Here is a 144,179-nt window from a genome sequence, read left to right as displayed (position 1 = left end):
TGCCAGCTCTCCTGTCTTCCCCTTTGCTCCTAGTCTCTGGAAAATCTCATCAAAAGCCCAGCAGCGGTTTATCATCCATAGACTCCCAAACTTTTGTCTCTAGTCCAGAACTTTCCTGATTTGAAATCCACATATTAATCTGCTCTTGCCCAACTCCACTTTGATATCTCCCAAGAACTTCAATTAACCAAGTTAATTTCGATGTCTTTCCTCAAAACCTCAGATCAGTCAGTGGTGGCACATTTTTTGCTAGATGCCTAAGCCTGGGAACCACTGTTGACTTCTTCCTTTCCTCATCTTTACTCCAATATTTCATGAATGCTATGAGTCATATTCTCTAAACATCTTTCTGTTTTCTCTGGTCCCCTATAATGTCTCCATTAACTAAGTTCTTACAGCTCTTTCTTAGCTTATCTCCCTGTATCTATCTTGCCCTGCCACAACTCATTTTGCTTTCTAAAATGCAAATCTGATCATGTGTGTCACTCTCTTGCTTAAAATTCTACATTGGCTCATATGATATGATCCAAGCTCATGACTGTGATTTATGAGGCTCTGTTGTCTGGTCACTTCTTCCCTTGCACTCTCTGAGACAGTGTAAGCATGAGCCTCAACCTTCTCCTAGACTCTTCCACTACCACTCCCTCTGCCCCCCCCCACCCCAGCCTGGACGACCACTTGTCTCTGGAAGCTGAGATATCACCTGCTTTTCACAAGTCCTCCTCACTCACCTGCCTGGGTTAGAAGCCACTCCCATGTCTCATGTCTGCTTCCCACCTTGGAGCAAAGAACTCACTGAATTCAAGTCCTTTCTTTGTGTATCTGTATCCGTGGTAAACTGTAAGCTACATGAGGGCAGGCCTTGTGCCTAACTTATTTACCATTCGTAGATACTCACTGAATATTTGTGGAGTGACAAGAAAAACAGGATGAATGAGCAGTTATGGAAGTGTCAGGTGTCCTCCATCACACCACACAGATGACATCTCCCAGTGGCCAACCCCCTTCCTCCTTTTCCACATCTCTCTTCTGTTTCCCACTTTCAACCCATCACCTTCTAAAGTCCACATGCATTTTCTGCCCACCTTCACTTATGCAATCTTTTCAAGTTTCATTTAATGCTTAGGACAATTGTGAGGCAGCATTATTACTTTCATTGTAGAGATAAAGTTCAGAGAGGTAAGTAAACTTCCAGAGGTCACACAGCTGAGGAGAAGCAAAGACAGGATTCAAATATTTGCCCTTTAAGCCCTGTGCTCCTCCAGCCACAATAATGAATGTTTTATTAGAGGTGTTTTGTTTACAGTATTGTTTAGCTGTTTGTGTGAATTCATTGTATATCGCTACCTAGAGTGTTGAGACAATGGAACTGGTCTTTTCTTAACTAGTATCGTCTCAGGAAATCCTTGTTGGTAGGTTAACTGACAATTTCAACTTAGAGGTGCCTGCAGTTTCTGGGCAGAGGGTTAGGAAAAAGGAGTGTTCTTTAGGGTTGATTCCAAGACGCCACCTGGTTTCCTGAAGTTTGCATGGCCTAGAAAGTTAGCATCCAGGTTTATGTTTCTGCAACTTGGTCATGATTGGGTGCTTTGTTAACAGAGCTCCAGGGCTGCTAAACACAGCAAGTGTTAGCCCTGTCAGCACCCAGGGGCTCCTGGGGAAGTCCGTTTCTAGCATTTGGATTCTACAAGATGCCTTTGAAAAATTTAATACTAACCTATCTGTCATCACTGTTTCTCAAGAAAAAGCCACAGTTGATCTCCCTCTTAGTATTATTCATTTGTCCTTTTATTTATTCACCAAATATATATATTCAAAAAACAACCACAGGCTTTGCATTATCCACTGGGAACACAGATCACAAACAATTACAATGACTAAAAAAATTCTGGGGGTGGAGTGTTAGGAAAGGCTCTCTGGAGGAAGTAATGACCTAGCTGAGATGAGGAAGACATATGAAAACATTATCCAGGTGTAGTCTGGGAAGCACTGTGGCAGGCACAGGCAGGGGATGCAAGAGAAGCTCAAGTCTTGGTCCCTGCCGTTTGGAAACTCAAAATGAAGTTAACTGGGCAAGGCAGCCTCGTATGAAATGGCTAAGAAACTCAGACGAGCAGTAGCTATTAGGTATCCAAATGGATGGGATAGATTTTAAATGCTAAACAATACCTATAAGGTGAGATCGCTGGTTTAAGGGATCTGGGAAAGTGGAGAGACTTCAGTTTGATGAAGAGCGGAAGGCTCAGGATGAGAGCCTCACCCCCTAAGGCTACCTCCTGGGGAAGTGAGTTCCCCATCATTGGGGGTATTCAAGCAGGTCCAGAGGGCCACTTATGGATAAGGTTGGGTGGTTAAGGGAGGTGGCAGAATTCATATACAGAGGAGAACAGTGTGTTCTGAGATTCAGTTGTTCAAATACCTCTCATGATTTTTGTTATACCTCAACCCCAACCGTGTTATGATTTAGTCACTGTTTTAATTAAAGAGATATATTTTCAAAGGAGGCCAGCGCAGATCAACATTTACAGTGCAAATTATCTCTAACATTTTAACATTTATTAAGCAAAAGAAAGTAGTAAGGTGTAAAAGAGTGTGATGGATCCCATCACTTGTGTAAAAAGATATATATATATATGTGTATATATACATATATATATGAATAGGTTTATATATATATATTTTTTATTTATCACCTATTGCTAGAAAATTTCAAATTATAAAATAGCTGGTAATGCTGATTGCCTCTGGAATGGGATACTGACAGTTCAGAGCACATATTACCTACGCAAAACAATTGAAAGAATGAGAAACATTTTAAAAACTCAGTACCAATCATGTGTCCTTTTGTATATTAGAATGTATGCTATATGTCCGCAGAAGAAAGACTTGAGAGGCTAACGCCAAGAGGCTGCCTTTCTTTATTTTTCTATATTTTCCAAAATTAGTCCAGGGAACATATACATGGTTTTTGATTTTAAAATTGTGTTCAGTGACATTATTGGATAATGGAGAATAAAGCAAACAGATATAAGAGGTAGGAGGAAGCAGTGAGAGCTCCACACAGACTGAGAGGAGAGATGGGAAGAACCGTGGCCTCGAGGGAGCTTTGTGATCCAAGAGGGAGTTTCAGCCTGGTTGGAAAAAGGTTGGACCAGGGATTGGGGTGGCGGTTTCTCACATGGGATCAGAGACTGACCTCCATGCTCTGCGGTGAAGGGCTGAGGGGTAGGGAATGGCTTTGGCTCAAGGAGGAGCCCTGAAGGCTGAGAGCAGAGCAGCACCTGTGGAAAAAGAATGAGGAAGCTGGAGAGCAGGGGGCACGGGGAGGAGGTAAGCCCGAGGCAAGATGGTGGTGATGGGACCCCACGCGGACGCCAGGGCCACTGAATTGCACGGTCCCGGGGGCAGCTTTCAGTTTGCAGTTACAGGCACGACCTCAGTAGCTGGACATGGCAGCCCTGTCTGGGTGGCAGGAGGGCTGCTAGGCAGGGTGAGGGCAGGCTTAGGGGGACCCAGAAGTGACAGTTGAGGGTGGGCAGTGGGGAGGCAGGGCCTTAGGAAGGGTCCTGCACTGGGGTGAGCTGGGGCCTGTTGATGAGGGGACAGGTGGCCAGGCTGGGAAAATCTGGCATGGATGAGCTTGTGTCCCAGCTGCAGAGGTGGCACAAGCTGTCCTCCTGAGGTGGAGTGTGACCTTGGTGCGTCTGCTGGTCAGCAATGGGCAGACAAAGTCGCTGTGTTATCCGCACGTGGTTGTCATGCCCGTTCCAGTGGGTGTGGGCATGCCACACTTTAGGAAGTGCTGGCTGGATTGGAGGGGGGACTGGGTGACCTCAGAAGTCATAGAACAACAGTAGGTGTACGATTCTAGGCAACTAAGAAAAGTCCTAGCTGACTTGAGTTGTTGAGGTGGCAAGAGGGCCTGTGGTTTCCGAAGACAGAGAGGACAAGCAGGAAGGAGATCTGTGAACGGTAGTGCATCTCCTCAGACTTGATTTGTTGGATAAATGCACGATGCCCTGACAGGAAGAGCCTCGGGCAGCAGAGAGGAAGAGAACATCATCACCCTTCCCTTTTTCTCGTGGTTGATGGAAGGGGTCCCGCCTCAATGGGATTTAGTAAAAATCAACTTGGCCTCCCACCCTGATCCAAACTATTGAAAATTCCGGTTCATGTAAGGCATCTCTCTCCGATGGCCTTACCAGTCTCCTTGGAAATAAAGTTAAGGCCTCTTAGAAACCTTAACTCTGAGGCTCGAAGAACATTCTTTCCCACAGTTCTGAAACCTGACACTGTATTCCTTTCTCTGTGTGGGATTCCAGCAGAGATGGCGGCTTCCCTCTCTTTCCAGACGAGGCAACAAGATGACACAGTTTCCTTTTTCCTAATTTCCCTTAGAAGAGAATGACATTTGCTTATACAGTTCTATTTTTTTCCTTTAGGTTTTTAATTATAAAAAGCTTCTAGCAGCTGATTTATTATATAGGGAACAAATTGTGTCTTTGAGACCCACTGCACTGTAATTACTTGAGTTAGCACTGCAGATATCTACGCAGGGGCCAGCAGTCAATTTTGACTCAGAATAGATAATACACGGACTGCTATTAAGTTTAATGTAGATTAATGTGAGTTGCTTCCCTTTGCATGTATGTACGCAGGTACCAATAATTAAGATTAATTTCCACTAGATGGAATGGCCTTCATTGTGCACAGTGCCAGAAAATGCTTCTTTAATAGCTGTTAATTGGATATATTTGCTTTGATGGTGAAATCCTGATTAGTCTTCTTACCCTGAAAACTCCCCTCCTTGCTACTCCCACCCCTGCCCACTCTTTAGGAGGAAATGAGATTGACGTTAGCAGAGTCGGAGCTTTGGCGGTGATGAGCAATTCTGCACCCTTTCACTCAAACCCTCCCCATTCGCTCCAGTTCTGAGTGGGTCAGCCCTCGCTGCTTCTACTGGCTGAGCGCCTACTGTGTGCTAGGTGCTTTATTTACAGGTTCATTCCTCATGACAACAGTGTGAGGTGGAAATGACCCCCCTGTTTATACAAATGAGGATCTGGAGGTTCAGCCAAGTTAAGGCATTTGCCCAGATCACAAGCTAAAAGTTGGTGATAGAACAGGGATCCCAGTGGGTTCATTCTCTGAGTAGATACACAAGGATTTTAAAAATCGCCGAGATGGGCCGTTATGCTATTGGCACTGTTGCTCTTTTTTCTATTTTCTTGTTTCTCTGAAGGTCTTCGAGCCTGAACTGAAGCAACAGCTCCCTCACCTTCTCTGTGTCTCTCTTCACTATTACTCACCCCCTTCTCTGTATGGAATGGTTCAAGGCCAATGAGAAAGAAAAGGCAGACCCTCAGTTCGTCAGAAGCTCCAGGACAAAGCCCGTTCATTTCTTTAATGGGCCTCAAAGGCTGGTTTATGTACGGCAAAGTTGTCAAAGGGTAACAGTTCTAGAGAGAAGCTCTACTTCTCCTTAGCACTAATGCCCCCTCCATCCCCATTCTGCAATGGAAGCTTCCTTCCTTATATTTGCACGTTTTTCTCATTGCATAGGTACTCTTATAAAAAGCAAAGTTCCCTGGCAACAGTAACTCATAGCCAGCTTCTACTGGCTAACTCCGGTAGTGAAGGGATTTGGTTAAGGGAACCATAGGCAGAGGAGAAAGGAGCCAAGACGAACTTGGCTTTTCTCCACTTTGCTCCAGGCTGGTGGAGGCTCCAGAAGCCCTGAGGTACCAGAGAGAGGAATGATTAGGGGCACCCAGCTTGCTGGTCTCCTGTGGCTCCAGGGAAGGACTCTGCTGCCTGGAAGCGTTGAATTGGAATCTTGCCTCTGCTACGGATGACCCGTGTGACCTTGGTCAGCTTACTCAATGAGCTGATTACTAATTGAGCCTGAGTCTCCTTTCCTTCAATACCACCTGATGTCCAGGTTTTTTTTTTTTTTTTTTTTTTTCTCAGAGAGGAAATGAGATAATCTGTGCTAAGTATTGCACTTCATGCAGGAGTGGCACATTCAATGAATATCACTTCCCTTCTCATTTCTGAGGACTGTGGCCCTACTGATGAGTTCAAGGAGAAGCAACTACCTACATGAAAGTTTTCTCCCGGGGAAGCTGAATATACACTGACACCAATGGGCAGAAACAAAAATTCTCTCTAGGTCTCTTTGGAGGGAAATCATTCAAATCCTTCCTCACACGAAAGTGAGGAAGTTGGCCTCAGTCGGTGGGGTACCACTGGCATTTTGAATGGGCAATTTCTCATCACTTGGGACTGTCTCATCTGTTAGAGCACATTTAGCATAGCTTGTCCTGCCCACTAATTGCCCACAGCACTCTCAGCCATTGCAACAACTCACTGTCACCCTTCTGAGTGCCCCCAGGAGACGCTGTGCTGCCACTCCGGGTGAGGACCCCTGTTGGGTTCCCGGTTCTAATATCGCTCATGGCTCCCTGTAGCCCTTTCCCCAGCATGGAACACCAGGAGTCAGACTGCCTGCCTGCAAACAACCTCTAAGATTGAGGCTCTGCTGTGGAGCTGTCAGTCCCTTGGCAGGTGCAAGCTTCTAGGACTGGTCCAGCCACCGCCTTGCTTTCTCACCACTGGCGGCCGTCATCAGCCTGGCTCCCCAGTCCTCACCTGACACGGTTGGGAAGAGATGAAATGCCCTGACTTCTCCTTGACACTCTGTCCCCACGTGGTCCGAGTTGAAAGGAGCGATTGAAGTCTTGTGTCCCATCTATCTGGGGCCTTAGAGTTTCGTGGGCCCCTTCGAGCAGGAGTTGAAAGTGAAATCAGAAAAATAGATTTTTGACGTTTAGATACCAGGACATGATTTAGGAGACAAGAGATGCTGGATTCCGAGGTCTGCAGACAGACCAAGAACCTGGCAGCAATACTGGCATTTCAAGATGTTACCAGTTGGGACATGATACATTAGCAAGGAGTGGGACCTGAGTGGGAAACGCAGGATCAACCACAGTAATGCAAGTAATCATAGAACTGGGAGACCTGGCCGAGCAAAGCGCTGGTGGCCTACGTGAGGTCTGCTCTGGCTTGAATGAGCCGGACAGACCCTGCGAGCTCAGCGTGGCTTTCTTAGATATGTGCAGTATAGAATCGTTGAATTTAATTCTGTGATTTTGCTGTGTGCAAATGGTGGGAAGAGTTGAGAGACAGTGACGTGCCCTGAGGCCCTGGCAGGGACGGTAGCCTGACCACCTGGGGCTTAGGCCGATGCCTGCTAGCATTGGTGAATGTGGGCAACAGCTGCTGCGGCAACAGCTCCTGAGGCTGGCACTGCTATTAGGGCTGGAGTTTCCTGTGTCCCATTATTTTTTTATTTTTATTTTTTTAAAGCATTGACTAATTTAATCCTCACATCCACGGTGGCATTGGTACTTTTGTTTTTAATTAATTTATTTATTTTTGCTGTGTTGGGTCTTCATTTCTGTGTGAGGGCTTTCTCCAGCCATGGCAAGCGGGGGCCGCTCTTCATCGCGGTGCGCGGGCCTCTCACCATCGCGGCCCCTCCTGCTGCGGAGCACAGGCTCCAGACGCGCAGGCTCAGTAGTTGTGGCTCACGGGCCTAGTTGCTCCGCGGCATGTGGGATCCTCCCAGACCAGGGCTCGAACCCGTGTCCCCTGCATTAGCAGGCAGATTCTCATCCACTGCGCCACTAGGGAAGCCCCACTGTGTCCCACTGTTAAGGGGTATTGTTCAGACCCATTCCTGCTTTGACTGGGATATTGGAGATGGAAGGATGGATGGATGGAAGGACAGGTAGATGGAGGAAAAGTGGGTAGAGCGAAGGAAGAAATGGATGGATGAAACCTGAGGTATAAAATTGAATTGGAGTGTTCTGTGCAGTTCAGGGTTTCGTGCTCAAGAACGGAACTGCAGAGACAGGGAAAACCCGGAGAGTGACAAGGACCAAGGAAGATTCATTTAAAAAAAAAGGAAAAAATCCCAACCCTTGACTACACTCAGTATGAGCTGGGATGTACTCAGAGCTAACACTGAAAGACACACATAAAGCCAGCTTTAGCACAGTCACACACCTCCTGCATTTCAGTCAGAAACTGCTTCAAGAGGGTCGTTTTAACACAGATTAACGGGAACGTTTCTTTTCATTCTATTAAATTATTATACGGAACATGAGGTCGTTATGGATTGGAATTATTACTGGGACTAATGGGTGGGATGTACATGGAGGCAGGTTTAGCAGGAAATTTATCATTAAAAGACTGTCCAGGGCTTCCCTGGTGGCGCAGTGGTTGGGAGTCCGCCTGCCGAGGCAGGGGACACGGGTGCGTGCCCCGGTCTGGGAAGATCCCACATGCCACAGAGCGGCTGGGCCCGTGAGCCGTGACCGCTGAGCCTGCGGGTCTGGAGCCTGTGCTCCGCAACGGGAGAGGCCACAACAATGAGAGGCCCGCGTACCGCAAAAAAAAGAAAAAGAAAAAGAAAAAAAAGACTGTCCCGTGATGAGGTAGACTTCCGGGTGACCGCCTGAACTCCTGGTCATTGAAAACGAATTGTCAGGCAGGTCGTGAGAGTGATTCCTGCACTGGGTCAATGGTTGGACCAAAGACCTCTCAGTTCTCATTTTAATTCCTAGGTTTTATGTTTCTAGAATCAGGAAGGACTTAGATAAATTCTTATGTGGCAGATCCCATTATAAGTTCTTACTAGAGGCTGAAATATAGTGTAGTACAAATTTATGGAGTGACATCAAGGAGGAAGGAAGGGAGAAGAAAGGAATAAAAGGCCGGTAACTAACAAATCCTGTGCTGGGACCTCTGCTGGAGCTTATGTGGTCTCATTCAATCCCCATGATTACCCTGGGAGGTAGGTGATTGGGTGGCGCTCTCAGATGAGGAAACAGATGCCTAGAGAGGTGAAGAGACTTATCTGAGGTGATGCAGTTAATTAGCAGCACAGATGGGTTTTTTGCCTAGTCTTTCTGAAGCCTAAATCCAAGCTCTCTCTGCCGTGCCAAGCGCCTCCTAAAAGTGCACTTGCGGGCTTCCCTGGTGGCGCAGTGGTTGAGAGTCCGCCTGCCGATGCAGGGGACACGGGTTCGTGCCCCGGTCCGGGAAGATCCCACGTGCCGCGGAGCGGCTGGGCCCGTGAGCCATGGCCGCTGAGCCTGCGCGTCCGGAGCCTGTGCTCCACAACGGGAGAGGCCACAGCAGTGAGAGGCCCACGTACTGCAGAAAAAAGTGCACTTGGCTGGAAATTCCCCGGGTGATGCTGTCCACATGGCTCTAGCCAGGTGGTCTGGGGTCTGAAGTGATGCGACCTGCCTGACCTTCTGATGTTATCACCTCGAGGCAGGAGGGCAGAGTGGCTAGTGCATTGAGCAGTTAGAGGTTCTCCCTGCTGCTCAACTGCAAAATAGGTACCACACTCTCTCCCCAGTCGCCCCCTCAACAAATATATCACCAAAAGATTATAACTGAGCGACACTCTATTACTTATAATTTTTTGATATCGTATTTTGACTTGGAAATCAAGAAACAAGCTTCCTGTCCCAGGGCCAGCTTTTATCCCTTTTGAGACTCTGTTACTTTATATTAAAAGGAAAGGAAAGAAGGAAAAGCTCAATTATCTGTAAAGTCCTTAAAATGATATACATTTGTCATGTAATATATAATTAAATGTAAAATATATGTGTACATATCTGTACGTATACATATGTATATATACATCTGTTAATATTTAAATCAACATGTTTATCTACACTAGTATCAGCTACCGTGATATAATTATCTAATAATCTAAAAACAGAAAATAGTTTAATATCAACTGTTTGGCTTTAGAGTGCATTATTTAGTGATCCTGCTACAGATTTACTTAAAATAATAATAAAATACCGTTTGCCCACACCCAGCCCTCAAGTGGTTCTTCTCTTGGGTTGCATGCTCCACTGGGTGGCAGAGAGGCCCTTGCCAATCATGTGGGTCAAAGGCAGATCATCAGACTGGAGAAATGAAAGTGTCTGAAATGCGACCTCTGGAAAAGCCATTTCCATTACTTTTAGCCAAGCCAGGGAGGGTATGGGGGTTTCCCTCGCCTCTGTAAATCAGCTTCCAGACACCAGCTCCACCCTCCTCCCTCTGTGGTGGGCCCTATTGCCCGAGTGCCCGCAGGCCAGCGCTCCAGCCAGGAGGGGGTTAAAATCAACATTTGCAGATAAAGAGGTAAACATATTTACATTCCTCTCTTCACACTTTATGCATATGTCATGCAGTGAATAGTTTTGGAGGTCTGTTTGTACTATCTCTCCAGAATTTTTACAGTCTAGAGGACACAAAATCTCTCTAAAGTGACTTATTGAAATAGAAGCAGATTGGTAAAAACGTTTCCCTCTTATGAACTGTGAAGAATGATCCTCTAAATGAAATCAGGAAGGAACTGGACAGAATCTTGTTTAATGGTCTGACAAAATGAATCACAATGATTCCAGACATCCATCACTGCTAAAAGGGAACCACAAATGATCTGTGAACCACTATATATTGATTACCCATGTAGTACAAGTGTCGGATTTAATGTTCACACACCATAGAGAGACGGCAGGGACAGATGGTGCCTTAACTCTTCTTTGATAGATTTTAATGGTGAAATATTGATTTCTATCTGGCCAAGGCCTGCTGTTAGGGGCCAAAGTCATTTGTTGGGTATTGCTGGACACCCAGTCGGCCCGGCGTAATCAATCATTTTTGGCAAGGCAGGTGAAAATTCAGAGGGAAGCACCTTGGAACCCAAACTGGCGTGTGATGTGTCTGAATCCGGCCACCTAGAGAAAGAGAGAGAGAGAAAGAGAGAGGTGGGGGGGACTCTTGGAGATTGTGCTTGTAAAGAATTATTAATGATAAGACATGTTTACTGAGGAGAGTCGCAGCGAATCAGAGCTGACGTGAAATAGTCTGGGAGCCTCGTGGAGAAAATGAGCCTCTAGCTAAGAGGGACTATATTTTACTTAAACATCCTTCTAAGGCTGAGAACTCAGGTAATCTGTTGTGTTACAAGCCACTGGCTGTTCTTGCCATCCAGAGAGATAACACTGAGACGCTAATAGGAACACATCAGTCACAATCAGGCTGCAATTCCAGTGGTGTCTCTCCTCCCAGCTCCTCTTTAAGCTCCTTAATAGCGGGGGCTGCTGAGAGGGGCTCTCCCCTCTGAGGGTCATATTCATAAAGTGAAGAGCTTGCCAAGTCAGCACCCAGGGAAACAGGTCTGTGCCGGGGAATCCCGTGTGGGGAGAGAGGGAAGAGCATGGGCCATCTGGGAGGGTTGGGATCCAACAGGAGAATTTTGTTATCTGTGGCCCTCCTGGGTTTTGTGATGTCAATTCCACCTCCTTCCCAAGAAAGGGGTGTGAGCATGTGTGTTACATGTAATTATTAAGTAACAAGACGCATTTTCTTGGGCAGCTTATAAAAACGTCTTAAAGGCGATCCCCAAATGGCGAACTCCACGTGTTTGGAGCGATGGCAACCTCTTGGAAACCGGTGTGTGGCTTCCCAAGAAGAACCTGGGACAGGGTCGTGTGAGGCAGATTGGGGCAGCCAGGGCAGTTCCTCTGAGCCTCTGCAGCTCTGTGCCGATCTCTAGCCTGTCGCCTGCAAGGCCAAGCATCTGTTCGCTGGTTTGACTTTCCTGTAGGCTACGAACTACAGGAGGTGGCAGTTGTGTCTAATGAATTGTTGTATCATCGGTAGTAACATACGATCCTGGGACTCACAAGATGTTCTATATGTGACTACGGCTGAATACAGACATGCAGGTGTTTGTGTTGAAAGGCAGTCAGTCATACTGCTTTAGTCACACTGCTTTGCACCTTTTGAGTGTCCATCTAAACGTATGTGTTGTGTGTGCAAATATACACATTCATGAAGGAATGCACTGACCTTAGAAAGAGGTGTAACACATGTTTCATTTATTTGTGTGATTTACTTTCTAGGAGACAGCATAGTGCAAGATGACAGCCTGTACTCTAGGGCCAGACTGCTTGAATTCAAATCCTGGTTCTGTGCCACTTACCAGAAGATGACTTTGGACAAGTTGCTTCAACTACATGTGCCTCAGTTACCTCACCTCTGAAATGGGGATAATAAGTACATATGTTTCAAGGATTAAATGACTTAACAGATGCGAAACATTTATAATATTACCATGCATACAGTAAGCATAAATGTTTTATATTACATATTGATGTTTAAATTATATATTTAGTCATGGCATTACATTCAAAATCTTTATATAAATATGTATATATGCATGGCCATAATCAGCCTTTAGATGGTTGACATTAGGAATCCCAGCCAATATTTGCCTCATTCTCAGTGGTACAACAAAACCTGAACTGAGAGCAGTGAGTTTAATTTGGCGGTTGTTTGGAGACGTGGCAGGTATTTTGATTCCTTTGTAAATATGTATACTCTCAAGCTATCTCATATTGGGGCTTCAATGAGCCTGTACGTGCCTGAGTATGTTTATCTCCCAAAACCTGTTTGCAGGGGTGAGTGTCTCTAGCTGAACAAGTGTATATGTTGGAGCACACATACAGAGCTCTGCAGAGCAGGATGAGGCCAGCTTTGCGGACTGCCCCGGCTGTGCAGCCTACCCCCAGATGCCAGCGTGCGGGAGGCAGATCCTGCTTAGATTATCTTGCTTACCTAATGATTTTTGCTTCACTGCCTTGCTCGATTGTGTTCACCAGGATGGCAGGCTATTAAAATGTCAAGGCACATTGAATTGTTGTTATCCAGGAGAGAGACCTTTCCAGTCAACCTGTGTTCTGGGAGTTGCATAAACTCCAAGAAGGCGATTGGAGAAAGGCTTTATGGCTTTTTTACATAGATGGGGGTGAGCAGGGAGGTTGGGAGAGGGCCCTGGGAGGAGGAGAGGTGGGACACTAGTCGGGGTTTCTGGCAGCTGGAGTGTGTTCATTAAAATGCCAGCTCCTCAAACAGGTATTGGTGGCTCCTTGCCTTGGCATTTATGGGTAACCGCAAAAGGGCCTCGCCGTGCGATGCGATGCTGCTGTGGTTTGAAGAAGGGAGAGGGGCGGTGACTCCCAGCGAGAGGCTGCAGTGCAGCGAATCGGAGTCCGTAGAGCGATTTTATACAGTAGAAATACCAAGGAGGTACATCGCCGGTTGGCAAGAGGGGCTAGAGAGAAAAGCAAAGGTTTCCTTGGAGCTGCGCCTGTCCCAGCTATGCGGAGGGCCACGTTCTCTGCACCCCGGGAGGCGGTGGGCGTTTGGGGGGGGTGACAGTATTGAGCCACCGGCGACAATGTTATCCACGCGGCACCTCTGGTCCGGTCCCGCCAGAGCCAGCTGGGACAGGCTGGAGACGGTCTTCTTTTCGTGCTGTGAAGTCTCATTTGGCCAAGGATTTATTTTCCTTCGGGGGAGAGGGAGAGAAGGGGCAAAGGACGTTCTCATGAAGTATTCAGCGATCAGAGCCGCCGAAGGCTCCAAGCAGACACTCAGACTTGCCTGGATTGACTTCTCCCCTTTGTTCACATCATCTCACAAACATTTGGCTTTCCCTGGACACGTCTGTTTCGTTTTTGTTTCAGAGAGACGGCTTTGTTTTTGCTTGAGTCTGGCTCTGCCCGGCGCTCCATTGGTCCCTCCCCCTCGCCTCGGGCACCATTGGCTGCGCCAGCTCGGTGGCCGCGGGGGACGCGAGGCGCCGTCGCCTTTGTCAGTTCTATCAGCTGGAGTTTTATGTGCGCGCATCTCTGTGTGTGCGCGCGCGCACACACACACGCACACACACACGCACGCACACGCCTGCGCTCATTCCCCACCCCCCCTCCCCCCCCCGCCCAGCCACCCCGCCAATTTCCCTGCCTCCATCCCCATAAGTCACACCCACCGTCATTCTCGAGTCATCGCCCTTCCTCTCCAGCCGTGCCCTCCGGAGCTCTCCACTTTAGTTTCTGGTCCCTGGCGCAGCCCATTCTTCTGGCTTAAACCAAATCTCACTCACGTTTCCAGCTTCACTTCCTGCCGGCTTCTCTCTCACCTGGCTGAACACGTCCAGAGTATCTTTGTAAGGCTACTGTCTGATTTCCCCATCCTTGGGTCCTCCTTCCAGAAGGCGGATGGAGGGCCCCGGGAAGTGTCTCTGGCCCACCAGCCCTGCTTTGGTCTGTTTTCCCTAACTTCTCCCTCCCAGCCCACTGTTCCCAGGGCCCATCCTAACGCTCCCTCCTTCCCCTCCCCAGCGGCTGAGGTACCTTTCATGGAATTTCCAGGGCCCCTTTATCACTCCCCTAGCTTTATCATGCTTTATTGAAATATCTGTTTATTTGTTTTGAAGCCCTACAAACTTGGTAGTTCACTAATTCAATCAACAAATATTTGTTGAGTATGTACTCTAAGTATTAACTACTGTTAAGTATTATTGGGATATAATGGGGAGAAAAACAGACACAGCACCTCCTCTCCTGGCATATGTATAAAAGGTTCTCTGCGTCAGCCTACTGTGTTCTATTCTGTAACCTGGGACATACAGAGGCTCAGTACATTTGGAATGGATGGATGAAAGGAAGAATACATCCTCTCCTTGCCCTCTTAAGCAGCTTCACCAGTATTTTCTGTTTGCTGTTTCATTATGCAAAACACAAGCGCACTGTGACAAACTTGTTAGCAGATTTTACTTTCTCAAACTCCTGTATATCCATGATCCCCCTGGGTCTCTGAAGCCACCCTATGAGGTGGCTTTGGTCCATTTCTAGCGTTCCGTTTTATTAAGGCTCAGTGAGTTCAATGCCGAAGGTCAAATGGCTCACTGCTGATGGAGCCCAGCCCAGACTTGACCCTGGGCCCCTGCACTCCTAGACCAGCGCTCTCTAGGTGACACACAGGCCCGCGTGTCTCATGTGCCCACCACGTGCCTCCCAACCATAATCCCAGGAAAATGGCGAAAGGGGGAAAAGGCGGATCCCTTCTTTCCGTTTAATTCTCTTTCAGATTCCTCTTGGACTCTCCCTGGCACAAGAGGTATTGCTTAAGAGGGAGGTTGATTTAATGGATGTGAAGATATGATTTCTTTTCTTAGCTTCTCCTTAGCTCCTACCCTTGCCCCCAGTGATCTTTCTGGAGAATGGTTGGCTCAGCTTTAATTGGATTTTCTGACAGTCACCAGGAACTTGAGGCTGAGTGCTGTGCCTCACCAGGGTCAGTTCATTTCCATGATTGATTTAATTAATATAACTAGGTGGTCCCATGTGGCTGGGCTCAGAGCGACAGAGCTCCCCAGATGCTTTCTGGACACTGTGCTGATGGCAGCTTTGGTTCCATGCTAGACACCTTAACCTCATCTGCTTGTGGCGTTTGAGGTCCCGGCTGTGTGGCCAGAGCTTCTGGGACCCCAGGCTGCTGCCGCCTTGAGTCTATAGCTGCCATGGGGGGGAGGTGAAGAGGATCCCGGGAGGGACTGCGATCCCAGCAGTGAAGCACAGCCCTGCTTCTCCTGCGCTGCCCTGCAGACAGCATGGGCTCTGTGTACATCATCCGGGGTTACTTGGGGTCCATCTCTGTGAGTTCCGAGTTCCTTATCTGTCAAATGAGAATAACAAAGACCACCTTAGAAGTTTGCCACAAGAATTCAAGGAGACAGTGTCTGTAAAGTGACCATCTCAATGTCTCATGCAGAGTGCACCAAACCCCTATGTGTTTCTCTCTGGTGTAAACACACACAAAGGCAGGCACATGTATGCACACGCACGGTCACAGGCTTCTGCCTCCCAGCCAGGCTCTTTGTTTATTCACTTCCATCTCACGATTTTCTAATATGCCTTTAATTTCCTTCCTCCTGCGCTCTCTTTCCCACGTCCTCTCTGCATTTAGCTGCGTGTTCTGCCCTTTTTATGAAGTTTTCTCATGTGGGTTCTGCCCGATGACAACGAGTCGTGTGATCTGGGGTCAGTTCCTTACCTCTTTGGGCAGGTGCCCCTTCTCTCTGGTCAGGAGCAGCTTTCCCGGCCATGTCGTCCTGTTCTGTAGTCATTCACCTCCGTATCTGTCCCCCATCAGATCCTGGGCCCCTTGAGGCAGGGACTCAGTGAGTGAGCAAATAGGGGAGACTTGGAAAGGGTTGGTGGAAGGAAGGAGAGCAGGAAGGACTCTTTATGATACGAAGTTGGTCTTATGAACGCCACTGGATGCAGGTGGCCACCACTGGCCCCTACACAGCTGAATGCAAATTCAGAAGAAGTGCTGCCTTCCTCCAGCCCGGGGATGGGCTTGCCCAGTGGAGCACAGGGCTGGCTTTCAGACCTCATTTGTCTCCTTGGCTCTGGTGCAGGGCACACTGCACAGCGTGTGTGCTATGCTGTAAAAGGAAGCCAGGATGCAGTGCAGGCTGCCTGGGCACTGGTCTGACTCACTTTGCCTGTTGAAGTCACCCAGGCTTCTCCTGTTAAAGAAGCCCTTGCCCTTGGCCTGCTCCATGGCCGTAGAGCTGCAGTGAGGCATGCAGAGCTCCTCTGCAGTGTGACAGTGCCACCTGCACCCCGGTAGACATGCTGTCCTCTGACAGTGGCCTCCACCTTCACAGTAGTGGGAGGAAAGAGTACCTCCTACCCTCATGTCCCTTGAAGGCTACCCTCATTGGACGACATTTCTGCTTTAATATTATTGCAGAGGATGGCAATCATACGTGTAGCTTCTTTCATTAAGTGCCTGGTTAATACTAATTTAAACTAATACCTGGTTAAAACACTGTGCAATATTGTTTGCTCCCCATAAAGCTCCATGGAGGAGCAAAAGTCTCCCCATTTCACAGATATGGAAGTTAAGGCTCAGAGAAGTAAGAGTGAGTAAAAGACACCTCCTAGCACCCTGTGGTCTGCTGTCCTCGGGGATGGGGCCCCGAGCTCTGGGGTCTCTGATCTGAGGATTCTCTTTAGTGTTTGGCAGATGTCTGGGTAGGACCTAGCGGTTAGGTGGGAAAGTGCATCTCTGAGTCGGGGGGCAGATATGGTTTGAGGAACAGGCTGGGTTACAGCTTTGTTTAGCCAAGGCCTGGCCCAGATCAAAACCATATGGACACTCCTATCCTAAAACAGCATCTCTTTTCTTCTTGCCAAAGAAGAAAACAGAGATTGAAACTTTGAGCTCCCAGGAGGCAGCAAACACTTGGAGGTACTTTTCCTAATATAGCTTGTAGGAATATGAAACACTTTGGTCACTTTTTAGAAGCGGGTGAGGCAGAAAAAGGTCATATTTTCGTCTCTTCAGGTTTCCAATAATAAAATGAAATTGCCTCTTTCTTAATCTCCTGCCCTTTCAGTAAGTCTCAATGCTCTCAAGTTACTAATTTTTCCATGATTTCCTGAAATTTCAAGTCGCTTTCCTCTGCTGAGGGCTGGTGTTTGCCATAGCCTCAGGCTGAATCTACCAGCAAGTGACTTTTTAGATAACTTTTTTAAGTTATCCTAGATGTTTACCTCTCTCCCTCCCAGTCATTCTCGTCACCTCGATCCCCGATATAGGCTGCTCCCGTCTGATGCTTGTTTGATTTAACTCCATGCAGCTGTTATGGGTTTCATGCCTAATTACTACATTTTCACTTAGATTAGTGAAAATAATCTAGTTCATCTCATACAAATAATTAGTTCATCTCATACTCCCTACTACAAGTGGGGTTCCATCAAGGATAAATTTGCTATGCATCTCTTCTGCTAATGTGGCCATCTTGGGTGTTGCATTGTGGTTTTTTTTTTTTTTTCTTTTTGCCAACATTGAGTTTTATTGTTTTGGTTCACTTCTGATAATACAATATGTGTTAGCAGATTTTTAAGATGCTTTATTTTGCGTGCATTTAATCATTAACAAAGTTGATCATTTGCAGAGCTAAAATATTAAATATAAAGTTGGTCTATACATTTTTTAACCCCGTTGTACTCCATTTTCCCTTTTTATAGCAAATACTTTTTTTAAACATCTTTATTGGAGTATAATTGCTTTACAATGGTGTGTTAGTTTCTGCTGCATAACAAAGTGAATCAGTTATACATATACATATGAGTGGTATGGACATATATACACTACCAAATGTAAAATAGATAGCTAGTGGGAATCAGCCGCATAGCACAAGGAGATCAGCTCGGTGCTTTGTGACCACCTAAGGGGTGGGATAGGGAGGGTGGGAGGGAGGGAGTTGCATTGGTTTTAAGCTGGCAGCTCCCAGAGAATGGAGGCTCTGTTACACTTTCTTTGCATCTCATGCCATGTGGCCACTTGACACTTGTCTTTGAACATCTGACCACTGTAAATATTTGACAGATGCAGTCTTGCTTAGTGGTTATGAGCATGGAAAGAAGCCTCCGACACTGAATGGGAACCCACTGATGAATCCCTCTGAGCCTCAGTATTCCCGTTGGTTCAATGGGGATAATGGAGACTATCTCGCAGGGTTAGTGTGGGGAAATCACAGATGTAAAGCGTGAGCCCTATGCCTGGTACTGAGTAAATCTCTAATAAACTATAGCTATTATTTTTGTGGTTGTTATTTTTATTCTTAATGCTGTGTGACATTATCAGCATTATCTATCTGTCTATCTATCTATCTACCTATCTCTAGTGAAATATTACTAGTGATTTCCATTATAATTTCGGAATAAACCGTTCTTCACAAAACAATGGCTCCAAGACAGAAAAAAAATGTGCCACAGCCACTTCAAGGAGCATTTTCCCCTGTGCAGATTATGAACGAAATACATTTAATTTGCTCACTGCATCTTTAAAGAAGTGTTTAAGGCCAGTCAGTATTTAGAATTTTTACCTGAACTTTGCAAAGCAAATGACACAGTCAAATATATTAATATAAGCAAACATCTTATTAGCCTTGAAAAGTTAGTTTATACACGTAGCAACGATTTGTATTAACAGCAAAGGAGCTATTCTTCCTTCTAGAAATTCTATTAACTGTCCACCTTCATGTGTCAAAGAATTCTTCAGAGAGGTTCTCATCTGTTCATTCCATCATAAATATTTGCTGAGCCACAGAGGTTGTGGAGATTAGCAAGATACAGTTAGTCCCTGCCCTCCAAAAAGTCTTGGTCTGGTGGGGATGCCAACCTGGATCAATACACTTTTGCTCCGGTAGAAGTACACAGAGGGTGTTATGGAGTCAGAGGGAAGGGGCTTTGTATCAGGCTTGAGGAGTGGTAGAAGAAGAAAAGGGAGGTCAGGCAAGGCTTTGTTGAAGAACAGAGATAACTGAGCCACAGAGAGGAGGGAGAAACACCCTGGGTGTATTGGGGAAGAGTAAGTAGTATGATGGAGCAAATGAAGGGAGGTGAGGCAGAGATACAGGTTGAGCTCTGAGATGATCACCAGGACCAGAGTCAGGCCAAGGAGTGTGGACAGGACCCCATGAGTTGCCAAGAGGAAAGTGATGAAGTCACATTTGTGTGTTTGAATACTGGGAGGATAGAGGATGGACTTGGGAGTGTGGGGAGGGGTTCTGCTGAAGCTCGGAGAAAGGTAGAAAATTGCTTCTCACATGTGGTCCAGGGACAAGCAGCATCTATATAATCTGGGAGCTTGTTAGAAATACAGATTCTTTATCTCCACTATAGACCAACTGAATCAGAGTCAGCATTTTAACAAGGTCCCTGGGTGATGTGTAACCACACTAAATTGGGAGACTCTTGGAAAGGTCGGGACTGAACTAGCATGGGGCAGTGGCATTGCAGATAGAAGGGGATGGATTTAAATCCTGTCTAAGTCTGTGTTTCCACTGAAAAAGTGAAATGATTTAGCAGGTAGTAACTGAAGAATTTGGGGGTAAATTATCTCTAGAAGCTGCTGTGTAAATGTGCATTTTGGGCCATCAGATATGTAAGTTCGTTAACTTCCCAGAGTTTATTAAGAAGTCCTAAAATGTGCTAAAAGGAAATGTGAAAGATGATTTGCTTATGCAGGGCTAGAAAGAGTGCTAGGTAAATACCATTTGAGGAGATAATTTTAAATGAGTGGGTCTTCCTTAGCTTGTTCTAATAGGCTTATGGGTATGTAATGTGCTTGGGGGTAGGAGGTTGGGGCCATGGTTGGATAAGCAATATTGAACCAGTGAATGGCTGGCAAGGCCTGAGGTTGGGGGTGACCTTTCTTTTAGAACATCTCCATTCATTCAGACATTCATATACTGAATATTGTGCCAGACACTGGGAATATAGAGATGAACTAGACAGAAGTGTCACAAACTGAAGGTGTTTTAACAGCCACTTGTGTGGACATGGGTGTACAGCAAGAAGAGCACCTTGCCAAGCTTTGCAGGCTTGGCACACGTTCTTAAACACATGGGTTCTGGGCCAGAGACACCCACACTCCAAACTTTTCTTCTTGGCGCCCTTGGGCAAATGCTGTAAACTCTTTGTGCCTAAGCTTTCACATTGCAAAATTAGAAAGATAACACTCCTCAGAGTAGTTATCAGGAAAAGATGAGCATGTGTGTGTAAAATGCTCAGCAAAGGGTATCAACCATCATCAGCATCACCATCATCACCATCACCACCACCATCATCATCATCATCATCACCATCACCATCACCATAATCATCATCACCATCACCATCACCATCACCATCACTACCATCATCATCACCATCATCACCATCACCATCACCATCATCACCATCACCATCACCATCACCATCACCATCATCATCATCATCACCATCACCATCATCATCATCATCACCATCATCATCACTATCACCATAATCATCACCATCACCATCACCGTCATCATCATCACCATCATCATCATCATCACCATCACCATCATCATCATCATCACCATCATCATCACCATCACCATCACCATAATCATCACCACCATCATCATCATCATCACCATCACCATAATCATCACCACCATCATCATCATCATCACCATCACCATCACCATCATCAGCATCATCACCATCACCATAATCACCATCACCATCACCATCATCATCATCACCATCACCATCATCACCATCATCAGCATCATCACCATCATCATCACCATCACCATCATCATCATCATCAACATCATCACCATCACCATCATCAGCATCATCACCATCACCATCATCATCACCACCACCACCACCATAATCATCACCATCACTATCATCATCACCATCGCCATCACCATCATCATCACTATCATCTTCATCATCTTTGTTGTTATATTATCTCTCACTTTGCTTTTACTCTTTTGAGAGATACCACAGAAATGCAAAGCACACATTCTCAGCTCTCAAGAAATCTCCTACCTAGTTGGAGAAAGAGTACACACCCATGGGAGATGGATCACCAACAACAGAAACTAAATATAGGCTCAGGCCCATAGTGGGGCAGGCCATCAGTGTGAGGGGCTCTGAGGAAGGAAGTTGCACTCTATGGGCTGGGATACCCAGGAAAGACTTCTGAGGAGAGCTGCTGTTGAGGCAGGAGTGTAAGTGAGAGGGCAGAAGCTCCCTCCAGTCCCACTGGAAGTAGGACAACAGCAGTGGACGCCTGCAGATTTGGGGAGAGAAGGATTGATTGACAGCAGGCTTTTGGCATAAGGCTCTCATTGTCCACAAAGGGAGAAGTCCAGAGGGTGGTGCCAGCTACTTCTTGCTCAAGATCCCTCAGCAGGTGAGTGGTTGTGCTGGGATAGGAGCCCAGTGCTCCGGCACCTGAGTTAGTGCTCTTTCCACCTCAGCAATTTTGTGTCTGCATATAACCCCCAGCATATACGGAGCTCCCCAGTTCCCGGGGTGGAGGGGTGGGGTTACATGCAGAAGGTGGATAGAAAAGGGCACTGGGCTCTGAGGATGATCAGGCATGAGATCCAACCTCTGTCACAATCCACTGGGTCCCCTGCAACCTGACTCTCTTAATGGCTCCTCCTGTCTCTTCTGTCCCTCTCTTCCTCAAATGTGTCCCAAGGACCTACTGTATGCAAGGTCTCGTTAAATGTTGGAAATGCAGAACTGAGGGTAACCTGCAGCCCCTGTCTTCAAAGAGCAGGTGTGGAGAAGGTTTTCAAGTTAAGAATGAAACTCCACTTGGTTGGCTCAGAGATCTGAAGTTCCATCATAAGCCTTGAGAAATCACACAGTGATTGATTAGCAATGTCCGCCAGGGACGTGAGAAGAGACGAGTGGTTGCTCCAGACCTGTGCATCTTTCTCCCAAAACAAGTTCTGGACCTTGAGAATGTTTACATTTGTGACTCCCAACCCTAAAAGCTCATGTGCACTAGTTAGTGCAATGATGAGATATTAGCACTAGAGATAAGATAAAAAAAACCTCAGCCACTAACCAACCAAAACCACAAACAAAACATCCCATCCAACAGACAAACAAACGAACAAAACACCAATCTTTCTTCCCCCTGAAGAATCCCTAGCATCAAAAGAAGCTTAGACTTTCCAAAGGTAGCTGTGTTTAAAGTGTCTTCTAAGGGAACCTTCGGAAAGTTTTCTTCTCCTGAATCCTCCTGATTTGACCATTGGATTTATATATTTTCTCTGGAAAAAATCCCCAATTTTATAGAATTTGTACATAGAAAACCCTCTGCATTGCACTTGCCATGGCCCCCACTTCCTGATCCAGCCCTGACTTCTGGAAGCCTCTGATCTGGCCCTGCCTCCTGTCCAAAGCCTCTGCTTCTCTTCATCCCCTGCAGGAAACCACTGAGTCAGTCTGCCTTTCGAGAAGAGGACATCGTGAGTAATGCTGCATGTACAGGATAAGATGACCATGACAAGTGGTTGCCCCTGGTCTGTGCATATTAAGGCAAGGCGGCAGTACTCTTTGAAAACCGTCAATAGTAGGAGGAAGGCCGAGGTTTACTTTGCTGGAAGTGGGATGACTTTCACAGATCCATACACACTCTCTGAGCCTGGTTTCCCTTTGTGACCACAAGCATACCTCTGAGAGGCTCCTGGCTGCTGGCAGCTGTCCAGCCTTGACCCTGGATTGGAGCTAAGGCATCTGGCTTTCGTAAACCAGTCTGAGGCCTTACTGACCTGGTATGTGAACCACATCAGGAAATTGCCCAAAGCTGTACAACTTCACAATGTTCACAGTGTCCTGGAAATTCCCAAGTGCAGAGGCGTCATTGATACAGGAGAAAAGACAAACGATTTGAATGCAGACAGATCTGAGTTCATATCTTATAAGCAGTGTGACGCTGGGTGAGTTGCTCCCTTGGCCTTAGTTACTTCATTCATAAACTGGTATATATATCCTACCTCATTTTTTGGCCAATGTATGTGAGCCAATATATGTGTGATGGTAGTATTAGGTTTGCTATGGGTAACTGAGACCCCAAATGGCAGTGCTTAAACAGATAGCAGATAATTCTCCCACTTAAAAGTCTATAGTTGTGTGGCCTGGGCTGGCCTGGAAACTCCTCTCTGTAAGGTTCTCAGAATCCACTTTCTTTCTGTTCACTTCTCCACCATTCCTAAAGTTTTTCCTTGTCCTCATGGTCTACTATGATTGCATCCACATCCATGTTCCAGCAGAAGGCTGGAGAAAGGTGTGAAAAAGCAAGGACAAGAGACATGGACAAACCATCCTTTAAGGAAGGTCCCCTGACCTTTTCACACTCTTCTGCTTATATCCTATTGGCCAGAACTGAGTCACATGGCCACTTCAGCTACAAGGGAGCCTGGGAAATATAGTATTTATCCAGGTGGTCATGTGACCTACTGAACATTCCTTATTTATGGAAGAAGGGGGAGAATCGATTTTGGGGGCCAAGCAATCTCTACCTGACTTTATGAGGCACTGAGAACTGCTTGGCTAAGTGATAAATCCCTCCTTCTTTCTACTCATTGCCATGCACGTGCTGAGAACAGTGTGGATGTGGCTTTCCATTTCAGTCTGGTTGCTGCCTGCACATGCCACTCTAGGTACTTTTTCCTAAATTTAGCACCTGGAGAATTTGTGGCAGGAAAAATTCCTTTTGTAGCCGCCTTGAAAAGGAGCCGGTGAGTGTTTGATGAGGGTCGGTTTCTTGCTCATAAGCCACCTGGACTAGTGCATGTTTCCTACAAAGTCACAAGCTGTTCAGTGACTTACACAGCTGCCTCTGTGTGCCAGGAGGGATGCTGTGGGCGGAGCAGACCTATCACACTGAAGAGGGGGCTGATCCCAGCCTGCACTTCTTTCAGGAAGAAAACATGTTTACGTGATACCCCTCACCCCTCCCTCTTTTGTGTTCTGGGGCCTAAAGGAAGGTAGTAGTGACTTGTTTTTACCAATATTTACCCAGTGTGCTCTGCCAGGCAGTGGGCAAGGCATAAGTGTGGGCATAGACACACTGGGGGGTACAACTCATTGCCCCTGACCTCATGAGCTTCCAGTAGTTGGGAAGACAGATATTAAACACACGATTGCCCAAATCATTCTTTAATTACAATAAAATATCTAGACTTAACCGCCCTTAATAACCAAAGCACCATTTTGAACACCTGCTTCCTTCTCATCTGCCATATCTGAACAGGGGTCCTGGACTTCTTCCTCGGGCACGGCTCTCACATGAATTTCCCCTCTCACCTCTCACCACTGTTGGCCTGGTTCAGGCCTGTGTGACTTCCTACATATAAAATACGAGGTTGAGTGCATGGGCTCAGGAAGGAGGCCACCTGCGCCAACTCGAGGCCCTACCGCTTTCTGGTTCAGTGTGACTTGGGGGTTACTTGACCTCTGTGCCTCAGCTTCCTCCTTTCAACATGGGCTGATAACAGACTGTATTCATTTGCCAGGGCTTCTGGAACAAAGTACCACAAACTGGATGCTTAAGCAACAGAAATGCATTGTCTCTTAGTTCTGGAGGCCAGAGTCTGAGATCATCGTTGTCACCAAGGTTGGTTCCTTCTAAGGACCATGAGAGACAATCTGTTCCAGGCCTCTCTCCTAGCTTCAGGTTGTTTGCTGGTAATCTTTGGAGTTCCTTGGCTTGCAGATGCATAACTTCTGACTCTGCCCTTATCTTCACATGGTGTTCTCCCTGTATGTGTGTCTGTGTGCAAATTTCCCCTTTTTAAAAGGACACCAGTCACATTGAATTAGGGGTCCTTTCTATTCCAACATGACCTCGTCTTAAGTACATCTGCAAGGACCTTATTTCCAAATAAGGTCACATTCTGAGGTTTTGGGGTTTGGGGCTTCAACATATGAATATCTGGGGGACACAATTCAATTCATACCACCGCACATCATTGTGGGTGCAAATGTGTCACGTGCATAAAGCCCTTAGAACAGGGCCTGGGACAAAGGACGTGCTCAGGCTTAGGAACTGTTATTTTTAATTGCGATTTCTTTCTAACTGGTCTTCCAGCTCTGATCTCTGCCTTCCAGTTGCTGAGATGATAGATCTTTCTTCAGCATGTCCCTGCTCAGACCACAGGCCTTACCGTGCATTCACGCTTCTATATAATCTTGCACAAACGAATCCAGCTTTTCTCCAGATTCCCACATTACATTATTTATAGCTTTGTTCTATAATTTATAATCTCCTCTGCACTATGATTTACTGTGAAGGCTAACAGCCTCCCAAGTGAGCTCTTTAAGGCAAGGACATTATTGTTTAATTGATTCTCGAATGTAGATCTATCCGCATTCATTTTTGTAGCTCTCAGGTCCACAACAGCGCCAGGCTTCCCCTGGATTCTGTGTGGAGCTGACCAGTGCTCCTTGTTGGTGTGTGTGTGTGGGGGGGTGCACAAGCACGCATGTATTTCTGCCTAAACATTCTCCTGGGAGGGGCAGCAACATGTGGTAAGAGAGTCCAGCTCTGTCTGCTGTCTTAGTCAGTTTGAGCTGCTGTAACAAATGACCATAGACTAGATGGCTTAAACAACAAGCATTTATTTCTCACAGATCTGGAGGCTGGGAGGTCGAAGATCAAGTGTCAGCCGATTGGGTTCTTGGTGAGAGCTCTCTTGTAGATGGCTGCCTTCTTGCTGTATCCTCACATGGTAGGGAGAGAGAGATCATCCCTCTTGTGGCTCTTCTTACAAAGGACACTAATCCCATTCATGAGGGCCCCACTCCCATGACCTAATCATCTCCCAAAGGCTCCACCTCCAAATACCATCCCATTGGGCATTAGGGCTTCAACATGTGAAATGCGGAGACACAAACATTCAGCCCATGGCTTCTGCTCTGTAAAGCTTTGTTCTTTCCATTACACCCACCTCTGCTCCCTATCCAGCAAGTTGACCTTGGTCACACTGGCCTCCTCTCCCGGGCTCCTTTCTCAACCCTGGACCCAGCTAGTTCCCATCCCATCTTCTCCTAGAACCTCCTTCTCCCCCAGCCAAAGTCTGAAGTTGTTTGTACCTAGTGAAGAAGTGAACTGGCAGGGGTAGCTGATGTCTGCAAGCGGGGGACCTGAAGCTCCATGCTGCGGGGACAGCCTGTGGGACGAGCTGGATCCACTGCACCTCCAGGCTGCTGTTCCAATTCCCCTCTTCGTGTGCTGCTTTAGGCTCTATGCATTCTGTATTTATATTCTTAATCCCTTTTCCTTTTTGTGGTGCCCCTTTCTCCTTTTAGGTACTTCATGTCTTCATGCTCCCTGACCTGTATCTAAGCCTCTCTAGAGAAAGAAGACGCTCTCAGTTCTCTACCCCTTAATGCGAAGAGAAGTCACGGGATTCTACTCCTCGGTCTGGCCTCTGATTAGGCACTGGAAGGCTTTTTTCCTTTGGGGGTATCTGAGGTGAGGAACTGTAGTAGGAGGCAGAGGTGTCTACTCTGTGCAGCTGAAAGCCCTCCCTGAAGAGCACGCCTCCACATCCAGCTCGTGACACCTACCCGACAACTGCTCATCCTGAGATTTATTTCCTTTCCCTTAGTAAATCAGAAATGGTCCTTTGAGCCACTATTTGCTATTCCAGCCATGTGGAATTGTAAAGGGGCAAACGATGTGGTCCCTGACCTCAAGGTGTGCTCATGAGATTGATGGGCTGAGCAGACAGGAGGAACACAAGTGATTGAAATGCAGGGATGCATATGCCACCTGCATGCAGGAGACGTGCTCAAGCACAGACTTGTGGGGGCAGGAGAAGGACGGAATAAAAGGCAACAATTAGTCCTGCTGGGAGAATCTGGAAAGACTGTCTGGAGGAGGTGGCAGAGGGGCATACCATAGTCTGGAGAAGAGGATGGTCCGGAGTGGTCCGAGAAGGGAGAAGTTAAGTATATGTGCTAGAGCTAAAAGCCTTATTAGGGAGCCAAAGGTGGGGATGCGGAGAAGAGCCCTGAAGCCCACACCAAGGAGAACTGACGATGAAGCTGCTCTCATTCACTTTGCTACCTGAGTGAATTTCCTTTATCCTCTAAATCTCATCTGCCTTCCACATGCATCCAGCCAATCAATGCAAGCCTTCTCTAACCTGTGTAGAACCTTGGTGCAAATGAGAAAAATACATGCCCTGCCCTGCAGGCACACAGTTTGGCCGGCAGATGGCGCCTCTGTGTGAATTGGGAAAGCCATGGCAGAAGGCTTGGTCAGCCCAGCACTGACTGAATTACATTCCCTTCGTGACTTCAGCAGAGCGCCCTTGTTCCAGGCGGGGGTTGGGGGAGCGGAGAGCAGGCTGTTTAAGGAGCAAAATTATACAGGGCAGCCTTATCTACGCCCCGTGAGCCCCAGCCCCATTCTATGGACATATCAACCCCTTTCACAGCTCTATAACCTTGACACGTGTTGTTTCACCTGCCTAGAGTTCCTGTCTCCTTTGCAAATTCCAGCTCATCTCTCTCGACTCAGCCTGTGTCCTGCCATTGGTGACACTTTCTGACTTTCCGACGCAGAGGGGCTGAGCTGTTCTTTGAGTTCCTGCGTGCACCACAGGACTGGGCACTGCTCATCCATCAACATATTCCAGACGGGCCCTGGCCACCCAGCAGGGTTCAGGAAAGTCTGTTGCGTGAGTGGGTGAATTGGGCAATATTCTTCAATGCATCTTCCCATTTCTTCTCTCTTTCAGTATTTTGTGCCCTAGAGAGGTGAGTAGGGTAAGTACCATTAACTTCACTGGGTAGTGAAGAAACTGATGGTTAAGGAGTGTCAGTGTCCGACGGAGGTCCCAATGTATTTTGCAGTGTTACCTCCTGCAGAAGCCCTACCTACCCTGATTCATAACGTGCTCAATCAAAAAAGATTACTTCCTGGTTCTTGGAGAAGGCCTGTACTTTCCTGCCCCTCTTCCTGAATGCCTTTCACACATCTTACTTAATTAAAAACAAACTCAAGTGTAAGGGACAGCTCAAGTACCACTCTCCCCATTAGGGCATCTACAATTTCTGGGCTGGAAAGTCTTCAAGACACCTGTTCAGTGTTTGTACTGCATTTCTTGCCCAGAATCAGTAGTAAGTGTGCTCCTGTCTCACCTCTTCTGAGAGCTGGAAGCACTGAGTTCTGAGTTTTGTTTGTTATTGTGTCTTTTGGACCACCGAGGACAGTGCCACCTACACAGCAAGATGCACAGCATGGACTTACTGGGCTGTTTGTGTAAGCTCAGTTAGGTTCACGAATTATTTCAGTTAAGTATGTATTACCACCCCTCGCCCACCTTTTTCCAGAAAAGCGTTAAGGCAGTGAATCTCATTTTGAAGTAATTAAATCAGTGACTTTCAAACTATTTCATACAAGCCCCATAGTAACAAATCCATTTTGCATCATGATCCTGTATACAGATACATAATATTTTTTTCTGAAACTAAACTTTTCCAGATTAGCATCTCCACTGACAGTGTGCAGTAAACTCTACTGTTTCCTCTTCAATTCTATCCTGCTTCATAAAACGCTGGTTGTGACCTATTAAGTTGATTTCACAACCCACTAATGGGTCATGGCCCCAGTTTGAAAAACACTAATTGGAACCCCCAAGAGGCAGGATTCTGAGAAAGCACAGGCCAGTGGCTTAACCTGAGGGTTCTGCCCTTGGGTAGATAATAGTGGTGGAGGCCGGGATCCGTGAGAAGGTGTCTGGGCCTGGAGTCAGATCTGTTGCCCTACTGTGGCCATGGGCAGTGACGTGGGCAAATGCCCTGGAATATTTCCACCTCCCATTCTGTTCCCTGTCTGGCACCCAGAACCCTCCTGGGAGCCCCCTTGTGATGACAACAATGGCAAGGCCCTTCCTCTCTCTCCCTCCACCTCTGTGTCACTTCTTCCACTCTCCCAGGGCGATTGTACCTGTCTGTCACCCAAGACTGTGGAGGGGAGGGATGTGCTCTGTGCAGTCTCACAGCCCCAGTACTTGCAGAGTGCCCGGCTACAGGTACTCCATGAACAGCAGCTGAATGAAGAGTGAATAAATGAATGGCTGGCAATGGCATCAGAGTCCTGCTGAGTGAGGGGCTCCAGGGGTTGCCACCTCAGCTGCCCTCAGGAATCAGTCAGGTAACGTTACTGCATGGAGCAGACCATGTGGGAAGCAACAGGCACCATTCCCGTGAAACCCTTGGAAGGCGCGTGTCTACGTGTGCGCTCCTTTCCTGTTGCCACTGTAGCAGATCACCACAAACTTAGTGGCTTTAAACAACAGAAATTTATCCTCTTAGAGTTTGGGCAGCCAGATGTCTGAGCAGAGACTTCAGGACTAACATCAGAGTGTCGGCAGGGCTGGCTTCTCCTTGAGGCTCTGGTGTAGAATGTGTTCCTTCCCTCTTCCAGCCTGTTGGCTTGTGGCCCCATCACTCCCATCTCTGGCTTGTGATCACACAGCCTTCTCCTCTTTGGTGTCAAATCTCTCTTAGTCTCCCTCTATAATGACCCTTGTGATTACAGTTAGGGCCCAGGATCATTGCCCCATCTCAGTATCCCTAATTATGTCTTCAAAGCCCTTTTTGCTATATAAAGTAACACTCTGGTTCTGGGTTTTAGACCAGGATATTTTGGGGATCCTTCTCCAGTCTACCATCCTATGACTGAGCAGAGTCAGAGGGAGGTTTGAATTAGGAGGAACCCAAGGTTCTTCTGGTCCAATCTTCTTACTGTAGACACAGTACGTGAAGTCCACAGAGAGGAAGTGACTTGCCTATGGCACCGGCTGGTTAAGAGCAAGGTCAGGATTGATTGCATTTCAAGGCTCTGCCATTTCCACAACAGCTGCTTCTCTGAGGTGCCCTGCAGCTCTGATGTATTTTTCTGCAATATGTCCTTAACAGTGGTATCTAAAATGCCAAAGATTCAGCACTTGTATTTTCCACCCTAAAAGTCAGACATGTTGTCAGTTATGTCGGGACTTTTGGAGTTGAACTAATACATGAAAAGCTGGTGTTACTTTCCACAGAGATGGTGCATCCTTAAAGTCTTGAGGATTTTTAAAGCCCCCAGGAGCTCCCAGAGGCACCTTGAAATAAATGTAGGTACTCCTTTTGCTTAATCCCATTAATTATCCATGTCTTACTTTCCATTCAAACTATTCATCTCCCAAGTACTCCATACACTTATTTCCCCCTGGTTGTAATCATGCAGTTCAATAAATCCAAAGAAGGTAACAGCCCTTATGTTCAGGGAGCCCAAATCCCTTCTGTTCTGCATAGGGAGAGAGTAAGAAGTTTAACATTTTTCTTCTAAGTTGAGCCAGTGTCAGAAAAGAAATATAAGAACTAACTTGGGGAAAAGCACCAGGGAAGATGTGATTGGTCAGTCCCATGGGACCCCCAACCCAGTGTGTCCCTGGATATTAGTGAGGGGCAGGTCCTCTCTAATTGGTGTTTCTGAACATGCCCCAGTACATGAATCTACTCTTACAAAACCAACATGGCTCTGTCAATTTATTTAGGTAGATAGACAGATGCATCAATAGATAGGACTCTTTATACCTACATATGTACATTATATAAATACACACATATGTATATAGATGTGCATGTGTGTGTACATGTGTGTGTTCTTGTATGACCCTTTTAGAATAATGCATTACATAACTTTACCGTAATCACTACTGTGTAAAGTAGAATTTAACGATACTGGTTTCCAATACTCAAAGGACAGTGATGCAAGTGGGAAGAGTTCGTTGTAATAGTCTGGATGCAGGGAACTGTCCTTGCTTACCTTTGTGATTCTTATTCTTAGGTCCATCCATTGTCAAGGCAGATGAAGGCTGCATACATCTCCTGCAAAAAGTCTGGACAGGAAAGCGAACATCCTCATCAAGAGCTATGGGTTTAAACAGGTGGCCAGGCCTCCTATTGATGTGTCACCCGAAGGAGGACTTAAGATGTTTGGGCTACATTCCCACAGAAGCAGGACAGTCATGCCTGCAATGGTGTGGTTATTCCTTTGTGTATCTCTCTTGTAACCCTGATCACTTTGAACACTTATGGTGATTATTTACGCACTTAACTTTTCTTTCCTTCTAAACCAGAAGCTCCACCCCTGCCTTCCATCTATTTCTCCAGTCGGAGCACCCGGCAACCAGCACTCAACTAATGCTTGCTAAATGCATACTTTGGATGGGATTTTCCTATTCTGAGGTTTTTTATGTTTTATCTTTTACATTAGCCAAATATGGGGGCTTTCTGTAGTGGAAAATGCTAAATAAATATCCACAACAGCCAGTAAGGTGGCAGTTGGACCTCAGTGAGGGCAGACAGCTGGGAGCATTAGGCTTGGGGGCACAGAGCACGCTCATCAAGGTCATGGGCAGTGCTACTCAGTTCCAGTCAGTTGCAGATGTTTGTGAATATGGAGTCAGTATTTCTAGATCTTTCCATTTTTTCAAAACAAGCTGGAAAATACCAATTTTAATGTGAAACTGTGTGAATGGATTCAGTCTGCAGGCCACCAGCTTAACTTTCTTGTCTAGAGCTACTCTCTGACTAACCAGAGTCAAGTTCGTACGTGGAATAGGCTAGGGCAACAGGCAGCTGGATTGCTCTCTATCTTTGTCTCTCTGTCCCTCTCCTTAAAAAACAGTTTATTTTGTTCTAGGAATATTACATTATCAAATACTTACCTTCTGTTGTGCTACATTTATGAGTAACTCCAGAATGATTCACTTTCTTGTGCAATGATCATGTGGGAGACTAAATTAAAATGGAATTAGAAAGAACTTGTATTGATTTGCAATTAACTTTGTCATATTGCACAAATGTTAATCACTTTCTAAATGGTTAGTGGATTCTACACCAGACCCAAAGATGAGTTAGAGCATCGTTCTCATCTAGGATGAGTCTTGCCCTCAGAATCAGGGAAGGGGACCCTGCCCTGGTCCCGTGCTTAGACCAGCATTGCTTAGGCTTTATATGCTCACAGATGTCCCAGGTAATCTTGCTAAGGTGCTGACTCTGATTCAGGAGGTCTGGGGTAAGGTCTGAGATCCTGCATTTCTGACAAGCTCTAGAGTGATGCTGAGACTACTGGGTTGGCCTACTTTTTGAGTAGCAAATCTTAGAGATCCTGCGCTGGCTTTTTGGCTATACCTCTCCCAACTGGTGAGGAGTCTTGGGGGGGTCCTTAGACCGTGTAAAGGCCATGCCACCCATCTTCTTGGCCATACTCTAGGCGCTCAGACCCAGAGATTCCCTTCTTGAATGGCTCTAAGCCCTCATTCAAGACCTGCATGGCCCTCTTTTCTGAATCATCCTCCCAAGGGTAGGCTGTGCCACCCAGATATTCGCCTCCAGGCCTTGAGCCTTGGTTGAGGTGATTATGGGAAGCGCAGAAGGAACTGACATGAGGCCTGGGGTATCCACATACATGGGCATGTGGTCCAGCGATCTGTCTGCCAAGCCCTTCAAGTGATTCTTCTACACACTTAGGCTGAGAATCACTGCTCTAGATGCAGCAGGACCAAGGCAAATCCAAGCTGCTTGGAAATCCTCCAAAATTACACTAGAACACAACCCAGGGCCTATGTCATTCCTCTCCCTCTGGCAACATTGTGAGGAAGCCTCCTCTCTCTTTTCGTCTTAGCTGGACCACTAGCTTTTGATTTTGGACAAGGTAGTTCCCCCATCTCAGCTTCCAAGATTTAGCCACAAAATAAGAGAATTTAGATCTTCTAGATCTAAAACAGAGTGAATCTGAAAATAACTCTCTTAAAATATATGAAATATCTTTAGTTTCATTTATTCACATTAAAATCTCATTGATCAGTTTTATGAAACTTTCTCTTTATTTTATTTTTATTGGGCTATAGTTGTTTTACAATGTTATGTTAGTTTCTACTGTACAGCGAAGTGGAGTTCCCTGTGCTATATAGCAGGTTCTCATCAGTTATCTATTTTATACATATTAGTGTATATATGTCAATTTCCATCTCCCAATTCATCCCGCCCCCTCTTTCCCCTTGGTATCCATGCATTTGTTCTCTATGTCTGTGTCTCTATTTCTGCCTTTCAAACAGGTTCATCTATACCATTTTTCTAGATTCCACATACATGCGTATATTAATACGATATTTGTTTTTCTCTTTCTGACTTAACTTCACTCTGTATGACAGTCTCTAGGTCCATCTACGTCCCAACAAATGACCCCATTTCGTTCCTTTTTATGGCTTAGTAATATTCTGTTGTATATATTACCACATTTTCTTTATCCATTCATCTGTTGATGGGCATTTAGGTTGCTTCTATGACCTGGCTATTGTAAATAGTGCTGCAGTGAACATTGGGGTGCATGCGTCTTTGTGAGTTATGGTTTTCTCTGGGTATATGCCCAGTAGTGGGATTGCTGGATCATATGGTAATTCTATTTTTAATTTTTTAAGGAACCTCCATACTGTTCTCCATAGTGGCTGCACCAATTTACATTCCCACCAGCAGAGTGGGAGGGTTCCCTTTTCTCCACACTCTCTCCAGCATTTACTGTTTGTAGATTTTTTTGATGACGGCCATTCTGACCTGTGTGAGGTGATACCTCATTGTAGTTTTGACTTGCATTTCTCTAATAATTAGTGATGTTGAGCAGCTTTTCATGTGCATCTTGGCTATCTGCATGTCTTCTTTGGAGAAATGTCTGTTTAGGTCTTCTGCCCATTTTTTGTTTGGGTCTTTTGTTTTTTTGAAATTGAGCTGCATGAGCTGTTTGTATATTTTGGAGATTAATCCTTTGTCCATTGATTTGTTTGCAAATATTTTCTCCCATTCTGAGGGTTGTCTTTTTGTCTTGTTTATGGTTTTCTTTGCTCTGCAGAAGCTTTTAGGTTTCATTAGGTCCCATTTGTTTATTTTTGTTTTTATTTCCATTACTTTAGCAGGTGGGTCAAAAGAGATCTTGTTGTGATTTATATCAAAGAGTGTTCTTCCTTTGTTTTCCTCTAAGAGTTTTATAGTGTCTGGTCCTACATTTAGGTCTATAATCCATAACTCCTGGGTGAGATGGACCGGCAAATGGCACCATGGGACAATTACTTTATAGCAACACAGCTTAAACTTCAATGTGCAGTTGAATGCCCCAGGGATGTTATCAAAAATGCAAATTCTGATTAAGTAAGTCTGGGGTGGATCCTGGGATTCTGCATTTATAGCAGGCTTCCAGGTAATGCTCATGCTGCTGGTCTGGGGAGCACAGTTCAATAGCAAGTTTCTGTAGTGTCAGTACATTTAATCAGATTGCTTACCTCTGAAGACCTGGAGTCAGTCTGAAAAAGAAATGGTGCTTTATAGAGGCAGAGAATAGAGGGAGAATAATTTATAGCAGGGTACACAAAATCATGATGTTTGGTAGGGAATGTAATCAGCGAACTGTAACTAGTCATAAACTGGAGAAAATGTGTCCCCATTAAAATTAGACTCATCTCTAGCCTGTTGGTTTATGGAGCAATGTGGCCCAATATTGCCAGATTTTCCAACTTTTTAAGAGAGTCCAGAAACTGAGTTCTTTGAAATTTTTTGATTTTCAAATGTTGTCAGTTAAATTAGTTGATATTAAACTAGCTAGCCTACTAAAGCCCAACTATTTAACGAAGACCATGTAAGCCAAACAAAACATGGGTGGAGACCAAATGGTCTGTGCGAAGACAAGTTCAGGAAGGGGGAAGAAATCTGTCTTAGGTTCTGGGTGGGGAGGCATAGTAGGGAGAGGACACCAGACAATCAAAAGCCTGCCTGAGTCTAATCAGTGAGGAAAAAGGGGACACAAAAGTGAGTGGGTAAAAAAAAGGAAGTGGGAGAACTCAGAAGACCAACTTGACTACTTCCAAAGATGTATGTACTTATTCCAGCTCTTCCTTTTAAGACTGACTTTGCAGAATTTCTCCTGCTGAAGCTTGGGATGGGGGAAAATGGAGAGTAAGGGGGCTCATGGCTGAATCTGAATCCTGAGTGACATGTTTTCACTCATAGGTGGGGAGGGGTCCCAGACCCCAGACCCCTCTCTTCCTCCTAATAGCTATCCAGTGATCCTTTGAGGATGTTTTCTATATCTATCTGCTGAGTTTGCTTTGTCTTCACTCAGGGAGGGGCCACAGGTTGCCCCAGTCCCTGTGTATAGCCTTTTGGATGGAAAGTTTCCAGAGTGCATCCCCAAGCAGAGTTGGACAAAATAAGTTGGAGAGACACTATCTGGTTCAAATTCTCATTTTGTGACATCTCACATCTCTTGGACGGCACAGACTAAAATCAAATCTTGCAAAGTCAAGTTTCAGTGCCCTTTTCAACTTCACCTCTGGGTTACTGAAAAGATTAAATGTGAGTCTGTTTCTGTTTTATAGATATGTTCATTTGTGTTGTATTTTAGATTCCACATGTAAGTGATATCATATGGTAGTTGTCTTTCTCTTTCTGACTTACTTTGATTAGTATGATAATCTCTAGGTCCAACCACATTGTTGCATATGGCATTATTTCATTCTTTTTGATGGCTGAGTGATATTCCATTGAGGGGGGGTAGGGGAGGAAAGGAATGGGAGTCTGTGATTAGCAGAGACAAACTATTATATATAGGATGGATAAACAACAAGGCCCTACTGTATAGCACAGGGAACTATATTCAATATCCTGTAACAAACCATAATGGAAAAGAATAAGAAAAAGAATATATAAATATATGTATCACTGAGTCACTTTGCTGTACAGAAGAAATTAACACAACATTGTAAATCAACTATACTTCAATAAAGTTAAAAAGAAAAGATTAAATGGGAACACATGTGAAAAGTGCTTTGTAAACCATAAAGCATGACAAATATGTCAGTGATTGTTGTGAGGTGATAGGAAACTGGTTAATCCTAAGTTAGCATCCTAGCTCTTACTAACTCTGTAAACATAGTCAAGTGACTTAACCTCTCTGAACCTGTCTCCTAACCTGTAAGATGGGTGCAGGTAAAGTCTACCTCATAGAGGTCAGGATTAAGTATGATAGTGCATATAAAGCACCTAGTGTTTTATCTGACACATAATAGCTGCTGCTCAATTAATAGTAGCTAATATTATAATAATTATTCCTAATACATTCAAATGCCTCAAAATTCCTATTTATGCTTTCAAATTCTTTATCAATTTAAGTAATTATCATGTTAAAAATCAGATAACTAAAAAGAAAAACTCAGTGATGATACCTACATCTTGAGATAAATCATTGATAACAAATTGAGACACTCTGCTAGACTTTTGCATACATATTCTATTTGTAAAAATATAATGATCATGTTTCCAACTTGCTTTTTAATTGACTCAACAACATATCATGAGGAAATTTCCATCAGTAATTACATTCTTATATTATTTGAAAGGACTGCAGAGCTCTTCTACTTTTGGGAAGATGGAGTAGTAAACTTTTTTAAAGAAGCAGGACAGATTCTTCTGGATCTATGGTTAGGCAAAGTGTTCTTAGACTTGACATCAAAAGCATGATACCTGAAAAAGTAGGTAAATTGTACTTCATCAAAATTTAAAACTTCTGTTCTCTGAAAGATCTTAAGAGAATGAAAAGACAGGCTACAGAGTAAGAGAAAATATTTGCAAACCACAAATCCAAAAGTATGTAGAATATATAAAGGATTCTCAAAACTCAACAGTAAAAACACAAATAATCCAATTAGAAAATGGGCAAAAGACCTGAAAAGGCATCTCACCAAAGAAAATATACAGATGGCAAATAAGCATATAAAAAGTTGCTCCACATCCTATGTCATCGAGGAAATGCAATTTAAAACAACAGTGAGATACCCCTTCACACCAATTAGAACGGCCAAAATCTAAAACACTGACAACATCAAATGCTGGTGAAGATGTGGAGCAACAAGAACTCTCATTGCTGGTGGGAATGCAAAATGGTACAGCTACTTTGGAAGACAGTTTGCCAGTTTCTTACAAGACTAAACAGACTCTTAATATATGACTCAGTAATCAAGCTCCTCGGTGTTTACCCAAAGGAGTTGAAAACTTATTCCATAAATAAGCCTGAACACATATGTTTAGAGCAGCTTTATTCTAACTGCCCAAAATTGGAAGCAACCAGGGTGTCCTTCAGTAAGTGAATGGATAAATAAACTGTGATATATCCAGACAATAGAATAATATTCAGTGCTTTAAAAAAGAGCTATTAAGCCATGAAAAGATATGGAGGAACCTGAAATGCGTGTTGCTAAGTGAAAGAAGCCAATCTGAAAAGGCTATATACTGTATGATTCCAACTCAATGACCTGGAAAATGCAAAACTATGGAGACGGTCAAAAGATCGATGTTTTCCAGGACTTAGTGGGGAGAGGGAGAACAGGCAGAGCACAGAGAATGTTGAGGGCAGTGACACTACTCTGTATGCTGCTCTAATGGTGGCTACATGTCATTACATACTTGTCAAAACCCATAGAATGTACAATACTAAGCACGATCTATGGGCTTTGGGTGTAAGTCATGTAAACTATGGGCTTTAGGTGGTGATGAGTCAATGTAGGTCCATAGATTGTAACAAATGTACCATTCTGGTGTAAGATGCCATATGCCTGGGGGCAGGGGGCATATAGAAACTCTGTACTTTCTTCTCAATTTTTCTGTGAACCTAAAATGCTCTAAAAATAAAGATTCTTTAAAGTTAACTAATATATATTCAACATCTAAATTAGCCATTGGAGAATGCAAATTAAAACTACAATGACGTATCACTATACTCCTATCAGAAGTCCATCGCTGGTGGGAACATAAAATGGTAGAGACACTTTGGAAAACAAGGTGGCAGTTCTTTAAATACTAAACATGAAACTACCATATAGTCCAACAATTCACTCCTGGGCATTTATTCTAGAGAAATGAAGACTTATATGTTCATACAAAATCCCGTAGAAAAATGATTTATAGCAGCTTTACTTCTAATAGTCCCTAACTGGTTATGACCCAGCTGTCCTTCAGTGGGTGAGTCGGTAAATAAATTGTGGTACATTTGTACCATGGAATACTATTCAGCAATAAAAAGGAACAAACTCCTGATACATGCAACAGCTTAGATGAATCTCCAGAGTATTAAGCTGAGTGAAAAAAAAGCCAGTAAAGCCCAATAGCTTGTATACTGTATAGTTCCATTCATATAACATTCTTGAAATGACAAAATTACAGAAATGGAGTAGTTAGTGGTTGCCAAAGGTTAAGGAGGAAAAAGTGTGGGAGGGTAGCAGGTGTGGCTGTCAAAGGGCATCATGAACATCCTCGTGGTGTTGGAAATGTTCTGTCTTGTGATATTGTTCTACAGTTTTACAAGATGTGCCATGGAGAGAAACTGGATAAAGGGTGTATGGGTTCTCTCTGTATTACTTTTTACAACTTCTTGTGAATCTACAATTATCTCAAAATAAAAAATTTAATTAAAAATACAATTTGAGGGCTTCCCTGGTGGTGCAGTGGTTGAGAGTCTGCCTGCCAATGCAGGGGACACAGGTTCGTGCCCCGGTCCGGGAAGATCCCACATGCTGCGGAGCGGCTGGGCCCGTGAGCCATGGCTGCTGAGCCTGTGCGTCCGGAGCCTGTGCTCCGCAACGGGAGAGGCCACAACAGTGAGAGGCCCGCGTACTGCAAAAAAAAAAAAAAAATACAATTTGATAGGTTAAAAAACTGCAGAATATTGCATCCTATGAATATACTGCAATTTATTCAGCCAATTTCTTAGTGTCTTACATTCAGCTTATTATAATTTTCTTATTTCAGAGAGCACTGGTATGAATGCCCTTGCAGCTAAATTTTAGCACTTATCTTTATGCATTTTCTTATAGTATATCCCTAGAAAGGAATTGCTGGTCAAAGGCTATGTCTTTTCTTTCACACTTTCAAAACCTCATTGCATCCAAAGTATAGAAAAATTCAATATTGGGAAGCACTGAACTTATGTGAGCATTCAAGATGTGAACAGAAAAAAAAAATGTTAAAAAGAGACCAGTCCTCTCTATTTTAATCTTGAGCGATTTAAGCTTAGGAGGTTGCTAATGCAGCACACTAAGCACATTTTAAAGACTTTTGATACACATTTCAAGATTTTTTCATTAAAAAAATGTGGTTAATAATAGTACTTATCTTCTGGGATGGTTGTGGGAATTAAACACATGGAAAGCACTTGATAGAGTGTTTGGCACATAATAAAAGCTCAATAAATGTTAGCTGCCATGTTGATTATGATGATGTCTGGAATCCACAAACGATGCAATGATTTACACCTGCCTGTATGAGAAGCCCATTACCTCAAACCTTGCCAGCACCAGGCATTACCAACCATTTCCATCTTTGCCATGTTTCATTGTTATTTTAATTTGCATTTCTTAGATTACTAATGATCTGGAACACATTTTTTTGTGAATTTATTGGCCATTTGTATATATTCTTTTGTGTTTTGACTGTTTATATCCCTTGTCCTTTTCTCAGTTTGGATATTTCTTTGTTGCTTTGAAGGAATTTTCATATAGTAAGGTCATTAACTCATTTTCATATGTGGTGAAATATTTTTACTAACTTGTTCAGCTTTTACCTCTCTAAATTATGTTTCTTTTTTGTATTTTTTTTCCTCTGGTTTTATTGAGATATAAACAACTACAACATTAAGTTTAAGATATATAGCACAATGATTTGATTTATATACATCATGAAGTGATTACCACAGTAAGTTTAGTGAACATCCATCATCTCATATAGATACAAGATTAAAGAAAAAAATTCTTGTGATGAGAATTCTTAAGATTTACTCCTTAACTTTCATGTATAACATTCAGCAGTGTTAATTAGATTTCTCATGTTGTACATTACATCCCTTGTACTTATCTTATAACTGGAAGTTTATGCCTTTTGACCACCTTCGTCCAATTCCCTTTTCCCTATCCCCACCTCTGGTAACCACAAATTTAATTTCTTTTCTGTGAATTTGTTTGTTTCCTGATACAAAATTTTAAAAGGTAGTCATATTTACCAGCAATTTCTTTATGGTTTTTGGTGTCAGTGTTATGTCTGGAAGAACTTTTCTCATAAGAAAATTGTACAAACACCTTTATTTTTTCCTGTTTTATTTTCTTTAATTTTTATTGAACCTTGAGTGCAAATAATTGCTTGTTCATGATACACTCTTATCATGGCTGAGTGCATGATCCTCTAATATGCATTCATTCCTTTGATTTTAAGACTGTAAGAAGCACCCATGAGCCCACCACACAATATTATAACTGGGATATTGAAATAATTTACATTCTTCTTTGTGATCTGCTCTCACTCTATCTTCCTTCCTCCTTCTGCTTTAGAAAACCTAGAAGTCTGTGCTGAGCCTTTCCTTTTTCGTAACTTCATCTTATTTACATGACTTCGGAAGACATATATATCGTATTTGAAGTGTTTTAATTCTAATAAAAAAGAGTATTATTCCACATGTAATCTTCTGGCACTATTTTTTCCCTTTTAATATTACACTCCTCAAAGTAATCATTGTAACTGTGTCTCCCTGTATACACTTTGACGGCTGTACACACTCAGTTGTGTTCCTACACTATTGTGTTTTTCCTACACTCCTCCATTTATAAACATTTAGGTCACTATTATGCCTAGTGGTGTTCTGAATACACTTATGTATTTTTTGTCAGTTTTTTTATGTTTACTTTTTATTTATTTATTTTTCTTAATAGTCATCCATTTTATACATATCAATCCCAATGTCCCTATTCTTCACACCACCACCCCCATCCCCCTGCTGCTTTCCCCCATTGGTGTCCATACGTTTGTTCTATACTTCTGTGTCTCAATCTCTGCTCTGCAAACCAGTTCATCTGTACCATTTACTAGGTTCCACATATATGCATTAATATACGATATTTGTTTTTCTCTTTCTGACTTACTTCACTCTGTATGACAGTTTCTAGATGCATCCATGTCTCTACAAATGACGCAAGTTCGTTCCTTTTTATGGCTGAGTAATATTCCATTGTATATATGTACTACATCTTCTTTATTCATTCATCTGTCGATGGGCATTTAGGTTGCTTCCATGACTTGGCTATTGTAAATAGTGCTGCAATGAACATTGGGGTGCATGTGTCTTTTTGAATTATGGTTTTCTCTGGGTGTATGCCCAGTAGTGGGATTGCTGGGTCTGTATCAATTTACATTCACACCAACAGTGCAAGAGGGTTCCCTTTCCTCCACACCCTCTCCAGCATTTGTTGTTTGTAGATTTTCTGATGATGCCCATTCTAACTGGTGTGGGGTGATACCTCATTGTAGTTTTGACTTGCATTTCTCTAATAATTAGTGATGTCAAGCAGCTTTTCATGTGCTTCTTGGCCATCTGTATGTCTTCTTTGGAGAAATGTCTATTAAGGTCTTCTGCCCATTTTTGGATTGGGCTGTTTTTTTTTTGTAGTATTGAGCTGCATGAGCTGTTTATATATTTTGGAGATTAATCCTTTGTCCGATGATTCCTTTGCAAATATTTTCTCCCATTCTGAGGGTTGTCTTTTCGTCTTGTCTATGGTTTCCTTTGCTGTGCAAAAGCTTTTAAGTTTCATTAGGTCCCATTTGTTTATTTTTGTTTTTATTTCCATTACTCGATGAGGTGGATCAAAAAAGATCTTGCTGTGATTTATGTCAAAGAGTGTTCTTCCTATGTTTTCCTCTAAGAGTTTTATAGTGCCCGGTCTTAAATTTAGGTCTCTAATCCTTTTTGAGTTTATTTTTGTGTATGGTGTTAGGGACTGTTCTAATTTCATTCTTTTACATGTAGCTGTCCAGATTTCCCAGCACCACTTATTGAAGAGACTGTCTTTTCTCCATTGTATATCCTTGCCTCCTTTGTCATAGATTAGTTGACCATCGGAGCATGGGTTTATCTCTGGGCTTTCTGTCCTGTTCCATTGATCTATATTTCTGTTTTTGTGCCAGTACCATATTGTCTTGATTACTGTAGCTTTGTAGTGTAGTCTGAAGTCAGGGAGTCTGATTCCTCCAGCTCCTTTTTTTCCCTCAAGACTGCTTTGGCTATTCAGGTCTTTTGTGTCTCCATACAAATTTTAAGATTTTTTTCTAGCTCTGTAAAAAAATGCCATTGGTAATTTGATAGGCATTGCATTGAGTCTGTAGATTGCTTTGGGTAATATAGTCATTTTCACAATATTGATTCTTCCAATCCAAGAAGTTGGTATATCTCTCCATCTGTTGGTGTCATCTTTAATTTCTTTCATGAGTGTCTTATAGTTTTCTGCATACAGGTCTTTTCTCTCCCTAGGTTGGTTTATTCCTAGGTATTGTACTCTTTGTTGCAATGGTAAATGGGAGTGTTTCCTTAATTTCTCTTCCAGATTTTTCATCATTTGTGTATAGGAATGCAAGAGATTTCTGTGCCTTAATTTTGTGTCCTGCAACTATACCAAATTCATTGATTAGCTCTAGTAGTTCTCTGCTGGCATACTTAGGATTCTCTATGTATAGTATAATGTCATCTGCAAAGAGTGACAGTTTTACTTCTTCTTTTCCAATTTGTATTCCTTTTATTTCTTTGTCTTCTCTGATTGCCATGGCTAGGACTTCCAAAATTATGTTGAATAATAGTGGTGAGAGTGGACATCCTTGTCTTGTTCCTGATATTAGAGGAAATACTTTCAGCTTTTCACCATTGAAAATGATGTTCTCTGTGGGCTTTGTTGTATATGACCTTTATTATGTTGAAGTAGGTTCCCTCTATGACCACTTTCTGGAGAGTTTTTTTCATAAGTTGGTGTTGAATTTTGTCAGGAGGTTTTTCTGCATCTATTGAGATGATCATATCCTTTTTATTCTTCAATTTGTTAATATGGTATATCACATTGATTGATTCACGTATATTGAAGAATCCTTGCATCCCTGGGATAAATCCCATTTGATCATGGTGTATGATCCTTTTAATGTGCTGCTGTTTTCTGTTTGCTAGTATTTTGTTGAGGATTTTTGCCTCTATATTCATCAGTGATATTGGTCTGTAACTTTCTTTTTTTGTAGTGTCTTTCATCTTGATATCACAGTGATGGTGGCCTCATAGAATGAGTTTGAGAGTTTTCCTTCCCCTGCAATTTTTTGGAAGAGTTTGAGAAGGATGGATGTTGGCTCCTCTCTAAATGTTTGATAGAATTCACCTGTGAAGCCATCTGGTCCTGGACTTCTCTTTGTTGGAAGATTTTTAAGCACAGTTTCAATTTCATTACTGGTGATTGGTCTGTTCATATTTTCTATTTCTTTCTGGTTCAGTCTTGGAAAGTTATACCTTTCTAAGAATTTCTCCATTTCTTCCAGGTTGTCCATTTTATTGGCATACAGTTGCTTGCAGTAGTCTCTTAGGATGCTTTGTATTTCTGCAGTGTCTGTTGTAACTTCTCTTTTTTTAATTTCTAATTTTATTGGTTTGAGTCCTCTCCCTGTTTTCTTGATGAGTCTGGCTAATGGCTTATCAATTTTGTTTATCTTCTCAAAGAACCAGCTTTTAGTTTTATTGCTCTTTGTTATTGTTTTCTTTGTTTCTATTTCATTTATCTCTGCTCTGATCTTTATGATTTCTTTCCTTCTGCTAACTTTGGGTTTTGTTTGTTCTTCTTTCTCTCGTTCCTTTAGGTGTAGGGTTAGATTGTTTATTTGAGATTTTTCTTGTTTCTTGAGGTAGGCTTGTATAGCTATAAACTTCCCTCTTAGAACTGTTTTTGCTGCATCTCATAGGTTTTGGATCATCATGTTTTCATTGTCATTTGTCTCTCGGTATTTTTTGATTTCCTCTTTGATTTCTTCAGTGATCTTTTTGTTATTTAGTAATGTATTGTTTAGCTTCTATGTGTTTGAGTTTTTTACGTTTTTCTTCCCTGTAATTGATTTCTAGTTTCATTGCGTTGTGGTCAGAAAAGATGCTTGATATGATTTCAATTTTCTCCAATTTACTGAGGCTTGATTTGTGACCCAAGATGGGATGTATCCTGGAGAATGTTCCGTGCCCACTTGAGAAGAAAGTGTAGTCTGCTGTTTTTGGTTGAAATGTACTATAAATATCAATTAAATCTATCTCTCTTGTGTCATTTAAAGCTTGTGTTCCCTTATTAATTTTCTGTTTGGATGATCTGTCCATTGGTGTAATTGAGGTGTTAAAGTCCCCCACTATTACTGTGTTGCTGTCTATTTACTCTTTTAGAGCTGTTAGCAGTTGCCTTTTGTATTGAGGTGCTCCTATGCCGGGTGCATATATATTTATAATTGTTATATCTTCCTCTTGGATTGATCCCTTGATCATTATATAGTGTTCTTCTTTCTCTATTGTAACATTCTTTATTTTAAAGTCTATTTTATCTGATATGAGTATTGCTACTCCCGCTTTCTTTTGACTTCCATTTTCATGGAATATCTTTTTCCATCCCCTCACTTTCAGTCTGTATGTGTCCCTAGGTCCGAAGTGTGTTTCTTTTAGACAGCATATATATGGACTTGTTTTTGTATCCATTCAGCAAGCCTGTGTCTTTTGGTTGGAGCATTGAATCCATTCACGTTTAAGGTAATTATCGATATGTATGTTCCTATGACCATTTTCTTAATTGTTTTTGGTTTGTTTTTGTAGGTCCTTTTCTTCTCTTGTGTTTCCCACTTAGAGAAGTTCCTTTATCATTTGTTGTAGAGCTGGTTTGGTGGTGCTGAATTCTCTTAGCTTTTGCTTGTCTGTAAAGCTTTTGATTTCTCCATCGAATCTGAATGAGTTCCTTGTTGGGTAGATTAATTTTTTTTTTCAGTACGCGGGCCTCTCACTGTTGTGGCCTCTCCCGTTGTGGAGCGCAGGCTCAGCGGCCATGGCTCACAGGCCCAGATGCTCTGCGGCATGTGGGATCTTCCCGGACTGGGGCACAAACCCATGTCCCCTGTATTGGCAGACGGACTCTCAACCACTGCGCCACCAGGGAAGCCCTGGGTAGATTAATCTTGGTTGTACATTCTTCCCTTTCATCACTTTAAGTATATCATGCCACTCCCTTCTGGCTTGTAGAGTTTCTGCTGAGAAATCAGCTCTTAACCTTATTGGAGTTCTCCTGTATGTTACTTGTCATTTTTCCCTTGCACTTTCAATGAGTTTTCTTTGTCTTTATTTTTTGCCAGTTTGATTACCATGTGTCTCGGCATGTTTTTCCTTGAGTTTATCCTGTATGGGACTCTGCACTTCCTGGACTTGGGTGGCTATTTCCTTTCCCATGTTAGGGAAGTCTTAGACTACAATCTCTTCAAATATTTTCTCTGGTCCTTTCTCTCTCTCTTCTCCTCCTGGGACCCCTATAATGCGAATGTTGTTCCATTTAATGTTGTCCCAGAGGTCTCTTAGGCTGTCTTCATTTCTTTTCATTCTTTTTTCTTTATTCTGTTCCACAGCAGTGAATTCCCCCATTTTGTCTTCCAGGTCACTTATCCGTTCTTCTGTCTCAGTTATTCTGCTATTGATTCCTTCTAGTGTAGTTTTCATTTCAGTTATTGTATTGTTCATCTCTGTGTTTTTGTTCTTTAATTCTTGTAGACCTTGGTTAAACATTTCTTGCAGGCTTCCCTGGTGGCGCAGTGGTTGAGAGTCTGCCTGCCAGTGCGGGGGACGCGGGTTTGTGCCCCGGTCCGGGAGGATCCCACATGCCGCGGAGCAGCTAAGCCCGTGAGCCATGGCCACTGAGCCTGTGCTCTGCAACGGGAGAGGCCACAACAGTGAGAGCCCCACGTACTGCAAAACAAAACAAAACAAAACAAAAACATTTCTTGCAACTTCTCGGTCTTTTCCTCCATTCTTTTTCCGAGGTCCTGGATCATCTTCACTGTCATTATTCTGAATTCTTTTTCTGGAAGATTGCCTATCTCCATTTCATTTAGTTGTTTTTCTTGGGTTTTATCTTGTTCCTTCATCTGGTACATAGCCCTCTGCCTTTTCACCTTGTCTATCTTTCTGTGAATGTGAGTTTTGTTCCACAGGCTGCAGGATTGTAGTTCTTCTTGCTTCTGCTGTCTGCCTTCCACTTATACATTTTTTTCCCTAGCGTACAGGTTAAAAGGTTTCTGTTGGATATACACCAAGAAGTAGAATTGTTGAGTTATACATATTATGTGCCAAACTGTTTTCCATTGTGGTTATATATCTTTTCCTTCGAGAAGTATTGTTTAAGAGGTTGTGAAACTACATCTTCTCCAGCACTTGGTGTCACTAGACTTTTAATTTTTTTTTGTCAAATGAATAGTGTTATGGTGTCTATAATATAGCATCAGCATGGGTATTGGATATAAAATGGTATCTCATTATGTAATTGCTTTGCATGGCCTGTTCTGTTCTTGTATTTATTGGCTCGTGTGTTTTCTCTGCTGTAAGTTGGCTATTTGTGTCTTTTTCTCATTTTCTTTTTATGACTTAATCTTTGCATATAAATCTTTGGCAATATGCAATTCATTTTTGCTAAACCTTTTTGACAAATGGATAGCATATTTCACCAACAACAATCCTATTTTGGAATATCCCTCAAGAAAGTTTGTAGTTTTCTATGTATACCTTCTTTGAAAACTTGTTAACTTTGTAATAAAGAGATTATGCTGATGACAAAAAAATTGTTAGTCTTCCTTGATGAGGTTGTCTTAATGCTGTGCAAAAAACAAAACAGCCTTGTCTGGGTAGATGCCTCAAACACAGTTCTGCTGGAAAGGTCCTGCTAATCCAGGTGAAGACAATATTACCTGCTCGTCAACTAGCCTGTGACAGCCAGCCACAGCTGTTTCAGCTCACAGACCTGGCACATGCCAGGGGCTCAGAAATACTTACAGGTTAACATAAGATGAACCATTCAACAATGATTTCGCTAATTTCATCCAATTGCACAGCTCTCTCTCCATGAACTCAGTTATGCAGGCAAAACATTTCAGTTCTCCCCTACTGGAACAGAGTCTTAATTTTCTCAACACTCTTTAAAGTTCATCATAAAGTTCATTTTCTTTTTGAATAAGAGACTCTCACATGAGAAGATGCATGTAACACAGAGATATACCCATATGCATAGAATTGAACAGACATTCTATTTTAAAAAATCCAGCTTAGATTTGAGGAAAGAGTATCAACCTTTGGACTGTGTGGCCATTATCACCAGGCAGGAAGGCCATGAAAGAAATGCTCCCTATATGAAGGCCACAAAACCCTTGGCACGCTAGGGCTGACCAGCACTTTTGAGAGAAAGAGCAGACCCCGGGAGCTAGTAATGTGTACTAACAAGCTTTTTATTCTGAAATCCATATTGAGAAGGGATTGAAATCAACAGCAAGCCACATCTGTGTGCTCCTCGCCAGACCCCAGCAAGAAGCCTGAATACGGCATGTCATTATGATTAATTGTGGGTAATGAGGGTCTTATGAACCCAAGAAAGAGAAGCGTTTGTTTCTCTGCTGTTACAGTTATAGCCTCCGATTTGTTTTCAAGCACTCTACTGAAGAAAGCCAAAATAGAATAGGACTCTTCTATAGCCATCCTTTACTTCCCTGACAGGCATTTCAGTAAATTAACATGCAGGGGCCAGTAAGGGAATTTGTGAGCTCTTTTAAGAACGTGATAAAGAACTGGTTTCCTGGTTCAAAGAATCTTTATAAAATCAGGCTGTAGGAGATCTGCTGCGAGTTCTCACAGAAGCTCACTGGTGCTCTGAGTCCAGATACAAAAAGGACAATGCTCACAGAAGCATGGGGAATAAAGAATTCTCTTATGGAAGCAGCAGTGTTTTCGTCTTTCTCTAACCTACCAGAAGGTGGCGCAGATTCACTGCCAATACAGTAAAGGCGGACGTGGCTTTCTTTTCTTTTACAGCCTTGCTCTGTACAAGTACAGTAAAACGGGGTGGGGGGGGGAGTCCCATATTTAAAAATAAATTAAACAGACTTAAAATTTCATCCTTAAAAAAGCAAATAACTCGTATAACATCTGTCAACTAATTTGTTGCCAAACTCAGTTTGATGTGAGTCAAACTACGAAACAAAACAAAACAAACATGGGATGAAGATTTGAGGAAGATAATTTTTAATATCTTAATGTAAGCAAATTAACAAGATGGAGTTTGTAATGGCTTCAGACAAACACTACATGAAGGAAACGTTTAGGAGATTCTAACAAACAGCCAAGAAATCGGGCATACATTTCATTCCGTTTGAAAATATTCCTTATCATATTTTAATATTTGGACACTTAAAAATATCTTTAGGAAGAAGCACTGTGATTTCCTCTTTGTGTGGCAGCTTGTGTATTTTTGAAATGAAAATTAAACTTTCCCCTGGGAAGATAACGTAGGATGAAGAAAACACAAAAAGAGTGTTTAACAAACACACAAAAACAAAAATGAAAACAAAAAATCCATCATTAACGGCAGAAATAATAAAACCCTCCTCATTTGTTGTGAGGGGAGCCGCTGGAAGCCAGCTCTGGTTTAGAGCAACTTATCAGATGTATGACTGCTGCCCACTTTTCCAGTAGTCAAGAGCATTTTTAGAGATGTGACATCCACCTGGAAGGGAAAAAGTTGGGGGGGGGTTGTTTTTTTTAATTTTTTTTATTTCAGTAAAGTATCAATTGGGGCACTTTCAAAAAATCCTTTCCTAAATCTTCCCAGGTTCCAAGACCACTCGTTCTAAACAGAAAGGGAGTATTTTGAATCAAAACAAACAAAACAAAAAAACCCCCAAACCTTTCCATATAGAAACCAAAACAAAGACCCAAAAGAAATCTTGAACATTTTCAATTTAGAATTTCTAAAGACAACGTACTCAGAGAATGACCTCAGAGTTCTGGGTTAGTACTGATTTTTCATCCCCAAATCGAGTCTAGTTTTAACAAATGTTACCTGGGAGAACAATGTATTTTCCTTTTCCTAACTAAAATCTATCTTTTAAAAAATTAATTTGCTCTCCGTATTGCCGGATTACATTTTCATTTAACTTCGGTGCCGGGCCTTGTAATTAGTTTTTCTTGATCTGTTTCTTGGAAGGGAAAGAAAAATAGTAGAAAAAGGGTGGGTGGGGGGGACAAAGAATTAAAAACAAGCTTCTTGGATGCAGTTAAAATATTTCCCTTTATCCCGCCTGGCGGAAAAGGCACCGACAACACTGCACCCAGGGCAGCGGCGTGTCCCACGTCCCGCTTTCCCCATTTCCAAACCTCAACATCTTTTCTTAAAAATCTTCGGGGCTTATTGTGAAGTCAAGGGCGCTTGGCGTAGGAAGACGGTCGCTTGTAATTTATTTGGGAGAGGGTAGGGGTCTTGGAAAGGAAGCTGGGGGATTTACGAGGAGGAAGAGTCGGGTTTATTCCCCAACTTCTTCCCGGGCGTTCGCCTGGACCGGACGGGAGCTGCGAGCCCTTCTCCGTCTCACCTGGGAAGGCCCCCTCCTGGCACCCGCTTTGTTTGGCGTTCCTTTAAAAGCCTCTTGTTGGCAGAGAGACCCACAATGAAACAAATTTTCATTTTATGACGTCCTTCCCTCTCTAGGAGTCCGAACAATGTTTGGGGGGCTCGGGACGCCTGAAGATAAAAGAGTTTTATTTTAAATGCGATACGTGTCAGGATTAGACAGCGTTTCCTTTCAGCTAAACTACAGAGCGGATCTTCATTTCCTATTGCACTGCTTCCCCCGAAAGAAACTTTTTTCTTTTTTTCTCTTTTCCTTTTCTCCCTCCTCTCCCCCATCAGAGAGTCAGGGAGACGGGCATTGGGCACAAAGCTTCTCCCTCCACCCCCCCCCCCCCACGGAAATCATCTTGGACTCTTAATCGGTGTACATTTCAGGGCAACCCGGGGCCTCGGCGACGGTTCTGGGTTTAGTTTTCCTGGATGAGGCTGCAAACTGGTTGCGGCTGGAGGGAGCGGCCGAGCGGACCCGAGGCGGGCGGAGGAGCCGAGCGAGGCGGGCGTGCCGGCGGGACGCGGCCGCGGAGCCGGCGCCTGGGCTACGGGGGCGCACGGGCCGGACCCCGGCCGGGCCGCGTCGGGCCCGGGCACCCGGACCTATAGGGCGGGACAGGCCGGGCGCCGATGCCTTCATTTCTGGGGTCAGCTGGCTTCCCTTCTGCCACCGCGGGCCCCGATGGGACCGGGCGGCGGGCAGGGCCTTTGTCCACGCGGTCTCGGGGCCACGGGCCGGACGCCCGCCCCCTCCAGGCGCAGGCCGCGGAGAAAACGGGCGCAGACGGCCTTTTGCACTTCTCCTCCACTTGAGCGGGAATCGGACGGAGGAGCCGGGCTAGAAACCCCGAAAAGGGAGGCCGTGATTTATGGCCGGCGAGCCGGAGTCTGGCACCATATGGTGAGATTTATCGGGCCCGGGTTGCCTCCAGCCCCCGAGCCGCCGAACCCCCCACCCCCACCCCAAAGTAGGGCAAAGAGTGCCCGGCTGACAATGTCACCGGCCTAGCCCTGGGCTGGGAACGCCTCATCCGCTGCTTTCCTCGCTTCCAGAAGAAGTTGATAGAAGACAGGGCTTTTCTGTATATATTTTTGTACCTTACGGTATTACTCGCGATTACACAAAAACGTTAACTCGTGATCTTTGGTCCCCAGCACTCAACATTAGGCCGGTGGTCCCCCCCTACCCCCGCCCCCCTTCCCTTTGGAGGAGGCGGGCTGGCGTGGGGGGCGCCTCGGTCCAGGTGGAAGGTGGTGTAGGGTTAAGAAGCCGCGGACCTCGGAGAAGGGCCTCACTTCCTCTTCATTTTGTCGCCCTTTGTGTTACATACGGGGGCAAGCAAGGTCTGCCAATCACTACCATTTCTCTTTCTTGTTCTATAAAGAAGGGGTCGTCACAGCAACAGGGACATGACAGGCTGGTATCTCTCTGGAGCTCCAGGGGGCCCTTAATAGGATTGAAGCAAAAGATCAAGCGAATGGTTTCCTATTTTAGGCCTGTAATAACTGCCAACTGCTTGCATATACATGGGCCTTACAGTATTATGAGGCAATTTTTAATCCCAGAAAGAGTAACCTGTTTTCTAGCCGAGCCTGTCCTAGAGAACCCTATGGGATCCACCCTCCCTCACCAGCCCCCATCCTCATCTGCCCATCTCCCCCTTTATGTGAGGGAGGGAAGGACCTCTCCCCTGCTTCCTGATTTCACTTACCACCCCTCCCCCAGAAGCTGAAGGTGTCATTTCCTTTCATTAATTCATTTTACCAGCTCAAAGTAAATACTCCGTTTCAAGGGAACAAAGACACCCCTTTTTGGTATTCAGTTGAAGTCCCTAGTGGGATCAGAAGTTTGCACATCTTTGGAGAAACTGGCCTTGGGTGAGGGTTAGCCAGACATGCCCACCCCCACACCATCCCCCTCCAACCCAAACACCTACCAAAATACAAAGCGACCTAAGGAGGAGTGAAAAGGTTTCTCTCCCCCAGGCCACTGCTCGTGTTCAAAACGAAGTCACGTGGGCACGGGGAGCGCTCATGGTGGGTGGATGTCCCTTATCTGTGTGCTTGTGGAGTAAAGAGGGGAAACAAATGCAACGCATGGGGCAAAGAGATGGTTTGTTTCCACCCGCAGACCTGGGGAAACCCGTCAAAGAGACTGACTTCAAAAAACCGAGACTGCCCGGGAAATCTGAATGCAAACAACCCTGGAATAATCAGCACCACCAACATCTGTCACCACAGCTGTTTCCTTTCTGGTTGGTGAGAGAACCTCTGTGGGCTGGCACTGAACTCCAGGCAATGGGCCCAGGGTCTTTCTCTTCCAAACAGTGCCCTCCAGGTCTCTGTGTACTAAGCCTGTTTAAAAAGAAAACACAACACAAAACAAAACAAGCATGACATTGCCACCTTTTGGGTGAAAATAAATAGCCTGGTTGAAGTAGGTTAGGAAGAAATGTTTTTGTCATGTGGTCACAGATGGGGAAACTGAGGCACAGGGCAGCCAGTGATCTTTCAAATTAATATCCAGAGAAGAAATCGGAATTGGTGAATTTAATTCTCAGCCTATTGAATTCTGCTGGGTGTCTTAGAAGGCAATGAGTTTAAAGAGTAAAGGGTTTTTATTGTTTGTTTTCCCTTTTGTTCAATCGAAAGAGAATTATTGAGCACCTAGGATGTGGAAGACAAAGTGCTTTGCGTTGTGAGGGGTCAACAATGAAATGTGGTCCTAAGTCTGAGAGAATACGTCTCTTATTCTCCAGGCACTTTGACAACCAAGGGCATGGGTGCGGGGACATGGTAGCTTGGGCTGAGGCTACAGGAAGAGCAGCTCTGACAAGGGAACGTGGGACGTCTGGCTAGAGTAACCAGCAGAGACTTCCTGGAAGAAGTAGCACTGGGATTCCTAGGAACTGGAGGCTGAGTGAGATTTTGGTAAGTAGAGGTGGGAGAGGACACAGAAGATGCAGAGAACAGCAGGCTTTTGCCATCACAAGGCAACAGCCGGTTCGTTTTTCAAGGGATGGAAGGAGATAAGGCAGGAATGAAAGAGGAGATAGCTGCTGCCTGGCTGAGACTTTTGGACTTGAGCCTGTGGACAAGGGGAGCTCTGAAGTGATAGATCCAGGGGTGAATCTAGGGCTGAGGCAGGTAGGGTTTGGGATTGTGGGAAGGCGTGGGCTCTGAGATCCCGGTGGGCACGCTGTGGGAGGCATGAGGGGTGAGGGCTGCTGCCGGCCAGTGGCATGAGCATGGAAAGAAGAAATGACTGTGTAAGAATTGGACGGATGTAGAGCTCAAAGCAGGGAGACAGGTCAGAGGTGACGGGACCTTCAAGCCTGGATGACCAGGGAAAAAAGGCAGCCTCGTTATGTGCAAGGAATTAAAATAACATTTAAATCCAGCATTACACACAGAGTGTTTAAAATATTGAGAGCTTCAGGACAACAGAGGAAATCAGACGCGGACACTGATGAGTTTTTTCCAACATTGAAGAACTCTCTTTGTCAAAGCCAAACACTTGGCCTCATGGCTGAATGTCAGTGCGACCTAAAGCCAGGATCTCAGGGCTCAGCGCCTTTGTGGGGCGGACAGAGAAGCAGCTTGTAGAAAGCATATTTTCCCCAGGACGCATTATTCTTTTTTAGCACTCATTTCCATTTTTATACCATTACTGAGAAAGGAAGTTAGAGAACAATATCCCAGAGGTATATTCTCTGCAACTCCCCGGCAGGAGGAGTTAAAACTGGTGTTAAAACTGATCTGCATTTATTTACTTATTTTTCAGTTGCATCCAATGTTTGCTTCAAAATGTTCCAGAGGGCAGATACCAGGATAATCACGTAGCCAATGCAAGCCAGACGGATGGAAAATAGTGAAAGGGCACTGGACTAGGCATTTGGGTCCAGAGTTCCCTTCCTGGTTATGCCAAGAAGGTTGTGTGAGTTCAGCCGCATGGTGGCACTCTCTGGGCCTGGTTTCCCAACCTGAAAAATGTGGTACGTAGAATGATCTCGAAGGTCCTTTTCAGCTCCAGACCAATGGATGCGACTCCTTCTCCAGCACTTTCTTCCTTATATTCTGTACTCTGCTTTGCATGTGCAAACAGAAAGGATATTTATATTGGATGATTTAGACTTTATTCTGGATTTTAATAACTTCATTTGCATTGAACTTTATAAATATGTTGAAAGCATCATGCCATCTAGTCTCCCTTGATCCACAAAACTGCCATGTCAAATGAGTAAGCCAGGGATTTTATCCCCAAGTGTACAGCTAATGATAATCATTTCTTTTCATGGAGCCTACACATGCCAACATATGCCTTACATGAAATGTCTCATTTAATCACCACAGTGCCTTGTAGGTATTGTTAGACCCACTTTACAGATCAGAAAGCTGAGACTAGCAGGGCTGGAGACTCCCTGAATGCTTCCTGCTCGCTGATGGCTGAGTCAGGATTTGAATCCATGTCTGTCAGCTCCAAGTCCATGTTCTCTAAGGCCTGGGGAAGTCATACAAATGTTGTCCACTGTCTGCCCTCCCTGCACATCCCTTGTATGCTTTTACCATCTATATTGTCAAAGGACACTTTTTTTTTTTTTTTTTTTTTTGTGGTACGCGGGCCTCTCACTATTGTGGCCTCTTCCATTGCAGAGCACAGGCTCCGGACGCGCAGGCTCAGCGGCCATGGCTCACGGGCCCAGCCGCTCCGCGGCATGTGGGATCTTCCCAGACCGGGGCACAAACCCGTGTCCCCTGCATCGGCAGGCTGTCTCTCAACCCCAGCGCCCCCAGGGAAGCCCTTGAAGGACACTTTGGCCTGTGTGGCCTTCCATGGTCTTTGCGGCCTTCCATGGTCTTGCCATGTGAAATATAAAGGCTGAGATTTAAACTAGGCAAGCTGTCGACTTACCAGGTTTCAATGTTAACCACGCACCCAGCACATGTCTCATACACTACCACAGGCTTTGGGACCCTGAAGAAATATTAGAAATGTCTCATTCTGTGAGGATTTCACAATCTGAGATGAAGAAACCAACTAAACCAGTAAATCATCCGTGAGCGGGCAGTGTTCTATAACATAATGGAAACAGCCAAACTTTATAGGATGTTCACTTTATTCCTTCTGCAGCCTGGACTATTGGGCTTAACTCTCATGACGAGCCTGTGCAAGGGGCACTCTCTGTACTTTTTAGGGAGGAGGATGTTGATTCAGAAACAGTGCTGCGGTCACTGCCTGGAAGTCCCACAGCTGGCAAGTGGCAAAGCCAGGATTTTAATCAGGGCGTCTGATCACAAGGCCTTGATCTTCTTCCCTGTACCACACAGCTTCCTGTGTTTAACAGCATGATGCATGGGTCAGAGTGGGACACACAGACTTCTGAAAATAGGAAAGCGCAGCGTCTGCAGGTGTGCTGAGACCTCCTGTGACATGCTGAACAGAAAAGGAGTCTCATTGTTTTTTAGTTTTGCCTCACAGTGGAAAGTGCTGATAATGTGGGGAATGTTTAAAGTACCCAGGAAAGAGAAGAAATCACTGGACAGACAGCTTGGAATTCTGGGAAGATGGGCGTTGGGTTCAAGTCTTGGCTCCATCATTTACCAGCTGTGCTTAATGTCTTTACACCTGTTTTCTTCTCTCTAAAGAGGGTAATGATATGTCTCTGTTCAGACTTCATTTACAGCATTTGAATTGCCTGACATGACTGGCCCCATGGCAGATGCTTAAGAAAATGACAGTTGCCCAAGGCTTGAGAGCCCGTTGACAAAACCTACAAATACCATGTTGGTTCAAAGTGAAGACAGTTGGAGAATTTGTTATTTGTCCTGAGTTTTGATTCATTTCCCGGGGTTTTAGCCCTGGAATTAATAGGTAAGCCAAGCAGACCAGTTCTCTCTGCCTATTATTATATAATAAACCACCAAAAACTGTGGCTTAAAGCAACACTCATTCATTTTGCTTATGAATCTGAGGGTTGACTGGGCTTAGCTAGGTATGTCTTGCTTGGGGTTCCTTAGATGATTGTTGTCAGAAGGTTCTGGGGCTGGGGTCATCTTCACTCACGCGTCTGGAGTCTAGGCTGGGAAGACTAAGGGCTGGGGCTCCTTGGGCACCTCTGTCTAGGTGGTCTCCCCACATGTTCTTTTTCTAAAACTAGCAGAAGCCTGGGGGGAGCTATCAGTGGCCTGCTTCAACCAGTGACCATTCTTCAGCCAATCACTGTGGCCAGAGGGAGGCTGTGCTTTCATTAGCCAGATGTGGATTATGTGCTTCTCCTGGGTCTGCCCCACCCAAGCGGCTGAAACTGAGTGTGGAAAAATGATGGATCTCAAGGGAAAGCTGAAATGGGGCTAGATGATGGAAAAGCAAGGCTATCAATGTCCACTGGAGTTCCTTGCTTCTCACTGGTGCTCAGTAATCATGTATTGGTGATAATGATGGGTGGGGGTAGGTCTAACACTCCTACACTGAGGTGCCCAGGCCCGTGCTTCTCTGCCTGGACCAGAAGCTACACACAGTGCTGTGGCCTTGAGGTGGAGTGTATGGCAACTTAAAGGTTTTATGGACCCTATGTTTTGGCCAAACTTACATCTTCCTACATCTGTGCCTTTACTTACTTACTTCGTTTCTTTCACTTGGAATGGCATTCCTACCCAATCCCACTATTTGGAATGATATTGCCCAATTTGGAAGATCTAATTTAGGGTCACTTCAGTCAAAGGTGAACTTTTCTTCCTCTGATTTTTATGGCCTTTCTGCTCAAAGTGTGGTCCAAGTGCTGCAGCATCAGTGTCACCTTGGGACTTGTCAGCAATGATGCAGAGTCTTGGTCTCCACCTCAGACCTATCCATCAGAATCTGCAGTTTATATCCCAGTGTTCGGGGTAGCACTATTTACAATAGCCAAGGCATGGAAACAACCTAAGGGTCCATCAACAGAAGAATGGATAAAGAAGGTGTGGTATATATACATACATTGGAATATTAGTCATAAAAAAGAATGAAATAATGCCATTTACAGCAACATGGATGGACCTAGAGATTATCATATTAAGTGAAGTAAGTCAGGCAGAGAAAGAGAAATATCGTATGATATAGCTTATATGCAGAAGCTAAAAAAATTGGTACAAATGAACTTATTTACAAAACAGAAACAGACTCACAGATATAGAAAACAATCTCATGGTTACCAAAGGGGAAAGGTGAAGGAGGGATAAATGAGGAGTTTGGGATTAACATATAAACACTACTATATATAAAATAGATAACCAACAAGGACCTACTGTAGAGCACAGGAAACTATTGGGTTGGCCAAAAGCCCGAAGGAACTTTTTGGCCAACCCAATACTTTCACTCTCTCGTAATAAATTATAAAGGAAAAGTACATATATGTATGTATGTATAATTGCAGAATCTGCAATTTAACATGATTCCAAGGTGGTGTGTAGGCACATTAAAGTTTGAGCCACACCACCCCCAGAGTAGTGGCCCTTACAGCGTGGTCCAGGGAATTTGGAGATCCCCCAAATTCCTCCAGGGGGTGTGAGAAGTTAAAACGATTTCCATACTAATACTAAAACTGTATTTCCTTTTTCACTCCCATTCTCCCACGAGTGTATGGGGGAATTTTCCAGAAGCTCCATGACGTGTGAGCATGGAATCCCTCTGATGGGTGTTGAAATGTGTGCTTGTGTGTTCTTGTGTTTTAAATACTTGTTTTAACTTATGATGTGATAAATATAAATAGACGTGAGAACATTATAATTTTTTTTTTTTTTTTTTTTTTTTTGCGGTACACGGGCCTCTCACTGTTGTGGCCTCTCCCGTTGCGGAGCACAGGCTCCGGACGCACAGGCTCAGTGGCCACGGCTCATGGGCCCAGCCGCTCTGCGGCATGTGGGATCTTCCCAGACTGGGGCACGAACCCGCATCCCCTGCATCGGCAGGCGGACTCTCAACCACTGCTCCACCAGGGAAGCCCACATTATAATTTTTAAGCATGTAAAGGGAGCCTGAGACCAGAAAGTTTGAGAAGTTCATGCAGCTCTTGGTCCTTCTGTCTCTGGATAAGAGAAGTGTTGACTTTACCTCTGCATCTCCAGCTTCTGGCATTGAGTTGAGCTCGCTGCTGGTGCTGGATTAGTGAGTGTCCTGTGAGGACTGCCTGTAATTCCTTGTCTTCGGGGCAAGGAGGAAGGCCTGAGGTTACTCTCTGGGCATCTGGCTCCATAGAGTTCCTTTGTTAGACTATAAATATTTGCTAAAAACTTTGAAAAATAGGAAGTCATTTTGAGTAACTAAAAAAATTTTTTTTTCTAACTCTCTGGCATCATTCTTTCATTTATGGCACTTTTCACTCTTTAGCTCACACTATTCAACTCCTCATAGAGTCAGGAGGAATTCTTGTTCCCATTTAAAGAAAAGCAACACAGATTTAAGAGAAAGCATATGACTTTTCAATATCACAGAACAAGCCAGTATCATCCAAGACTTGGATCTCAAATGCCCAGACCAGACTCCTTGTCCCAAGACTGTGGGTCTAGGACAATCCATAAATGAGCCCAGTGGTGTCCTGGATGCCTTCCTACCATCAACAGCTGAAATGCCACGGGGTGATGGAGCTGGCCGCACACTCAGGTGCCAGGAACAGGGTGTGAGTGATGAGGATGTGGGCATCTCTGCAAGGACTGAGGCTCACGCCCCTTCTGGAACTCTGTTCATCCATCCAGTGCTTTCCATGTGTCCCCTATTGGGCCGGTACTTGTACTTGGGCATCTCAGTTTCTCTCCCAGCAGTGTGAAGGAATTACACTCATATTATCCTTAATGTTCATGTGTGGAAATTGACGCTTCAAGGGTAACTCACCCAAAGACAGTGGCTAAGTGGCAGATCTGGCCTCTGAACACCTACCTCTCTGTTTCTGCCAAATCCCTCTAGCTCTCTTTCCTGGCTCGACGTTGTGGAGGGGCTGGATTTACGATCCCCATGGCTCTTGTTCATCAGTCTGGTCTGATCATTGAGAAGGTTTTGTTCTAGGACTTTTGGAATCAAAACCCCTTCAGGCTGGACTGCAGTTTCTCCTACCCCTCCCCTCCACCCCAGGCCTTCTTCCCTTACCTCCATCCTTCTCTCTATTTCTTTCTCTTCTTCCTCCTCCCTCCTCCTTTTTTTCCTCCCTCCTTCTCTTTCTCTCTCCCCTCCCACCCTCCTTGGGAACTTTTGGAATCCTAGAAAGTGCTTTGTAAGAGGATGAACTCTCCCCCTTCTAGGGTTAAAAGCAGTACTGTTCTGGTGCAGAAATGTCCTGTATAAAAGCCAAGAGCCCCATCTCCCCATGCCTGCCCTGAAATGGGGAGGAACCTGATGCTCTGATGATCTCCTGCCTTGTAAAGGGCAGCTTCACAGCCCTGCCCCCCAGGGCACTTGAAATATCACTTTCAGAATCCACTGGGCCATTTCTATGCTCCACCCCATCCAAGGTAAACTATCCATTATCCAGAGTTAGGCGCTCAGGTGGGGGGCCAGGGAGCTACGGAGAAACCAGCTCATTGAAATCCGGATAATCCCTAAACCTCATTTTCCCCATTGCCTATGACTGCCTCTCTGCCCTGCCCCCTTTTAGAGGACCCGCCAAGAAGCCACTGGACCGCTTTGCCTGGCACTTCTTTTATCTTCCTGGCCTGAGGGGGGCCATGGGCTAATGATCAGTGAAATCAGGAAAGGCCAAGAGGCCCAGCTAATCCACAAATTGGATCAACCACCCCTGAATAATCAAGAGTTGCTGGCACAAAAGTTGGTTTCTCTCTTTGATCATCAGCAGGCTCAGAGCACACCTATGTTTTCTTCCTGTGGGAGTCCTCTTGAGAATTAAAGGCTGCTTCTGTTTGGCCAAATAAAATTCAGATATAGAACTAAAAGAATCCAGTGTCCCAGTGTCTCAGGGCAACTATTTTAATATGACAGTGAGGAGAGGATTAGAATTCTAAAGAGGAGGTGTAAATTCCCTAGACTTGATGGGCCAGTTCCAGTGGGTGTAGAGCCTTCTCCACCAAGAGGAGAGGGGGTTTAATCACATGTAAACTTCAGCATGCTGTGTCTAATGTTATAGATCTTAGTAACGGTGATACAGTGCAGTGGTACTGGCCCTAATAACTCAGCCATCTGAGTTAATAACTGCTTTAAGAAAACCCCATGTACAGAAACCATAATTCAGGGAAGAAAGGAGATAGGAAGTCATAATTTGTATTACAAGATGATTCTCTTTTTCTTAACTAAGGCTTTTTCTCAAGTTCTTTTAAATAGCAAGCATATCAGTGGTTTTCAAGTGGTTTAATGGACAAAATCTGTACTTACCCATGAGTTGTCATGAATGACTTCATGTGAACATGCTCCTGTGTTAGTAATTTTTTAAAATTGATGTATAGTTGATTTACAATATTGTATTAGTTCAGGTGTATGGCAAAGTGATTTGGTTATATACATATATACGTATATATCTATATTTTATTGTTGATTCTTTTCCATTATAGTTTATCGCAAGATATTGAACACAGTTCCCTGTGCTATACAGTAAATCCTTGCTCCTTATCTATTTTATATATGGTGGTGTGCATCTGTTAATCCCATACTCCCAATTTATCCCTCCCTTCCCCTTTGATAACCATAAGATTGTTTTCTACCTCTGTGAGTTATTTGTTTTGTAAATAAGTTCATTTGTGCTACTTTTTAGATTCCATATATAAGTGATATCATATGATATTTGTCTTTCTCTGTCTGACTTACTTTACTTAGTATGATAATATCTAGGTCCATCTATGTTGATGCAAATGGCATTATTTCATTCGTTTTTATGGCTGAGTAGTATTCCTGTGTGTGTGTGTGTGTGTGTGTGTGTATCTCACACCTTCTTTATCCATTCATCTGTTGATGGACACAGGTTGCTTCAGTGTCTGAGCTATTGTTAATAGTGTGTTGCTAATTTTTAATGAGCATTAAGCAATATCTACCTACACTTGATCTTGGCCAAGAAGCCGAATGTAACAGATGCCCCTTTCTCAGACTAGGAAGCTTCCATGAACTGTGAGTTTATGAGGGTGGGTCCCAGAGCAAAGGGAAACTGAGAGCTTTGTTGGGTTTTCAGTTCTCTGAGAGCTTTCAAAGAAAGAAACATTCTCTTTGCAATAGCATGGACCCTGGACTCTATCTGGAATCAGATACACATGGGATTGAAATCTGCCTCTGCTATTTATGGGCAATGTTATTTATTGTCTCTGACCCTCAATTTCCACCTCTGGGTCTACATCCTGGTTAAAACACTCAAGGATTTTCCTACCTCACCCAGCATAACATCCAAAGGTCCTTCTGTCGACCCTCATAATGCAGGTACTGCTGAGCTTTTTGACCTCTTGCTCACCAAGCTCTAACAACTCAGACAAACCAAGCTCACTTCTGCCTCAGGACTTTTGCACATGCTCTTTCTGATCCTGGGAAGCTATTCCCCAGTCCCAAGCCTGCAAGCTCCCACTTGTACCTCGTTCAGCCACCTGCTCAAATATTATGTCCTCAGAGAAGTCCTTTCTGGTTACACATCTTCAAGTTCCTCCCTCTCTGGCCCTTCCTCTGGCTTGATTTTATTTCACAGTACTTATTATTGCCTGATACATACAACATTTCTTCATCTGTTGACTAATTTGTTGTCTGTCTGTACTGATAAAAATGTAAGGTGATGCAAGCAGGAGCCTTGTCTTATTTGCCCCTAGGTTTCCACTGCCTAGGACTTTGCCTGCATGTGGTCTAGACACCCAGCAGTCACAGAACAAATGACCTTGGAAATGGCAATTATAAGATCTACCTTGCAGGTGTTATCAGTATGAGGAACGATGTAGGTAATGCCTGGAACAGAGCAAGTAAATGGTAAGTATTACCACTGTTTGTTAATATTATTAGCACAAATCTAGTAACTCTAAGTTCTTTGTAAATATTTGCTGAATCTGTTGGACTTGAAGAGCCTGAAGGAAATTTAATGGACAGCGAGTCAGTGCCTTTTAATGAACACACCTCAGGAACTTGTGTTTCTGAGGCACCTGTCAAAACCCCCTCCTTCTACTCTAGAGTGTAAAACTCAAATGCTTGCAGAGGCTGGCCGGAAAATATCAACACTAAACACGTGAGGCTGTGTTGGTGGGAGCCGTAGAATTGGAGAGGCCATGCTCAACTCCTGGCAAAGATCCAGGGTTGTCGGGTTTTTTGCAGTTTCAAGAGAAACTGGAAACCCAAACTTTTATGTAAAATCTCCTGATTTTAAAATGATAGTTACTTATACCTGAAGTGTAAACAGCCAAGTTCCTGGATGCCAGTCAAGGGCCTTTCTAAGTATAGCAGTTTCAGATTAACATTGTACATCAATTATATTTCAATAAAAATGTTTTAAAAAGACTAATGAAATAAACTGTGTCGGGGGTCCCCAAGACTACCCTTTGGAGACTCACTGGACGGGCTCATAGGACTCAGTAGATAGTCGTGCTCACAGCTAAGTTTCAGTGCAGTCAGGTTGCAGGAGATGCAGATGGATCATAACGGCAAAAGACAGAGGTGGCACCCAGGCTTCTTTTGCTCTGGCTTCCTTCTGCTTCCTCCTTCCCAGGAGGGGTCACACGGAGCCCACTCTTCCCCCAGCACCAACAGGCAGTGATGTGTGTGTGATGCTCCTGTGCAGGGAAGCCCATTAGGGACGCGGCACCCAAGTTTTTACTGAGAGCTGGTCACTCTGCCGATCACGTACTAAAATTCCAGACTCCAGGGGGAAAGCAAGTGTCTAGCATAAACCATGTTGTTTCCCAGTCTAGGTATAGCGAGTGGCTCTTCTCAGTTAGGGAATGTTTTCTGTCCATGTAGGGAACTGTTTACCAGCCAGGTTCCCAGATGCCAGTCAAGGGTCTTTCTAAGAATACCAGTTTCAGACCTGCTAAGTTAACTCTTGCACAATTACTAAGTAAAAAATGTTAAGCTTTTGATTTTGGAACCTTCCAAACACATAGGCACAAAAAGAAAATCATATAATAAACCTCCATGTACCCATACCCCGCTGCAGCCATTAACTCAGACCTATGTTGATTCATCTTTCTACCCACTTCCCATCGTGCCCTGAATTATTGTTATTATTTTGTGTGTGTGTGTGGTACGCGGGCCTCTCACTGTTTTGGCCTCTCCCGTTGCGGAGCACAGGCTCCGGACTCGCAGGCTCAGTGGCCATGGCTCACGGGCCCAGCCGCTCTGCGGCATGTGGGATCTTCCCAGACCGGGGCACGAACCTGTGTCCCCTGCATCGGCAGGCGGACTCTCAACCACTGTGCCACCAGGGAAGCCCTGTGCCCTGAATTATTTTGAAGCAAATCCCAGATATCGTATTCCATCTGGAAGACTTCAGTAGGTATCTCTAAGTGATAAGAACTCTTCAAAAATGATCTGGAGTTCAAGCTGCCAGTCTGCAACCTCCACCCTAGCCCTGTGCCAGGAATCATTTTCCAAATGATGAGTCTCGGTTGACTGGCTGCTGTGCCAGACCCTCCCCCTGCCAACATCACTACCTCGAGGATTTGGGCCTAAGGGGAGGGTAAGAGAGCATATTGATGGAGCCAGGGCCATGCAGCCTGGCACTGATTTCTAACAGGATATCTGTTTTGCCAGAATGACTGCAGTGGCTGTTAGTGTGCGTGACATGGGCTTCTTTGGCTTGATTGTGAGCTGTCCAAGGGCAGGAGCTGGACCTGCTCTTAGTCTAGCTGTCTTCAGGGAGACCCACGTGAGGCTCTGTGTTTGCAGAAACCAGAGGAGAAGTGACTCTGAGCCTCAGCAGAGCAAGGGAGAACAGGAGGGTAAAAGCGCTTTCTGTGTGCCAAGGGAGTTGATTTCTGAAGTCCCACTGTCGGTGCTGAGGGAGATGGCAAAGAGAAAGAAGCGCCCTGGGCAGGGAGTCAGGATTCCTGGGACACTCTTCCCTGGCTCAGTCACTGACTAGCTGGGAGTCCCTGGCCAAGTCATATCACTCCTCCAGCCTTAGTTTTATCGTTTGTGAAAGTGTTGGGGTTTTCATTCATTCACTCACTCATTCATTCATTCCACCAGCATTTCTTATATGGTACGTATGTACTGAGCTTGGCACTGTGGATATGAAGATTAAACAATTCTTTAAAAGACAATCTCGGGCTTCCCTGGTGGTGCAGTGGTTGAGAGTCCGCCTGCCGATGCAGGGGACCCGGGTTTTTGCCCAGTCCAGGAAGATCCCACATGCCGCGGAGCGGCTGGGCCCGTGAGCCATGGTCGCTGAGCCTGCGTGTCCGGAGCCTGTGATCTGCAACGGGAGAGGCCACAACAATGAGAAGCCCACGTACCACAAAAAAAAAAAGAAAAAAAAGAAAAAAAAGACAATCTCAGCCCTCAAGGAGCTTACATTCTAGTATAGGGAGTTTACACACACACACACACACACACTCTCTCTCTCTCTATTACAAGACTTATATGCGGTAAATCCTGCAGGAGAAATACAGCATATTGGAGGGGTCGGGAGGGAGCTCATACCATTTGCTGAGCTCTCACTATGTACCAGTTCTGACTTTCCCAGATACTCTTCAACTCATTGTTCTTACTGAAGCTTCACAGTGAACCTGCCAGGGAGATATCGTTATTCCCAACCGTATTAGTTTGCTAGGGCTGCCATAACAAAGTGCCACAGACTGGGTGGGTTAAGCAACAGAAATTTATTTCTTCAGAGTTTGGAGGCTAGAAGTCCAAGATCAAGGTGTTGGCAGGTTTTTTATTTCCCCTGAGGTGTCTCTCCTTGGCTTGCAGATGGCCTCTTTCTCCCTGTGGCTTCCTGTGGTCTTCTGCCTGTATGTGTGTCTGTGTTATAATCTCCTCTTCTTATAAGGACACCAGTCCTACTGGATTAGGGCCCACCCATATGACCTCTTTTCACTTTAATTACCTCTTTTCAGTCTCTCTTTCCAAATATAGTCACATTCTGAGGCACTGGGAGTTAGGGCTGCAACACAGGAATTTTAGGGGGACCCAGTTCAGCTCATAACACTACCCTGTTCCCACAAATTGTAGATTGGACAGTTGAATCTCAGAGAAGTTTGGTAATCTTCCTAAGGTGACATGGCTAGCAAGTGTCTAAGCCCCCATTTCACACCCAGATCTATTGGGCTCAGAGGTCTTTTTCCATCAGACCCCTCAGTATTTGGCGATACTCTCCCTGCAGGGACAAACGTGGGTGCTCTCCTGATTCCAATGACCCAAGATTCGGAGTCTTTCTATGGCAGACAGGAGTTAGCCAGTGTCTTGGGTTGGGTCCCCAAGAAGCAGTCCCTGAGATGAGCATTTGTATGTTAGTAATTTGCTAAGGAGGTGCTCCCAGGAGAATCTGGAAAGGGAAGACTTAAGTAAGAATATGGTTTCAGGAAAAGTTCTACACATGACAGCTGTATCCATATCCCACAGGAGACCTCTGGAGTGTGTTATGACTTTCAAACAGAGGCAGGAGTGCTGGGCTTTCATATAACACACCTATCAGTCAGTGGCTCAGGGTTACCCCAGGGGGGGAACGCTTCCAGCTTTCTGGGTATTCATGCAACATGGCTCTGTTCCCTGGGATAGTCCCAACAGTACAGGCTGTTTGAGAAGCACACTGAAGCTCAGGGGAGGTGTGCACAGAAAAGGAACTCAAGGTGATCTGGGCAGAGCACGGACAGTGTCCACCACAAAGACAGAGAAGCTTCCTGGGCCATCAGAGAATACAGGAGAGTTATTGCAAATACAGCTTAGGTCAGACATTGGCTAATTTTGCTTTTGCTCTATCAATGTTCAGCTTCTTTGTAATATTTCTAAGAGGTATAGACAGTCTTAAAGAAATGGAGAGAGGAATTTCAGACTTTCTTCCTGGCTGGCTGGAATCTTCAAAGAAACCCGGGGCTGAGAGTTCTGGGTCCATTGCTGGCTGTCACTCTTGTGGTGGGTGTCACCCTGCGCAAGTCATGTTATGCCTCCCATCTGAACAGTCAGTATAATAAGCCTGCCTCTTCTTTCTTAGGCACATAGTGAGGGTAAAATGAGGTCACAGGTAGAAGAATGTTCTGAGAAGTAAAAAGGATTAAATAACACAAAGTGATAGTTTAATAACATGACAACTGTGCTGGGAAGGGAAATGTACAAATGCAGGTATTTATGATCTCAACGGACATTGTCAGTAGTGTTATCATTAGCACCAGCCCTAAGCCCCACAGTCAGTGCAGGAGAACTCTCACAGACCCCGCTGACTGGGACTTTGATGGGTGAGGAGGCCCCCTTCCCTATGGAAGTACTAAGTTGGGGCTTGGATGGTTTTCCTTATACGTCCTACCTGGAGTTAGCCAAACTGCAAGGTTATAGATACAGTCCTCCAGATTGCCAAGTCTGCCCAAGACTTCTGATCCCAAATGCAAGGATTCAAACTACAAATTTAGAAGGAAAATTCCACACAAGACCACCCTCACTTCTTTTGTTTTTGAATATTTGAATTTTATTTTATTTATTATTTTATACAGCAGATTCTTACTAGTCATCAATTTTATACACATCAGTGTATACATGTCAATCCCAATCTCCCAATTCATCACACCACCACCACCACCATCCCCCCACCACTTTCCCCCCTTGGTGTCCATACGTTTGCTCTCTACATCTGTGTCTCTATTTCTGCTCTGCAAATTAGTTCATCTGTACCATTTTTCTAGGTTCCACATATATGCGTTAATATATGATATTTGTTTTTCTCTTTCTGACTTACTTCACTCTGTTATGACAGTCTCTAGATCCACCCACGTCTCTACAAAAGACCCAATTTCATTCCTTTTTGGACTGAGTAATATTCCATTGTATATATGTACCACATCTTCTTTATCCATTCATCTGTTGATGGGCATTTAGGTTGCTTCCATGACCAGGCTATTGTAAATAGTGCTGCAATGAACATTGGGGTGCATGTGTCTTTCTGAATTATAAGACCACCCTCACTTCTGACACCAACTGCAAACTCAGCGATTTCCCAAAACCATCTCAGGTTTGTTTCACTAGGGAGACTCACAGAACTCACAGAACCTACTATATTCATGGCTACTGTTTATTACAGGGAAAAGATACAATCAAAATCAGCAGCATCTAGGAGGCTTCCAAATGTGAAAATTCCACATCTTTAGAACTCATCACTCTCCCAGTATCAATCACCTGGGGAACTTGTTAACAATGTAGACGTCAGGCCCTGTCCCAACTGACTGACCGAGTGTACGGGGACGGCACCCAATCATCTGTTTTTGTTTTTTGGGTTTTTTTGGTTTGTTTTTGGAGCTTCTCTGACTCTTACAGGTATTTGTGTTTTTGAGGCTAGCAGGGATACCAAATTTTGTTTTGATACTTAAGTTGGGGCTACCATAACAATGTATCATAGACTGGGATGCTTATAGACATTTATTTCTCTCAGTTCTGGAGGCTGGAAGTGCAAGATCAGGTACCAGCACAGTCACATTCTGGGGCAGGCTCTTCTGGGCTGCAGACTGCCAACTTCCAGCTGTGTCATCACACAGCAGAGAGTGGAGAAGGAAGCAAGTGCCCTTGTGACTCATATGAGGGCTCCGCCCTCAGGACCTCATTTAATCCCAGTTGCTTCCCAAAGGCCCCACCTCCTAACACCATCACTTCAGAGGGTAGGGTTTCAGCAGGTGAATTTTGGGGAGACGCAAACATTCAGTCTACAACATTACTTGTTAGGAAGCTCATCTCATTATTTTAAAATATTTGGCAAATTTAAATTAGGAATTAAACTTCTGTAAGAGTTTTTGACATGTTGTATGAGAGATTAGTGACCACAGACATACATGTAGAGAATATGACCTGGCACATTCAGAAGCCAAGCATGAAAACTAAGACAAAGAACATGACTCCTGCCAGAGAAGGATGCTCAACCACCATTTCTCTAGGCACTGAGAAGGTGCAAGAGGCTCGTGTTCAAGGCTAACATCCAGGGAGCCCAATGATACCCATAGCAGGGTAGCTGGGATATTCAATGTACAGAAGCCATACTTGGAGAGGGCAGTGATGTGGCCCGTGCTGGATGTAGTGTGCACCATAGAAAGGTATGTTGTAATTGAGGACAACAAACACCTTTGGATTAAAATCCTGCAGGGAAGAGATAGGTGCAGGATGTTTCCTACCACTTCCTGAAAAAGTGGTCCTCCATTTCTGTCACTGGAGTTAAGAAGATGGATAACAAGTTAATAAAAGCCAAGTGAGAATCAAGATTTAATAATAGAGGTCTTATGACATGACTTTAGAAATGTCAAGGATTGCTAGAGATCATCTAGCCCACTGTTCTCGAAGCTCTGTTCTGTGGGACCTGGGGGTCCCTTGGAGCTGCCTTAAGGCTTATCTGGCTGATCAGGGTAGAATTTCAGGCCTCCCTTGGAGCCCGGGGATCCTTTCAACCAGTGGAGCTCTGCTGTTATTTGCTGTATTTGTTTATCCTTCTTGGCACTGTTTTCTTTTTCTTTTTTTCCTTGTCCGCCATCTTGGACCCATTTGTTTCTAATCAGTTTTTTTTAAAACATCTTTATTGGCATCTAATTGCTTTACAATGCTGTGTTAGTTTCTCCTTTATAACAAAGTGAATCAGCTATATATATATATATACATATATCCCCATATCTCTTCTCTCTTGCGTCTCCCTCCCGCCCTCCCTTTGGCATTGTTTTCTTTTGAAGAAAGTGTTCTGGAACTAAAAGAACAGTTTGATAGGCTCTGATCTCATTGAACCCCTTCCTGTTGGAAATAGGCACGGTGAGACTCAGAGGAGGAGCCGTTCAGCTTCTGCTGCCTGAGTCTGCAGGGAACCCAGGTCCGATGCGGCTCCAGCTGCAGTTCTGTGGAGCTTCAGTTCCACCCCAGAATGACCCAGAGAGGGCACCACTCAGGCTTTGCAGACACAAGCGTGAAGGAGGGAAGGATCCCTGGTCTGAATATGCTTGTGAGTCACCATATCCTCAACCTGGTACCCAAATTGTAAAAATCCTATGCTTTTGCTTCCTGGAGAAATAGTCATGAAATTCTTTATGGTTGTCTTCCTGTGGCGACAGGGCATTTAACAGAGGTTCCCTAAGCATCACAGGAACCCAAGCTCACTCAGCAAGGAATTCTCTCAGGTACCACAATCCAAGATCCTGGAATGCTGGGTTGACAATGAACATGGCCACCAAAGGACCTGAGATAATGGTGGAGCTGACAAGCTTCTGGGTCTCAAACAAAGAAGGCACACTCCTGACTGGGTGATGTGGATCCTGAGGCTGTGGATGGGTGGTGGTGATTGATTAGGTTTTGGATCATGTTCTACAGTGGCTGATGCTTAAAGTAAACAGAGCGAGGAATTAGAAGACGAGGACTCGAGTCTGGCTTGTCTCTTGTTAACCTCATAATCTGGAACAAATGTCTTAACCTCTGAGCTGAGACAGCAAACTCCACAAGGCAAGGACTGAATTTTATCCAGAGCAGGAAGCACAGTGCCCAGCACTTTGAACATTCAGAGTGCCAAAGGGAGCCAGGTGCAGGGAGGGGTGTTCTTGGGCCACCTGCTCTTCCCCTTGGAGGGTGGTCTCTCCCAGTCACTAGTACTGTTGCTTCACCCTTTCCTTAGTAAATCCCCTTCTTTCTTCTTAACCCTTCATTCAAAACACACCTTCTCTCTCCCCTTCTCTCCACTGAGGGTGTGATTGCTTTGGGAATGAAAGAAGCATGGGGTGTGGGAGGCAAGAGGAGAGCTGTGTGGGTTTCCTCCAGTTACGGGGATGCTGATGGAAGAACATGGCAGGGTGGTCCGCTGGGTGTGTCTTGCATGCCCACTGGTGGGTTGTGGCTGGATGAAGGTGCCACACAATCACTTAACGAACACATCTGCTGATGTACTAGGCACCCTGAAGCAGGGGACAGCAAAGCGTTACATACCTTCTCCTTGTAAAGAATTCAGGCACAAACAGTGAAATGCACTAGCCCTCTATCATAGAAAGCAACAGCACAAGAGGTGCCTTTGGCAGAGCATAAATAATTAGGAATGCAGAGGATCGGAGATGGAAGGAAGGGTCTGAGACAGAAGATACTGGCAGGGACTTCCTTGGTGGCGCAGTGGTTAAGAATCTGCCTGCCAATGCAGGGGACACGGGTTCAAGCCCTGGTCCGGGAAGATCCCACGTCGCAGAGCAACTAAGCCCCTGTTCCACAACTACTGAGCCTGTGCTCTAGAGCCCGCGAGCCACAACTACTGAAGCCCACATGCCTAGATCCCGTGCTCCACAACAAGAGAAGCCACGGCAATGAGAAACCTGTGCACCACAAAGAAGAGTAGCCCCCGCTTGCTGTAACTAGAGAAAGCCCGCGTGCACCAACAAAGACCCAACGCAACCAAAACAATAAACAAATAAATTAATTAAAAAAGAAAAGAAGATACTGGAAGTACCTTCCAGGCAGTGTCATCCCGGAAAAGGAGATGCATCCTCTCTTCGGTTAGGTTGGAAGTGAACTGCAGCTTCCAAGGGCTACTGTGTACAGTGGAGCAGGTTGTTCAGTGCACGTAGCGTCCAGCTGAGGGGATAATGAAGGTGGAAATTCAGCCCATAATCCTTTCCCAGAGCTGTGCACCGTGCACACTAGCGGGGGTATGTGAATGCGGTGTGGGCTCCCGAGACGCTGGCCGTCAGCCACACTCCTCATCCAGTCTTCTGCAACCTCAGTAGGCAGAGCTGTCTCTAGTCTTTCATCCTCCCTGCCCCCCCCCACAACTCCTGGGCATATCTTAGGGCCCACCGCCTTTCCAGTCACTCACGTTTCCATGTAGGGTGGATCTACAATATTTTGGGCTCAGGAATCCTTTTGAGAATCTGATGAAAGCTTTGGACCCTTTCCTTCAAAAGAGGTATGTTCACACATAAGCTTGAATGAAATGTCAGAGGATTTATCCACATGAAGCCCATCAGTTGAGCCTTCTCCAGAGACCACTGTCCATGGTTCAAAACCCCTGTACCACAGTGGTAGTCTTGGCTTCATGCTGTGCCCCATGGAGGAGGAATGAGTTCGTGACCAATGGATGACACCCACTGATCTACATTTCTCCTTGAGTGGAGCTACTTTTCTCAAAGGCTGGAAGCATCGGGCATTTGACCTCTTCTTCTCACTTCACACTGGGTGGTTTGAGACAACAATTCTGAGTGTGTATGTCTCTTCTGCAGTTCCAGACTCTCCCTCTGGCCAGCTGTTCCTCAAAACTCAGAGAGTGGAAGTAGGGTGAGCAGGGAGGCTTAGCATAGATATAGAATCATGTAGCTAATCTCATTATGGGCGGTCATGTGTGGTTGAGGATGCAGTGATGAGGAGCAGATAGGCATGGTGTTGTCAGTATCAGTTCCTATACAGGTGTAGGTTACTGTGAAAACAAATAAAAACAGAAAAAGTTCACATGTAAAACAAGGCTGAGACTGTGACATAATAGGCCTATCGTGTATGGTGGCTGGACAAGGGGCAGGGTCTAAATCATGGAGAGCCAGCCCCTAGGCATAAATAAAGGAATATGGCCTTGAAAAGAATAGAGGAGTCAGTTGTAAACTGGGGAGTGGCGTGTTGGATTTACCTGTTCTTCTTTCATAGTAGGCTCTAAACTAATGTGGTGACAGTAAGGATAGAAGGAGGGAGACATACTGAGTCTTAAACCCAGGGATTATTGGCAAGGTTTGGGGTTTGTAATTGATTGGGTATGAGAGGTCAAGGGGAGGGTAGAGCTCAAGGCTGACTTCTAGCTTGTTTGTTTGTTTGTTTGTTTGTTTTAATTGTGCCTTGAATTTTTATTCACTGTCCTAGTAGGAATTATTAAAAAATAAAGGCTCTAATTTTATTTAAACAATGTTGACAAAAAAGATCTCATTTCTCTAGGGGGCAGGGAAAGCATAAATGTCTGAATTTTCACTTTTAATATGGCCTGAGTTCCTGGAAGGAACTTAAGACTTACTGGGTAACTGAGAGCCCTGGGGAAAGACCAGAACTTCCTGTTTTACACCAACTCCAGGGTTTTATGGTGATTTGGACTTTTTTTTCTGCCGTGAAGAGCTGCCTTTCCCCTGATAGAAAAAGAAAGCCTAGGGTCTTTGTGCTCCAGGCCAAGGACCCAGATGCAGGCTGTCTGCTCCCAGGTGAGGTTTCCTGGGGTGCCTGTCCCAGCCAGAGTCATCACTGTGTGCCCTGGAAAGAAGCCCAGTCCCCAGGGTTGTCCTGGGGACCATGAAGGCCCTTGTCTGGGGAGCTGGGAAGAAGGTAGAGATGTTGCTGTAAGAGGCCCAGACTGAGAACAGGTAGGGTATATCATGCCAGCCATGGATGAACAGGCAGGTAGGTGACTGAGCAGCTGCAAGACCCTGGCACACGGAGGACCCCTCAAGCTCCTTGAAAATAGACCGGTGTCCCAGAAGTCGCTTGGCAAAGGCAGAACCTCTTCATGACATCTCATCCGATTCGTCCACCACTAGGAGTGAAGCCCAAGCTTGGGTGAAGGGGTGGGTTTTAAGGCCACCGACCGAGCTAGGAAAATACGAGGAAGAAGACAGATTAATCTTAATAGATACCACTTATCGAGCACTAACTCTATGCCAGACACTGTACTGAGAACTCAATAGATATAATTATATTTAATTCTCAGGAGAATGCTTTGCTATCTTATTGCCATTTTACAAATGGGAAAACTGCAGCTCAGAAAATTGTCACTTGTTCGAGACCACGAAGATTATACATGGTTGTGGTGACTTCAAAATGTTTCAACTTGGCTAGGCTCAGGGAATTTCTCGAAATTCTCTTTTTCCGGTATTTTGGGTTCAGGTGGGTCATGAGAGAGATTCTTATGGGAGACTTAGAGGGCAGACGGAGCAGCCCTTCTGTAGCTCACACACATTGTCACTGACCTGCTGGTTCGCCTCACTGGTATGGAGGTAGTTGGACCAGCAACCTTCCCCTGAATCCTTTTTCAGTTTCCAAACTCCAGGGCAGGTGTGTGTTTAGGTCTGTCATAAAGGACTCGGGCTTCTGTGAGACACCCACACTCTAGGGCTGGACTAAAAGGGGAACTGACATGGGCTTTAGTCCGTCCTGTGGGCACTAGCTATACTTGTAGATGCACCTTATTGCTCTTGTTGACCGAAAAAGACGCACAATGCGAGAGTTGTGAGTTAAGTTCTATTGGGGGTAAAATGAGGACTGTAGCCCTGGAGACAGCCTCTCAGATAGCTCTGAGAAACTGCTCCGAAGAGGTTGGGGGGGAGGTCAGTATAGATGTGATTTAGGTGAAGGGGGGTAAGCGTAATCAATTGCACATTTTGGCAGAAGGTTGCTGCCAGTCCCGAGGAACAGATGTCTCCATTAATGATTTTAGTGCTTTTCTAGATATGAGAAGATGCAAGAAATTGGGTTCATAAAACCTTCTCCTGAAAATGATTATCTGAAGTCCTGTTCTGCCAGTTTTTCCCAGAGCACAGAGGGCCTCATTTCCGATCTCCGCCCTGAACTCCTTTCAGGGTGTGTTGAAGGTCAGCCGCGGCAGTGGCTAGGGACCTCATCCTTGTAGAGGCAGATGGTGACAGTTTTTAGTTGGCACCCTTCATCTTCCCTTCCCAGCTGCCTGCTCTGCCGATTTTAAGCTCCAGCATCAGATACAAAGACACATCTTAGAGAGATCAGCTCCCACAATTGTATAAGGTCAAATCTCTGTAAAAAAAAAAAAAACTCCTTTACATAAATATAGGGATGCCTATACATATATGGACACACATATCACTTACATACACACAGACACACACAGACACACACAGACACACACACACACACTGGGTTGGCCAAAAATTCGTTCGGGTTTTCCTGTAACATCTTATGGAACAATCCAAAAGAAATTTTGGCCAACACAATAGATTCATCCCAGTGGATCTGCTTCTTTGATTGAACCCTGACCAATGATCAATGCCAACACAGTGGCAGGGCCAGGATCTGATCTCTGTCTCTGGTAGTTTCATCACAGGACCTGCACACGTGCACACACACACACACACACACACACTCAGATTACCTGGTGGTTGGAGGGGGAGGTTCCACTCTGTACATGCTGAAATGGAGGGCCCTGTGGGATGTTTGGGTGGGCGAGTCATGGGCTGTCAGAGGTCCCTGAGGAGCCTCATGTGCAGTGGATGATCAGGGAAGGGGAAATTAATGTGGGCTGACTGGAATTGGAAACAAGTTTTATGGTGGTGAGACTTGATTTAAGTCTCAAAGGCTGGTAGGCGCTGGTTAAATGGATGGGAAGGGAGTGGGCGTTGTGGATGGGAAAGTAGCATGAGAAAGGCCTGCAGCAGGAATGAGCATGTCTGGGACGATCAGCATGAGTGGTCTAGGAGGGCAGTAGTGATTACATGGCCATTGCGATCTACTCAGGTTTGTGAATTATATCTCCCCAAGGCTGTGGTGGGCTCTGGGCGTTGGGTATTGCATCTGGTAGAGTAAGTTTCTAGTTTAATTGAATTCAACTTGCCTCAAACATTTTGTGAGCACCTACTATAACGGCAGCCTTGTGCTGGATATAAATATGAATAAAACACAAACCGTATCCTGGAAAAATTTGCGTTCATGTCATAGATATTCAATATACTTTTGCTAAGTTCGATTGAATGGAAATCTTGGTTCAATAACAGGGATGACTCTGGACTCCTGATTCCATTTCGGGTTAATTGTGTGGATGAAATGATGAAACTCAGTTCAGTCTCTCCACCCACCCCTCATCTCCATCTGTTCACCCAAAGCTTAATCAACTTACCTAATCCTTTTCATGTATCTCTGTCTATCAATCATCTATTATTTCTTCTTTTCTTAAATAGGGGACAGGATTTGAGCAGCCTAAAATATTAACCATACATAAAATGACCATTAAGAGATAAAAGCAAATAAAAAGAAAGGAGAGAGAAACAGACGTGGGCAGAGACAGGGATGGGATCATTTACTGAAGTTGAGGGTTGAGTTTAGTGCCAGTTTAATAGAAATGAAGGAAAAAAGAAAAAGAGAAAAGGAATGCACACTTGGTTATACAGTCAGTAATATCTGAAAAGAGAAGGAATACAAGTTGGGAGAGATAGACTTTCCCCGGCATTGTGTGGAAGGAGGATTTATTGATCAGGGCTGCATGGGACACCAGGTAGCACAATGGACACCATCTTCCACTCAGTTCTACAAAGGCAGAGATATGCTCCCCAAATGTTACTCCTGTCAACCCTCTATAAAGGCTAAGGGCATAACATTAAATCTTATTTCAGCACAGGCTTTTCTGTGGGAAACTAAGAGAGTAACGTCCAACTACATTACATTCTGATGACCAGACTCAGGACCGGGACTGAGCCATGAGAACTGAGAGGAAGGGCTGGGGAGCTGCCTGCGAGGCTCTGCCTTTCAAATTGCTTTGGCTCCAGAGAATCTTTGGCTTAGGGACTTGTCACCATACCAGAAAAGTCTCTTCTAAAATGCATTGTCGTCAACTCTGATCTTGCTCTGTTCCAGGGGTAAGAGAGCTGGACGCTTGGCCAGCATGCTGTCCTTTCTCTCCCAAAGCCAGGATCAGATACACTGTGCAAGAGGCCACCTCCACTTTAAAAGAATTTGGACACCCTGACCGTAGAATAACTTGGGAGCCCCTTGGAGAGTGGTGCCTCGAGATACAGCGTGCAGGGCTGACGTGTTCCCCACCACCAGTAGCTTGTTTGCGGTGGAGCTGATTCAGGGCACAGCTACTGACCAGGGTGGCATCTTCCTCATTTTGGTCAGCAGCTCCACCATGTCCAGTGTGTCACAGCATTAGCTGTGCTGGTCCCGAGAATCCATCCCTCACTCAGGGCAAACCCTTGGGGATGTGAAGTCAGCCCTGAGGGCCAGCTGGAGTTGTGAATGGTGAAGCAAGTGCCCCAGCAGGAAGGCCATTCGGTCCGTGGTTCCATGAGGATTCATTGAGCACCTGCAAGATCAAGCATCCAGAGGGGCTCCAGTGTGTTTCAAGGAGGGGAACAGCGGGGAGAAGGGACTTGAAAGTTGCAAAAGAAACAAAAGAGATGGACCTGGGCCTTCAGGATTATTCAAAGGGGTCTAGAGAAAGACTAGATACCATCCAAAATGGCACAACGCAACAAGAAGACTCCCTAATTACGAGGGCACAGCAGTGTGCCTCAGGTGTCTATGTGGCTTTGCACAGACCCTAGAATATTTGCGCTCAGGTTTCTCATCTTTATAAAGTAGGAAAAGTAATACAACTGCAGCTTTACTGCATTGAGGTGAGGGACCAAGGAAGACCGTGGCATCAGGGTGCATGAAGAATGTTGAAAGGGCCACGTGAAGATGCAAGCCGATGTTAGCATTCACATAATAATTACTGATTTAAAATAGTGCCTGTGACATCAACCTGCTTCGGTTTCCTGGTCAGGCTTACCGTGGAAGCCTCTCCACATTATACTAGCATTTACCTACCCTTCCTCCTCAGCAGGCTCCGTCAGACAATCCCTGTCTGCTGTTGCCGCTCACTTAATGCTTCTCTAGACTTCCATGTACCGTTTGTCTGACCCTGATGCTGAGGCACGTACAGACAAGTGGTTCCCCCCCCACCCGCCTGCCTTCTTGCCAGGTGACTTCAGCTCCTGCACGTATTGTGCAGGTTAAGCTCCTTCCCTCTCTTCTTCTCCTGCCCCATGGAGGCCGCCCAGCCCCTGCGACTGCTGGCCAGAGAAATCCCACTTGTCTCAGGTCTGCCCAGCCCTCCTCTTCATTTCAGTATACAAGATAGTCCCTTCATACTCAAACTAAAGTTATATCATAACAATATATTAATAATATAGTATAATATGCTATATTTATACTGTATGTCATACTATATATACATACACGTACTATGTAAGCTATGCACATGCCAGTATATGTATTATATATCAAAATGCTATGCCATATATTACAATATGATTTCTTATTCAGCTTGCCAAAAACCCTGCTTAGGTAAGTATTTGTTACTATTACCTTCATTTTGTAGATGAAAAACTGAGGGTCAAAGTGGTCTGAGTAATTTGCCCAAAGCTATTCGTCTAGTAAATTGTGAAGCCATGACACTGACTTGGAGACTTCTCCTTTAGCCGTTGTCTTTTTTACTGCTTTCCCACTGATTCTCATAATTCTATAACCATAGATTATGTACTTCTGTGGTAATATTTTTGCAATGGTATTGCTGCTGTTTGGTGGTGAGATGCTTGGAGTGAGGCATGTGGACTGCGTATGTGGTGTGCGTGCGTTGACTTCTTTTTTTATTTTTTAACGGTATTTTTTTCCTTTGGTGTGGACCATTTTTAAAGTCTTTATTGAATTTGTTACAACACTGCTTCTGTTTTATGTTTTGTTTTGTTTTTTTGTCCGTGAGGCATGTGGGGCCTTAGCTCCCCGACCAGGGATGGAACCTGCACCCCCGGTATTGGAAGGTGAAATCTTAACCTCTGGACCCCAGTGGAAGTCCCCGTGCATTGACTTCTCAAGCTGATTATCTGTCATTTTCTCAAAGACAAGAACTGAGTCTCGGGACATTAGATTGGGGACTCCCTAAAGGCCACGTGTGTACCATTGAACTGGACATGTGGGTAGACAGTACACAATGAAACAATGTAAAGGAGCCTGCAGGAGTGGCCACGGTAAAATTCACTGACCACCCTGAGTCTTCAGCTCTCTGTTGCCCTACCCACTGATCCTCTCGGTCTTTCTGCAGCTTTTTCAAAGTTTGGCAGTTTGCTCTATTGAAGGCAAATATGGAACATGCAGAATTTAAAGAAAAACAGTAAAATACATGTTCGCATCTAATTGAAAACGTTGCCTGTTGTGACCTACTAACTGAATGCTAATTGAAAATCAGGTGAGATGGGGCGTGTGTGTGTGTGAATATGGACAACATCTAAAACTTGGATTTTGTATCAACAGTGGCTTTCCAGTGTTTTAGTTAAGTTTGATTTCCTGTGTCTCTCTGGGCCAAACCTTGCCTGTCTGTGTAGCTTAGCTTTCTCCAGTGGAGATGCAGCAGTCACATTTCTTTCCCCTTGTGGTTATTGCATCTGAAAAATTAAAAGCACTTTATAGGCAGTAGATACTTTGTGGACCACACCTCCAAGAAATAGATGTTAGAAAGCTCCCTCTTCCCACCCTTGCCAACCAAGGAACGCACAGCTCTGGGTGGACGTGCATCCGCCTCCGCCTTTCCTTGCAGCTCCACTTGTGCTCATCTCCCTGACCCCCGCCTCATCGACCCTGGGCAGGTCAGGGCCGCCTCCCTGAAGGCTCAGGGTGTCCTGTGGAGCCCGCCTAGCCTAGTGGTCAGGTCCTGGTTCTCCCTGCTCCAATCCATCTTTCACTCCCGAGTCAGAGTGCTTTTCTCCAAGGGCAGCTCCATTCCCGTCCTTTCCTGCCCCATCACCTTTCTGCTCCCCGTCACATGCTGCATAAGGCACAAGCTCCTAACCCCAGACACCAAGGCCCTCCCCAGATAGGCCCCAAACTTCCTTTTAAGACTTAAGGCTTCTCTTGATGATTTCTTTTCAGCGATCCAAACTGAGCCCTTGACCCATTTAACAAATATTTGGGGGAAACTTACCATGGGTCAGGCATTGTGCTGGGGTTACACACAAAACAATGTAAAAAGTGATCCGAAGTGACTTCAAGTTGTTTAGGGTCTGATGGGGGCAAATCTGTGACACAGTGTTCTGGCTAATGCGATGGTGGGAGTGTGCCTGGGGTGCTGAGGGAGCACTGGAGGGCGTACTTAACCAGCCCGGAACAATCAGGGAGTGCTTCCTGGAGGGGAAGACATATCAGTTGGCCTTGAAGAAACCATCCTTCACGGCCTCCCGAACAGTGTTCTCTGCCTTCCTCTTCATGTATGTGTTTTCTTTTATTTATTTTTATTGAAGTATAGTTGATTTACAGTGTTGTGTTAGTTTCAGGTGTCAGTATGTGTTTTCTATCAGATTGAATGTCCTTGCCTTATCTACACCTCCTGAAGTGTATCCTTCCTTCAAGACTCACGCAAAAGCCACTTCCTCACCCATGAATCGTTTCTGGAATTACCAACTTGAACAGACCTCTCTCTTTTGACCCTGGTGGTGTTTTGTATGTTACCTCTCATGGCTCTTTATCTTGTCTGACTCTACTTTTATGAAAGTTACTTGACATTATTATCTCAAACCCTCAATTCTATGTTTGACTCATTATTCTTTACCCAGCATAGACTGTCCTGATGATGTCTGAATTAATTGCTTTGCCTTTATGTCCCCCAGGAGAGGGCCAGGAGCCTCGCAGGATGGATTTGAATGAATGGTGAAACTAGGTTCCCCGAATCTGTGAAGACTGTGTCCAGTTAGCTCAGAACCTGGGCCTCATTGGGCTGAGGTCATGGATTGTCACTGTGTGGCCCGGTGACCTTGGACATGTGCTGTGGTCTCAGTCTGAGTTGTAACTTCCAACATCCGTCTTTCAAGTATGAGCCTTTGGTCACCAAGCCATCCATCTGAAGGAGAATGCAGAAGCTGGGGAAGTAGTTAATGGAGAGGGGAAGGATCATTGTCAGGAAACTGGGTTCCAGTGCCACCTTGTCACTTACAATTGAGTGACTAAGAGCAAGTCATGTCCCAGATCAGTGCCCTGGTTTCCTCAGGTGCAAAAAGTCGGCATTGGATGTAGGGATTTTTCCAACTCAAAATGGCAAAATATGATGGAAACAGAGCTGAAATCACTGTTTTTGTATGGGGTAGAGAAAGAGTATAAACCCTAATTTGAAAAGTGCCTGCTCCTGTGGTGACCTGGCATAGCCCAGCTTTCTCCATCCTTTGATCCAAACTGGAAGTATCTTCTCAGCTGTTGATGGGAAGTGGTGCTCTTCGGTCAGAAGCTGAGAGAACGTCAATATGAAATGCCACACTTTCCAGCCTCGACGACTTTCTTGAAAGCTCATTCCTGCCCACTGATCAGCTGGCACTGAGACTAGGCTGTAAAAGTCTGCAATTCGATATATTTCAGGCTATTTCACCCAGGAAGAGTTTGTAAGCAGAGCAGACATACGTTTTGAAGAGCATTGAGCTTCTGAAATTGTCATTATCAGTTCTCCGTGGTGCTCCCTTTAATGACATGAGTGGCAGTGACATAAGAAAAAAATAACAGCCCGATCTTTGTGTTTTGTAATGAATAATAAAGTATTTTAACCTCTTTAGGGACTTAACACCACGTTAATCCTTTAATCCCTAGAAAAACCAATTTTTTTACGTGAAAAGGGGATATTTAACCTCATCCAATTAATTTTCTACCTTAGAGATGCCATGATTATGAAGAACAGATTGAATAGGAACTACCATGTTGGGTATCAAGTAGCAGCTTTGACACCAAAAAATGGCATCAAAAAGAAATCCTGTGCCACAATTTTGTTTAAATTTACCCACTTTGAAATACCAGGTCTTGGAGGCCTTCACATCCTAGCACTGCTGCTTGCCCTGAAGTGCTCACATCTGCAACTACTCAGCCACCGCACAGCCATTAAACCAGGAGCTTGGCTGACATTCCTGCAATACCAGCTCCCTCTCTCTGTTTGAGCTCCAAATTAGAACTGTTCTTGTGCGGAGGCTGAAATGCCTCCTGCAGAAACATTCCTAACAGTAAAAAGTGAGCTAAGTGTGAACTCAATTTTAAATTACACAGCAGGGGAAGCACACCATTCAAATCGTTCTCAGAACAATGGATTAGAATTGGAGATAAAAGATAAATCGTTGGAGATTTGATTATTTTTGCATTGACTTCCACATGCAGACATGGAAAGGTTTTAATTCCACCCACACCCTACCCCCAGCCAGAACTGGAATTTACAGGGATGAAAGAAAAGAGATGGTGAAAAGTGAGGGTTATGGCAGTGCCACAGATATCTGAATGGTGCAGTGAAAAGCCCCCGTGTTCTTCTGGATGAAGATGGTTGCTTTAGGAATAAAGAATGGGACATGGGAAATGTCAGGGTGAACTCTCACTCTGATCCCCGCAGCCAATTTCAGTAGATGTCATTTACCAGAAGCCTGTCACCCAAGCCAGAGGGCAGGAGCACAGATTCTATGTGTTGGCATCCCCTCTGTGTCCTGCTCGGTGCTTGGAATGCAAATAGTGTTGTCTGGCACAGGGCTTTCTCCTGAGGACTGACAAGCCAGGACTACAAGGAAATGACACTGGCCTTCTTTATGTGGTTTGTGAGGGAGCACAGGCCCCATGGAGGAATGGGAAGTTGTGGAAACAGAGTCTGAGTCTTCGTCCTACCACCCTCCATCTCGTAGCCTGGGACACATTGCTTCACTGATTTAAGACTTGGCAATGTCATCTGTTAAGTGGGGAGAGTGGTGCCAATCTCTTAGAGTTGTTGCAGGTTCACATAAGGCAAAGTCAGGAAAACCCCAGCATGGGTGCCAGGGAGACATTAGTTTCCTTCTCTCCAACCATGTGGAAGTTAATCTTATTATTCAATTGACTTTGGTAGAAATAATAGAAATTTAAGGGAATGCTGAGGTCACCTAGTTTTTTTTTTTAACATCTTTATTGGAGTATAATTGCTTTACAATGGTGTGTTAGTTTCTGCTTTATAACAAAGTGAATCAGCTATACATATACATATATCCCCATATCTCCAGTTTCTGCTTTATAACAAAGTGAATCAGCTATACATATACATATATCCCCATATCTCCTCCCTCTTGTATCTCCCTCCCTCCCACCCTCCCTATCTCACCCCTCTAGGTGGTCACAAAGCACCGAGCTGATCTCCCTGTGCTATGCGGCTGCTTCCCACTACCTATCTATTTTACATTTGGTAGTATATATAAGTCCGTGCCACTCTCTCACTTCGTCCCAGCTTACCCTTCCCCCTCCCCGTGCCCTCAAGTCCATTCTATATATCTCTATCTTTATTCCTGTCCTGGCCCAAGGTTCTTCAGAACTTTTTTTTTTTTTTTTTTTTTTTTTAGATTCCATGTACATGTGTTAGCATATGGTATTTGTTTTTCTCTTTCTGACATACTTCACTCGGTATGACAGACTCTAAGTCCATCCACCTCACTACAAATAACTCAATTTCATTTCTTTTAATGGCTGAGTAATATTCCATTGTATATATGTGCTACATCTTCTTTATCCATTCATCTGTCAGTGGACACTTAGGTTGCTTCCATGTCCTAGCTATTATAAATAGAGCTACAATGAACATAGTGGTACATGACTCTTTTTAAATTATGGTTTTCTCAGGTTATATGCCCAGTAGCGAGATGTCTGGGTCATATGGTATTTCTATTTTTAATTTTCTAAGGAACTTCCATACTGTTCTCCATAGTGACTCTATCAATTTACATTCCCACCAACACTGCAAGAGGGTTCCCTTTTCTCCACACCCTCTCCAGCATTTATTATTTGTAGATTTTTTGATGATGGCGATTCTGACTCGTGTGAAGTGATACCTCATTGTAGTTTTGATGTGCATTTCTTTAATGATTAGTGATGTTGAGCATCCTTTAATGTGTTTGTTGGCAATCTATGTATCTTCCTTGGAGAAATATCTATTTAGGTCTTCTGCCCATTTGTGGATTGGGTTGTTTGCTTTTTTGATATTGAGCTGCATGAGCTACTTGTAATTTTGGAGATTAATCCTTCATCAGTTGCTTCATTTGCAAATATATTCTCCCATTCTGAGGGTTGCCTTTTTGTCTTGTTTATGGTTTCCTTTGCTGTGCAAAAGCTTTTAAGTTTCACTAGATCCATATATTTATTTTTCTTTTTATTTCCATTTCTCTAGGAGGTGGGTCAAAGAAGATCTTGCTGTGATTAATGTCATAGTGCTCTGCCTATGTTTTCCTCTAAGAGTTTGATAGTGTCTGGACTTACATGTAGGTCTTTAATCCATTTTAAGTTTATTTTTGTGTATGGTATTAGGGAGTGTTCTAATATCATTCTTTTACATGTAGCTGTCCAGTTTTCCCAGCACCACTTATTGAAGAGGCTCTCTTTTCTCCATTGTATATTCTTGCCTCCTTTATCAAAAATAAGGTGACCATATGTGCATGGGTTTATCTCTGGGCTTTCTATCCTGTTCCATTCATCTATATTTCCGTTTTTGTGCGAGTACCATACTGTCTTGATTACTGTAGTTTTGTAGTATACTCTGAAGTCTGGAGCCTGATTCCTCCAGCTATGCTTTTCTTTCTCAAGATTGCTTTGGTTATTCAGAGTCTTTTATGTTTCCATACAAATTGTGAAATTTTTTGTTCTAGTTCTGTGAAAAGTGTCATTGGTAGTTTGATAGGGATTGCATTGAACCTGTAGATTGCTTTGGGTAGTAGAATCATTTTCACAGTATTGATTCTTCCAATCCAAGAAGTTGGTATATCTCTCCATCTGTTGGTGTCATCTTTAATTTCTTTCATCAGTGTCTTATAGATTTCTGCATAAAGGTTTTTGTCTCCATAGGTAAGTTTATTCCTAGGTATTTTATTCTTTTTGTTGCAATGGTAAATGGGAACATTTCATTAATTTCTCTTTCATATTTTTCATCATTAGTGTATAGGAATGCAAGAGATTTCTGTGCATGAATTTTGTACCCTGCTACTTTACCAAATTCATTGATTAGCTCTACTAGTTCTCTGGTGGCATATTTAGGATTCTCTATGTATAGAATCATGTCATCTTCAAGCAGTGACAGCTTTATTTCATGTTTTCCGATTTGGATTCCTTTTGTTTATTTTTCCTTTCTGATTGCTGTGGCTAAAACTTCCAAAATTATGTTGAATAATAGTGGTGAGAGTGGGCAACCTTGTCTTGTTCCTGATCTTAGTGGAAATGCTTTCAGTTTTTCAGTATTGAGAACGATGTTGGCTCTGAGTTTGTCATATATGGCCTTTATTATGTTGAGGTAAATTCCCTCTATGCCTACTTCTTGGAGCGTTTTTATCATAAATGGTCTTGAATTTTGTCAAAAGCTTTTTCTGCATCTACTGAGATGATCATATGGTTTTCCCCTTTATTTGTTAATATGGTGTATCACATTGGTTGCTTTACGTATATTGAAGAATCCTTGTATTCCTGGGATAAACCCCACTTGATCATGGTGTATGATCCTTTTAATGTGCTGTTGGATTCTGTTTGCTATTATTTTCTTGAGGATTTTTGCATCTATGATCATCAGTGATATTGGCCTGTAGTTTTCTTTCTTTGTGACATCTTGTCTGGTTTTGGTATCAGGGTGATGGTGCCCTCATAGAATGAGTTTGGGAGTGTTCCTCCTTCTGCTGTATTTTGGAAGAGTTTGAGAAGGATAGGTGTTAGCTCTTCTCTAAATGTTTGATAGAATTCGCCTGTGAAGCCATCTGGTCCTGGGCTTTTGTTTGTTGGAAGATTTTTAATCACAGTCTCAATTTCAGTGCTTGTGATTGGTCTGTTTATATTTCTATTTCTTCCTGGTTCAGTCTCAGAAGGTTGTGCTTTTCTAAGAATTCGTCCATTTCTTCCAGGTTGTCCATTTTATTGGCATAGAGTTGCTTGTATTAATCTCTCATGATCCTTTCTATTTCTGCAGTGTCAGTTGTTACTTCTCCTTTTTCATTTCTAATTGTATTGATTTGAGTCTTCTCCCTTTTTTTCTTGATGTGTCTGGCTAATGGTTTATCAATTCTGTTTATCTGCTCAAAGAACCAGCTTTTAGTTTTATTGATCTTTGCTGTTGTTTTCTTTGTTTCTTTTTCATTTATTTCTGATCTTATCTTTATGATTTCTTTCCTTCTGCTAACTTTGGGGTTTTTTGTTCTTCTTTCTCTAATTGCTTTCGGTGTAAGTTTTGGTTGTTTATTTGAGATGTTTCTTGTTTCTTGAAGTAGGATTGTATTGCTATAAACTTCCCTCTTAGAACTGCTTTTGCTGCATCCCATAGGGTTTGGGTCATTGTGTTTTCTTTGTCATTTGTTTCTAGGTATTTCTTGATTTCCTCTTTTATTTCTTCAGTGTTCTCTTTGTTATTAAGTAGTGTATTGTTTAGCCTCCATCTGTTTGTATTTTTTACAGATTTCTTCCTGTAATTGATATCTAGTCTCATAGCATTGTGATCAGAAAAGATACTTGATACAATTTCAATTTTCTTAAATTTACCAAGGCTTGTTTTGTGATCCAAGATATCATCTATCCTGGAGAATGTTCCATGAGCATGTGAGGAGAAAGTGTGTTCTGTTGTTTTGGGATGGAATGTCCTGTAAATATCAATTAAGTCCGTCTTGTCTATTGTGTCATTTAAAGCTTGTGTTTTCTTATTTATTTTCTGTTTGTATTATCTGTCCATTGGTGACAGGATTGTGTTAAAGTACCCTACTATGATTGTGTTCCTGTCAATTTCCTTTTTATGGCTCTTCACATTTGCCTTATGTGTTGAGGTGCTCCTATGTTGGGTACATAAATATTTACAGTTGTTATATCTTCTTCTTGGATTGATCCCTTGATCATTATGTAGTGTCCTTCTTTGTCTCTTGCAATAGTCTTTATTGTAAAGTCTCTTTTGTCTGATATGAGAATTGATACTTCAGCTTTCTTTTGATCTCCATTTGCAGGGATCATCTTTTTCCATCTCCTCACTTTCAGTCTGTATGTGTCCCTAGGGCTGAAGTGGGTGTCTTGTAGACAGCCTATGTATGCATCTTGTTTTGGTATCCATTCAGCCAGTCTATGTCTTTCGTTTGGAGCATTTAATCCATTTACATTTAAGGTAATTATCGATATGTATGTTCTTATTACCATTTTCTTAATTGTTTTGAGTTTGTTATTGTAGGTCTTTTCCTTTTCTTGTGTTTCCTGCCTAGAGAAATTCATTTAGCATTTGTTGTAAACCTGGTTTGGTGGCTTGAATTCTCTCTCTTTTTTTTTTTTTGGACATCTTTATTGGAGTATAATTGCTTTACAATGGTGTGTTAGTTTCTGCTTTATAACAAAGTGAATCAGTTATACATATACATATGTTCTCATATCTCTTCCCTCTTGCGTCTCCCTCCTTCCCACCCTCCCTATCCCACCCCTCTAGATGGTCACAAACCACCAAGCTGATCTCCCTGTGCTATGTGGCTGCTTCCCACTAGCTATCTAGAGTAATCTTGTTTGTAGGTTTTTCCCTTTCATCACTTTAAATATGCCCTGTCACTCCCTTCTGACTTGCAGAGTTTCTGCTGAAAAAAGAGCTGTTAACTTTATGGAGATTCCCTTGTATGTTATTTGGGTTTTTTTCCCTTGATGCTTTTAATATTTTTTCTTTGTATTTACTTTTTGATAGTTTGATTAATATGTGCCTTGGTGTGTTTCTCCTTGGATTTATCCTGTATGGGACCCTCTGCACTTCTTGGACTTTATTAACTCTTTCCTTTCCCATATTAGGGAAGTTTTCAACTATAATTTCTTCAAATATTTTCTAAGTCCCTTTCTTTTTCTCTTGTTCTGGGACCCCAGATAATTCGAATATTTGTGTGTTTAATGTTGTCCCAGAGGTCTCTGAGACTGCTCTCAATTCTTTTCATTCTTTTTTCCTTTATTCTGCTCTGCAATACTTATTTCCATTATTTTATCTTTCGGGTCACTTATCCATTCTTCTGCCTCAGTTATTCTGCTATTGATTCCTTCTAAGGAATTTGACATTTCATTTATTGCGTGGTTCATCATTGTTTGTTTGCTCTTTACTTCTTCTAGGTCCTTGTTAAACTTTTTTTTATTTTCTCCATTCTATTTCCAAGATTTTGGATCATCTTTACTATCATTACTATGAATCCTTTTTCAGGTAGACTGCCTATTTCTTCTTCCTTTGTTTGGTCTGGTGGGTTTTTACCTGGTCCTTCACCTGCTGTGTGTTTCTCATCTTCCCATTTTGCTTAACCTACTGTGTTTAGGGTCTCCTTTTCTCAGGCTGGAGGTTCGTAATCCTGTTGTTTCTGGTGCCTACCCCCAGTGGCTAAGCTTTGTTCAGTGGGTTGTGTAGGCTTCCTGATGGAGGGGACTGGTGCCTGTGTTGTGCTGGATGAGGTTGGATCTTGTCTTTCTAGTGCCACATCCACATCTGGTGGTGTGTTGTGAGGTTTCTGTGACCTTATTATGATTTTAGGCAGCCTCTCTGATAATGGGTGGGGTTGTGTTCCTGTGTTGCTAGTTGTTTGGCATAGAGTGTCCAGCACTGTAGCTTGCCAGTTGTTGAGTGGAGCTGGGTCTTAGCATTGAGATGAAGATCTCTGGGAGAGGTTTTGCTGTTTGATATTATGTGGAGCTAGGAGGTCTCTGGTGGACTGGTGTCCTGAACTCTGCTCTCCCACCTCATAGGCATAGGCCTGACACCTGGCCGGAGCACCAAGACACTGTCAGCCACACCGCTCAGAAGATAAGGGAGATAAAAAGAAAGAATGAAGGAAAGAAAGAAAAATAAAATAAAATAAGAGTATTAAAATAAAAAATAATTATTAAAAATAAAAAAATAAAAATAGAAAAAGGAAAAAAGAAAAAGAAGGAAAGAAAGAAGAGAGCAATCAAATAAAAAAGAAGCACTAAAAAAATAATAAAATAAATAAAAATAAACAACAAACAAACACACAAAAAACTAGACAGACAGAACCCTAGGACAAATGGTAAAAGCAAAGCTATACAGACAAAATCACACAAAGAAGCATACCAATACACACTTACAAAAAGATAAAAAGGAAAAAAATATATATATATATATCATTGCTCCCAATGTCTACTGCCTCAATTTTGGGATGATTCGTGGTCTATTCAGGTATTCCAAAGATGCAGGGTACATCAAGTTGATTGTGGAGATTTAATCCACTGCTCCTGAGGCTGCTGGGAGAGATTTCCCGTCTCTTCTTTGTTCACACAGCTGCTGGGGTTCAGCTTTGGATTTGGCCCTGCCTCTGTGTGTAGGTCACCTGAGGGCATCTGTTCCCGCTCAGACAGGACGTGGTTCAAGTAGCAGCTGATTAGAGGGCTCTGGCTCACTGAGGTCGGGGGGAGGGAAGGGTACGGAATGTGGGGAGAGCCTGCAGCAGCAGAGGCTGGTGTGACGTTGCACCAGCCTGAGTTGCACAGTGTGTTCTCCCAGGGAAGTTGTCCCTAGATCACAGGACCCTGCCAGTGGCGAGCTGCACAGGCTCCTGGGAGGGGAGGTGTGGATAGTGACCTGTGCTTGCACACAGGCTTCTAGGTGGCTGCAGCAGCCTTAGAATGTCATGCCCGTCTCTGGGGTCTGCACTAATAGCCATGGCTTGCGCCTGTCTCTGGATCTCGTTCAGGCAGTGCTCAGTATCCCCTCTCCTCGAGCACCGCAAAACAATGGTCTCTTGCCTCTTAGGCAGTTCCAGACTTTTTCCTGAACTCCCTCCTGTCTAGCTGTGGTGCACTAACCCTCTTCAGTCTGTGTTCATGCAGCCAACACCAGTCCTCTCCCTGGGATCTGAACTCTGAAGCCCGAGCCTCAGCTCCCACCCACCACCTGCCCTGGCGGGTGAGCAGATAAGCCTCTCGGCTGGTGAGTGTTTGTTGGCACTGATCCTCTGTGTGGGAATCTCTCCGCTTTTCCCTCTGCACCCCTGTTGCTGAGCTTTCCTCTGTGGCTCTGAGGCTTCTCCCCCAACCACCCCCCATCTCCACCAATGAAGGGGCTTCCTAGTGTGTAGAAACTTTTCCTACTTCACAGCTCCCTCCAAGAGAGGCAAGTCCCATCCCTATTCTTTGGTCTCTGTTTTTTCTTTTTTTCTTTTGCCCTACCCAAGTACGTGGAGAGTTTCTTGGCTTTTGGGAAATCTGAGTTCTTGCCAGCATTCAGTAGGTGTTCTATAGGAGTTGTTCCACATGTAGATGTATTTCTGATGTATTTGTTGGGAGGAAGGTCATCTCCATGTCTTACTCTTCTGTCATCTTGAAGGTATCTTCAGTCATTACATTTTAATTTCTTATTTCAAATATAGGCTCGGCTGCCTTGTTGGATTTGTTGTTTAAACCTGACCTATAGCACTGATATCTACACACATATGGTAGACCAGCAGCTTGGCAGGGCTCCCCATGACTCACCTGACCTAGTGTTTCTCATTAATTTCACATTCAAGAAGTGAAGTGGGATTTTTGGAACCAAGAGGGCAGAGGAGAAGGATGTGCTCTTACTCCCTCTTGCGAGAATACCAGAATCACAACTAACTGCTGAACAATCATCGACAGAAAGACACTGCAACTCACCAAAAATATACCCCACATCCAAAGATAAAGGAGAAGCCATAATGAGATGGTAGGAGGGGCACAATCACAATAAAATCAAATCACATACCTGCTGGGTGGGTGACTCACAAGCAGGAGAACACATATCACAGAAGCCCACCGACTGGAGTGAAGGTTCTCAGCCCCACGTCAGGCTTCCGAACCTGGGGGTTTGGCAATGGGAGGAGGAAATCCTAGAGAATCAGACTTTGAAGGCTATCGGAATTTGATTGCAGGACTCTGACAGGACTGGGGAAAACAGAGACTCCACTCTTGGAGGGCACACACAAAGTAGTGTGCACTTTGGGACCCAGGGGAAGGAGAAGTGACCCCAGGGGAGACTGAACCAGACCTACCTGCTAGTGAGGGAGGGTCTCCTGCAGAGTTGATGGGTGACTGTGGCTCACCATGAGGACAAGGACAGTGACAGCAGAAGTTCTGGGAAGTACCCTTTGGTGTAAGCCCTCCCAGATTCTGCCATTAACCCCACCAAAGCACCCGGATAGGCTCCAGTGTTGAGTTGCCTCAGGCCAAACAACCAACAGAGGGAATCCAGCTCCATCCAAGAGCCAACAAGTAGATTAAAGTTTTACTGAGCACTACCCATCAGAGCAACAGCAAGCTCTACCCACCACCAGTCCCTCCCATCAGGAAACTTGCACAAGCCTACTAAATAGGCTCATTCACCAGAGGGCAGACAGCAGAAGCAAGAAGAACGACAATCCTGCAGCCTGTGGAACAAAAACCACATTCACAGAAAGATAGATAAGATGAAAAGGCAGAGGACTATGTACCAGATGAAGGAACAAGATAAAAGCCCAGAAAAACAACTAAATGAAGTGGAGATAGGCAACCTTTCAGAAAAAGAATTCAGAATAATGATAGTGAAGATGACACAGGACCTCAAAAAAAGAACGGAGGCAAATATCGAGAAGATGTAAGAAATGTTTAACAAAGGCCTCGAAGAATTAAAGAACAAACAAACAGAGATGAACAATACAATAACTGAAATGAAAACTACACTAGAAGGAATAAATAGCAGAATAACTGAGGCAGAAGAACGGATAAGTGACCTGAAAGACAGAATGGTGGAATTCATTGCTGTGGAACAAAATAATGAAAAAAGAATGAAAAGAAATGAAGACAGCCTAAGAGACCTCTGGGACAACATCAAATGCAACAACATTTGCATTATAGGGGTTGCAGAAGGAGAAGACAGAGAGAAAGTACCCAAGAAAATATTTGAAGAGATTATAGTTGAAAACTACCCTAACATGGGAAAGGAAATAGCCACCCAAGTCCAGGAAGTGCAGAGAGTCCCATACAGGATAAACCCAAGGAGAAAAACGCCGAGACACATAGTAATCAAATTGGCAAAAATTAAAGACAAAGAAAAATTATTGAAAGCAGCAAGGGAAAAATGACAAATAACATACAAGGGAACTCCCATAAGGTTAACAGCCGATTTCTCAGCAGAAATTCTACATGACAGAAGGGAGTGACATGATATACTTAAAGTAATGAAAGGGAAGGACCTACAACCAATATTACTCTACCCAGCAAGGATCTCATTCAGATTCGATGGAGAAATCAAAAGCTTTACAGACAAGCAAAAGCTAAGAGAATTCAGCACCACCAAACCAGCTCTACAACAAATGCTAAAGGAACTTCTCTGAGTGGAAAATACAAGAGAAGAAAAGGACCTACAAAAACAAACCAAAAACAATTAAGAAAATGGTCATAGGAACATACATATCGATAATTACCTTAAACGTGAATGGATTAAATGCTCCAACCAAAAGACACAGGCTTGCTGAATGGATAATAAAGCGAGACCCATATATATGCTGTCTACAAGAGACCCACCTCAGACCTAGGAACACATACAGACTGAAAGTGAGGGGATAGAAAAAGGCATCCATGCAAATAGAAATCAAAAGAAAGCTGGAATAGCAATACTCATATCAGATAAAATAGACATTAAAATAAAGAATGTTACAAGAGATAAGGAAGGACACTACATAATGAGCAAGGGATCAATCCAAGAAGAAGATATAACAATTATAAATATATATGTACCCAACATAGGAGCACCACAATACATAAGGCAAATGCTAACAGCTGTAAAAGAGGAAATCAACAGTAACACAGTAATAATGGGGGACTTTAACACCTCACTTACACCAATGGACAGATCATACAAAATGAAAATAAATAAAGAAACAGAAGCTTTAAATGACACAATAGACCTGGTAGTTTTAGTTGATATTTATAGGATACTCCATCCAAAAACAGCAGAGTACACTTTCTTCTCAAGTGTGCATGGAACATTCTCCAGGATAGATCACATGTTGGGTCACAAATCAAGCCTCAGTAAATTTAAGAAAATTGAAATCATATCAAGCATCTTTTCTGTTCACAATGCTATGAGACTAGATATCAATTATAGGGAAAAAACCATAAAAAACACAAACACATGTAGGCTAAACAATACATTCCTAAATAACAAAAAGATCACTGAAGAAATCAAAGAGGAAATCGAAAAATACCTAGAGACAAATGTCAAGGAAAACAGAATGATCTAAAACCTATGGGATGCAGCAAAAGTAGTTTTAAGAGGGAAGTTTATAGCTATACAAGCCTACCTCAAGAAACAAGAAAAATCTCAAGTAAACAACCTAACCTTACAGCTAAAGGAACTAGGGAAAGAAGAACAAACAAAACCCAAAGTTAGCAGAAGGAAAGAAATCATAAATATCAGAGCAGAAATAAATGAGATAGAAACAAAGAAAACAATAGCAAAGAGAAATAAAACTAAAAGATGGTTCTTTGAGAAGATAAACAAAATTGATAAGCTATTAGCCATGCTCATCAAGAAAAAAAGGGAGAGGACCCAAATCAATAAAATTAGAAATGAAAAAAGAGAAGTTACAACAGACACAGCAGAAATACAAAGCATCCTAAGAGACTACTGCAAGCAACTGTATGCCAATAAAGTGGACAACCTGGAAGAAATGGACAAATTCTTAGAAAGGTATAACCTTCCAAGACTAAACCAGGAAAAAATAGAAAATATGAACAGACCAATCACAAGTAACAGGATTGAAATGTTGATTAAAAATCTTCCAACAAAGAGAAGTCCAGGACCAGATGGCTTCACAGGTGAATTCTATCAAACATTTAGAGAAGAGCTAACACCCATCCTTCTCAAACTCTTCCAAAAAATTGCAAAGGAAGGAGTGCTTCAAAACTCATTCTATGAGGCCATCATCACCCTGATACCCAAACCAGACAAAGATACTACAAAAAAAGAAAATTACAGACTAATATCACTGATGAATATAGATGCAAAAATCCTCAACAAAATACTAGCAAACAGTATCTAACAACACATTAAAAGCATCATACATCATGATCAAATGGGATTTATCCCAGGGATGCAAGGTTTTCTTCAATATATGCAAATCAATCAATGTGATACACCATATTAACAAATTGAAGAATAAATACCATATGATCATCTCAATAGGTGTAGAAAAAGCTTTTGACAAAATTCAAGACCCATTTATTATAAAAACTCTCCAGAAAGTGGTCATAGAGGGAACCTACCTCAACATAATAAAGGCCATATATAACAAACCCACAGCAAACATCATTCTCAATGGTGAAAAACTGAAAGCATTTCCTCTAAGATCAAGAACAAGACAAGGATGTCCACTCCCACCACTATTATTCAACATAGTTTTGGAAGTCCTAGCCACGGCAATCAGAGAAGGAAAACAAATAAAAGAATACAAATTGGAAAAGAAGAAGTAAAACTGCCACTGTTTGCAGATGACATTATACTATACATAGAGAATCCTAAGTATGCCAGCAGAGAACTACTAGAGCTAATCAATGAAGTTGGTAAAGTTGTAGGATACAAAATTAGTAAACAGAAGTCTCTTGCATTCTTATACACTAATGATGAATAATCTGAAAGAGAAATTAAGGAAATTCTCCCATTTACCATTGCAACAAAAAGAATAAAATACCTAGGAATAAACCTACCTAGGGAGACAAAAGACATGTATGCATAAAACTATAAGACACTGATGAAAGAAATTAAAGATGATACCAACAGATGGAGAGATATACCAACTTCTTGGATTGGAAGAATCAATATTGTGAAAATGACTATATTACCCAAAGCAATCTACAGACTCAATGCAATGCCTATCAAATTACCAATGGTATTTTTTTACAGAGCTAGAAAAAAAATCTTAAAATTTGTATGAAGACACAAAAGACCTGAATAGCCAAAGCAGTCTTGAGGGAAAAAAAGGAGCTGGAGGAATCAGACTCCCTGACTTCAGACTACACTACAAAGCTACAGTAATCAAGACAATATGGTACTGGCACAAAAACAGAAATATAGATCAATGGAACAGGACAGAAAGCCCAGAGATAAACCCATGCTCCTATGGTCAACTAATCTATGACAAAGGAGGCAAGGATATACAATGGAGAAAAGACAGTCTCTTCAATAAGTGGTGCTGGGAAATCTGGACAGCTACATGTAAAAGAATGAAATTAGAACAGTCCCTAACACCATACACAAAAATAAACTCAAAATGTATTAGAGACCTAAATTTAAGACTGGACACTGTAAAACTCTTAGGCTAAGACATAGGAAGAGCACTCTTTGACATAAATCACAGCAAGATCTTTTTTGATTCACCTCCTAGAGTAATGGAAATAAAAACAAAAATAAACAAATGGGACCTTATGAAACTTAAAACCTTTTGCACAGCAAAGGAAACCATAAACAAGATGAAAGGACAACCCTTCAGAATGGGAGAAAGTATTTGCAAACGAATCAACGGACAAAGGATTAATCTCCATATTATATAAATAGCTCATGCTGTTCAATATTAAAAAAAGAAACAACCAAATCCAAAAATGGGCAGAAGAGCTAAATAGACATTTCTCCAAAAAAGACATACAGATGGCCGAGAAGCACATGAAAAGCTGCTCAACGTCACTAATTTTTAGAGAAATGCAAATCAAAACTACAATGAGGTATCAACTCACACCAGTTAGAATGGGCATCATCAGAAAATCTACAAACAACAAACGCTGGAGAGGGTGTTGAGAAAAGGGAATCCTCTTGCAGTGTTGGTGGGTATGTAAATTGATACAGCCACTATGGAGAACAGTATGGAGGTTCCTTAAAAAACCAAAAATAGAACTACCATATGACCCAGCAATCCCACTACTGGGCATATACCCAGAGAAAACCATAATTCAAAAAGAGTCATGCACCACAATGTTCATTGCAGCACTATATACAATAGCCAGGTCACGGAAGCAACCTAAATGCCCATCGACAGACAAATGGATAAAGAAGATGTGACACATATATACAGTGGAATATTACTCAGCCATTAAAAGGAATGAAATTGGGTCATTTTTTGAGACGTGGATGGATGTACAGGCAGTCACACAGAGTGAAGTAAATCAGAAAGAGGAAAACAAATATCGTATATTAATGCATATATGTGGAACCTAGAAAAATGGTACATATGAACCAGTTTGCAGGGCAGAAATTGAGACACAGATGTAGAGAACAAACGTATGGACACCATGTGGGGAAAGCTGCGGTGGGGGGGTGGTGGGAGTCGTGGTGGGATGAATTGGGCGACTGGGATTGACATGTATAAACTGATGTGTATAAAATAGATGACTAATAAGAACGTGCTGCATAAAAAAATAAATAAAATAAAATTCAAAAATTCAAAAAAAAAAAAGTGAAGTGAGTTGCTCAATGATAGGAGGCTAATTACTTACAGAATGGACCAGAACCATGCAACCTGACTCCTGCAACAGAGCTGTTCCATGACCTCTTGTCGCTTGGTTTGACTGACTTACTCTTGCCATTCAGTCTTCCACATTTAGCTTCAGGGAAGATATTGGTTTTCTCTTAGAAGTTGTTCTTTGCTGAACTTTTGCCCCTAGTGCCATAGCCTGGCAACCTGATACATGCTTTTGAGAGTTTCTCAGTCCTGAATAAGAACGTGCCCTTCTTTCAACTTCTAGGCCCCCTACACAGCCTGGCCTGAGCTGGAGACCAAGCATCACTTGATTTCCTGGAAGTCAAGCTAGGAGGTGGGTTTGAATCCTTGCTTTTAAGTTTCCCTGATCATTTCTAGGATTTGAGTGGTAAGAATGAAATGGGATCCCCTTAGTTCTGGTATAGCAGACAGGGAGGGAGGTCAAACAGGGACTTGGTGAACACATGGTTCAGACAAGAGCGCTAGTCATCAAACCCTACTATTGAATACGTTTCCTGTTAGAGTACTGGATTTGTTCCTGTCAAAGACCAACCTCTGAGCTTGTCTTCTGTCTTCCTAATCTCTAGAGTTCAGAAATGGTGGCATTTTGAAGGAATCGTTTGTTTGAATGGAAATTTCCAGAAAGATTCTGGCAGCAGGCAAATCTGCAGGGACTCAATGTGGCCTAAAAGGCTCAGGGAAAGAAAAAAAGAAACATTTGGCACCAAAGACATCAAATAGGAAGACAGTCCACATACCGTGGGCCAGTTGCTTCTTCTGCTGACTTTATTCATTCATTCAGCAAATATTTTATTGTGCACTGTTTCCTCTACCAGACACTAAGAGTACTGCAGGGAACAAATCAGAAATGGGACCTGCTTTAACAGAGCCTCTACTGTCCTTCCCTTTTCCTAAATGTATCAGTTAGAACCTCAATGTTGCACAGTGAGAAATTTCCTTACTGTTTGTAAAACACTTTATAACTTCTTAGTCATGCATAAGCAGCCTTGTTGACAAGCTCATGAATATATTCTAATTCTCAGTTTATTGTAGAGAAAACTAGAGTCTAGTGAGATTAAATGCCTTGCCCTGAATTATATAATAGTTGATTCTCAGATCCCGTCTTTCAAGAGTAACTTTGTCCTGAACTAGACAATTAGTCCAGGAGCCCCTAGCTTGTCATAAGAAGAAGAGCTGGCATATTTGTTCCTCACTAGCAATCTCAAGAGAGTTACACAGTTCAGCAAGGACCTCCTTGCAGCCTAACATGCTCCCAGGTGCATATAGCTGGAGCCATCTCTATCCTTGGTCTTTCTAAATAAGCATAACTTTTTAACAAGACCTTCTTTGGCCACTGCATTATCTCCTCAGGGTAATTAAAGCTTTCAGTCTCTCACTGGCAAATTGGCTAACACAAAGTCTGGTCATACAGTAGACTATTTTAGGTGCCAGTGTTCTTTGAAAGTTGATTTTAACTTTGTTTTTTTTTTTTTTTTTTTGCGGTACACAGGCCTCTCACTGTTGTGGCCTCTCCCGTTGCGGAGCACAGGCTCCAGACATGCAGGCTCAGTGGCCATGGCTCATGGGCCCAGCCGCTCCATGGCATGTGGGATCTTCCTGGACCGGGGAACGAACTCATGACCTCTGCATCGGCAGGCGGACTCTCAACCACTGCGCCACCAGGGAAGTCCGAACTCTGTATTTTAAAAGGGTCGAAGTGATTTATTTGCAGGGATGTTTCAACTCTTGAAGGCCTGGCCCCCTTGATGTACTTGAGAAGGACTTGAACTCTACCACTCAGTTCATTCCCATCAAACCAGGGGATGCTTGGTCTCTAGCTCTGGTCTAGCTGCCTGGGAAGCCTGCAGATTGAAATAGGGGCACACTGTCATTCAAGGACTGAGATGCTCTTCAACGAGGTCACCCTTGATGCAATTAGGCTGCTTCCTCCCATACCCCACAGCACACATACACGGAGTCAGGACCTGCTGCCCCTACAAGAAAAAAGACCCAGTGGAACAGCCCACTGCCTTACCTGGCCTGGGCTCTTGTTGTATTGCAGGGCCCCTCCGATGGCTCTGCTGGCTGTGAAAAGACCACTCTCTCTAAGAAACAGCCCAGCGGGTAGCACGAGGCGTGCTCTGCCTGCAGTGAGGAAGAACTCTAGCTCTTAAGTGCCTCCCTTGTCTGGCCTTGTCTGCTTTCTTGCCCCATGGGTCTTGAGAGGAAGGGAGACAGCTTTCAAGCTTATTTATGTTTTACTCCATCTCTGTGTGATGATGCATCTAGCTGGAAGACAAAGAATCCGCTTCGCTGACTCCTGGAACGAGAAGAATAGTCTCACAGGAGAAATAACAGCTCCGGTGGACCTGCTAAACTATTCTCTGAGGCACAGAGAGTTTCCCATCTCTTCCCACATGCAGCTTAGAAACAGGAGAAAGATCTGAGACTTAAAAGCATCCTGAGCAAAGAGGCAAACAAAGGCTAGGCTGTGGGTCCTTAAATAAAGAATTACACAGAATCGATTCTCCCTCAGTCCCCGCGTTCACTTGTACAGGTGACACATTATCCCATCAGCCCTTCCTCTTTGGAGTTTCCGTCTGAGACTGGTACCCAGAGTTGCTCTGAGGCAAGTTCTCCTCTACCCATCACTAAGTGGGGTTTCTCGTTGTGCCTCTTCCTTCAGAATCTGCCTCCCCCTCTTCCTTGCTCTTGCCTGGTTCTCAGAGCCAGGCCATGTAACTGCAGTGGGGCTAGCCTCCCCCAGAAAGATTCCAGGGAAGCCACACAGCAGGTGTGGAAAATCCAAAAGGCCAAAAGGAAAATCTATTTGTAATTCCTCACCTTCTCCTGAGCCTCACCATGTTAAAATTAGTAATTATAATGCCCATGGGTAGATTTCCTCTCCGCCACCTCTTCTTCTCCCTCCCATCCTGCCCATTTAGAGTCGAATTTAAGATGTAAAAGGCTGAGAGCATAGGCTGCAGGCATGAGAGCAGCATGGGCTGGAGGCCTGAGGATGGGGCTAGGAGGAGTGTGGAGGTACTGAGCCTTGAAAGGACTGGACCAATGGGGTAGGAGGCCATGGGCTGTCCTTAGGCTGTTTCTCCTAGGCCTGACCCAGTGCCTGATAAGGGCTTTGGAAGAGCCAGTATACTCCACCTTGTTTATCATTTGCAGATTAAATCTTCCTAAATGTGCCCTCACACTGCAGGCTAAGCACTCACCCCTGCTCACTCTGTCAATAATCCATCAATTAAAGGCTGCTAATAACATGCACTGACACAACAGATTAACCTGACACAGAGGCCCAGTGGTGGGCTTTTCTAGTCAATGGCTGTAGGATTATCAACCCTGCCACTGACGTTTGCTTCATTCTTCTCTCTCTGGTCCCTTGTGAGATGTGAGAGAGCTCCATTCAAACCCAAAGACTCAAAAAACAGGAGTAATCTCAGTGTGAGGGCCTGAAAAAGCAATTCAGATCAAGGGAAATCAGAGGCAACCCATCGCTTTCCTGTCTCTCACCACTGCCTTCTTTCTTGTGCTAAAATGGTCATCTGTGGAGAGTTCAGCTCAGAGGACAGGAACATCAGAGCCCTCTAATCCTTTAAACCTGTGGGGCACAGGCAGCAGGGAAGGCTGCTATCCGCCACGTCCTTGTTTTCCAGGTGTCACACTGCATTCTCCCTGTCTGGGGAGTAAACACGTTGCTGCAGATGGGGAACAAAGTCTTGCCATAGATCTGGGCTTCGGAGAACAGGGGACGCTGTCAAGGGGGACAGTTGAGAGCCCATCTGGTCTTGTCCTCTTGGCCCTTACCTCTTTAGGGGCAGCTTTGGCGTTGTTGGGTTGTGATGATTTCAGCAGAATGGCGAGTCCACAGCCACGCTAATGGGAAGAGGAACAAATCTAGTGCCCGAGACTGATGTTGGAACCAGAGCTCTGTGGTGACGCCATCGGGGGACAGAAAGGATAGGCACACCTAAAACCTAATTTTGCATGCCTGGGGGTGGAGTGGGGAGGAGAGAAAGTGAGAGCTTTGGGATCAAGTACATGGAGACAAGAGGCTTTAGCCTCAGGGAACAAGAGGCTAAAGGAGGTAAGAGGACAGCTAGGGCCAGAGGGGCTTCAATGCCCACTTGCTGCATCTCCTTATCCTGACCGTGGGGTGCCTGTTACTGTGTGCATATTCCATCTGGCAGGTGAGGCAGGAGGGGCAAGGATGCCCCCTCTGCAGAGTCGCAATAATCACTGTATTAGTTTGCTAGGGCTGCCATAGCAGATACCACAGACTGGGGGGCTTCTATAACAGAATTGTATTTCTTACAGTTCTGGAGGCTGAAAGTCCAAGATCAAGATGTCAGCAGGGTTGGTTCCTTCTGAGACCTCTGTCCTTGGCTTGCAGATGGCTGCCTTCCAGCTGTGTCCTTACACTGTCTTTTCTTTATACGCGTGAACCCCCTCGTCTGCCCAAATTTTCTTTTCTTATTAGTCAGATTGGATTAGGACTCACCCTAATGGCCTCATTTCAGCTTAATCACCACTTTACAGGCCCTATCTCCAAATACGGTCGTATTCTGAGGTACTGGGGGTTAGGACTTCAACATATGAATTTTCCGGGGGACACAATTTAGGCTATAATAATCTCCAAGGATAGCTCTACTGTGAGCTGGAGAATTTGGGCCTCAAAGGATGGCTCAGACAGCAAATATTTTTTCTGGGGCAGCTACCATAAACAACAAGGAACTCATTTCCCCCAAGAGGTGAAAGAAGTTTCAGTGGATTTAGGTTCTGGAGGCATACCGTACAGAGACTAATTTTCCTAGACACCAACTATCCTGACACTTCCAGTAGTTGCCACCAGGCTGACAGTGGTGGGGAGGCCACTTCCAGGAAGGTCTGCTCTGCCCTGCGGTGTAGACTGGACCCCTCTCTATGAGAGCCGCGTGGACAGTATCCACGATTTTATGATCTGCTCCCAATTCATTACTCCCTCCCTGTTACAGAATGACATACCCAGGCCCATGGCCCCTGGGCTTGGTGAGCCCTCCCAAGGGAGGTCATGAAGTACACTTCCCTGTTCTATTGATATTGGTTTTGGCCAAGTGACATGCTGGAGGAGCAGGCATGATGCTGCAGACCCCTGATGTGGCCGGCCCTTCTGTGCACCATGGTCTGCTGAGAGAAGAACATGGTTCCAGAGTGAAGACACGTAGGGAATATTTGTACCTGACCAGCAGCCTGATGCAGGCGGGGTCCAGCTGATCTACAGACCAATGTGAAAGAAAAATAAACGTGTGCTGTTGTTAGCCATTGAGGTTTTGCAGTTGTTCATTACTCAGCTAAAATAGACTACCACGGACAGTGATGATAGGAACTGGCCCTGCCCTACAAGGCTCAACCCTTCCTGGAAGGCTGATCCACTCTCCCAGCTTCTTGCATTTGGGGATCACTTCCCTTCCCCGTTGGCTGTTACCACAGCTGCTCTCCCCTGTCGCTCCCAGGTTGGTCCAGCTCCCCCTCCCCCTACATGACAAGAAGAACAGCTTCGCATTTATCACTGGGATTCCACTTGTGATTCCTCGTGAGAAAAGGGTCTTTCTGCTAAGCGAGTTTGAAAACCACCAATCCAGTTTAATCATCCTGATACTGGGACCTAGAGAGGTGCCTGGTAATAGTGGTTAAGCCAGAACTAAAAATCCCAGTCTCAGCCTCTCACCTTCCCTACCCAGCTATCCTGTTCAAAAAACACATGAAAAGATGCTCAACATCACTAATTATTAGAGAAATGCAAATCAAAACTACAATGAGGTATCGCCTAACACCGGTCAGAATGGCCATCATCAAAAAATCTACAAACAATAAATGTTGGAGGGGGTGTGGAGAAAAGGGAACCCTCCCACTTTGCTGGCGGGAATGTAAATTGGTGCAGGCGCTATGGAGAACAGTATGGAGCGTCCTTAAAAAACTAAAAATAGAGCCACGTTATGATCCAGCAATCCCAATCCTGGGCATATATCTGGAGAAAACCATAATTTGAAAGGTTACATGCACCCCAATGTTCATTGCAGTACTATTTATAAAAGCCGGGACATGTAAACTACCTAAAAGGCCATGGAAGGATGAATGGATAAAGAACATGTGGTACATATATACAATGGAACATTACTCAGCCATAAAAAAGAATGAAATAATGCCATTTGCAGTGACATGGATAGACCTAGAGATTATCATACTGAGTGAAGTCAGACAGAGAAAGACAACTATCATATGATATCTTATATGTGGAATTTAAAAAAATGGTACAAATGAACTTATTTACAAAGCAGAAATAGTCACAGATGTAGAAAACAAACTTACGGTTACCAGGGGGAAGGGGGGAAGGGATAAATTGGGAGATTGGGATTGACATATACATACTATTATATATAAAATAGATAACAAATAAGAATCTACTGTATAGCACAAGGGAACTCTACTCAATACCCTGTAATGACCTATATGGAAAAATAATCTAAGAAAGAGTGGATATATGTATATGTATAACTGATTCACTTTGCTGTACACCTGAAAGTAACACAACATTGTAAATCAACTATACTCCAATAAAAATTAATTAAAAAATATGCAAATGTTAAAAGATTATTTTTGGCCTTTAGCATTGGACTCCCATAATCCTTGGTATATAATACCCTGTCATCTTTGATCCCTTAGAGGCTTTCTTTTATTTATGTGTATAATTTCTCAATATAATGATTATTGTATTTATTTCCTATTGCTGCTGTAGTAACTATCCCAAACTTAGTGGCTTAAAGAACAGATATTTTTTATCTTATGGTTTGGGAGGTCAGAATTTGAAATTTGAAATGAGTCTCACTGAGCAAAAGTCAAGGTGTTGGCAGGGTCGCATTCCTTTCTGGAGGCTCTATGAAATAATCGGCTTCTTTGCCTTTTCCATGTTCTAGAGCCTGTACACATTCCTTGGCCCATGGCCTCTTCCATCTTCAAAGCCACAAAGCTGGTTGTGTCACATCACTCTGACTCCGACCCTGCTCCCTCCTTCTTTCACACTTAAGGATCCCTGTGATTAGTTTGGGTTCACCTGGATCATTCAGGATCACCTACTCACTGCCATGTCCTTAATTTAATCACACATGCAAAGTCTCTTTTTGCCCTATAAGATAGCAAATCCACAGGTTCTGGGGATTAGGACACGGACATCTTCGGGGGACCATTATTCTGCCTACCTCCACAACCCAAGAAATAGGACAGCCCTTAGGTGCTCACCTCTCTGTGCTCATCCCTCTGTGCTCATCCCTCTGTGCTCATCCCCTCTGTGCTCATCCTCTGTGCTCATCCCCTCTGTGCTCATCCTCTGTGCTCATCCCCTCTGTGCTCATCCCCTCTGTGCTCATCCCTCTGTGCTCATCCCCTCTGTGCTCATCCCTCTGTGCTCACCCCTCTGTGCTCATCCCTCTGTGCTCATCCCCTCTGTGCTCAACCCCTCTGTGCTCATCCCCTGCCTCCTCAAGATAACCATTACTGTGAATAACTCTGTCATCCCCTTGCTTTATTTTATACAGTTTTATCATATGTATCTGTATATACACATACACATATCAACATGTATGTGTAGATATATGTATCTCGTATACATATATGTATAGACTTATACATACATCAACACATATGCGTGTAGATATGTATATATATGTGTGTGTGTGTATACATCACATATCTATGTATGCTGAACAAAAAATTGCTTCATTATGCTTGTTTTTGCAGTTTTTGAATAAAGGGTATTTTATTCTGGTAGTTTTAGACTTGCTTTTATGACTCAACATCGGTTGAAATATTCATCCATATTATCACATGTAGCTGGAGTTCATTCATTTCTCTTGCTATATCCCATGCAATTGTGTGAATATACAATTATTATTTGGTTTGTTTTCAGTTTTTTACTACTATGAACAGGTACTGCTATGAACATTACTACACTTTTGTGTGTGTGTGTGCACATGTGCAAATTTTTCTCTTATGTGCCCAGGAAAGGAACTACTGGTTCATAAGGTATGTGAATATTCAATTTTACAAGACAATGCCAACTCCCACTTCCCCCTGCAGTGCTCCAAGAGCCTGTGCATCTACCCTCTGTAGTTTCAGCCTTCTTTTTTTTGTCAATTGTGGTATTGATTTGTATCTCCCAGGTTGCCAAAGAATTTGACTATCTCTTCAGATGTTGATTGTCCACTTGTATTATTTTTCCTGTGAAATATTTGTGTATTGCCCATTTTCCATTGGATTAGTTGTCTTTTTCTTAATATTTTTGTATGTTCTGGGCAGTAATCCTTAGCTAGCTAAATATGTTACAAATATCTTCTCTCATTTGGTGAGTTGTCTTTTCACTTGAAAAAATTTTTTTTTGTAAATTGAAATGTTTTACCTGAATGTGATCTATGTTTCCTTTTAAAGTTTATGATTTTTGTGTGTTGCCTGAGAAATCCTTCTTCTACTCCCAAAGTCAGGAAGCTATTGACCTATCTAAAACTTTAAAATTTCCCTTTTGACATTTAAGTCCTTCAATCATCTGGAGCCAATTTTTGTGAGTGCTGTGGGGTAAGGATTAAATTTCTTTTTTCCACAACATGGATGACCACTTTTCCCATTTATTGAACAGTCCCTCCATTCCCTCCTGGTCTGTGCTGCCACTCCATCATATATCAAAGTCCCATATATGCATGGATCTGTTCCAGGGCTCTGTTTTTGTCCCATTGGTCAACTAGTCTATCCTCTGCCAATACCACACTGTTTTGATTACCCTGGCTTCACAAGAAGTCTTGATATTTGTTATGGTAAGTACCTCCTCTCTCTTATTCTTTTGCTTGTCCTATTGTACTACCATTTTAAAGTAACTTTATAAAAACTTCTCTTGGAATTTTGATTGCGATTACATATAATTATTAATCAATTTGGGAAGATCAGACATTTTCATAGTGTTAAGTCTTTCTATTCAAAAACATGGCATTGCACTCCATTTATTTAGATCTTTAAGGTCATCCTGCTGTAACGTACGAAAATTTTTTGTGTACAGGTCTTGCACATCTTTGGTTAAGATAATTCTCAGGTACTTTAAAGGTCATATTGCTATTAAAAAAGATCTTTTTTTTAAAAAGTATTTTTCCAGTTATTTGTTGCTATTGTATAGAAATGGAGTTAGCTTTTGAAAAGTTGCTCTAATATCCACTCATCTTGCTAATATTTTCTTTTATTTCTAATTATTTACCAACAGCTTTTTTATAACATTTTCAAATAATGGCAGTATTTTTCCTACTTTCCACTATATTTTTATTCAACAGTTTTTGAGTTATAATTTACATACAATAAAATGTACATATTTTAGGTGTATAGTTTTGACAAATGAAGGTACCTGTGTAATCACCACTCCAATCAAAATAAAGAATATTCCTATCATTCCAGAAAGTTCCCAGCCCATTTGCATCTACTATCCCTTGCTCCTGCCCCAGGCAACCCCTAATCTGATTTCTATAACCATAAATCTTTTGTTGGTTCTAAAACTTCATATAAAGAGAATCATATCATATGTACTCTTTTGTGTTTTGCTTCTTTCATTCAATATTGTATCTATGAGATTAATTCATGATTCTGTGTATTTGCTACTGGTCCATTTTTATTACTGAGTAGTATTTCATTGAATGAATATATCACTATTTGTTTATCCATTCATCTGTTGATGAACTTTGGTGTTGTTGCTAATTTGGAGCAAGTATTTTTGAAGACATCTATTTTCAACTCTTGTAGATAAATATCTGGGAGTGGTATTTCTGGGTCAGAGAGTACTTTTAAGTTTAGTTTTATCCAAAGAAGTTGTGCCATTTTACACTTCCACCAACAAAGTATGAGTGTTTCAGTTGTTTTACATCCAACACTTGCTATAGTCAATTTGGTATTTTTTAATACAACTTTAATGCAGTGTATTATATACAATGAAATGCATCCATTTAGGTGGATAGTTTTGATGAGTCTTCATAAATGTATACAGCCATGTAACCACCACCATAATAAAGATACAGAGCATTTTTATCACCCCAAAAAGTTAAAAACACATGCCCCTTTACACATGTCAATCCCTCACCCCCAGCTCTAAGCAATAACTATTTTGCTTCTGTTACTATAGGTTAGTTTTGCCTTTTATCAGTCTTTTTGCCTTTAGTCATTCTAGTGAATGTGAAATCATATCTAATTTGTATATTTTCCTGATGAATAGTGATGTGACCATCTTTTTTTTTTTTGTACTTATTAGACATTTGTATATCTTCTCTGGAAGTGTCTGTTCAAATATATTGCTCATTAAAAAAATGGAATGTTTGTCTTCTTTTTCAAAATAGTTTTGGCTATTCTAGATCCTTTGTATTTTTACATACATTTTATAATTAGCTTATTGATTTCTAAAAAAATATCCTGCTGGAATTTTGATTTGGATTGTGAATTGTAGATCAGTTGAGGGAGAATTGACACATTAACAATATTGAGCCTTCTGATCCATGAATATAGTATATTCCCCTTTTACTTTTCTCATCAATATGTTACAGATTTTAGTCTAGAGTCTTTTAGTCTTATACATGTTTTATAAATTTTTTTTCTAAAAAGTATATGTTGTGCTAGTGTAAATGGTATTATTTTTAAATCTTTATTATTAGTACATAGAAATGTAATTGTTTTTGTGTATTGTATTTATATCCCACAACCTTGCTAAATTAACTTGTTAATTCTATATTTTTCATTGATCCCTTAGGATTTTCTATGTTGTTAATCATGTCTTCAAATAAAAGAAGTTTTATATTTTTCTTCACAATATTAATGTCTATTGAGCCCTGTAATATGCTAGCTCTCTGTCTTGCAAAACTATTGAATAGAATTGAAAGTGGGCACCCTTGTCTTGTTCCTGATATTAAAGGGTGATGTTTCTAATGTCTTCCCACGAAGCATGATGTTTGTTGTATAGTTATCCTTTTGCAGACATCCTTTACCTATTTAATGATGCTTAATTCTATTCTTAATTCACTGAGAGTTTTACCAATGATGGGAATTATTTTCAATGTTTTCCTGGATCAAGGGTTGTTAATATAGTTTTTCCCTCCCTTTGGTCTGTCGATGAAATGAATGATATTATAGATTTTAAAATGCTAAGCCAACATTTCATTTAAGCAATAAATCCAGTATGATCATAATGCACTGTCATTTTTATACAGTGTTGGATTTGCTTTGTTAATAGTTAATCTATGGGCCCATAGATTTTTACTCAACATAACACCTGGAACTACCCAAGAGAACATGAGCTGTTTTATAGGTAATTAGTTCATTGTCACTGGAATTATTTAAGCAGAGACTTGAGAACTGGTCATCAGATTTACTTATTCATTCTCTAAACATTTATTGAGGATCTACCATGTGCCTGGCATCTTGCTAGGTACTTGGAATATAAAGATTCACAAGAGATGCCTCCTGTTCTGGGGTGTCCCTGAGCTAGGCAGCTCATAGGCAATGAGAGTCATAAGCTAGAAATGATGTGGTCTAAGCTCTCAATGAATTTACAGCTTGGTTCACAGGAGCTGGTTAAATAAATACAACTGTATGATCTATCTTTGTATTTTTTCATGTTATATACCTATATCCATGTGCATATATCTGCTTATATCAGGAAGTGTCAGGATCTGGTTGGATCTGAGAGTCAGGAAGAAAGATGGATAATTAGTAAGAATATTGGATTGAAACTCAGAGACCTGAGTTCCAGTATACTATCTATCCTTGTGACCTTGAGCAAGGAAATTACCTTCTCTGTGTTTATGCTTTCCTATCTATAAAAATAGAACACTGGACAGTAATGGTGCATTTCAAACTGCAACATATATTCATTACTATTTTTTTAATCTCAGCTATAGAGCCCTTTTTCAAGTGAAATTTTATGAAAGAAGCTCAACATTTAAAGTGTAAATATGTAACAAGTATCTATAAAGTGCTGTAGCATTGTGTGGAGGTCTGAATCCCCAACCCCTAGGTACATCTTCACTCATTCACAGCCACCTCCCCCAGTGACTCCTAAGGACACTTAGTAGAACCTCGAGGACTCCTCAAAACATAATTGAAAACTGGTGAATAAGATGGCCTATAAGGTTTGTAAGAGTGATGACATTTTAATTCTATGAGTCTATTCTTTTGCTCTGTCTAGTCCAGGAAGCCTTCCTGGAAGTGGAGGGTTCTGAGTTGAACTCTGACAGATGAAATAAATACAAGTCACCTGGAGACCAAAAACAAGACTCTCATTCCAGCCATATGATATGTGCTATTTGTCTTTGTGCTGTAAGTATATGCCTTCCAGCAGGTGGTGGAAAACCCCGTGCTTGGGAATCACATGTGGGTTTGCATCTCAGCCTCTACCACTTAGTAATTATGTGACTCTCAGTAGACTCTCTGAGTCTCAGTTTCTTTTTCTATAAAATAGAGCCATTGATACCATGATGGATTGTTGGGAGTGTGAGGAGGGTGAGGGGATATATTACTTATCAAATCTCACAGTGCAGTTCCAATGAGTCAAGAGCCCAGAATACAATAACTGATAATATATATCAGTTTTTCCTGCAGACTCTCTTGAAGGACTCTTTCCACCCCTTCCCTCTGATATTTCACAATTAGAGAATCTCTTCCAGCATTTCCACCGTTAATCTTCCAGATTAACGTCTTTGAAATTCCCATACTAGCTGTTGTCTGCCCTTTGCTTGTGCCATATTTTATAAACACACATACTTACGTCATGTGCCTTCTGCTCTAATGTATAAACACTTCTACATTATTCATCAAAAGTAGCATCTCACAAGATCAGCCATAGAAAGTTCTTCACATACATTCACACAAACAGGTTTTTGAACCCTTTCCAGAAATAGAAATTGCAGAAGCAGGGGCAAAGGCATGTTATTGTTTGTAGGCCTTTAAATATTGCCTCACAAAACCACTTTTCATCTTGTTCTCAAAGAGATTAACTTCTGAGCAGTGGGGATTAACTGATGTCAGGTTAGAAAAGCAGTCAACACCAGGGTCGACCAGCCTGACAAGATTAGTCCCCAAATAAAGAATTTACAATCTGTTTTAAGACTGTAACTCTAACTTCCTCCAAAAGCTTTCAGTACCTTGAGGAAGGAAGAAAGTTCCCAAGGCTGGGGGCCATATGGCTCACAGACAGGCCTTAGTGAGGAAGGAAAGGCAATGGGGTGGGTGGGTCTTCCTGCCCATGGATGCCAAAAGGAGGGGGTCACAGTTGGGTACCACATCCATGGATGGAAAAGGAAGTGGTGAATCCTTTCCCTGTAAAGGAGCCCTGGCAAGATGCAAAAGCCACCATCCATAGGAGGTCTGGAACATCCAACAAGCAGTCCTGGATGGCCCTGAAAGCATCCAGTGGGACCCGATAAGCTCTGTCATGATGTAACCATTCATATCTCTTGTCCTTCCATCCTAACACTTAACCACATTTTCCATCTTCCATTTTCAATTTCCTTCTTCTGGTTGCCTAGTTTCAGAAAATTCCTTGTCTATAGTGCAGTGCTTCCTCCTAAGCCCCTCTTATGGACCATTCTGGGATGGTGAGCAGACCTTGGTCAGAGGGCTCCCTGATGGTCCTCTGGCTCTTGTCTCTATATGTCCCACTGTCATGTTGGGCTTGGCAAGGCTAGGCATGGGGATCAGCATGGAGGTCCTGGGGTCTGACTGTCTGGGCTTGGATTCCCACCTGTCTAAGCCTCATACTTAAATGAGATAATGCATGTCACACACAAAATCAATGTTCAGTTAAGAAAAGAAAAACTAGGCAATCATCACACACCAGGCACATAGTAGATACTAAATAAATGTATGTCAAGTATATGTATGAATTAAAGGTCCCTGTAATGGGTTGAATCGTTTCCCCTCCAAAAAGATATGTTGAAGTCTCAATTCCCAGTATCTCAGAATGTGACCTTATTTGGAAATAAGGTCATTGTAGATGTAATGAGTTAAGGCGAGGGCATACTGGAGTAGGGTGAGTCCTTAGTACAATGACTGAAGTCTTTATGAAAAAAACTCCATATGAAGAGACAGAAACATAGGGAGAATGCCACATGAAGACAGAGACAGAGATTGGCGTTATGCACCTGCAGCCAAGGAAGCCAAAGATGGCCAGCAAACCACCAGAAGACAGGAAGAGGCAAGGAAGCATTCTTCCCTGGAGTCTTCAGGGGGAGTGTGGCTCTGCCAACACCTTGATTTTGAACTTGGGGTTCCAGAATAGTGCGACAGTAAGTTTCTGTTCCAAGCCACCCAGTTCGTGGCACTTCGTTGCGGCAGCCCTAGGAAAACAGTATAGCCCCCCACCAAGCTACACAGACAGGATTTCTTGCCAAGACCTCCTCCCATGTTTGTTCATCTCATTCTTCTCTGTCTTCTTTGCCTGGCTCCTCTGTAAGGCCCAGAGCCAGTCTTACATCCACCATAAAAGGACCATAGTAGGAGCAACAATATGTCGTTGTTTGATAGGTCTGAATCAAATAGGAACATATTTACAGAAGTTTGTATGTTGCTGTCCCAGGTATGTGCCAGAGGTACAGGAGAGGCTGGTGGGTGCGAGGATTTCTGAGAGCTGGCCTCTCTTCATTCTCCAAGTCCCACTGCACAGGTGCTCACACTCTGCCGACATCTGTCTCCTCTACTGCCTCTTCTGACTTGCCCTTGTAGTCAGTCCTTCTCTTGGCTAATCCAGAGTCAGTGTTGAAGACGACAGGCTCCAAATCTTGATGGACCAATGAGCATGCGTTTGGTCATCTTAGCAGATGGTAGCAGAGCTGAGGGCCCTCTCTAAGTCCCCCGACTTGTCACCCCACAGTTGGGGAGAATGCATTTCTTCTTGTATTCTTTGTGTGTATATTTTCCTCCTGAACACAAATAACAATCCAGTTGCCCCATAATTAGATTGGATTATGGAATAATTACAACCTTGTTTGCTCTCGGCAGATTACATGGTAATTATACTTGGCATTACCATGAAGAACCAAGAAATTCCAACGATGTTATTACATGGTTATTTGTACAGTACAATGCAGCAGTGTAATTATACATGCAACATTTGTTCTCCAATAGGAGAATGATTAAAACAATGCTAATACTCAAAGCGTTGATTAGGATCCAACATGATGACATTTACAACATGGGGGGAGTCTGTTTCTTAATTTTTTTTTGAACACATCAATATCTACCTTCCCCTAGACTCCCCAGCAACCTCTTTAGGGCTGTGCTGTGGTCAAGAAGGTTTGTGTGGCCATACACTGTGCTCTCTACCCTCATAGGTCATGCATGCCCACAGCAGCTAGGGGACCACAGTCCCCAGTAATAATCAGGGGTAGCTGGCCATTTATTCCTCAGCAGGAGACTGCTTAGTCATTTTTCACTGCTTTGTGAGGCTGCCTTTCTTAAAGTCTTGATGGCAGAGAGACCATGGGACGTGGGGCATGGAGAGAGCATGAAGTGTCAGACACTCCGCATTCATTGGACAAGCCCTTTCTCACACTGGACCCCAAGTTCATCATCTTTAAAACCAGGGCATTGGAGATGATGTCTGAGTCCTTGTGGGCCTAGGAATGTGTGACAAGAGGTGGTATACAGTGCTTCTTATTTAATTTTTCATATATTTTAAGGTTGTCAATGAAAATGACCTCTCTGTGGCAGGGGACTTCACTTTTTTTTCTTTTTAAATTCCCAGAGTGCCCAACAAATACTGATTGAAAGCATGAAGGAGTGGCTTTTCCCTCTGGTGCAGATGCCACTGAGAGTCCTTCATGTGATTGGCAGGTTGGATTCCAGTGTTGTCCTTTGGGAGAACGTATACATGGTGTCCTGCGGAGAATGGGATTTCAGAGCCTGATCACCTAGATTTGAATCCCACCTTCATGACCTTGAGTACTTCTTTTTTTACCCTCTTCGAGCCTCAGTTTCCTCACTACTCATATGATATGAAGACAGTATGCTTACCCTAGAGTGCTGTAAATCTTAGAGATAAAAATATACAGGTACACATAGTTCCTGGCACCTTGCCCTGCACGGCGTAGGTGACACTCAGTCAGTGGTGGCTGTTTGTATGAGCAGCAGACATTAAAGGGGCTTTGAGGATGTGGACAATGGAGCTCCAGTCACTGAGATATTGTTCCAGCATGAAGAGGGGTTGTCCTGTGTAACGTGACCCCCGGACAAGTCAGACTTAGGGTCCAGAGCCTGCTTGCAATGTGGTGGGCTGCAGGAGCTCTATGCAGCGCCTGTGTGCCAGCTGCTTCCCACCTGGTCTTGCATCCATCCCTCGAAACAACTTTCTAAGGATCCCCACACATGTTCTTGCCAGGGAGGAACACAGCTGTGCGAGCCAAGACCTTGACTCTGGTTAAAAAAATCGGTCCTCCTCTCATCTATGTTGGGCTTGAAAAAAGAGATGAAGGTAAGGGGACTGGAAATCAGACACCTACCTTCCAGTAGATGAATGCGGTCCGTGCTCTTCTCCATCTGTCTGGATTGGCATGGAAAGCACTGTGTGTGTGTGTGTGTGAGAGAGAGAGAGAGAGAGAGAGAGAGACAGAGACAGAGACAGAGAGAGAGACAGAGAGAGAGAGAACTCTGCCAACTCATGCAGAAAAAGACCCATTCTTCAGGCTGACGCTGGGTGCTACTGGGTCTAGTGAAGGAGAAAAGGACTCTGGGAAAGGCAACCAGTTGTATGAACAGTTTACGGGCCAAATGATATGTTTGCAACCTAGCACTCACTGAAAGCTATTTGGAAGCCTGCCAAAATCCCAGTCCTGGCAGATGCAAGCATCACTTATCGAAAATCTGGGAAACCAGAGAAGCTGGATCAGTCGGGAGTGCAGAAGGTTGGATGAGGAGGTTGGCATGCCTCGTTTTACTGTGTTTCACTTTATTGCATTTCGCAGATATTGCATTTTTTACAAATTGAAGGTTTGTGGTAACCCTGCATCAAGCAAGTCTATTGGCACCCTTTTCCCAAAAGCACCTGCTCAGTTTGTGTCTCTGTATCACGTTTGGTAAGTCTTTCTCTCAGACTTTTTCATTGCTATTATATTTGTTATGTGATTTGTGATCAGCGATCAGCGATCTTTGGTGTGACTATTGCAAAAAGATTTCAACTTGCAGAAGGCTCAGGTGATGGCAAGCATTTTTTAGCAATAAAGTATTTTTAAACGAAGGTATGTACCTACATTGTTTCTTTAGACATAAAAGGACTGCACACTTAATAGACTACAGTATAGCATAAACATAACTTTTACACGCACCGGGAAACCAAAAAATTTGTGTGACTCTCTTTATTGCTATACTCACTTTATCGCGATGGTTTGGAACCGAATCTGCAATATCTCCGAAGTCTGCTGTACTGGGTATGTGGGGAGCCCACAGGAGAGGGGCCATTGCCCAAGGGAGGAAAGCTTCCAGGACAACAAGCCTATGGTTCTAGAGAAGACGAAACTCCCATTTGACTCAAGCACACTCTGTTGTAGGAAACCAAAAATCATGGTGGAAAGAGAGCAAACCCTTCTCCACGCTACAGATATTTTAGAAAAATTTTTTTCTGGACAACATTGGGGAAAAAATGTATTTTATTCTACGCCCTCGCTCTCCCTGCCCAGGCACTATGCTATGCACTGTGCAGTAGGAAATGAAAATGACACAATCCTGTTTTTCCTCCAGGTAGCATGAAGGGTGTGAAGGTAGGACGTGGGTGGGAGGTATAGGGGTCTAGGTGGTTTCCAGGGCTGGGGAGTTACTGAATATAAATTCCATGTGAACATTTCATCTCGACATTTCACACGAACTTTGTGGTCAGCCAGGGCTGGGTGGAGTTGTAAATGGTATAGAGTCCCAACAGGTTTGGGGGGAAAAGAGCAGGCAGCAAGGAGAGGCAGCTTTTAGAGCCCACCCACCCTGGGGAGCAAAAGCACAGACGTAAGTCAGCAGCACCAATTAGGACACCTCACCAAAGGACACATCTTCTAGTCCTGTCATCTCCTGGGTGACTCTTTGTCTGTCCTTTGCATCTCACTTTATTCTCAAGTCTTCTGTTGGAGAGGCTGTGTCCATGTGGCAAGGTGGATATACGGGTCCTGGAACCTGATGGACCAGAGTTCAAATCCCAGGTCCGTCACTTTGTGTGTTCTCGTGTAAGTTACTTATCCTCTCTGAGCTCTAGTATCCTTGGCTGCAAAACAGAGCAAAATATACTTACTTTTCAGGGTTGTGGTTAGAACTATATGGAATAACTTAGGTGAAGTGCTTGCCACAGTTTCTGGAACACACTCCAATGCTCACAAAATGGTGACCATAATCATTTTACCTGTGGGTTTCCAGTGGGGTTAAGCTAGGTTTAGATGGACTCTGGGAAATGCCTAGAGAAGAGGAACTTGGATGAGCAGCTGTGTGGCCACCGAATATCCTGCTGGTCATTGGGGATGCAACCCTTATACGGCCAGGTCCTGAGGTCACTCATGAAGTGTCCATTAAAGTCTATTGCTTGGGCCAGTGGGTAAGTGAATATTGGCCTCATATTTTCATTTCCCTTTGCCTACAGATAAAGTCCTAAACATTGAAAAAGACTCAAGGGCACTGGAGTGGGGATCTGGAGACCAGCCCGACTCTGTGACAAGAAGCTGTTGGAGCAGGGGCAAGTTTCTTGGCTGTTCTGGCCTCAGTTTCTCCAACCGTAAAATCAGGGATTTAAATTGGAGAGTTCCTAAGGTCCCTTCCAGCTATAAAATTTAATAATCCTGAGAAGGATTTTTTTCCCTTTCAGGATATGTGCCTACACTGTATATTTGAGATGACTTTGTAGTTTTACTGAGCTTCATTCTACGCATACATATGTGTACTGCAAATATACACATAAGCATGCGTCTACACAGGCACTGAAAGAGGAAATTGTCCCTACGCCTCAGTGCTTTCAATTGAGCCACCAACTTACTCAGGTATTTATGATGGAGAGAAAAACCTGTGCACTGTTTTCCTCTCTCCGGAGGACCATGCCAGGATGTAAGACTCAGGTTGAGAGAAAGAAATAAGACACTAATGAGTGAGTGACGGCTGTACAGAAAATGATAGAAATTGCTTCCCCTCTGGTCCTATCTTTCCATGGACCAGCAGGGTTTGTCCTCTTGGAATATTTTATGGGCTTAACTAAAGGACACCCCTCGTCTCTCAAGTACAGCTTCCCTTAAAACCCTCTCAGTATTTGAATTGGTTTTACCCTCCCATGCCTGCATTCCCCAATCCTGTCTGTTTCCTTGACCTGTCAATTTCTTTCTCTGTCATTCAATGCTTATCAGGCCCTTACAATTAAGTACTATTGTGTCAGGATATGTGCTAAGTGCTGGGGCTGAAGCACTGACCAGGACAGACCCAGTGTTCTCCCTTTATACTCTAGCAGGGTTGTGTTAGTTAAGATAAAGCTGGCTACCAAAAATGTCAGTGTTTTAATATAATAAGAATTTATTCTTGGCTTATGAAATATCAGTCCTATGTATTTGGCAGGCAGTCTTCAACATAGGCAATCAAGGACCCAAGCTCCTTCCACCTTGTGGCCCTGCCATGCCTGAGGGCTGCCAAGTCCCTCACTTCCATTTGGTCGATGGATAGAGTGTGACTGTGGAGAAGGCCCATCCACGTCTGAGTCATTTTAAATCCAAAGTTGGACTCTCATCACTTGTGTTAACACGAGTCCACGTCTCCATACAGGCTCAGGGGTGCTGGGAACAGCATGCAGGATAGAAGTGGGAGCAAAAGTCTGTAGTGGACAGATGTTAAACAGGTACTTCCCATACAGAGCTTTGGGGACAATGAACGAGCAGGGTTCGAGCACTATAGCGGATCCAATCTTGTCTGGGGTACAGAGATGGCCTCTCAAGGGAGCAAATTGGAGTTAACTGGATACAAGAAGGTGGAAGGTTGGAAGCTGAAGTTACTGGCTCATTGTCTTCAAAGGTCATAGGGCAAGGGAAGGTGAGGACAGAGGAATTAAGCGCAGGTCAGGTGCACTGTGTCAGAGGGCGCAGTGTGCTGGAGAGTGGGAGGGGAGGGGCTGCAGACCATGAAGGTTCTTGTAGGCCATGATGAGAAAGTCTGACTTTGTGCTAACGACAAAAGAAGCTATGGGGGGCTTCCCTGGTGGCGCAGTGGTTGAGAGTCCGCCTGCCGTTGCAGGGGACGCAGGTTCGTGCCCTAGTCCAGGAGGATCCCACATGCCGCAGAGCAGCTGGGCCCGTGAGCCGTGGCCGCTGAGCCTGCGCGTCCGGAGCCTGTGCTCCGCAACGGGAGAGGCCACAACAGTGAGAGGCCCACGTACCGCAAAATAAATAAATAAATAAATAAATAAATAAATAAATAAATAAGAAGCTATGGGAAACTTTTCAGCAGGAGAGGTGAAATGATGCCACTTGCAAACTCACCCTGGCTGCAGTCGAGGGTGCGATCTTGGAGCCTCAGGTGCTGGTGGTGGGATGGAGAGAAGAGGGAAGATGCAAGAGACATGTAGGTGGTCGACTCTCTAGAATGACTCGTTGGATTGCCCTGGTCTGGGCCCTCTTCCCTCCACCTGGGATCAGGATAACTGACTCTCAGCAGTCTTCTTGACATCATTTCTTCCACTTCTACCAACATGTTTCAATGGTGCCACCATGTCACCCTCTCTATGGGTCAGGGCTCTGCATTGCAGTAATACTGTCCACACTGGCCAGTTTAAGCAGGAGGTGATACATTTACAAGTAGAGAAAATGCACAGAATCACTGAGAGGACTGGAGAAACAGATTCTAGGCAGGCCTTCCTGAAGGAGCTCTCAGCAACCCCTGCAGAACAGTCTGCCAGAGGAGGGGCCAGCTCTGCCGTCATCAGGAGGTTGCCTCCTTAGCTGTCTCTTCCACAGCCACACTGCCCCACGCTACCAGCAAAACAGATGACCCAAGCCCACCTCTTCCACCCTATAACTCTGCTCACTTGCCTCAGAGCCCAGTGCAGGGGCATCTGAGCAGTAAAATTAAATCACGTGTTTGCCTCTTAATGGCCGTGGAAGCTGGGAAATGTAGTTTTGGAGAATCTCTGATGGGAAGGTAGGTTTTACATGATGGACAACAATTAGAACAGAAAGAGAGTGTTAAAAGCTTATAGGCAAGTCCATTCTCTACATCTGCGTCTTTATTCCTGTCCTGCCCCTAGGTTCATCAGAACCTTTTTTTTTTTTTTTTAGATTTCATATATATGTGTTAGCATATGGTATTTGTTTTTCTCTTTCTGACTTACTTCACTCTGTATGACAGACTCTAGGTCCATCCACCTCACTACAAATAACTCAGTTTCGTTCCTTTTTATGCCTGAGTAATATTCCATTGTATATATGTGCCACATCTTTTTTTTTTTAACATCTTTACTGGAGTATAATTGCTTTACAATGGTGTGTTAGTTTCTGCTTTATAACAAAGTGAATCAGTTATACATATACATATGTTCCCATATCTCTTCCGTCTTGCGTCTCCCTCCCTCCCACCCTTCCTATCCTACCCCTCTAGGTGGTCACAAACCACTGAGGTAATCTCCCTGTGCTATGTGGCTGCTTCCCACTAGCTATCTATTTTACGTTTGGTAGTGTATCTATGTCCATGCCACTCTCTCACTTTGTCACAGCTTACCCTTCCCCCTCCCCATATCCTCAAGTCCATTCTCTAGTAGGTCTGTGTCTTTATTCCCGTCTTGCCCCTAGGTTCTTCATGACCTTTTTTTTTTCTTAGATTCCATATATATGTGTTAGCATATGGTATTTGTTTTTCTCTTTCTGACTTACTTCACTTTGTATGACAGACTCTAGGTCCATCCACCTCACTACAAATAACTCAATTTCGTCTCTTTCTATGGCTGAGTAATATTCCATCGTATATATGTGCCACATCTTCTTTATCCATTCATCGGTCGATGGACACTTAGGTTGCTTCCATGTTCTGGCTATTGTAAATAGTGCTGCAGTGAACATTGGGGTGCATGACTCTTTTTGAATTATGATTTTCTCAGGGCACGGGGAGGGGGAAGGGTAAGCTGGGATGAAGTGAGAGAGCAGCATGGACATATATACGCTTATGGGCAGCCACAGATGACAGTTGCCATGACGTTGAGAGTCTGCTTACATCATCTATGACCCCCGACAGTGCCGCCGGAGGATTTTCCTTCTCACTCACAAATTAAGAAACTGACTTAGAGAGGCTAATGAGCTTGTCCGAGAGCACACAGCCCGCAGCCGGTGGAGTCTGAACTCGAACCGTGCTTTATCTGTCACCAAAGCCTGTGCTTTCTCCACTGTGTGCATGGACTTTACCATATTTACCAGCTGTTTATTACAGGAAACTCTCCTCGGTCTGACCCCCTCCTGCCCATCCAGTTTATTTTGCCCAGTGCTGCTGGGCATGTGGGCAGACAGACGGCAGCCACCTGTGAAGCAGGCGGTACCCGCTCACATGCCTGGGCAGGCCCGGGCTGAGCCCCTGGCTTTTAGAGTTGGCCTTGTTAACACACAGCCTGCACCACTGCTCTGGGCAATCATGACAGAAATGCAGTCGTTCAATTTTAATTAGGAGGAAAAGAGGGTCATGATTCGTGGTCATTCCTCATTCTTCCTAATTATGCTTGTTGCGTGATAAAATGAAAGAGGACATTTCATGTGCATTGTTCTCACTGAGGGCTGAGGGAGAAGAAAGGCGTATCCTGATTCTCACTCCTCCCCCGCCTCGTCTGAACTGCCCCTCTGGAAGCTCCAACCGAATAGCCAGGAGGTTAAGACAGAAGGTTCCCAGTCAGAGGAGCCTGGGTTTGAAACCTGCCCTCCACGTTCCAGAGGTCAGGCTATTTACCACACTGAGTTTGCTTTTGCCTTGGTAAAGTAGAGATCGTAGAACCTTCTTCCGGGGGTTGTAGTGAGGATGATATTCCATAAGATAATATTCATCGAGTGCCTGGCACAAGAGGGACATTTCAGTAAGTGTCAGCTACTTTTATTATAATTTTAAGGATTATTATCAATCAGAGACTCACATACCAAGCTAAGAAGTCTATATGCATCATGTAAGTAGTGGGCCGTCCCTGAAGTATTAGTCAGCAAAGAGCACCATGATGGAGGGGTGGGTGTTTAGAATCATTCTTCCAGTATCTGTGCAGTAAGGAAGCCACTGGAGGTGTGAGAGGAAGAGAATTCATAGTCAGTCCTTCATATAAGTTCACCTTAACTGGGCTTCCCAAGAAAAATGTGATATTTGACTTGTTTCTCTTTATCTGAGGATGGGTTTGCCCTGAGCCCATTGGTACGGTGGAGCCACTGTAATTCTTGGCAGGAAAAGACAGACTGGCTTTGAGGCTGCCTTATTGGGTAAGAGCAAAATGGATGGATTTGGAGGCTTAGGCCTGCTCTTTGTGTCATCTGCAGGCCTCTACAACAACACATGGGCCAAAGACTGGAACTTTCTATTTCCCTCAACGTTAATATGCAGTTGCCTCTCGGTATCTGAGGGGGAATGGTTCGATGACCCCCGAGGATAACAAAATCCCCTGATGCTCAAGCCCCTTATGTATAATGGGGTAGTACAGTCAGCCTTCTGTCCGCAAGTTCCTAGGGCTGATGGTACCTCCATTTATATTTAATTATTTGAGGTCCGTGAAATTAAATTTACCAGAGGTATAGGGAATTGGGAGTTTTGCATTGAGCTGATGCCTTTTTCTGTATGAAGTTCAATTGCTCTTTCAGAAAAAAGAAAGAAAGAAAGGAAATGCTATGAATAATTTCTTTTTTTCCATTTGATGCTGTGCCAAATATATTTATTTGGGTTAAAATGTGTAACTCCCAGAACCAATGGAAAATTCACAAGGGTGAGCACGCCTCATGCTTGGCTTGCTGTGGAAACACTGATGCTGAAGGAAAACTCTTCTCTGGACTAATTCTCTTTCCAAGAGCAGTTACTGTTATATGAAGGAAGTACGTGATTAGCACCCTTGTAGTGAAAATATTTCTCTCACACTTAGAGAGGGAAGGCATAGGATTCAGCTGGTCAGGGAATGGAGGATGAAAGAAGACAAACCGCTATTTGGATAAAATTAAGGTTTTTCAAAAGCCCTGCTGGTCTGAATCTTGGGATGTTACCAGAGGCATGGCTAGAAGCCCCTAGCAGTCAGCACTCACCATCCAGGGCTGGGTCCAAGTTTGTGTGGTTAGATGCGTGTTCTCCACAGACTGAAGCCAGTGATTTCAGGATCATTAAAGGTGATTCAGCGTCTGCCTCCCAGGAGTCAAGCAGTGAGTGGCCCTGGCAGGTGCTTCCCTAAGACTTCACGAGGTGGCTCCGTGCTGGGGAAGTCGCTGAGGTTCTGTGCTGGTCTTCAGCTCTACAGCATCTGAATCACACCCAAGGAACTCAGCCAGCTTAGCCAAAGACCCTAGAGGTAGAAACAGACATCTGGGTCTCCCTGGAGGGAGCACGAGCTGGTTACAAAACTGGGGACTCTGCCTTCACTGCTGGTTTTTATATTATAGCCTGGGGACGCCTCTACAGAGGTAGCCGGGCTAGGGACAGGGCTTCTGGGCCCTTCCATCCCTACTTGATCCAGAACTGCTTTTTTAAAAAATCTGTCTTACATACTGGGATTCTGCCTAAGATTTTGTTAAAAAGTTTTGGGAATCATTTTTTTTTTCACCCAAATAAGTAAGTATCTGTCATGAAAGTTTTCTCAATTTTGAAATAAAGTTATTCTTTCTAGTTATAAAGGTAATATACGCATCACATGGAACATTTGAAAAATATTGAAGAATAGGAGAAGGAAAAAAATCCAATAATTCTACCACTGCTAACGTTTTTCTATATTTCCTTCTGACATTTTTCCTGTTTGTCTTTTTACATAGTTCAGACAGAAGTGCATTAACCAGTGTTTTCATTCCTGATTATTTTTTATTTACAATGACTTCAAAAGCATCTGTGATAGGGATGTGTTTGTGTTCACTTAAGTACTGTTTTTATTATGATGATTATTATTACTATTACTTTTATAAACAACTTCATATAAAAAGCTTTCGCCAATTTTGGATTTTTTTCTAAAGATCAAGTCTCAATAGTATAGCATCATACGTTTAAAACATCTGAGCATTTTAAAGGCTTTTGGAACATAACACAGACTTGTTTTGCAAAAAGGTCTAACTGATTCACTCATCCACAAGCCATTTATGACACTGCCTGTTGGATCCGACCTTCATCCACGTTGGGTGTTTTTGTTTTTAAAAACAGCATCTTGTTTCTTTGGTTATCAGTGAATTTGAATATTTTCATATTTGTTTTCTGGTTGCATTTCAGGGTGTTCTTTCTAAAAAACTAGTCTGATACTTTGCTTTCCTAATTAAAACTTTCCTTCAGTGCTTACACGTAGGATGAAGTTCTGTGGGGCACATGGGTATGAACACACACATTTGACACACACCTGAACAGGAGAAATGTTTTCTAGCCTGTTTTCCATGCAGTATCTGCGTGACCTTGGACGAGCTCCTTGATTTTAGTTTTAATTTCCTCACTTACAAAAATAGGAAGAACAACACCAACCTCCCAGAGTTTCACAGTAAAAAGATTAAATGAGATGTCTTTGGAAGGAACTCAGTAGAGGATCTGCTATGAAAGAGATCTCTACATCTGTAACTGTCATTCTGTCCCGGCATCGTGTGAGAGCCTTGAGGAGAAGAGTCAACATTTAATAAAGGACTACTTTCTACTCACCAGGCGCTGTGCTCAGCTCTTTACGTGGATTGACTCATATTAGTCTCACAACAGCATTTGAGGGAGATGATAATACCATGTTGATTTGGTGGATGAGGAAACTGGGGCACAGAGAGATTAAGAAACTTGCCCAAAATTAAACCACTCATAAATAGCAAAGCTGGGAATTGACCTTTTTCATTGGGTTCCATCCTTTCTCTCAGGGCTGCTCACTCCAGGACCTCATGGAACCACAGGGCCATTCCCTAACACTACACTTTCCCTAACACACCTTGCCCTCTCGCCCTCATGCCTTTGCGCATGCTTTCCCCCCTCCATGAATGAGCGTCTCCATCATTAACCTCAAAAGCACGGTTCATTCTTTAATATCCAACTTAAATGTTCTTTGCTCTGTGGTCAAAATCAGCCTCCCCTTACTTTGTGCTCCATTGTCACTTGTGCTCTTATCCTTTTAAACACTTAGCCAGTTGTAAGTGTGTGTGTGTCTGTGTATGTGTTAGCATTTTGATTACATATATATCTCCCCCTCTAGACTCTGGACTTCCAGTAGACTTCAATTTTTTTTTCTATTATCCCTAACTTCTCATCTGATGTCTAATACCCAGGACGTGCCCAATACCTATTTGTCACGTGAATGAATGAATGGTGGCATTTCAGGCTCAGTGAGAGGCTGACAGGTGAGAGAAACAGCAGCATGGGGCTCTCTGGGGGCCTTTCCAGGACCTCTCCAACTTGGATCCTTTGTAGGGCTAGTCCTGCAGTAAAATGACCTCTCCCTTTTTCACTGGCTGTTGACCCCAGTTCACCTTCCCTGAAGAAATGCCTGTGGTCACCCGCTACACTCCCAGGTCACCCAGAGAGTCTCAGACACACACTTTGAGGTTTGCAATCTGGCTAGTGGTGCAGCAAGCTGTCCTGCTTCTTGTTAGCTGGCCCAGCACTTGGGTCCCACAGGCAGCCCCGAAGGAGGACCTTAACCCACGTCTGTGCTGAGCTCCTGTGTGGGCTCTAGAAAGCCTGCCCTTTTACTTTTTAATTTTTTATTTGGCTACGCTGTGTGGCATGTGGGATCTTAGCTCCCTGACCAGGGGTCGAAGCTGAGCCTCCTGTGGTGGAAGCACAGAGCCTTAATCACTGGACCGCCAGGGAAGTCCCCAAAGCCCACCCTTTTAGAACTTGCTTGGCTGGGACAGACGGCTGGTATGAAGTTTCCAGGTATCCGATTTTCTGTGATTCTATCACACAAGTGATATCTGAATAATGAGATGGGGCAGGGGGCAGGAAATGGCTTTGGTCTGATTTAGGGTATATCCCAAATGGCACCAGTAACCACCGACTTGCAGTCACCTTAGAAAAATCCAGTGGGAGAGACAGGCTTTTGTCCTTAACCTGGGGCACCTGTGGGCAGGTCACGAGGGGCACATACGCATTCCTCCCCTCTGGGCCTTTGGTCTCATTGATTATCTTCCCTACATTGTGCCTGCCTGCCACCCAGCCCAAGTTTTCCTCACCACTCCAGCTCACCTTGATCTCTCTCTGAATCAGCACAGACGTGGGGTTAAGGTCACAGCCTCTGGAACCAGACTGCGTGGGTCCCAAACCTCCTGGCCTCTCCTACCTTGTTTGAACATTTGTAAATGGGACCAGTGCAGAGAGCTCAGCCTGTAGGAGGCACCACTGTATTGAAGCTGCTGTCACCACCATACAGTTCAGCACTTGGATACGTCTACCTTCACATCCATTCTTTATTGGTTTGGGGAACTAAAAGTTCTTCCTCTGTCTGCTTGTGAAGCACTTGAGGGTGGAACTTTTTTTTTTTTTTTTTTTTTTTTTGGTTTATAACATTATATAAATTTCATGGGCTCAACATTTTATTTTGACTTCTGTATGTAGTACAGTGTTCTCACCACCAAAAGTCCAGTTTCCGTCTGTCACCATACAGTTGACCCCCTTTACCCATTTCACTCTCCCCACCCCTTCCCTTCCTCTTTTGTAACCACTATGCTTTCTGTATCTACGTGTTTGCTTTTGTTTGCCCATTTATTTTGCTTGGTTTTGTTTGTTTTAGTATTCCACAGATGAGTGAAATCATATGGTATTTGTCTTTTTCCATCTGACTTATTTCACTTAGTGTAATACCTTCACGGGTCATCCATGTTGTCCCAAAGGGCAAGGTTTCACTTTTTTAAAAAGGCTGAGTAGGATTCCATTGTAATGCATGTTAATTTTTGGGCAAAGAAAATGGATATGTCAAAAATTCCACCCTTCTCTACGTTTGATGGGTTTTGGTAGAGCCTGTGACTTCACTTTTAGTTTTATTCCACCAGTAGGGAAGTTGCTTTTTGACCTTGTTAGAAAGGATTTCCAGTGCTTCTTGACTTTGGAAGGCCAGAACTGGCCAAGAGGACCCCAATTTACCTGAGACAGTATGTACAATTTCTAATTCAACAAAGTGATCAATGATGGAGATAAAATTTTCCCCAGGCTTTCTCACTGGCCTTGGGGCATAGAAGCTGTTCCATTATGAATAACAGTCCGAGCTCTACTCTGTGCTCCTAGGAGGTGGGTCTTCACCACTCCCTTCTCATTGTCTCTGGGCACCTTCACGGACCTCACAGGTCTTCATTAATAAGCTCTTGTGGTTTTCACAGGGGTCAAGTGCCAGCATAGCCCCTTCAGGAGGGAATCTTGCCTCTGGCACAGGTACTGATGCCCTCCTGGGAACATTGATCTCCTGCCCAGAAAGCTGTTATTTCCTGGGCTTCCAAGCTATAAACCCCAGAGATGCCAGGACCCATCTGATCTCCCTCCAGTTCCCAGTGTTGCCAAGCGCTCATGTTCCAGGCAGAGGATGCTCCCATGGGCCTGCTTCTGGACCACCCTCAGTCCCATCCAGCCCTCCTGTGGCCTTGCTGCTCGTGAGAGCATCTCTTCACTTTTTGCCTCCAGCTCTTCTTCCCATGTGACTGGTCAGGAGATGGGGACCATCTCTCTCTCTGTCCCTCTGTCTCTCTGTCTCTCTTTCCAGGCGTGACTGCACTAAGCCTTCTTAGTTGTTTCCTGGGGAGTGTGCCTCCAGGGATGCTCATTAATACCTAATTCCCTGCAGACCACTCAGCCTGCATGCAGCCGAGAGCTCAGATCTGCAGGCTTTGTGGAATGAAGCCATTGAAAAGCTCACAGGCAAATTTCCATCGAGATTATGAGTATTTGACAATGAGGCTCAAGGAAGGCAAGGGCCAGAGTTTAAGCAAGTGTACAACACCGGCCTTGTGGAGGGATATATCTCCTCCCTCCAGCATTATTCTATCTGCTGAATTAATTGCATGTGAGTGAGGAGCCCCTGCAAATAACTAGGACAGTTCAGACATGTCAGAGTGGAGGTGCTGAGGACACACCCGGAGGCTAGATGTTGGGGCAGAGCTCAGGGTCTTGGGTTAGAACCTGCCACGGAGGAAGGAGGAGTCTGATTCAGGGGCTCTTTGAGCCTGGGAGCCTGAGAGCTGCAGGGGAGCAGTGGTTCCTGGAACAGTGGGTTCCTGTCCCTTGAACTCACCCTTGAGCCATCCACCCTGTCTGTGGTGTCTGTTATGTAGAGGAACAAAAGGTATACAAATTAAGATAAATAAGCAAATAAAGATGTAACTTCAAGGGACCCAAGCAACTAGGTATGGGATGCCCTCTAAAAGTGCAGAGTTCAGGGCAGAGGAGGAAGGAGAGAAAGGGGACCTGAAGGCTGGAGTGGAGACCAGTCAGCAGGCAGAGGTCTCAGGCAGGGTGGGGGTGGGTGAGATAGTGGAGAGGTGGGGTTGGGGGGGGACATGGCCTGAGGGCAGACCACAGCTCCCAGTCCCACCCAGGACAATAGAGAGACAGCCTTTGTAAACTCTCCTCTTTTCCCTCCCTGCACGCCCACTTCTTCTCAGGCAACCCTTATTTCTTAAATATAAATTATTTGGTTCTATCTGTGTCAAGAGGCTGTTGTGAGATTCAAATGAAATAAAAGTCAAGGTTCTTTGGAAACTTTCAGGTGCTACGCACAAGTAAAGCAAATGGGAATCCTTAAGGGATTGTAATAGGACGTCATATTTTCAGTTTAGTGGAGAAAGTGGTAGGAAATACAATTTGCTTTGAGTGTGAAAGCTTTTCTTTTTCAATTTTTCATCCAGAAACACCAGAAACTTTGATGGGATCCATGTCTCCACTCATTCATCCATCCATGCATTCATTCATTTATTCACCACCCACTTATGGCTCCTGCTGAGTGGCAGGCCCCAGGCTGGCTGTGAAGCTGCAGCAGAGAAGTGGCCCCGTGGTGTCTACCTCACAGGATCTCCTCTCAGCATGGCAGTGGGGGACATGAAGAGGGAGGGCCCCTGCCTAAGAGGGTATCCTAGAAAGGATGCCTCTTTCAGGCCCTGAAAGCTGAGGATTTCAGACCCACTGAAATGCCGCGTGGTGCTGCACTGCACTTTGTAAGGACTGCTGACAGCTGTCATGGGCCCAGCCTTAGGAAGGGGGCTGTGATAATCACCACTGAGTGACTGTAAACACCACTCATCCCCAAAGAGTAGAGGAATATTGAGAGTATGAGGCAACTTGTTAGCTTGCGTCTGTGCTGGGGAGCGGGGAGGGAAGTTCTGTCCGGGAGAGCATTTGCCATCGTAAAAACAGAAAATCAATCGTATGGTTTTAATTTAATTTTAATTCACATTTTTATATGTGGAGTTCGTTAGAAGGGCCGACATATCGCTGTGAAAATCTGTAAGGGCTGAATTGTCCTTGAATTAGAAGATTTTTAAAGGAAGTTCTTTGCCACTGGGTTGCAATTTGTTAAAACAAACAATAGCATAACCACAGTGCAATCGGAAGCGGAGATATTACTGGACTCAGCGAAAATCAAGTAATCTTTCTTAGGTTCTATTCTCTCCCAACTAAGCTCCCCAGCAATGTCAGAAGATGACAAATTGCAGGATGAATCTAAGAGAAGTGCCTTCAAAAATATAATAGTTATACAAGCCATCTGTTGTTAATGAAGAATATAATGCAATTTGCCTGTCTGTAATACAATTATGCAAATCAAAGGAGGAACTATCCCGAAATCTCTTTACATTCCGATAAAAATGAGATAATTTATCAAACAGAGTATTACTGATTATGTTTATGTGTTGCACATTAATCCTGTTACAATAATGTGTCCTTCTCCCAATGTAATGGATTTGTGCAATCTAACAGAAAATGACTTTTATACTATCCACAATTATAAAAATATTCAAAGCATATCCATCCCAGCGCAATAGCACGTCTACAACTGTACAATAAACCTATTAAAACAAGCAAGAGCTGGTGAATGTAACCTTCATCCCAATAAAGATGACAGTGCATTCAATTTCCTTATACTCATTAAATGAACAGCTCCATAGGTGACAAACACTAAGAGTAAATTAGTTTAACCTTCTTTTTCTCTCTTTTCTTTTTTTTTTCCAAGAAAAAAAGTAAACTTTAATCAATGGCATTAAAGCCCCACCTCCCCATCCGGATCTTTTTTTGGTCAAATAGGATATAATTTTATATGTGAGAGATTTGGGGGAAACCATTCATAAATGAGTTACTCCTGTTCCACCTCTTGGTAGGTGTTTAGACTTGTATGCTTTCATAGGGTCAGGACATTGACACACTATATCACGTCCCATGTCTGGTTTTCCTGTATATTGGGAAATATGTATGCTTTGGATGGATATATGGCTTGCATGACAGCCATCTAGTGGGGCACGTGAATCTCCATTCTAACATGTACATCAGAGCCAAAAGCTAATGAGGAGTATTGTCAGGAAAAACAAGAGCCCACATAATTGGCTAAGATCTCACTTGTGCTTCTCTTGCCAAGGATAATCATTTTTGCGTTTAAACCAATCTCTTCCACCTTGAGGAGAGTCATTAGCATCTGACAGTGAGAGATAACGTGCTTAAATTTCACACCTCTTGGCCTTGTTTGCATTGTCAACATTTCCCATATGCATACCTCCACACCAGGCAGACAGGTTGACTTATACAAATGTTTATCTTTTGTGGTAAAATTGTAAACCCCAGTGTATTGCAAGTTCTCAAATTGTTTTCCATGCCTTTCAATACCTTGGAGCCGGTTTGGCTTCAGATTATGCCTGAAGTATTATTTTTCCCACAGTGCCTGGGGTTCCTGTCCCACTTTGATTAGATTGACCTGCCAAGTCAAGAAAACACAAAAACTTTATGAAGAGCAGCAATTTTTTCTCTTCTAAACAGTCGAGTATGCACTCACACGCACACATATGGACACAAGGTACAGTGGAAAAATCTATTAGCCCTCACCTCAACTAGCCAGCCCTTGTTGCAACAGTAAAAGAGTATTTATTCTCTTGGAGATATTTATGAGGAAGGTAAAGAAGGGAAGAGAAAGGAAGGGAAGGGAAGGGAAGTGGGAAAAGTTGGGTCTAATTCATTGTTTAATAAACAACGGTTTCATAGAAACTATTGTCACCCAGTTTTTGAATGATTTTGCCAGGCAGATGGATTGGAAGTGAAATCTTGCTGCTTAGCTTCCATGTCCTCAGGGCAGGGTCCTTACAGTAAAGGAATGGCAGAGTTGGAACATGGCTTGCAGTGGCTGATAGGCATTCTCTTTCATGGTTTACCAGTCGGTTCCGAGAGCTGTTGACGTTTTCCCCCTTCAAGTGTAGACTGTCCCAAGTGGAGCCATTTGATGTAGAAACAATACATTTTGTCCCTGGGCTTTCTGGACAGATTTTGCATCCCTGCTCAGGATGTAGCAAAGGAGCGTCTTCCACTCAGTAAGATGTCCTACACTAGAGCAAAAAGATCTGGAAGCTTTGACCATCAAAATGGGGGCATTAGAAATGCAGTCATAACAGTGGGAGTGAGAAGTCTGAGGAGACAGCACATATGGAAGAGATCAATCTCCCTCCTGCTGGCCCAGAAGGAGACCACGCCTCCCTTTCAGACCCTAATGCGGTGGAGGGTGTATTTAGAGCTTAGGGTTGGAAGACAATGGCAGTGAGAAACAGGATTCTGATGGGTGGTCTAGGCTCATCAGAGCTGTGCTAGGCTGTGTGAATGTGTTGTAGGCATTGGGACAGGGACTCCTAGACCTCTCTGACATGAAGATGAGCTGGAGAAAATGAAGGAACTATTATCTTTTAGAGCCAGGGACATTGGGCTGAGAGCAAACACATGTCTGGTGGGAGATAGAATGGTGACATCCTGAGCAAGGTGAACAATTGCAGAGTTCATTTTTGCATTCCATACATATTGACTGAGTGCCAGCTGTGGGTCGGGCAATGTTCTTGGCACTTGGTATGCATCGGTGAACAAATAGACCCAAATCTCTATCTTCATGAAGCTTACAGTTTTAGAGGAGGAAAACAGACAATAAATAAGTAAACAATGTAGTATGTTAGTAGGTGACAAATCTGGGTAAAAAACAATGTAGGGCAGAGTGAGAGAGATCAGTCAAGCATGTAGGGGAGTGGGGTTTGGAAGTTTAAAAAGAATTACACTTCTGTTGTTAAGCTTAAAAAAAAATCGCTTCACATAAAGCATTTTGCCTGGCCAAGGCCTCTGTTGCCATGAGAATATGCAACCAATTAGCATTTCCATTTATTTATTCCAAATAAGTGTGAATTTTGATGCACAGATGTTTTAGGGGCTTTTGTCAACTGGTAACTTCCCAGAGTTTGCATCTGATACAGGAAGAAAATCTTGATTCATTCTTTTACTAGTTATTCTCTTCTGTTTCGGACAATATTCAAAAGTTTTAATTGGAATAAAATATTCATGATTGATTATGCTTAGCTGAGGCAGTTTAGCTTGGTTTCTTTAGAGGGAAAATGGTTTAGGGAGACCAAAAGACAGCATTAGAGACTATGCATGATCCCAAAGGTATATGGAATCAGTTTCTTGGTGGAATTTCCCATTTCAGCTGAAGAGGTCAACCTTGCCCTGTTCCCTTGAACCAGACCAATTATCTAAATACATCACCGATACCCAATCTAACTGGATACAGAGTATAGCCCCGAAGCTTCAGTGGGCCACTCAGATCCACCCAGAACCCCGTTCAGGATGGAGACAGTCATTTCTCCAGCTGCCGGGTGCATTGGCAGTGTCCAAAGTCACAGTCCCTTCTGGGGGCAGCCTTACTCAGCGATTGGTCAGCTAGTGGGGATCGTACATGCCTGGTCCCCTTGCCTCAAGGAAGGATAGGTCTGAAGGGCCCTCTGAGCTCCAGACCTCCCCATGGATCAGAGGCCTCTGCTGGGACCTTCTTGTAGTTCAGCCCCTCTCTCTCCAGTAAGCCTCCTGCGTGCAAATTGTCTTCTCTGAGTCTGTTTCCCAGGGAACCTGATCTAAGAAACTCTAGTATTTCATTTCTATATGCAGAGATGAAGTGCAGAATCAACAGTTTATACTGGTTATGCCCTTGCTCTTACACTCAATTCAATTAAATTTCTGTCAATTTCCGATCTTTGGTTCTCTCTTCTGTCTGCATTTTCACTCTCCTTTTAAACTGTGTGATAGCTTCAGCTCCCTGGGTTTTAACCTGTGTTCTTACCAATTCTGGCTTTTTGTCTGAAAATCCCATCCATTCATGCCTCAGTTACCAGGACCTAAACCCGAGGGCCTGCCTTTCCCTCTCCCCCTATCCTGAGCATCTGACTTCAGGGATGCCCTCCCCTGACAGGTCACAAAGCACTCATGTCATCCAGTGGTGAGACTCTTGCAAGCCTTAGGAGGAAAACACTCTAAGACTAGGACACAATGACCATGAAATTATGGGCTATTCACAACAGAAATGGGGTCATTTCCTTGTAGACACTGGTCAAGTTTATGTGCACAGACCAGCCATGAAAGCACAGCGTACTCTAAAGGAAAGTACAGCAGTTGTGGTTTTCAGTGATAATATTTTCAGGATGATGGGCTTGAATTTGAACTACTGGCTTAGAGGGTCATAACTGACTTAAAAACATACTTTGATTTTTCCGTAAACAATCCTCTTCTTGGTATAATATTACCATGGCTTTTCTTGTTGTGTTATTTATTCCAAGTGAAACACCACCCCTCTGTAAGTGACTTTTGGTACCCCTTAATATCTCAGGAATTTTTTTCAGTGCCTGTCTGTCTAAAATTATCCATGGCTCCTACACGGGTGGGTAAAGTTAGTGCCTCCAAAGAGTTATAAATCCAGTGTCCCCACTGAGCCCATTGTTTTCGGTCCAAAAGCGTATGAATTGCAGCCCCAAGATTTTTCTTTATTCTTTGTTATGAAATAGGTAACCAGATCTCGCTGAATGGAAATCCTCCTTCGAAGACTTTCTGGCATCCGACTCCACTTTCAACTCTTGCAAACCTTATTTTGGAAAAATGGTCATTTATAATATCAACATTTCTAGCTCATGTTTTAAAGACAGTTACAGGCGTTTGGAGTAACCACATGCCAAAGCTGTCTACTTCTAATCTAACAACCCCCTAGGTTGAAACCAGAGCGAAACTTAGAGACAGGAGGCCTAGAGCTGAAAAACTCTTGGGGGATATTTATAATCCCCAAATTCAACCAAAATTGTTTCCACTCAAAATTAATACTTGGAAACAGATTTTGAAGCCCAAATTTAGACTCTGCCTTCAGTTTCTTGGTTCCTCGTGGAGCCAACTGTTTGAAATAAATGTATTTGAAACTGATTGAACATTAAAATGATTGTCTGTTACATCTAAAAGAAAAATAACACAGACTATTTGGAGAGATGACCCTCTTTGTCCACAGCTCTCCTAGCCAAGGACTACATGTTGGCTGATGTCCATAGTGAGAAAGAGTGGTTACCAGGAGTGTGGACGTACCTCTGTTCACACGTGTGATTTCTCTGTATCTTAACTAAGGGTCTGTTTGGTGAATGTAGTTGCAGTTCATATTTATGAAGGGAATGCGATACACTGGAGAGCATTTTGGCCTTGGAGTTAGAGAAATCTATGTTTAAAGTACTGCTTTATCAGTTCCAAGTTGTGTAATCGTCACAAATCACTTAGTCTCTTGAAATCTCAGTTTCTCCCTATGTAAAATGAGGCTCAGCAGCCCTGCTCTTCCTCCCCCTTGGAGCTATTACAGACTCAAATGAAGAAATGTCTGTGGAAGTTCTTTATCACTAATCCGAATGTGAGGCGTTACTGTGTGGTTCTGGGTTTTCTATTTGTTTTATTTACTTTTCAAATATCAACAGTGTTTGCAATTTCAAATCAGAGCATCAGACCTTATTTAATCAGTAAAGTGCGGTGAAAAAAGAAGCATAACTATAAAGGAAATGGACTTGCCAAACATTATCCCCTATACAGACAATAATGAGGGCATTGTCCTTGACCTGAATATCTCGAGAGACATTTTTTCTTTTTTTCAGAGTTTGAAAGATGTTTCCTGGCCACTCATCACAATTGATTTTAAAAGTTTGAGCTTTTAATTCTTCATTTGTTTCTGTATTCATGCATTTCACATTCTTGTTAGAATTCAGATTCCTTTCTAGAAGGTAGGGGGTGAAAATTCTGAATTTCTAACAACCTCCCAATGACACCTATACAGCTGGTTGTGGACAGTACTTTGAGCAGCAAGGCATTAAGATACTATTCTAATAATATTGCTGACAGGTGATGGTGGCTTGGACCTTCAAAGTGACTCTGGACATGGAGAGAAGTGGGCAGATTTGAGATATGATCTGGAGGTAGAATTGACAGGAGAGTTGAGGGAATATATATGTGTGAGGGTTAAGGGAGAAAGAATAAAAGATGACTCAGATTTTCTGGCGTGGATAACTGGATGGGTGTTAGTGTCATTTATTAAAGTGCACAAAACAGGTGGTACAGGTTTTTGGGGGGCAGGAGGAACAAGGAGTTCTACTTTGGACATGGTAGGGATGAGACGCCTATGAGTTAGTCAAATGGACTTGCCAAGTAAGTAGTTGCACATGAGTATGGAGTTCAGAGTAAATCTCTAGGCTTGAGCATAAATTCATGAGTCAGAAACACATAGAAAACATTGAAAACCATGGGAATAAGTATGCTGATCTAGAGATAGAGAGTAGAAAGAGAAAAGAAAATGGTCCAGAATTGAGTTGAATGCAATGTAGATATGTATATCATACTCAGGAAAACTCTGGATAAACTATATAGATCAAGGGTCAAAATCTTAAAAGCCTACCAATGACAGGCATGCCAGGTAAATGAGAACAGAGGGCTGGCTATAAGACAATGGAGAATGGTAAGGACCATGGATCTCAGAGGTGAGGATGACTCACTTAAATGGGTAACTACCATCCCACTCCTCTGGCTGATTGGAGCCCAGGACTAGGGCTAGACCCTCCAAGTTCTCAAAAGAAGCCAGAAATCCAGATAATTTATGGGAAACTCTTTATGTGTTGGCAACCAAGCCAATGTTTTCAAACACTATGTTGGCCAAATAAAATACATCAGTGGGATGGACCTAGTCCATGAGCTCCTAGTTTGCAGCCTCTGACATAGACCCTTGAATGTATCAGATTTAGCTGTTTTGATGATTAGTAGGGGAGGACAGTGCCCTGGGAAACCTATGACATGGAGGAATTTATAATTGCCCTAGACACAAATTTGAATCACAGTCACTGGTTTGCAGAGTTAGTGAGTGACTGAGAACCCACACTGCAACAGGGTTTTGTAGCTCTCTACTCACCTCAATGTGTAATCCTTGTGATGCAGAAAAAGCAGACTCAGGGATTTTTTGAGGAATGGTTGCATGTAGTTTTAGTTTAAGTTGTAAAGTGGTGAACATTTGGTGGAGACTAGGTCTAGGCAACATGTGGTTCTAGTTGGAAATGTAATTTAGGAAAAAGCCAACAGCCTAAATAAGATTTCCACAGTCACAAATTTGAAGGTTTGGGAAGGTCTCTAGATGTGTCTTTGGAGAATACTCAGGAAGATTTCTGAATACGAAAGGGAGATAAAGTGTGGTTTAGTTGAACATTAGGACAAATGAAAGAACTGGGAAGCACACGGTTTAGGAAGCACACTATTCGCTTCCTAATGGCAGCACATACCTCCTCTAAACCCTGTGCCCAGGTGAGAAGAATGACATTCTCAGAAAGAGGAGATTTGTGTTCGGTAATGAGGTACATTTCTGTTCATTTGCGTGTAAATCTTTGCTCCTCTAGGTCACAGCAGTCTTGTGATACAGTTAAGGGTGTGGGTAATAAACTCAACTGGTTTTGACTTAAGGTGCCTTGACCAGTGTCTTTACAGGATATCTAACCTTTCTTTATTCCCTCCCCCAAGTTCGTCAAACAGGTCACACACCTATACACAGACGGTTCCTCTAGTTGGCATCAGTATTCCTGTGTCTGCTTCTCACTACGGTGGTTCCAACTTGTGATTTAATGGCCAGCACCCTCAGCAAAGAGACTGAGTGAGCTTGTCACTGGCAAGAAGAGGCCAGTGCAACTCATTGCTTCTGCCCACTTCACTGAGGAGAAGTTATTCTCTCAGCCTCTCATCTGTAAATAGAAATAATAATACAGATTTCTATTGAGACGATAATGCCCAATGTAGTGACCGGTCTTCAGTAGGTGCTCAATCAATTTTCCTTTCTCCATTGTCTCCCTCTTCACTTTCAAATCTTAACCAAATTGCAAAACTTTGGAATCCAAATTGTACATCTTCAAACCCTCTCTCATTTTGTCCAGGAAGCCAAGGGTAAGATAGACGATGACCTATGTCCTGCCCCAATATCCCAGGATTCTCTAGATGGGAATGCACATTGGGTGTTTGTTTTTTATTTTCCGGAAACCCTGACCTTTGCCACACTTAATAAATCAATTAGTAAGCATGGCCCATTTATTTTACAAACTTTTACTTACTTACCATATGCTCAGTGTAAGACATGATCCTGGCCCATGAGGGGCTAGCCATCCAATGCGGAAGGTCTGACTTGTAAACAAAAAGTGCCATAAAGCATTGCAAATATGTATTGAGTGGCAGATGTTGGAGGCAGATCACCCTCACATCTGGAAAAAATATGGATTGCGACATTTTCTGAACAATGTCTTCCCCCAAATCTCTGCAAAAGTACTCAGCATTCCAGCTCCCCAGGGCATGATGGTGTCCCTGTGTTGCCTTTGGACCTGTTGAGCCGGATTTCTTGTGGCTTGGTGAGTCCCTCTTCTATTGTACTTACACGGCAGGAGATTCTGTAGATCATGAGGCCCAGTCTCTCCACGTGTCACCTATGTGAATGGTATCACCTTATGTAAATCTGATCTTGAGGAAGGAACAAACCAACCAGACAGAAGAGGTCAGGGCTGGGGACTTGGTACCATTTGGTGAACTGAATGTACGACTTTCCTCTTGATGGTTCCTGAGGGAAATGACGCTCTCCCAGCTGACAGGGCTGGGAACAAATAGCCTGCAGACTCCTGTTTTCACACAGTACATCAGGTCTAAGTGAAAGGTTTGTGCTGCTGCCAAGAGCAGAAAATGATGGCTTGGCGTCACTTTTGGAGGAGAGGATGCTTTAAAGCAGACCCTGGTTCCCAGAGAGGTTTAGAGGCTGAGACGCTCACCCGGGGCCTCCCAAGACATCTGGTCCATGAAGCCCACCCAGTGTCACTCCTTCCAGGCAACTCTCAAGGCTGGGGGATGCCTCACATGCTTCAGACATCTGGGATGTTACTCAGATCCTTGCTTTCTATCTCTTAGTGAAGAGAAGTGTGGCCTATAAATGAAGATTAAATAAAAATAGAAGCTGGTCATTTATCAGAGCAAGCATAGTGTGGGCTGCTTTTTCTTCGAAGCTTCCAGGGTCTTAATACAATTAATCATTGTCCAGCCTGGCCATTAAGCAGGCTACCCTGGCTTGTGCCATGGTGCAGCTGCCAATGGGCCAAATGCTCAGCCCTCCCTTCTGGACCATGCATCCTTGACCCCTTTGCTTTGCCAAGCTAGAGCTCTCCTCCAGACTTGTCTTGGATCCTAGGACCCACACTTGGCTCCCTCTGGTGCAGACTTTGCTTTCTTCCTCAGATGCGTTTCACCCCCAGGTCTCTTTTACTCTTTGGCTTTCTTCCTTTCCAGTCTCCACCAGTGATATTTTCCTTTCCTGAGAGTGCCCCAGTATTTCCTTGTTATCTCTCTGGGCTAGCTTGCTGAGGCTGCCCAATTCTTCCAGATCTTTTTCTTTTCTCCTCTTTCAGTAATATTATAGATAAGTCCTCATACTCTAGATTCAACAGGCCCTAAATTAGACCACTAAGGGCCTGGACAGCAACAGCAATTAACTTATTTTATTAAGTTAATATTTATGCATGTTAAAAAAACCTCTAATAGTATTAAGGTTTATGATAAAAACACAGTACTATTCTCTCCTACTCTTTCATACCACTATTTCTTAATTTATCAATTTTCAACATTATCTACCAACCTGCAACTTTCTTTTTACGGTAGTTATATGAACTTCCTCTCCCACTTCCTCTTTCTTATCATCTCAGTACTGTTAGGTTTTAACTGCTGGTTAAAGCAATAGTTAAAATTTATATCATTATCACTCTACAAAAACCAGTGGGCTAAGTAGCTTACTATGATTACACTTCCTTTTTCAAATAGTTTTTATTTTTTGTATTTCCTGGAATTAACTGTTGCCTTATGATTTAATTTCTTTGGTTTGGTTTTCTATGAATTTTGAGAGGGTAATTTTTTGGTCATTTCCCCCCACTAATGTTCCAGCACCTCTCAAATACCCATGTATATTTTTTATATTGTCATATATATTGATTCCACTTTTTCTTTGAAGAACTATCCCTTCTCCAGAACTACTATGAATTACTTCTTAGCCCTGGTACATAACTGTCATACTGAGGTTTCCCTTTGTGACTTTAAAGTGTTATACTCCAGCATACTCCAATCTTGGTTTATTCATTATTTTGTTTTTCTGAGCTACAGACTCCAGTAGCTTTTCCAGAAATTGTGCATGAGAAGTAACTTTTTTATCCTTAATGTGTCTAAAAATTCTATCTATACACTTGAATATTTTGGCTAGGTATAGAATTCTAGGTTGAGAATTCAAGATAAATTTCCTCAGAATATTGAAGGCATTGTTCCATTGTCTTCGAATTTCCAATATTATCATTTTTGACTCTCAGTCTTCATTATGTGATCTGGTATTTTGTTTTCCTGTAGAATTTTAGTATCTTATCTTTGCCCAGGATATTCTGAAAGTTCAGTTACGAACCTTGGCTCTCTTGCATTCATTACACTTTGTACCAGAGGAGTCCTGTCAAGTTGAAGCCTAGCTCTCTTCACTTCTGTGGCGTTCTCTTAATTTCTTTCATTTCAAAAAAATTTTTTTGGCTGCATTGGGTATTCGTCACTGTGCATGGGCTTTCTCTAGTAGTGGCGAGTGGGGGCTACTCTTCGTTGCGGTGTGCGGGTTTCTCATTGCAGTGGCTTCTCTTGTTGCAGAACACAGGTTCTAGGCATGCAGGTTTCAGTAGTTGTGGCATGTGGGCTCAGTAGTTGTGGCTCGCAGGCTCTAGAGTGCAGGCTCAGTAGTTGTGACACACTGGCCTAACTGCTCTGCAGCATGTGGGATCTTCCCCAACCCGTGTCCGTTGCTTTGGCAGGCAGATTCTTAACCACTGTGCCACAAGGGAAGCTCCCTTAATTTCTGTAATAATTTTACTTTCTCCGGTTTATTTGTTCTCTTTTTCAAGAATTTCTATAATTTGAATATTGGACCTCTTGGACCAAATCTCAAACTTTCTTAACTTTTCTGTCTTCTCTTTATCTTTTTGTTCTACTTTCTGCACAATTCCCTCATCTCTATGCTAGTTTTGTACCATATCAGTTTGGTTAGCCTGATGTATATTTTCTAGAATCCGCTACCATGAGTGGTTCCACAGTGTTGATTTTCTACTACATGAACTTGGCTAACATGGAACTATATTTCCCCCCAATCACCTACTCTGTATGCTTTGGAGTTTTAGCTGGCCCAAACAGAAGTTTGTGTAAGACTTGGGCAGTAGACAGGAAGTAGTCATCACTGCTGGAGCTCATCGTGGTTAGAAGTCGTGAGTGGTGAAACAGAGACAGAGGTGCCAGCAGGTTCCAATTTGTCTTGCCCACTTGGTATACTCTTCCCCTGTCTGGTCCAGCTCTTTTCCCTCGTGTTGGCTCTGCTGCAACAGTGACTCCAAGCCCCCATCAGATGCTTGGCTGTAAACTCACTGCAACAGGAGCTATGAAGAAGCAGCTCCCATAGACTTCTACCCAGCAACCCTTCACAGACCCACTCCAGAAGCTGAAGGTGCCTGAAATCGCCAACTTGTCCACCTTACCTGTGCTTCAGGAGGGCTGGTTAGGGCTGTTCCTTGATCTTTAACTTTCCCTTTCAAGACTTTACTTTTTAACAATGTGTAAAGTCTAAATTCCTATAAAAATTCCTTATTCCATAATATTCATAGTAGTTCTGCTTCTTTGTGTGAACCCTAATAGAATATTTTATTGAATTTTTTACTTTGGCTACTCTAGGATCAATTTCCAGGTGTGCTTTCCTATTCTCTGGTTGTTCCTTTGCTTTTGTTGCTGTTTCAGTATAGTGTCTGTACTGGGTTGAATAGTGTCCCCACCCAATTCAGGTCTACCTAGAACCTCAGAATGTGAGCTCATTTGTACATAACATCTTTGCAGATGTAATTAGCTAAGTTAAGATGAGGTCATATTGGATTATGATGGAACCCAAATCTAATGACTGATGTCTTTATAGGAAGGCCATGTGAAGATGCAGAGAGAGACACATGGAAGGCCATATTCCAGCAGAGGCAGAGATTGGGGTGATGCAACCACAAATCAACAGATACCAAGGATTGTCAGCAACCACCAGAAGCTAGGGGACTGGCCTGGACCATACTCTTCCTCACAGCCGTCAGAAGAACCAACCCTGCTGACATCTTGATTTCAGACTTCTGGCTGCTGAAGTATGAGATAATAAATATCTATGTTTAAACCAACCAATCTGTGGTAATTTTTTTGTAGCAGCCTTGAAAAACTAATATAGTATCTTTTCTTGTTTCAGATTATTGATTATATTTTTAAAGTTTACTTCTGACTCCTTTCTTCTCTGTGTGTGTGTGTTTGTTTTGGTTTTAATTTTTATTTTTTAATCTCTGACTTTTCTGTCAGTATTTCCTCAAATTACCGGTGGTCCTTGTCTGGCTGTTCACATTTCGGAGCAGGGCACTGGAAGTTAGTTGGAAGCTCTGTACACTGGATGAGACTTGTTAACTGGTGGGCTTCTCTGTAAGGTGGATAAGCAGTGAGCCACCATTTTCTCTGAGGGGGACTCTTAATGTCAGCCTATTAACATGGCACTTCCATGAGACCATTCAGTTTATTTCAAGAAGCATTCTCAAACCTCCGACCTGGTAGTCATAAATGAAGCTACTGAGATTTTTAAAACAGGGCAGGGGAAAATATTGAAAGCATCGTCATCAGCTCTATGTCCCAGTGGCTCCCACACCAAACTTGGCTTGTGTTCCCAAGTCTGGAGATTGTCAGATTCAATTTCCCCAAAGAGTAAGCCACAGTCTCCTGTCAAGGCCAAAGCACTTGGCAAAGAGGGGTGCTGGTTGCCAGGCTGCTTAAGTGTTTGCAAGGCAGGAGCTCCAACTCTCCATATACAGCTATCCAACCAGTTATCCTGTTTTCAGCCTTACACCTCATGTCTTCTTTATGTGGTTTCATGTTCAGAAGCTCTGAGCCTTTCCAAGAGTGTTCAGGGCACATTGGGTCCACTTTTAATAAGTATAATCCTCCATAGTTCCCCACGTTGAGCTTCCTTCCCTCAAAGTCCATTGTCATACTTCCACTCGCCTCTAAAGAGATTTCTGTTGAAATCTCTTGTCTGCTGTTGTCCAATCTCCATGTTTTTTGGTCTTTGCAGCTTAAAATTTTTACAATTTTTCTTTTGATGTTATTTTTAATTGGCGAGAGACAAACTAAATACATATGGGTCATTTCATCATCCTAATTGAAAGTACCCTTCCTATTTTCAAAGAGTAGCTCACATCTTAAAACAAAACGAAATGTAAGTCAAACAAAGAAGAGTTAGGGACCTATTTGTCCTGTGGATGTTTTGATCTCTGCCAAGAGATTACTGTGGAAGCCAAAACAGAGACAGGGGTCTAAAGCTGCCATGGCAATGACAACTGGAGCTGCCAATATCGGGAAAACCCTGGAAGGAGGGACAAACGTGCCAGTCTGCAGGAGAAAGAGGGATGGCAGGCACTTCCCTGCCCAGGACCTGCTACCAGCAGACCTGGGACTTACCTGCCAAGGAAGTGAGGGAGCTTTGAGCCCAGGAGTGCTGGACAGGCCTCTTGGTGAGGGGTTTTATGGGGCTGTATCAGTTATCTATTTCTGCATTACAAATTATCCCAAAGTTTAGTGGCTTAAAACAACAAACACAAATCATCTCACCGTCCATGGGCCAAGAATTCAGAAGCAACTTAGCTGAGTGGCTCCGGCTCAGACCAGAGTTCAGCCAGGGCTGCAGTCATCAGGAAGCTTTCCTGGGGCTGGAAGATCCACCTCCACGCACACTCGCTGTTTGCACAAGACACCAGTTCCTCTCTGGCTGTGGGTTGGAGGCCTCAGTTTCTCACCTGTCTCCATGAGGTGACAGCTAGTTTCTGCAGAGTGAGTGATCCAACAGAGCAAGCAGGAAGCCGTGGTACCTTTTATGACCTCGTCTCCAAAGCTGGATATTGTCACTTCTGATTTATTTTATTTGTTAGAAACGAGTCACTAAGTTCAGATTATTCACAGGAAGGAAATTAAGCTCCACTGTTGAAGGAAGGAATATAAAAGAATTTGTGGACATTTTAAAACCACCACATAGGCCTATGGATACCTTTTTCTATAACCTCTTCTCCTTCTCACACTCACCTTATACCTCTGGGATATGTGGGGTTTTTTGCTTAGAAGTCACCGCTAATTTTAAGAGATGGAAACAAATTAATTTAAAACAGATTTTCTTAGATAATCTTTAAACAGCTATCCCTCCTAAACTCCCTGAGGTAGGTAGTGTCCTCAGTTACAAAGTTCAGTTATTCATTCAGCAAATATTTTTTGAGTGCATGTGATATTTCAAGCTCTGTCCTGGGCGCCAGGGTACAGCCCTAAACAAGGTCCATTGTCTGAGCTCATCTAACTTATGTTTACGTGGGACTTCAGTTCTTAGGGGGATACCTGGGAGGAAGTCAAGACATGTGCCCAAGGTCACACAACTGATACTGTCCTCTTCGAAGGAGGAGTAGCAGGGGCAGGGGCTGAGAGAAAGGAGGGACGGGGTTTCTTCTTGGCTGCCTGGCACTGCTCACAGCCAAGGAGAGGAGGGAGGGATGGGAGGAGACTCTTCAGCCAGGGGGGAGGTCGTACATTTGTCTCTGTGCCCACTGTGGTGAGACTCCATAAAGCAGAAGGACAAGAGCCCTGACTCCACTGACTTCAGTCCAAGGAGCTGGCAATCTGGGTGTCCTGGGAAGCAGCAACAGGCCAGATGTCTGAGGACAAGGATGTTCTTTGGCCTTCCCCACATCACCTGTGCAGACAGCTGTCCCCTCTGACTTTCAGGGGACTTGGTCTGGCCTTTTCCCAGCTGGTGTGTTTAAGGACTAAGCACTCTGTGACCTGGGGCCTCAGACAGCAACCCAAGGTCAGTCCAGATGCTAACACCCATGGACATTCAGGAAGGAACTCGTGACGTGTTTGTAAACAGAACTTGCGTTGTATCAGGGGTTTGGAGCAGGGACTCAAGCAGAAGGGAGCTATTTTGAAAGCCAGACGTGAAAGAGAGGAAGGAACACTTGAATTTCCAGATGGGGTGGGCTGATTCTGGAGCTGCTGGAGCCTGGGTGGCTGTTGGGAGCTTTTCTGCTCTGTTGCGGTTGTAATTACAGCATCTGAAAGCTTGCGTGACATTGCTAATTTTAGAGAAAATGGGACACTGATATCTGTACGAACACTCAGGCTCAGGTTGCTGATTAGTGCTACCACGTATCGTGGAATCAAACCCAGAAATAGTGTAGGCATTAGGAAATATTATTATTAGAAGAATGTTCCTAACGATGGAAATGAAAAATGTAAATGCCAACTCTTTAGAGAGGTTTAAAGAGATTAATTGGAATAATAAAACAACTGGAAGTCAAATTGGTTATGGAACTGTGCTCTGAAATGATGAATTCCATTTGAAGTCTGTTTTCCTTTGGCACATTCTTTTTTGACTAAAATGTAAAAGTAAATTAGTAAAACATAGCTGTGTAAGTGAGCTTCTCAAATCCATGAAGGACTATATAATATGGGATATGCTGACCAAGTATTTCCCATGTGGTATAAGAAAATAAATTTTAAAAAGAGAAAGAAAGATGTAATTGGAGAGTGTAGGGTAGCTATATAGGCAAACTTGTGGGCAGAAAGTGAGACACAGGAATTGGTTATCAAAGGTCAACTAGATATACCTTCATTTGAAAACAGGAACAATGGGATGGTTTTAAGACTACATTTAGAAATAGTATAAACAAGAATAGGGTTAAGAGACAGAAAAAAGGAAATGATGTAGTTGGAAACAAGAAGTGAACAATGTTTAGGCCTGGAATGAATAATGCAAATGTTTATTTGTTTGTTTTGACTAAGACAGAGAATAGTTCACATGCAAAGAGCTGAAATTAATCATTATTCTTTTTTGTGTGTGTGTGGTACGCAGGCCTCTCACTGTTGTGGCCTCTCCCCTTGAGGAGCACAGGCTCCGGACGCACAGGCTCAGCGGCCATGGCTCACGGGCCCAGCCGCTCCGCGTCACGTGGGATCTTCCCAGACCGCGGCACGAGCCCGTGTCCCCTGCATCAGCAGGCGGACTCTCAACCACTGCACCACTAGGGAAGCCCCATTATTCTTAAGAATCATAGCCTGAAACAAATTTGACCAAAAAAAATGTGTTCTATCGCATAAATGTAGGCTAAAATCTTATCAAGTTTTCTGACATTGTATTGTTAATAGTGTAGTTTTATAGTTTATAAGCTTAACTTCCAAGAGGGCTGGAAAGATATGAACTTTGCAGCCAGATGGAGCTGGGTCTGACCTGTGTGATCGTACACACTTTATTTCCCTGTACCCCTGGTTCCTCTGTGTAAAGGGAGTAATAGCGTTAACCTTTCAGGATTACTGTGATTAATGAGGCCGTGTGTGTACAGCATCTTGGCATATATTCCACCCCTGCGAGTGCTTCTTCCTTCCCTTTACTCGAAGGAAAACTACTTAAAGAAGGGAGCCTATAATGTGCTATGTTGCCATCACCTTAACTGCCTGGGCCACAAGCCTCAGCTCTAACCTCTTGAGGTTTATACCTCAAACACGGCTCTGAATGATCAGAACTTGTTTTCTTAAACTGTTCATGGACTCAGGAAGCATTTTGGATTCCATACTGAAGATATTAGAGGGAAGTCATTGGAGCAATTAGGCTAAAACAGAAGTATGTGTTTAATACCTATGGTTGTTAGACAATAAAGCAAAGTCACTGATTAAGTCATTAATCGTATTTTACAAAATATTTGCAGACAGCCTGGCTCTAGTCTTTGCTAGCTGTGTGACCTTGGGAAAGTCACTTAATTTCTCTTACGCTCTGCTTTCTCAGCTCTAGAATGGGAATAATAATAGTACTCGCCCTGAGGTGATGTATAGAAGAGTGCTTAGCGGAGTGCCTGGCACAGATCGGGCACTAAGTCAATACCAGATCTAGTTAAACAATTAAACAAGTAAACAAACAAAATTAAAGAAGTAAACAAACAAAATCCTTGTCCCCATTAAAGTGTAAAGGGTAAACAGGGTTTGTGCCTGAAATTCCTAGCACTTTGGTGACTGCTGGCTCTCAGCCCTGCTGTATAATTAATCACAGTACAGTGAACTCTCGATTATTTGCACTAGTGAAGAGCAGAGGCGTGGATAATACAAAACAAGGGGCAATCTAAAAGTCATTTATATCTTTGGCTTTGGAATCAACGCAGAGGAAGGCACACATTGCACATGTGTGTGCATATGCATGTGCACACACACATGCGCACGCACACACACACACCCCTCATTTTCTTTCCTGCAAAGCCTTCCCAGTAGGAATCCCTATCAGCCCCTGGAGGCTTTCTTGGGGCAGGGTGCAAGGGAAGGTACCCTTGGCACTTCACAAAGGAGATAAAGGATATATAAAGTACTTTAAAATTTTTTAAAATATACAGCATATACAAATATAATCGTCCTTATTGTTATTAGTAAGAGTTGACTTGCAGATTTTTTTTTTTTTTTTTTTTTTTTTTGCGGTACGCGGGCCTCTCACTGTTGTGGCCTCTCCCGTTGCGGAGCACAGGCTCCGGATGCGCAGGCTCAGCGGCCATGGCTCACGGGCCCAGCCGCTCGCGGCATATGGGATCCTCCCAGCCCGGGGCACGAAACCGTATCCCCTGCATCGGCAGGCGGACTCTCAACCACTGCGCCACCAGGGAGGCCCCAACTTGCAGATTTTTGACAGTTGACTGAAGGCCTAAATCAGAATCCAGGAGGCAGGTTGTTCTCACTAACAGCTCCCCGTGACAAACCATATCCCCCAAATGAAGTAGAATTTTGAACTGATTGAAGGCAGACTATGATTCACTCTTAGATTCCTGTGAAATGTTTAACTAACAGAGCGCTGTCACATAGTAAGAGATCGCAAAGCATTCAGATGGGAATTGGTGTCTTTTAGGGAGGCTTCTGTTGGGGCGATGTGGTCTGTAGACTTGAGATGGATCCTCCAGAGGACTCTCAGAAAGCACGAACAGCTCCATTCACCTGAGATGGTTTTCAGCGTTTACCCTCTTAAGGCTCATGGTACCTCCTGGAGAGGTTCTTCTAGTTCTTCTGCTGAAATACTTGACAGTGACAGTGAAGATGGCGTGGGTTAGAGACCAGGAAGGGGACAGGGAAAGATATGGTAGCAGACTCACACGAAAGAATTTCCAGGATCTCCCAGGCTAAGTCCCCACATCTCATCAGAACTTCATTTATGTAACCAACATTCGTTTAGCCTCTCCTGCAGGTCAAGTCTTGTGCTCAACACCAGAACAAATAG

This window comes from Mesoplodon bidens, assembly GCF_964165515.1.
Source record: "Mesoplodon bidens genome assembly, chromosome: 8".
Taxonomy (NCBI): Eukaryota; Metazoa; Chordata; class Mammalia; order Artiodactyla; family Ziphiidae; genus Mesoplodon; species Mesoplodon bidens.
The sequence above is the reverse complement of the archived record's forward strand: the minus strand, read 5'-3'. Positions refer to the sequence as shown.